Raw genomic sequence first — 138519 nt, 5'->3', positions numbered from 1 at the left:
TAATGCTGAAAAAATTCTAGAAATTCTACCGTTGCCTCCCATAATAATAATTCGCCGTTTCCTTTTCTTTTCGCTAAGAGTGCACGCCCCAGTCAGTTCCAAATTTCTGAAGCTTCGGGAGAAATTCGATATTCCCGGTTGCGAAATCCACGATCTCGAAATTCGCGGGATATAAGAAAAAAAAAATGGTCCCTCGTTGGGTGACGGAAAAAATGGTCCCGCAAGCACCTGCGCTGCCAATACAGGGGCGTAGTTGCAGATAGCCGATGGAGCACATCACAGCCGACCAAGTGTTACCATTCGCGCTCCTGATTTGAAAGTCCATTCAATGGGCAACATAAAATCGATATAATTCGCTGCACTAGTTCGCTAGTGATATCGTCCTCTGGATGCTAGTATTTCTCTACAGTTGGCCAGACACGGGTTTTACAGTTGCCCCCTGCATTTTTTCTGTGTCGATGTTTACGTACAATGAAAGCTGTACACCCATTTATTCATTGTTTCATGGGCCGTACAACTCCGCTTCTGCTGAAGATACGGTTCATCGACATCGAAAGTATGAGAGAACAACTGAGAGAACAGTCTGTGTCTGACCTACAATAAGAAAATACGATACAGGAAATACGATATGCGATATAGGAGCACCACCCAGTGTCATATCCAAAGATGTAATTTATTTATTTGACTGATTTATTTGTCAAAAATGTTCATTATTTGACATCAATTATTACTTGAAAAAGGGTTGGGGATTAGGAATGAAAGACATGTATGGCATGCTTAGTCACTATGTGTCAGAGCGGGAAAACCTATCAAGTTACCGAACGGGCTAGGGTGAACAAAGCGGCCCCTGTACCGCTTTCTGGATGCGAAAAAGTGGGTTAGCATGAAGCATAGGTCTGCGAATTCATTCATGATGGCCTTCACCGACTTCAATCACCATCACCTCATAGAGAATGATGTGATGTTGAATGAAGGGCATGATGTGATGTGAAGTTGAATGAACGGCATGATGTGAAGTGAAGTTGAAGTTGAATGAAGGGCTATGGATGTGATGTGAAGTTCAATGGAGGGCTATGATGGGATTTGAAGTTGAAGTCCGCGTGATGGGTTTTGAAGTTGAAGTCAGCGTGATGGGTTTTGAAGTTGAAGTTCGCGTGATGGGTTTTGAAGTTGAAGTCAGCGTGATGGGGTTTGAAGTTGAAGTCAGCGTGTGTGGGTTTGGAAGTCGAAGTCCGTGTTTTGGGTTTTGAAGTCAGCGCGGTGGTTTTGAAGGGGAAGTCAGCGTGATGGGTTTTGAAGTCTGTGCGATGGATTTTGAAGATGACAGATAGGTTTCGGAGACTTGATAATAGGTTTTGAATCCGGCAATGTTTAGTCGACGTCTGACGTTCACGTGTCGTGACTGTTACTTGTGCGAACGCTTGCGGAGTGAATGGCAAATGTGTATTGGAGTACACCGAGCTAACATAAACGCTTCGCGTTTCGTGTCTGGTGTGGGCGTGTGGGCCTGACACTGCAGATGCCTGGCGGACCCCCCCCCCCCCCCCCATCGTTGTGTATCGGCGGACACAGAGAGGGAAAGTGTTTGGAGCGTGTTGGTCCTCACTGATGCGTTTTGACGCACAGGCATCCGTTCTGTTTGCCTGCATCCGTCAGTTACCACGACGACGGGCTAACGGAGAGCTCCCACGCACGGACGTAGAAGAGTTCGCAACGGCTCAACTTTTCCGCACAGCAGTGCGTTCGACGCAGCAAGGAGACCAATCAGAGCGGCGAACCTGACGCATGCGCATTTTTGTATTTGGTAGGTAAACCTGAATGGCGGCCAGCGGAACAACGTTGTGTGGCTTTGTATATGTGGTGCTGCCATGCTGGCATTGCAATGCAACAAATGCAGCGAAGTGGAGGTAACAAGACGAGGCTAGATTATAAAAAGGCAGTGCAGCGTGAGAACGTGTGCTCTTGTTTCATTCCATTTCTGCTGAAAGAGTAGCGCCGCCGAGGAATACTGGGCCACAAGAAATCCAGCGAAAGCATCGCTGAGCGTCACTGTTTCCGTATCTTCCATATCGAGGCACCACAGCACTCAAACAAAACGCTTTTAAAATAGGATGTTCAATCGTAGCGCCTTCGCCTGTGCTGTATGGGCACGCACTGAACCCACGTTGGTGCGCTTCATCGACCACATGCACCACTACCAACCACCGTCGACCGACGGTCCGTGGCAGTGAGAACATGTCTACGCATTGCGCTGCGTTGAGCACTGAGGATGCGTGCCAACGGAACGGATGCCTGTGAGTCAAAACGCACCAGTGATTACTCTCTCGCGTAGCGGGGCGCGGATGGCAATGTCATGTAGACGGAGGCAATTGCATGTTGCAAATGTAAGCGAAAAAAATTAGATCGAGAGGCGATTTGGCGTTCTGCGGTCGCGCGGTCTGCACGTTGCTGTTGTTCTCTTTTACTCATTTGCTCGCCTACAGCTATAATGTGCGTATATATGTATATTGGATGGGTTTGGATTTGAGCCTTCGCCTTCAGTCGCGTATGAGCGTTTTACTATAGGCGACAGTAGATTGCTGTCGTGCTGACGACGTGTGTTTTACTAGACTTATTTTGTGTCTTCTTAGATTGCTTTTTTTTTCCTTTGTGTGATTGGGATCCAAATAGGACAAGATCGGGCTGGCATTGTTTTTGTGGACGTCTTTTATTTTAAATGTAATACACGGAGGTCACTATAGGTCTCTTATTTATCTGAGGTGCATAGATCATGTTATAGGGAATTATCTGTTCCGCATGCGTGTAGCATCCATCGGACACAAGTGTTCCATCAGAGCACGCAGCTGCTATTTCTTAGGTATTCATCACCAATAAAGTACATTTCAGCAGAGATGGGGAAGTTAATTACCACCCAAAAGTTGCTAGTTACGAGTTACATCATTGAGCTAAATATGTAACGAAGTTACAACCTTCAAGTTCAGAAAATGAAATTAAGTGAGGTATGAAAGTTCTTGCTGCCATGCCGAAATTAAGTTGGGAGCGGAAGTCCGAATATACCTTGTCAATTGGGCACAAAGTGAGTATTGGAATAGACGAGTTCGGAAAGTCCCAGAGTGCTTAGCGCCGCATTGAACTGTGGGGGTTTACTAATACGAAAGAAATGGGCGTACATGCATTGTTTCTTTCCCACTATTGACACCTGTTCGTGCGATACGCTAGCGTGCTTGAATAAGGTATCGTGGTACGTATCATGGAGGAGGTGTTTGCGCACAATGTTCTTTTTGACCCCTTTAGCTCTTGCAATCTGTTTTCCTCCGGATAATTTGATGGAATACATTTTGGCTTTCAAGCATATTACTTCCTCAATGGGTGCGCTACCCGTTTCACTTTTGAACGCGCCAAGTCTACCGCGATTCCTCTCGCTGTACAGTGGATGATCCCGATCGAAGGAAGACAAGTCTAAATGGTCATCGGCGATCGCACGTAACTGATCTTCGTAGTCCTTACAGAATAGGCCGAGGATCAGAGAGTCCATGTCAAAGTAGCAGGTAATCACCGGACAAGTGAGCTTACTCAACAGGGTTTCATAGTAGAACGAGTACATGGTTAACTTACTCAGTTCTAAAATCGTGAAGCCAATCTGCAGGGGGAAATCGCATCGCACTTTTCTTTTGCGCATTTCGTACATGACACAATCGGGGGACAAAATTTCCATTCGCGTGCATTCCGCCCGACTCCCGAGGCGACTCGCCGTCTCGTCATCGAAGGCTACTCGAATGTCCCGCATATTAAATTTATTTAGCAACGTACGCCCGAAGACTGCATTATTTGAGATTTTATAGAAATTTTTCTCGAACGTCGTGCTCGAGGCGACACGTCTGGCAACATTGGCATGTAGAGACGCAGGAATGGTGCCTGATGAAATTTTAGAATTCTGGGAATTTTTGTCACCCTCATGCCCAGTCTACAATAGAGCGCGAGCAGCGCGTAATGAACAACGAACTCGACCTTGTCCTTGCACGTGAGCAGCAGCTTTTTGCTGTTCGCGGGCTGATACATTAACTCTTCGAGGAGCCCTCGCTGGAATGGTGAGAGCCATTCCTCCGGGACGACTGCCTTCTCGGGAGCCAGGGGGAAGTACCGCGTCAGCGCATGGATAGATTTTGGATACTCCAAATCGCACACGTACACGTATCCCACGTCCGAATCGGTGGGATGACGCATAAAATCTACGGAGCTAAACTCCTCGACCCATTCGAAATCGCCGACTGGGAGGTGCTTTATCATGCTGAATCCGTAACGATTGTTGCAATCTATGTACGATATGGGGTACACCTCCTCTTTATCGGGATCGTAGCCACTGCACAGCGAGTTGTTAGCCCGTAAATGACGCCTGCTCGTCTGACAGAGTCTGCCTCTAACACCCGATTCGATGGTCCGCTACATGTCCTCGTCGATGATCAGCTCCAATTTTGCCCGCATGTAATTTAGAGCGCATTGCCACGAATAGGATGCCAGAGAAACGCAATGAAGCAATTCCAAACCGCGCGCGTCGTAGCACAGGCGTCGGAAGTGCTGCATTACGTCAGCATGTAACAGGGCATCCGCTTTCAGGTACAATGCATTATAATCCCTCAGATTCGAGCATCCAAAACGTTCAAATACGTGCAGCGCGTACTGATAGTCTTCGTCGCTTATATCCTCCCCCGTCAGATCGTTTCGGAAAGCGGATTTTGCCGGCAGAGCCAATTCGTCGTAGACCGCGAACGAGCTAATGTGGCTGTACTGGAATACACCTTTACGATGCAAAATTTCGTAGTCGTCTCCAAATACCTGCTTCAGCCATTGGAACGCCTCTGTGCCCCCATTGATTTGACGATTTCTACGAGCTCCCCCAGCGACGAATTTAGGTACTGCATGGTATTTCTGAATAGGAAGGTGCCAATTTCGAACGATCAGATTTTTTCCATGGAACTGGCCGCGATAAAGGGAGCTCGCTTCCACCCGAGACGGTGAAATTCCCGCAGCAGTCCGGCCAAATCGTAGGCCAGATTGTGCACCATGATGGGTAGTTTTTCCCGCGTCGTGCACGCCACGTTACAGGGGTTGCATAGCGTCGCGATGTAATTTGTCTCGCCGGCAGTACAACACTTGGAATGGTCGTGGTGCCGGACACGGGGTAGATCTTGCGCGAACTCCCCCCCGCAGTACGCGCAGTGGGTGGCAGCTCTGTGCCGTGCTCGTTGCTCATCATTCAGCACCATTTCCGCGGGGCAGGCGTTCAGGGCGATCGTCTCGTCCCGCATTTCCATCAAAGCTCTGACGCACTGCCTCGCGGAATCTTCCCCGTGGTGCGTCCTGATGTGCATCACCTTCGAGTCGTGGGTGCGCACGAGCACGGCACAGAAGCTAGAGGTGAAGTGACGCTGCATGCCAACACCACTGGGCGCGAGTACGCTCTCCGTGTCCAACGCGACGACGTAGTTATACTGCTGCTTGTACTGTATTTTAGTAAATTCTACAAAGTTTTTGCCCTGTTCGCAAAATTCCAATATCATTTCGTTTACGTCCGCGCACAGGCGACTCGAATCTAATGATTTTTTTCATGAACACCAACATGGATTTCGCAAGGGTTACCCCTGTGAAACACAGCTATCTTCTTTTGTCTTTGATGTTGATTCTCATATGGATCGTGGTATTCAAACGGATGCAATCTTTCTTGATTTTAAGAAAGCATTTGATTCCGTTTCTCATATTACGTTAATACTCAAACTCTCATCGCTTAATATTCACCTTACTGTACTACGCTGGATTCAGAATTATCTCAGTGATCGTTCACAGGCAACCCTTGTGAATGATTGTCTTTCTCCTTTCCTTCCTGTTTCCTCCGGTGTCCCACAGAGTTCCGTCCTTGGCCCACTATTATTCTCCATCTTTATTAATGACCTGCCAGGTACACTCTCATTATGTGTCAGGCTTTTTGCCGACGACTGCGTTGTCTATCATTTCGTAACATCCTCTTCTGACCAATTATGCCTTCAGCAAGACCTAAACTCAATTTTCTCCATGGTGTTCCACATGGCTTCTTTCTCTCAATTCTTCTAAATGTTCCTATGTTCAGTTTTCTCGCTCCAGGTCACCGCTTCTTTACCAGTACCACGTTGGCCATTCTCCTATACCACAGTCGTCTTCGTATAAATACTTAGGAGTCCATCTCTCCTCAAATCTCTCCTGGTCGGATCACATCCGTAGTGTTGTGTGTGATGCCAATCAGAAACTCGGCTACATTCGCCGTAACCCTTGTTGCGCACCCTCGAATGTCAGGCGCTTGGCCTACTTAACACTAGTTAGGCCCAGGCTTGAATACGCGTCAAGCATCTGGGATCCGCACCATGCTAACCTCATCAGCCTTCTTGAGTCAGTTCAAAACCGCGCGTCTCGTTTCATCCTTTCAGACTATTCCTGTCCTTCTAGCATCTCATCTCTTAAGTCTTCTCTGGACCTTCCGCCTCTCGTAACTCGCAGAAGTTTCTTCCGTCTTTCCCTTTTTCACAAATTTTATTCCAGCCCATCTATAAGGCCATCCTTCATCACAGCCGCACCTTACATCTCAGGCCGATTAGACCACCCGTGTAAGGTAGAATCAATCATTTGTCCACTTCCCACCTTTTGTATTCTTTTTGTCCACTTACGATTGCCGATTGGAATGACCTTCCTCAGTCCTTAGTCACCTCGCCTAACCATCAAACTTTCCGTAGAAACTTGGCATCATATCTACACATTTAGTGGGGAAGCATTATCTCATGTCTTGTATGTGTGTGGATTTTGTCATTACCTTAACTGTTTGGTGCAGTGTTTGTACTGTTTCATGTACTAATGTTGTATCCCCCTCATGTATCGCACCAATGGGCTCTTTGAGGTATTTACATCAATCAATAAATAAATGGGTTGATTGCGGCGCGCCACCGCAGTCATGTACGGAATGAAAAACTAAAATATGATAGCAGCAGCTACGTTATTTTTTACGTCAGCTGAAAAGCGAAAAATCCTGCATGGAAACATTTGTCCTCCAGCGCCTTCCAAAAACCACGTGCATAACGAAACCCTCTTACTTCAGACCTAGAGGAAAAACACGTGAGCCGAAACGTGTCGAATAATGTTTGATTGTGGCCCCACCGCAGTCATGTACGGAATGAAAAACTAAAATATGATAGCAGCTGTGACGTTATTTTTTACGTCAGCTGAAAAGCGACAGTCCTGCATGGAAACATTTGTCCTACAGCGCCTTCCAAAAATCACGTGCATAACGAAACCCTCTTACCTCAGGCCTAGAGAAAAAACACGTGAGCCGAAACGTGTCGAATAATGGTTGATTGTGGCGCCACCGCAGTCATGTACGGAATGAAAAACTAAAATATGATAGCAGCTGTTACGTTATTTTTTACGTCAGCTGAAAAGCGACAGTCCTGCATGGAAACATTTGTCCTACAGCGCCTTCCAAAAATCACGTGCATAACGAAACCCTCTTACCTCAGGCCTAGAGAAAAAACACGTGAGCCGAAACGTGTCGAATAATGGTTGATTGTGGCGCGACCGCAGTCATGTACGGAATGAAAAACTAAAATATGATAGCAGCTGTTACGTTATTTTTTACGTCAGCTGAAAAGCGACAGTCCTGCATGGAAACATTTGTCCTACAGCGCCTTCCAAAAATCACGTGCATAACGAAACCCTCTTACTTCAGGCCTAGAGGAAAAACACGTGAGCCGAAACGTGTCGAATAATGGTTGATTGTGGCGCCACCGCAGTCATGTACGGAATGAAAAACTAAAATATGATAGCAGCTGTTACGTTATTTTTTACGTCAGCTGAAAAGCGACAGTCCTGCATGGAAACATTTGTCCTACAGCGCCTTCCAAAAACCACGTGCATAACGGAACCCTCATACTTCAGGCCTAGAAGAGATACACGTGAGCCAAAACGTGTCGAATAATGGTTGATTGTGGCGCCACCGCAGTCATGTACGGAATGAAAAATTAAAATATGATAGCAGCAGTTAAGTTATTTTTTACGTCAGCTGAAAAGCGACAATCCTGCATGGAAACATTTGTCCTACAGCGCCTTCCAAAAACCACGTGCATAACGCAACCCTCTTACTTCAGGCCTAGAGGAAAAACACGTGAGCCGAAACGTGTCGAATAATGGTTGATTGTGGCGCCACCGCAGTCATGTACGGAATGAAAAACTAAAATATGATAGCAGCTGTGACGTTATTTTTTACGTCAGCTGAAAAGCGACAGTCCTGCATGGAAACATTTGTCCTACAGCGCCTTCCAGAAATCACGTGCATAACGAAACCCTCTTACCTCAGGCCTAGAGGAAAAACACGTGAGCCGAAACGTGTCTAATAATGGTTGATTGTGGCGCCACCGCAGTCATGTACGTAATGAAAAACTAAAATATGATAGCAGCTGTGACGTTATTTTTTACGTCAGCTGAAAAGCGACAGTCCTGCATGGAAACATTTGTCCTACAGCGCCTTCCAAAAACCACGTGCATAACGAAACCCTGTTACTTGAGGCCTAGAGGAAAAACACGTGAGCCGAAACGCGTTGATAATGGGTTGATTGTGGCATCACCGCAGTCATGTACGGAATGAAAAACCATAATGTGATAGCAACAGTTACGTTATTTTTACGGCAGCTGAAAAGCGACAATCCTGCATGGAAACATTTGTCCTACAGCGCCTTCCAAAAACCACGTGCATAACGCAACCCTCTTACTTCAGGCCTAGAGGAAAAACACGTGAGCCGAAACGTGTCGAATAATGGTTGATTGTGGCGCCACCGCAGTCATGTACGGAATGAAAAACTAAAATATGATAGCAGCTGTGACGTTATTTTTTACGTCAGCTGAAAAGCGACAGTCCTGCATGGAAACATTTGTCCTACAGCGCCTTCCAGAAATCACGTGCATAACGAAACCCTCTTACCTCAGGCCTAGAGGAAAAACACGTGAGCCGAAACGTGTCTAATAATGGTTGATTGTGGCGCCACCGCAGTCATGTACGTAATGAAAAACTAAAATATGATAGCAGCTGTGACGTTATTTTTTACGTCAGCTGAAAAGCGACAGTCCTGCATGGAAACATTTGTCCTACAGCGCCTTCCAAAAACCACGTGCATAACGAAACCCTGTTACTTGAGGCCTAGAGGAAAAACACGTGAGCCGAAACGCGTTGATAATGGGTTGATTGTGGCATCACCGCAGTCATGTACGGAATGAAAAACCATAATGTGATAGCAACAGTTACGTTATTTTTACGGCAGCTGAAAAGCGACAATCCTGCATGGAAACATTTGTCCTACAGCGCCTTCCAAAAATCACGTGCATAACGAAACCCTCTTACTTCAGGCCTAGAGGAAAAACACGTGAGCCGAAACGTGTCGAATAATGGTTGATTGTGGCGCCACCGCAGTCATGTACGGAATGAAAAACTAAAATATGATAGCAGCTGTTACGTTATTTTTTACGTCAGCTGAAAAGCGACAATCCTGCATGGAAACATTTGTCCTACAGTGCCTTCCAAAAACCACGTGCATAACGAAACCCCCTTACCTCAGGCCTAGAGGAAAAACACGTGAGCCGAAACGTGTCGAATAATGGTTGATTGTGGCCCAACCGCAGTCATGTACGGAATGAAAAACTAAAATATGATAGCAGCTGTTACGTTATTTTTTACGTCAGCAGAAAAGCGACAGTCCTGCATGGAAACATTTGTCCTACAGCGCCTTCCAAAAATCACGTGCATAACGAAACCCTCTTACCTCAGGCCTAGAGGAAAAACACGTGAGCCGAAACGTGTCGAATAATGGTTGATTGTGGCGCCACCGCAGTCATGTACGGAATGAAAAACTAAAATATGATAGCAGCTGTTACGTTATTTTTTACGTCAGCTGAAAAGCGACAGTCCTGCACGGAAACATTTGTCCTACAGCGCCTTCCAAAAATCACGTGCATAACGAAACCCTCTTACTTCAGGCCTAGAGGAAAAACACGTGAGCCGAAACGTGTCGAATAATGGTTGATTGTGGCGCCACCGCAGTCATGTACGGAATGAAAAACTAAAATATGATAGCAGCTGTTACGTTATTTTTTACGTCAGCAGAAAAGCGACAGTCCTGCATGGAAACATTTGTCCTACAGCGCCTTCCAAAAATCACGTGCATAACGAAACCCTCTTACCTCAGGCCTAGAGGAAAAACACGTGAGCCGAAACGTGTCGAATAATGGTTGATTGTGGCGCCACCGCAGTCATGTACGGAATGAAAAACTAAAATATGATAGCAGCTGTTACGTTATTTTTTACGTCAGCTGAAAAGCGACAGTCCTGCATGGAAACATTTGTCCTACAGCGCCTTCCAAAAACCACGTGCATAACGGAACCTTCATACTTCAGGCCTAGAGGAGATACACGTGAGCCAAAACGTGTCGAATAATGGTTGATTGTGGCGCCACCGCAGTCATGTACGGAATGAAAAACTAAAATATGATAGCAGCTGTTACGTTATTTTTTACGTCAGCTGAAAAGCGACAGTCCTGCATGGAAACATTTGTCCTACAGCGCCTTCCAAAAACCACGTGCATAACGGAACCCTCATACTTCAGGCCTAGAGGAGATACACGTGAGCCAAAACGTGTCGAATAATGGTTGATTGTGGCGCCACCGCAGTTATGTACGGAATGAAAAATTAAAATATGATAGCAGCAGTTAAGTTATTTTTTACGTCAGCTGAAAAGCGACAATCCTGCATGGAAACATTTGTCCTACAGCGCCTTCCAAAAACCACGTGCATAACGCAACCCTCTTACTTCAGGCCTAGAGGGGAAAACAAGTGAGCCGAAACGTGTCCAATAACGGTTGATTGTGGCGCCACCGCAGTCATGTACGGAATGAAAAACTAAAATATGATAGCAGCAGTTACGTTATTTTTTACGGCAGCTAAAAAACGACAATCCTGCATAGAAACATTTGTCCTATAGGGACTTCCAAAAACCACGTGCATAACGAAACCCTGTTCCTTGAGGCCTAGAGGAAAAACACGTGAGCCGAAACGTGTCGAATAATGGTTGATTGTGGCGCCACCGCAGTCATGTACGGAATGAAAAACTAAAATATGATAGCAGCAGCAGTTACGTTACTTTTTACGTCAGCTGAAAAGCGACAGTCCGGCATGGAAACATTTGTCCTACAGCGCCTTCCAAAAATCACGTGCATAACGAAACCCTCTTACCTCAGGCCTAGAGGAAAAACACGTGAGCCGAAACGTGTCGAATAATGGTTGATTGTGGCGCCACCGCAGTCATGTACGGAATAAAAAACTAAAATATGATAGCAGCAGTTACGTTATTTTTTACGTCAGCTGAAAAGCGACAATCCTGCATGGAAACATTAGTCTTACAGCGCCTTCCAAAAACGACGTGCATAACGAAACCCTCTTACTTCAGGCCTAGAGGAAAAACTAGTGAGCCGAAACGTGTCGAATAATGGTTGATTGTCGCGCCGCCGCAGTCATGTACAGCATGAAAAACTAAAATATGATAGCAGCTGTTACGTTATTTTTTACGTCAGCTGAAAAGCGACAGTCCTGCATGGAAACATTTGTCCTACAGCGCCTTCCAAAAATCACGTGCATAACGAAACCCTCTTACCTCAGGCCTAGAGGAAAAACACGTGAGCCGAAACGTGTCGAATAATGGTTGATTGTGGCGCCACCGCAGTCATGTACGGAATGAAAAACTAAAATATGATAGCAGCTGTTACGTTATTTTTACGTCAGCTGAAAAGCGACAGTCCTGCATGGAAACATTTGTCCTACAGCGCCTTCCAAAAACCACGTGCATAACGGAACCCTCTTACCTCAGGCCTAGAGGAAAAACACGTGAGCCGAAACGTGTCGAATAATGGTTGATTGTGGCGCCACCGCAGTCATGTACGGAATGAAAAACTAAAATATGATAGCAGCTGTTACGTTATTTTTTACGTCATCTGAAAAGCGACAGTCCTGCATGGAAACATTTGTCCTACAGCGCCTTCCAAAAATCACGTGCATAACGAAACCCTCTTACTTCAGGCCTAGAGGAAAAACACGTGAGCCGAAACGTGTCGAATAATGGTTGATTGTGGCGCCACCGCAGTCATGTACGGAATGAAAAACTAAAATATGATAGCAGCTGTTACGTTATTTTTTACGTCAGCAGAAAAGCGACAGTCCTGCATGGAAACATTTGTCCTACAGCGCCTTCCAAAAATCACGTGCATAACGAAACCCTCTTACCTCAGGCCTAGAGGAAAAACACGTGAGCCGAAACGTGTCGAATAATGGTTGATTGTGGCGCCACCGCAGTCATGTACGGAATGAAAAACTAAAATATGATAGCAGCTGTTACGTTATTTTTTACGTCAGCTGAAAAGCGACAGTCCTGCATGGAAACATTTGTCCTACAGCGCCTTCCAAAAACCACGTGCATAACGGAACCCTCATACTTCAGGCCTAGAGGAGATACACGTGAGCCAAAACGTGTCGAATAATGGTTGATTGTGGCGCCACCGCAGTCATGTACGGAATGAAAAACTAAAATATGATAGCAGCTGTTACGTTATTTTTTACGTCAGCTGAAAAGCGACAGTCCTGCATGGAAACATTTGTCCTACAGCGCCTTCCAAAAACCACGTGCATAACGGAACCCTCATACTTCAGGCCTAGAGGAGATACACGTGAGCCAAAACGTGTCGAATAATGGTTGATTGTGGCGCCACCGCAGTCATGTACGGAATGAAAAATTAAAATATGATAGCAGCAGTTAAGTTATTTTTTACGTCAGCTGAAAAGCGACAATCCTGCATGGAAACATTTGTCCTACAGCGCCTTCCAAAAACCACGTGCATAACGCAACCCTCTTACTTCAGGCCTAGAGGGGAAAACAAGTGAGCCGAAACGTGTCCAATAACGGTTGATTGTGGCGCCACCGCAGTCATGTACGGAATGAAAAACTAAAATATGATAGCAGCAGTTACGTTATTTTTTACGGCAGCTAAAAAACGACAATCCTGCATAGAAACATTTGTCCTATAGGGACTTCCAAAAACCACGTGCATAACGAAACCCTGTTCCTTGAGGCCTAGAGGAAAAACACGTGAGCCGAAACGTGTCGAATAATGGTTGATTGTGGCGCCACCGCAGTCATGTACGGAATGAAAAACTAAAATATGATAGCAGCAGCAGTTACGTTACTTTTTACGTCAGCTGAAAAGCGACAGTCCGGCATGGAAACATTTGTCCTACAGCGCCTTCCAAAAATCACGTGCATAACGAAACCCTCTTACCTCAGGCCTAGAGGAAAAACACGTGAGCCGAAACGTGTCGAATAATGGTTGATTGTGGCGCCACCGCAGTCATGTACGGAATAAAAAACTAAAATATGATAGCAGCAGTTACGTTATTTTTTACGTCAGCTGAAAAGCGACAATCCTGCATGGAAACATTAGTCCTACAGCGCCTTCCAAAAACGACGTGCATAACGAAACCCTCTTACTTCAGGCCTAGAGGAAAAACTAGTGAGCCGAAACGTGTCGAATAATGGTTGATTGTCGCGCCGCCGCAGTCATGTACAGCATGAAAAACTAAAATATGATAGCAGCTGTTACGTTATTTTTTACGTCAGCTGAAAAGCGACAGTCCTGCATGGAAACATTTGTCCTACAGCGCCTTCCAAAAATCACGTGCATAACGAAACCCTCTTACCTCAGGCCTAGAGGAAAAACACGTGAGCCGAAACGTGTCGAATAATGGTTGATTGTGGCGCCACCGCAGTCATGTACGGAATGAAAAACTAAAATATGATAGCAGCTGTTACGTTATTTTTACGTCAGCTGAAAAGCGACAGTCCTGCATGGAAACATTTGTCCTACAGCGCCTTCCAAAAACCACGTGCATAACGAAACCCTCTTACTTCAGGCCTAGAGGAAAAACTAGTGAGCCGAAACGTGTCGAATAATGGTTGATTGTCGCGCCGCCGCAGTCATGTACAGCATGAAAAACTAAAATATGATAGCAGCAGTTAAGTTATTTTTTACGTCAGCTGAAAAGCGACAATCCTGCACGGAAACATTTGTCCTACAGCGCCTTCCAAAAATCACGTGCATAACGAAACCCTCTTACTTCAGGCCTAGAGGGAAAACACGTGAGCCGAAACGTGTCGAATAATGGTTGATCGTGGCGCCACCGCAGTCATGTACGGAATGAAAAACTAAAATATGATAGCAGCTGTTACGTTATTTTTTTACATCAGCTGAAAAGCGACAGTCCAGCATGGAAACATTTGTCCTACAGTGCCTTCCAAAAACCACGTGCATAACGAAACCCTCTTAAATCGAGGAAAAACACGTGAGCCCAAGCGTGTCGAATAATGGTTGATTGTGGCGCCACCGCAGTCACGTACGGAATGAAAAACTAAAATATGATAGCAGCAGTTACGTTATTTTTTACGGCACCTCAAAAACGACAATCCTGCATGGAAACATTTGTCCTACAGTGCCTTCCAAAAACCACGTGCATAACGAAACCCTGTTACTTGAGGCCTAGAGGAAAAACACGTGAGCCGAAACGTGTCGAATAATGGTTGATTGTGGCGCCACCGCAGTCATGTACGGAATGAAAAACTAAAATATGATAGCAGCTGTTACGTTATTTTTTACGTCAGATGAAAAGCGACAGTCCTGCACGGAAGCATTTGTCCTACAGCGCCTTCCAAAAATCACGTGCATAACGAAACCCTCTTACCTCAGGCCTAGAGGAAAAACACGTGGGCCGAAACGTGTCGAATAATGGTTGATTGTGGCGCCACCGCAGTCATGTACGGAATGAAAAACTAAAATATGATCTGTTACGTTATTTTTTACATCATCTGAAAAGCGACAGTCCTGCATGGAAACATTTGTCCTACAGCGCCTTCCAAAAATCACGTGCATAACGAAACCCTCTTACTTCAGGCCTAGAGGAAAAACACGTGAGCCGAAACGTGTCCAATAATGGTTGATTGTGGCGCCACCGCAGTCATGTACGGAATGAAAAACTAAAATATAATACCAGCCGTTACGTTATTTTTTACGTCAGCTGAAAAGCGACAGTCCTGCATGGAAACATTTGTCCTACAGCGCCTTCCAAAAACCACGTGCATAACGGAACCCTCATACTTCAGGCCTAGAGGAGATACACGTGAGCCAAAACGTGTCGAATAATGGTTGATTGTGGCGCCACCGCAGTCATGTACGGAATGAAAAACTAAAATATGATAGCAGCAGTTAAGTTATTTTTTACGTCAGCTGAAAAGCGACAATCCTGCATGGAAACATTTGTCCTACAGCGCCTTCCAAAAACCACGTCCATAACGAAACCCTCTTACTTCAGGCCTAGAGGAAAAACACGTGAGCCGAAACGTGTCGAATAATGGTTGATTGTGGCGCCGCCACAGTCATGTACAGCATGAAAAACTAAAATATCATAGCAGCAGTTACGTTATTTTTTACGTCAGCTGAAAAGCGACAATCCTGCATGGAAACATTTGTCCCACAGCGCCTTCCAAAAACCACGTCCATAACGAAACCCTCTTACCTCAGGCCTAGAGGAAAAACACGTGAGCCGAAACGTGTCGAATAATGGTTGATTGTGGCTCCAGCGCAGTCATGTACAGCATGAAAAACTAAAATATCATAGCAGCAGTTACGTTATTTTTTTACGTCAGCTGAAAAGCGACAGTCCTGCATGGAAACATTTGTCCTACAGTGCCTTCCAAAAACCACGTGCATAACGAAACCCTCTTACTTCAGGCCTAGAGGGGAATACAAGTGAGCCGAAACGTGTCGAATAATGGTTGATTGTGGCGCCACCGCAGTCATGTACGGAATGAAAAACTAAAATATGATAGCAGCAGTTACGTTATTTTTTACGGCAGCTAAAAAACGACAATCCTGCATAGAAACATTTGTCCTATAGGGACTTCCAAAAACCACGTGCATAACGAAACCCTGTTCCTTGAGGCCTAGAGGAAAAACACGTGAGCCGAAACGTGTCGAATAATGGTTGATTGTGGCGCCACCGCAGTCATGTACGGAATGAAAAACTAAAATATGATAGCAGCTGTTACGTTATTTTTTACGTCAGCTGAAAAGCGACAATCCTGCATGGAAACATTTGTCCTACAGTGCCTTCCAAAAACCACGTGCATAACGAAACCCCCTTACCTCAGGCCTAGAGGAAAAACACGTGAGCCGAAACGTGTCGAATAATGGTTGATTGTGGCGCCACCGCAGTCATGTACGGAATGAAAAACTAAAATATGATAGCAGCTGTTACGTTATTTTTTTACGTCAGCTGAAAAGCGACCGTCCAGCATGGAAACATTTGTCCTACAGCGCCTTCCAAAAACCACGTGCATAACGGAACCCTCATACTTCAGGCCTAGAGGAGATACACGTGAGCCAAAACGTGTCGAATAATGGTTGATTGTGGCGCCACCGCAGTCATGTACGGAATGAAAAACTAAAATATGATAGCAGCAGTTAAGTTATTTTTTACGTCAGCTGAAAAGCGACAATCCTGCACGGAAACATTTGTCCTACAGCGCCTTCCAAAAATCACGTTCATAACGAAACCCTCTTACTTCAGGCCTAGAGGGAAAACACGTGAGCCGAAACGTGTCGAATAATGGTTGATCGTGGCGCCACCGCAGTCATGTACGGAATGAAAAACTAAAATATGATAGCAGCTGTTACGTTATTTTTTTACGTCAGCTGAAAAGCGACAGTCCAGCATGGAAACATTTGTCCTACAGTGCCTTCCAAAAACCACGTGCATAACGAAACCCTCTTACTTCAGGCCTAGAGGGGAGAGGGGAATACAAGTGAGCCGAAACGTGTCGAATAATGGTTGATTGTGGCGCCACCGCAGTCATGTACGGAATGAAAAACTAAAATATGATAGCAGCAGTTACGTTATTTTTTACGTCAGCTGAAAAGCGACAATCCTGCATGGAAACATTTGTCCTACAGTGCCTTCCAAAAACCACGTGCATAACGAAACCCTCTTAAATCGAGGAAAAACACGTGAGCCCAAGCGTGTCGAATAATGGTTGATTGTGGCGCCACCGCAGTCACGTACGGAATGAAAAACTAAAATATGATAGCAGCAGTTACGTTATTTTTTACGGCACCTCAAAAACGACAATCCTGCATGGAAACATTTGTCCTACAGTGCCTTCCAAAAACCACGTGCATAACGAAACCCTGTTACTTGAGGCCTAGAGGAAAAACAAGTGAGCCGAAACGTGTCGAATAATGGTTGATTGTGGCGGCACCGCAGTCATGTACGGAATGAAAAACTAAAATATGATAGCAGCTGTTACGTTATTTTTTACGCCAGATGAAAACCGACAGTCCTGCACGGAAACATTTGTCCTACAGCGGAGGAGGAGGAGGAGGAGTGTCGTTGGGAGGAACCCGAGAGGTCTGCCTGCCTGATTAGGCGGCATGTTTCTCGGGAAGGGAAAGGTGGTGGAGAGGAGGAGAGGAAAGAGTGAGGTGGAAGACTGAGCGGAATCCGCTCGGGGGGAGGATAGCTGCGTCCATGGGCCGACTTCAGGGGAACTGTGCCGGCATACGCCTATTACACATCTGAGGGAAACCCAGGAAAAACCCCAGACGGCACAGCCGGCCCGCGGATTCGAACCGCGGACCTCCCAGTCTCCAAGCGCACGCGTTACCGCTGCGCCACCGGAGCTGGTGTGTCCTACAGCGCCTTCCAAAAACCACGTGCATAACGAAACCCTCTTACTTCAGGCCTAGAGGGGAATACAAGTGAGCCGAAACGTGTCGAATAATGGTTGATTGTGGCGCCACCGCAGTCATGTACGGAATGAAAAACTAAAATATGATAGCAGCAGTTACGTTATTTTTTACGGCAGCTAAAAAACGACAATCCTGCATAGAAACATTTGTCCTATAGGGACTTCCAAAAACCACGTGCATAACGAAACCCTGTTCCTTGAGGCCTAGAGGAAAAACACGTGAGCCGAAACGTGTCGAATAATGGTTGATTGTGGCGCCACCGCAGTCATGTACGGAATGAAAAACTAAAATATGATAGCAGCTGTTACGTTATTTTTTACGTCAGCTGAAAAGCGACAATCCTGCATGGAAACATTTGTCCTACAGTGCCTTCCAAAAACCACGTGCATAACGAAACCCCCTTACCTCAGGCCTAGAGGAAAAACACGTGAGCCGAAACGTGTCGAATAATGGTTGATTGTGGCGCCACCGCAGTCATGTACGGAATGAAAAACTAAAATATGATAGCAGCTGTTACGTTATTTTTTTACGTCAGCTGAAAAGCGACCGTCCAGCATGGAAACATTTGTCCTACAGCGCCTTCCAAAAACCACGTGCATAACGGAACCCTCATACTTCAGGCCTAGAGGAGATACACGTGAGCCAAAACGTGTCGAATAATGGTTGATTGTGGCGCCACCGCAGTCATGTACGGAATGAAAAACTAAAATATGATAGCAGCAGTTAAGTTATTTTTTACGTCAGCTGAAAAGCGACAATCCTGCACGGAAACATTTGTCCTACAGCGCCTTCCAAAAATCACGTTCATAACGAAACCCTCTTACTTCAGGCCTAGAGGGAAAACACGTGAGCCGAAACGTGTCGAATAATGGTTGATCGTGGCGCCACCGCAGTCATGTACGGAATGAAAAACTAAAATATGATAGCAGCTGTTACGTTATTTTTTTACGTCAGCTGAAAAGCGACAGTCCAGCATGGAAACATTTGTCCTACAGTGCCTTCCAAAAACCACGTGCATAACGAAACCCTCTTACTTCAGGCCTAGAGGGGAGAGGGGAATACAAGTGAGCCGAAACGTGTCGAATAATGGTTGATTGTGGCGCCACCGCAGTCATGTACGGAATGAAAAACTAAAATATGATAGCAGCAGTTACGTTATTTTTTACGTCAGCTGAAAAGCGACAATCCTGCATGGAAACATTTGTCCTACAGTGCCTTCCAAAAACCACGTGCATAACGAAACCCTCTTAAATCGAGGAAAAACACGTGAGCCCAAGCGTGTCGAATAATGGTTGATTGTGGCGCCACCGCAGTCACGTACGGAATGAAAAACTAAAATATGATAGCAGCAGTTACGTTATTTTTTACGGCACCTCAAAAACGACAATCCTGCATGGAAACATTTGTCCTACAGTGCCTTCCAAAAACCACGTGCATAACGAAACCCTGTTACTTGAGGCCTAGAGGAAAAACAAGTGAGCCGAAACGTGTCGAATAATGGTTGATTGTGGCGCCACCGCAGTCATGTACGGAATGAAAAACTAAAATATGATAGCAGCTGTTACGTTATTTTTTACGTCAGATGAAAACCGACAGTCCTGCACGGAAACATTTGTCCTACAGCGGAGGAGGAGGAGGAGGAGTGTCGTTGGGAGGAACCCGAGAGGTCTGCCTGCCTGATTAGGCGGCATGTTTCTCGGGAAGGGAAAGGTGGTGGAGAGGAGGAGAGGAAAGAGTGAGGTGGAAGACTGAGCGGAATCCGCTCGGGGGGAGGATAGCTGCGTCCATGGGCCGACTTCAGGGGAACTGTGCCGGCATACGCCTATTACACATCTGAGGGAAACCCAGGAAAAACCCCAGACGGCACAGCCGGCCCGCGGATTCGAACCGCGGACCTCCCAGTCTCCAAGCGCACGCGTTACCGCTGCGCCACCGGAGCTGGTGTGTCCTACAGCGCCTTCCAAAAATCACGTGCATAACGGAACCCTCATACTTCAGGCCTAGAGGAGATACACGTGAGCCAAAACGTGTCGAATAATGGTTGATTGTGGCGCCACCGCAGTCATGTACGGAATGAAAAACTAAAATATGATAGCAGCAGTTAAGTTATTTTTTACGTCAGCTGAAAAGCGACAATCCTGCATGGAAACATTTGTCCTACAGCGCCTTCCAAAAACCACGTCCATAACGAAACCCTCTTACTTCAGGCCTAGAGGAAAAACACGTGAGCCGAAACGTGTCGAATAATGGTTGATTGTGGCGCCGCCACAGTCATGTACAGCATGAAAAACTAAAATATCATAGCAGCAGTTACGTTATTTTTTACGTCAGCTGAAAAGCGACAATCCTGCATGGAAACATTTGTCCCACAGCGCCTTCCAAAAACCACGTCCATAACGAAACCCTCTTACTTCAGGCCTAGAGGGGAATACAAGTGAGCCGAAACGTGTCGAATAATGGTTGATTGTGGCTCCAGCGCAGTCATGTACAGCATGAAAAACTAAAATATCATAGCAGCAGTTACGTTATTTTTTTACGTCAGCTGAAAAGCGACAGTCCTGCATGGAAACATTTGTCCTACAGTGCCTTCCAAAAACCACGTGCATAACGAAACCCTCTTACTTCAGGCCTAGAGGGGAATACAAGTGAGCCGAAACGTGTCGAATAATGGTTGATTGTGGCGCCACCGCAGTCATGTACGGAATGAAAAACTAAAATATGATAGCAGCAGTTACGTTATTTTTTACGTCAGCTGAAAAGCGACAATCCTGCATGGAAACATTTGTCCTACAGCGCCTTCCAAAAACCACGTCCATAACGAAACCCTCTTACTTCAGGCCTAGAGGAAAAACACGTGAGCCGAAACGTGTCGAATAATGGTTGATTGTGGCTCCAGCGCAGTCATGAACAGCATGAAAAACTAAAATATCATAGCAGCAGTTACGTTATTTTTTTACGTCAGCTGAAAAGCGACAGTCCTGCATGGAAACATTTGTCCTACAGTGCCTTCCAAAAACCACGTGCATAACGAAACCCTCTTACTTCAGGCCTAGAGGGGAATACAAGTGAGCCGAAACGTGTCGAATAATGGTTGATTGTGGCGCCACCGCAGTCATGTACGGAATGAAAAACTAAAATATGATAGCAGCAGTTACGTTATTTTTTACGTCAGCTGAAAAGCGACAATCCTGCATGGAAACATTTGTCCTACAGTGCCTTCCAAAAACCACGTGCATAACGAAACCCTCTTACTTCGAGGAAAAACACGTGAGCCCAAGCGTGTCGAATAATGGTTGATTGTGGCGCCACCGCAGTCACGTACGGAATGAAAAACTAAAATATGATAGCAGCAGTTACGTTATTTTTTACGGCACCTCAAAAACGACAATCCTGCATGGAAACATTTGTCCTACAGTGCCTTCCAAAAACCACGTGCATAACGAAACCCTGTTACTTGAGGCCTAGAGGAAAAACACGTGAGCCGAAACGTGTCGAATAATGGTAGATTGTGGCGCCACCGCAGTCATGTACGGAATGAAAAACTAAAATATGATAGCAGCTGTTACGTTATTTTTTACGTCAGCTGAAAAGCGACAGTCCTGCACGGAAACATTTGTCCTACAGCGCCTTCCAAAAATCACGTGCATAACGAAACCCTCTTACCTCAGGCCTAGAGGAAAAAAAACGTGGGCCGAAACGTGTCGAATAATGGTTGATTGTGGCGCCACCGCAGTCATGTACGGAATGAAAAACTAAAATATGATCTGTTACGTTATTTTTTACGTCAGCTGAAAAGCGACAGTCCTGCACGGAAACATTTGTCCTACAGCGCCTTCCAAAAACCACGTGCATAACGAAACCCTCTTACTTCAGGCCTAGAGGGGAATACAAGTGAGCCGAAACGTGTCGAACAATGGTTGATTGTGGCGCCACCGCAGTCATGTACGGAATGAAAAACTAAAATATGATAGCAGCAGTTACGTTATTTTTTACGTCAGCTGAAAAGCGACAGTCCTGCATGGAAACATTTGTCCTACAGTGCCTTCCAAAAACCACGTGCATAACGAAACCCTCTTACTTCAGGCCTAGAGGGGAATACAAGTGAGCCGAAACGTGTCGAATAATGGTTGATTGTGGCGCCACCGCAGTCATGTACGGAATGAAAAACTAAAATATGATAGCAGCAGTTACGTTATTTTTTACGTCAGCTGAAAAGCGACAATCCTGCATGGAAACATTTGTCCTACAGTGCCTTCCAAAAACCACGTGCATAACGAAACCCCACTGATCTCTATGTATAAAGGCTGGATGGCGCATGGGAGAGGGGCTCGCGGGGGAGAGGCGTGCATTCGGGCCGCCATGTTGGGAGGCCCTAAAGCGCAGTGTGCGCCCATAGAAAACAATGGGAGGCAACGGAGATTGTCAGTATTTATAGCGCTGCAGGCGTTGATCGTTGCTTGTCATCACACAATTTTGTAAGGTGCCAGTATACTGATGTATCCTAACAGTGTTTCACAGGTGTCCTGCCGTTCGATTCTTAATTACGTTATGTTTTGCATTCCGAAACTAGACCGTCACAGCAGTGCAGCGCTGGGGATTGTACTACAGTACGTTTCCCAGCCAATATTTCAACAAGAAACGATGTGAGATTAACAACCACCATGTATGTAATATCCCGTGCTGCGTTCTGGACAAAAATTGTTCCATAAAGAACGGTCCGGGAAAGGATATACTCGCATGGCAGAAAGAGATCGTTCTGTAGGATCACAGCCGTTGTTTTAGCCGTGTATCGGTTTCGTATGATTTATATCAAGCACCGCCGCAGAAAGTGTCTTTTAGTGAACGACTGCGGTGCTTTGCCTCGCAAATATGGACACACCGAAGCAGCCCAAATACGTTGTGAGCGTGATTTAATTGCTTTACGCAATTAGAACGTAAGTAAGCTTAATAAATTAAGTTACTTAAAAGTGGTAACACCTCCTTGAGACACAAGATTTACCTCTTTTTGAAGTACAGCCCTTCTATGTTTGTTTGTTTCTTCCTTCATTTGTTCTGATTATTTGCAGGCGCGGTTGTGCCAAACTGAATGTCCTTCTCGAGTACTCACATGCTTTTGCTGAATACAACTGCAGCGTGAGCAAAGCTGCTTAGGAACGGGGCCTGCTACCCAGTGCTGACTTTGTCATGCTTGTTATGTAGAGCACGTTCGAAAAAATGCAGCTGCACATCTGAAACTCCAATGAGTATCATCGTCATCTAAAAGAGAGCGCCGTAGCACCGTTGTGAGACCAGACACACTTTCTGAATATCTTCTATGGCACCTTCCGCAGTTTGCACAATTTTGTTCAGCATCGAAGTCTCTCATAGGAACCACTTTGCATTAACTGTGACTCCCATCTTACATTTTGATGTGCAAGGGCCTTCTTGCACTACACACGTATGGTCTGCAATAGGATAATTGCAGCAGGACGATTTGGAGCTTGAAACAGTTGTGATTTTGTCATTTTGGCCCTCGTGTACACCGTCTGTGAAACGTAAACAAAAAAAATCTAACACGATATGTTTTTGTAAAGAAGGTCACTGATGGTGAGTAAAGAGAATATACAAGTTCAAGTTTATTCAACATTTTATATCATACATTATATTATTCAACATTTTATATCAAGTTTATACAACATCAAGTTTATTCAAGTTATTTCTTGCACTTATGCGTTTCAGGATACAATGAATGTGCAGGGAGGTCACAAAAGACTACATTTATTGTTTTATGACCTTGCTACAATGACAATATATATTTTAGGAATGACAATGGACAGGTACTGTCTCTAAATTTGTAGCACTCAATTTTAGGTTAGAATGAGCAATGAATAGCAACTTCCCTCCTGGTATTTTCTTATATATGATGAATTTTGAATTTAATGTGATCAAATATGTGTTAATATAATAATATATATAAGAATATAATATGTGATAAATGAATGTGATCAACAGTAGATGTAAACAACACCAGTAGCCAGAGAAGTGCATTCTCAAGAAATAATTTTCTTCTTATAGCATATATGTGCATGCCTATTATCTGAAACAATTATCACGGTTCTCACGGTTTTAATTTCTGAGAGTGTGCCGTAGAGACGGCTTAGATCTACAACAGTTAATACAAGGTATTATATACTGTGAATCCCATGTTAAAAATTCCATGTGACACATACTTTTTGGAGGTGCTGTGGTAATCAAAGTTTGTGGGCATTACGCAGGTTCTGCACCCATTTCTTGAGTATGTCGAGGCAGCTGTGAAGTAACCTGCATTGATGATGATTATTCCAATTTTTATGGTGCATCGACAACAAAGGAAATAATACATCAGAACATTGGTTTGGGTGCAACCAGTTAAAAATGAATATGTTATTTAATAAATACATTGGACAAATGTTAAAACATCAGTTTAAAACATGGTTTACAATCCCTGTATCTTCTAAAAATTAAAAAGATGAAAAACTATTCTAAAAAGAATATGGGGAACTCTTCTAAAAAGAATTATAATTATTATATTGCTGGGTGAAGGAGCCTAAAGTGTAAGGTGTGTTTCTGATGTGAACATGTAAGAAAGTATGCAAAACTGAGAGAGGCTAACCACAGTGCGTGCACTGAGGTTGTTCCTTCCTGTAAAGCAGAAACCAGTGGATGAGGAACGTGATACTTAACTGTACACCCAGCCGTATCACACTACACAGATTATTCACTGGGTAGCCCTCATGACGAAACCTGTATTGAGAGACCACCCTTAAAAACTGCTTCAAATAGCACGACACGCTACAAATTATTACTATCGTAACAAGCTGACGATACAGCTCAGACAAAGGCGTTATTCAAGTCGCGCCACACCACCGTTACGTAGGATTCTTTGTCACAAATCAAACCAAGGCACAAAACAATACCAATACATGAAAAAAGGTGACAATCGTGGTCTCATTATGACGTAATACCGAACTTGTGCACGAAGGTAATTCAAAGAAATGAATGTGGCACTTGCTTCCGCAGAGAACACCGTGTACCATGCTAGCAATGCATGCAAAAAGCGCTCGAGTGCTCGCACATATATTGATGACAACACTACCTGTGTAGTGTAACGTGTTCTTTCAAGCATATTATGCACTCAAACTGTATTTGCCGCCGGGTAAAATGCAAGTGTGCTCGATTGAACGTCGGAAGAGCGATCAAGCAACCTGCATCCAGTGCTCGTTTTGGGCAAAAAAACACTTCATAATGGTCAACTAAATATACAGAATGAACGCCTATTTATTCCTCGATAAAGAGTGACTCACCTGTATAAATTTAGGCCCTGTAACCTTGCCAGTACGGTTGGTACGACCGTAATTGCAAGAAGTTGCCATGATCGCTGCGGCGACTGTTGTGAGCACCGTAAGATGGCGGCCGGTTTCTTCACGCTCGCGCTCCCTATCCGCGATCCAGCCTTTTACAATCGAGATCAGTGCGAAACCCTCTTACTTCGAGGAAAAACACGTGAGCCCAAGCGTGTCGAATAATGGTTGATTGTGGCGCCACCGCAGTCACGTACGGAATGAAAAACTAAAATATGATAGCAGCAGTTACGTTATTTTTTACGGCACCTCAAAAACGACAATCCTGCATGGAAACATTTGTCCTACAGTGCCTTCCAAAAACCACGTGCATAACGAAACCCTGTTACTTGAGGCCTAGAGGAAAAACACGTGAGCCGAAACGTGTCGAATAATGGTAGATTGTGGCGCCACCGCAGTCATGTACGGAATGAAAAACTAAAATATGATAGCAGCTGTTACGTTATTTTTTACGTCAGCTGAAAAGCGACAGTCCTGCACGGAAACATTTGTCCTACAGCGCCTTCCAAAAATCACGTGCATAACGAAACCCTCTTACCTCAGGCCTAGAGGAAAAAAAACGTGGGCCGAAACGTGTCGAATAATGGTTGATTGTGGCGCCACCGCAGTCATGTACGGAATGAAAAACTAAAATATGATCTGTTACGTTATTTTTTACGTCAGCTGAAAAGCGACAGTCCTGCACGGAAACATTTGTCCTACAGCGCCTTCCAAAAATCACGTGCATAACGAAACCCTCTTACTTCAGGCCTAGAGGGGAATACAAGTGAGCCGAAACGTGTCGAATAATGGTTGATTGTGGCGCCACCGCAGTCATGTACGGAATGAAAAACTAAAATATGATAGCAGCAGTTACGTTATTTTTTACGTCAGCTGAAAAGCGACAATCCTGCATGGAAACATTTGTCCTACAGCGCCTTCCAAAAACCACGTGCATAACGAAACCCTCTTACTTCAGGCCTAGAGGGGAATACAAGTGAGCCGAAACGTGTCGAACAATGGTTGATTGTGGCGCCACCGCAGTCATGTACGGAATGAAAAACTAAAATATGATAGCAGCAGTTACGTTATTTTTTACGTCAGCTGAAAAGCGACAGTCCTGCATGGAAACATTTGTCCTACAGTGCCTTCCAAAAACCACGTGCATAACGAAACCCTCTTACTTCAGGCCTAGAGGGGAATACAAGTGAGCCGAAACGTGTCGAATAATGGTTGATTGTGGCGCCACCGCAGTCATGTACGGAATGAAAAACTAAAATATGATAGCAGCAGTTACGTTATTTTTTACGTCAGCTGAAAAGCGACAATCCTGCATGGAAACATTTGTCCTACAGTGCCTTCCAAAAACCACGTGCATAACGAAACCCTCTTACTTCGAGGAAAAACACGTGAGCCCAAGCGTGTCGAATAATGGTTGATTGTGGCGCCACCGCAGTCACGTACGGAATGAAAAACTAAAATATGATAGCAGCTGTTACGTTATTTTTTACGTCAGCTCAAAAACGACAATCCTGCATGGAAACATTTGTCCTACAGTGCCTTCCAAACACCACGTGCATAACGAAACCCTGTTACTTGAGGCCTAGAGGAAAAACACGTGAGCCGAAACGTGTCGAATAATGGTTGATTGTGGCGCCACCGTAGTCATGTACGGAATGAAAAACTAAAATATGATAGCAGCAGTTACGTTATTTTTTACGTCAGCTCAAAAACGACAATCCTGCATGGAAACATTTGTCCTACAGTGCCTTCCAAAAACCACGTGCATAACGAAACCCTGTTACTTGAGGCCTAGAGGAAAAACACGTGAGCCGAAACGTGTCGAATAATGGTTGATTGTGGCGCCACCGCAGTCATGTACGGAATGAAAAACTAAAATATGATAGCAGCAGTTACGTTATTTTTTACGTCAGCTGAAAAGCGACAATCCTGCATGGAAATATTTGTCCTACAGCGCCTTCCAAAAATCACGTGCATAACGAAACCCTCTTGCTTCAGGCCTAGAGGGAAAACACGTGAGCCGAAACATGTCGAATAATGGTTGATCGTGGCGCCACCGCAGTCATGTACGGAATGAAAAACTAAAATATGATAGCAGCAGTTACGTTATTTTTTACGTCAGCTCAAAAACGACAATCCTGCATGGAAACATTTGTCCTACAGTGCCTTCCAAAAACCACGTGCATAACGAAACCCTGTTACTTGAGGCCTAGAGGAAAAACACGTGAGCTGAAACGTGTCGAATAATGGTTGATTGTGGCGCCACCGCAGTCATGTACGGAATGAAAAACTAAAATATGATAGCAGCAGTTACGTTATTTTTTTACGTCAGCTGAAAAGCGACAATCCTGCATGGAAACATTTGTCCTACAGCGCCTTCCAAAAACCACGTGCATAACGGAACCCTCTTACTTCAGGCCTAGAGGAAAACCACGTGAGCCGAAACGTGTCGAATAATGGTTGATTGTGGCGCCACCGCAGTCATGTACGGAATGAAAAACTATAATGTGATAGCAACAGTTACGTTATTTTTACGGCAGCTGAAAAGCGACAATCCTGCATGGAAACATTTGTCCTACAGCGCCTTCCAAAAATCACGTGCATAACGAAACCCTCTTACTTCAGGCCTAGAGGGAAAACACGTGAGCCGAAACGTGTCGAATAATGGTTGATTGTGGCGCCACCGCAGTCATGTACGGAATGAAAAACTAAAATATGATAGCAGTGTTACGTTATTTTTTACGTCAGCTGAAAAGCGACAATCCTGCATGGAAACATTTGTCCTACAGCGCCTTCCAAAAACCACGTGCATAACGAGACCCTCTTACTTCAGATCTAGAGGGGAATACAAGTGAGCCGAAACGTGTCGAACAATGGTTGATTGTGGCGCCACCGCAGTCACGTACGGAATGAAAAACTAAAATATGATAGCAGCAGTTACGTTATTTTTTACGTCAGCTCAAAAACGACAATCCTGCATGGAAACATTCGTCCTACAGCGCCTTCCAAAAATCACGTGCAGAACGAAACCCTCTTACTTCATGCCTAGAGGAAAAATACGTGAGCCGAAACGTGTCCAATAATGGTTGATTGTGGCGCCACCGCAGTCATGTGCGGAATGAAAAACTATAATGTGATAGTAGCAGTTAGGGCCGGGTCGCATAGCTTTAGGGCCAGTTCTCACTTGGACACGCCCGACGCGGCGTCGTGAGCGGGCGGCGGAAAGAGACGCCCATTTCCGGAGTCGGGAGAGGAGAGACGTCGAGCCAAAAAAACTGCCATGCCGAACTTCTTTCACGACGTCGGCGAGAGCTGCCGAGAACGACAGCTGACGACCAACTCGGTGACACAGAAAGGTCACGCCCCCTGATTTTTCGTCTGCTTTGGACGACGGAAGGCCACTGTGGTGGGAACATAAAAATTGTGCGCGCTGACGGGGCGGCGGAAATGCGCCTCTACTTCCGTCGCGCGCGCACGACGCCGCGTCGGGCGTCGCCAAGTGAGAATTGGCCATTATGCGAGCAGCAGCAGCAAAGCAGCAGCGGTGCGGCAGCAGCAACATGGCAGCAGGGCAGCTTTCTGCGGCCGCTGCTCTGCTGCTGGAGGCGTCCCATAGCTGCGTTTTGAATTAGCGGCAGCAGCGGCTTAGGAAACACAAAGCGTGTTGGCAACTGTGGCATTGTTTACATTTCGCACATTTCGAAGGCGTACGCAGCGGCTAAGCCTTTTAGTGCACACACCTAGGAACGCAATCCTAGGTGAAAGGCGTTTCTGTGAGAGATATATTGTGGATTTGGAGCTCATAAGTGGACTTTGAGATGAGTGTGGTGGTGGTCTGAGCCTCGTATTACCTGATTGACTCTTCGTTGATGTGTAGTCAGTTTCATGACATTCAACGTAGGTTCGTCCTACTGCTGTTCAGAACAGTCCTTGCTGTGTTGTGTGGAGATTCTTCTACGGGATTTTGTCGTATAAATATTGCCTCGTTACTATAGTATTCGATATTTTGACTTACGGTGACTGTCAAATGCGTACGTTGCTATTAGTAAAATAAAATTGTCTAACGAAAACAAAGGCCCCTTCTGCTAGTACTCACTGCTTTCTGCCTGTTTTCACAAGGAATGGGTTCATTATCTATCTCTGTCGAACCTTTTTTTGTTGTCTGAACGTTGTCTATCTCCATCTAACCCTTTTCAAGGGTCAGTTTCATTTACAACCACCTAGCAAGGTCTTGGAATACCGACCACAAGAAATTTGTTCGGTTTGGTTTTCACACGGCATGGACGTGAAAGTAATTTGCTTGTACGTTAGCAGGTCACGGGTTTTGAAGTACTTTCCAGAAAACAAGCGAACATATAGCTACAACTGGTACACAACATATGTATCACATAGGTTCGGTCGAACACTTTATTGAACTTATGAACTGAATTATGTCCTGAATGCGCACTTCACGCCGTCCCGATGATTGAACACTCGCTCCAAACTACTGGCAATCACAAGCGTATCCAGATCTTCAGAATCAAGTCACGGAACAAAAGGAAACAAACCTTCTGCCGTCACTCACCGCCCTGCTAACCCTAAACACCGTCGAACGAAAACAATACCAACCAGCCTCCTGATTGGCTTTCGAGACCGGCTGCTCAGGCTGCAGAGCAACAGGGCAGCACAGCAACCAAAAATTCGGATACGAGAGCAGCAGGGAATTTCTGCAGCTCGGCAGCTCTGCTGCTCTCGCCCAGTGCTATGGGACCGCTCGTGTCGCTGCAGCTCTGCTGCTCCGCTGCTGTTGCTCTGCTGCTGCTGCTCAAATCGAGGCTATGGGACCCCACCTTTACGTTATTTTTACGGCAGCTGAAAAGCGACAATCCTGCATGGAAACATTTGTCCTACAGCGCCTTCCAAAAACCACGTGCATAACGAAACCCTCTTACTTCAGACCTAGAGGGGAATACAAGTGAGCCGAAACGTGTCAAATAATGGTTGATTGTGGCGCCACCGCAGTCATGTACGGAATGAAAAACTAAAATATGATAGCAGCAGTTGCGTTATTTTTTACGTCAGCTCAAAAACGACAATCCTGCATGGAAACATTTGTCCTACAGTGCCTTCCAAAAACCACGTGCATAACGAAACCCTCTTACTTCATGCCTAGAGGAAAAACACGTGAGCCGAAACGTGTCGAACAATGGTTGATTGTGGCGCCACCGCAGTCATGTACGGAATGAAAAACTAAAATATGATAGCAGCAGTTGCGTTATTTTTTACGTCAGCTCAAAAACGACAATCCTGCATGGAAACATTTGTCCTACAGTGCCTTCCAAAAACCACGTGCATAACGAAACCCTCTTACTTCATGCCTAGAGGAAAAACACGTGAGCCGAAACGTGTCGAATAATGGTTGATTGTGGCGCCACCGCAGTCATGTACGGAATGAAAAACTAAAATATGTTAGCAACAGTTACGTTATTTTTTACGTCAGCTGAAAAGCGACAATCCTGCATGGAAACATTTGTCCTACAGCGCCTTCCAAAAACCACGTGCATAACGAAACGCTCTTACTTCAGGCCTAGAGGAAAAACTAGTGAGCCGAAACGTGTCGAATAATGGTTGATTGTGGCGCCACCGCAGTCATGTACGGAATGAAAAACTAAAATATCATAGCGGCAGTTACGTTATTTTTTACGTCAGCTGAAAAGCGACAATCCTGCATGGAAACATTTGTCCTACAGCGCCTTCCAAAAACCACGTGCATAACGAAACCCTCTTACTTCAGGCCTAGAGGAAAAACTAGTGAGCCGAAACGTGTCGAATAATGGTTGATTGTGGCGCCGCCGCAGTCATGTACAGCATGAAAAACTAAAATATCATAACAGCAGTTACGTTATTTTTTACGTCAGCTGAAAAGCGACAATCCTGCATGGAAACATTTGTCCTACAGCGCCTTCCAAAAATCACGTGCATAACGAAACCCTCTTACTTCAGGCCTAGAGGAAAAACACGTGAGCCGAAACGTGTCGAATAATGGTTGATTGTGGCGCCACCGCAGTCCTGTACGGAATGAAAAACTAAAATATGATAGCAGCAGTTACGTTATTTTTTACGTCAGCTGAAAAGCGACAATCCTGCATGAAAACATTGGTTCTACAGCGCCTTCCAAAAACCACGTGCATAACGGAACCCTCTTACTTCAGGCCTAGACCTAGAGGAAAAACACGTGAGCCGGCTTCGGGAGACACTGATCTCTATAGAATATGGCTGGATCGCGCATAGGGTGCTCCACAGCGCGGAACCGGCCGCCATATTGGTGGGCCCAACACGTATTGTCGTCTGCATTTAGTTAAGCGCGGCTGCCCGCAATTTTTTTGTTTCCTTTAAATTAGAGGGCATGCCATGCCAGCTTGTTCCAGTTTTCAGTGCACTTGACGCACGGACAGACGAAAGGGGTTAACTTTTCACAGGTAAGCTATTTATTTTGAGGAAAAACAGTGTTTATTCGTATCGCATGTATGTGACACTCGCGCTTGCTCGCAGTGCTACTTCGCTGGTGCCGTTAGGTACTAAGAAATTATGTTTGGCTGCTCTATTTATGTATTTTCTACACAATGTGCTTGTGCTATACAGGTTCCCTCACAGTCGCCCAGCCGTGCTGAAGAAGTGGGTGCAGAAGATGCATCGCAAAAATTGGGCCCCATCTTAATCTTCGGTGCTCTGCAGCAGAGACTTTGAGGAGGCCTGTTTCGATCGTACAGGGCAAACTGCGCGACTCAAGAGTGATGCTGTGCCTACAAAGTTTGGCTTTCCACAGCACCTCCTGAAAGTAAACACAATAGTAACACATTAGAATTTGCTTGGGAACCTGTGTAATGTGCAGCAATTCTGAATGTGGTAGTTGATCCAACAAGCTCAGTACAAGCCTTCAGAAGTGAAACATCAGTCAACATACATGACACAACAAAACTTATGAAACAGAATTTATGGTACAAAATAATTTACATTCCCTGCTAGGCTTTCTGTCATAATCTTTAAGGCTCATGACAATGCAAGAAATAGCTTGCAAACAAAATTCTCTTATATTGAGGTTCCACAACTTCTCAGTTTTAGCTGGTGGTGATCACACAGCTCTGAATTTGTGCACTGTGCTCTGGGTGCAAAGTCATGGAGACTTGTAAGGCACTTTTTTTTTTTTTTTGCGAACTCACATTGCACTTGCTGGACTGAATTGACACTACTACTTTTTGCTTTTATGGTTCTTCGCAATGTAATTTTACATTCACTACCTAGAAATGCAGAGTCATGTCCCTGATCTGATTATTGAAGACAGTCCTAGTATAAGGTCAGGGTCCTGTGGCATAGTATTCGAGCTTGTAAGAACCAGTACATATACTAACTCGTTAGGTATTTCTCATGCAATGCAAAAATAAATAAATAAATAATAATGAAGGAAAAATAATAACTTCCAGGTTTTCACTGCAGTGCCCACTGACCTCCATCATGACCTCAGTTCCTGGCATGTGCAAGAAATGTGGAAATAAATGCTGAATTTATGTTGTCATTTATCCCACATGAACAACAGCTTCTAAAAATAATTATTTAATCTTTCCCTCACAGAGGGTACAGCCAAGAAAACCACCTCCAACAAGGCATAACATTGAGGTAGAGCAGGACGTCAACCATGAGATTTCACAGCCAGGACCATCGTGGGCTGCAGGTCCAGGGGTCTTGTCACCTCAGCCGGTCCGATCCTCACATAACCTTGCTGCTGACCACACATACACAGTGCAAGAGAGTCCACGGACCTTAAAAAGGAAGATAGACATCACAGTTGAAGCACTGGACAACGTGAAGAAGAAGCTGAAACGCTCTGAAGAAAATGCCCGAAGGCTGAAGAAAAAGGTACTCACTGCGGAGAGTGTTATAGAAGATCTCGAGAAGAAATCTCTCGTATCAAGTCAATGCACTGACATGCTTCGTGGCACCTTGTCTGATGTGCAGCTGGATTTAGTACTGCGCACCCTACAGAACAAAGCTGGAAAAGTAAGCAGAGAGCAGTATCCCCAGTCACTGCGTAGCTTTGCGCTCTCTCTCCAGTTTTATTCAGCAAAGGCATACGAGTACGTCAGGAAGACATTTAACCTTTCGCTTCCACACCAGGCGACACTTAGGTCGTGGTACAGCTCTATACACGGCGAACCAGGTTTCACACAGGAAGCCTTTGATGCACTCAAGGTTCTAGGTCCACATCTCTGAGACACAACGTTTTCCCTACCGTCTACGAGCACATGTTCGAGTGCTCTCCAGAAGAAAACCACGTCATTCGCCTCATAAAGCTTATAGCTAACTGCTATGGCAAGATTCGACTTCACCATCTTGCAAATGAGCACACAGAAAACGTGAATGACAGACCAGGACTACGAAAGAAGCTCTCAAGAATCATAGTATTCAACAATCAATGACAATGACTAATGGCCGTAGAAGTCGAGTGTTGTAATATTAATTTATAAATTCTACATGTCATGTTCGCAGTGATGTTACTGTGCAATTTTATCCAATTTTACTAGGTATCACTTTAAACAAGCCGTTTGTGAGGTAGGGTGGAAGTAAACTGCGACGTTAACCTCGCAAGTGCAATCACTCTTGCAGCACTTGTTACGTCATGCGCTCTTCGTGCACAGCGCTTCGAATTTCTGTAACGAACTGCGCCGACAGCTGAACAACTGCAACACACTCGTAGAACACAATACGAATGCCAATGGATTATAGAAAAGGCCAAACGAGAACCATATACAGCGCCTAACGAACCACACAATAACAAACGGAAACCACACACAAACGAAACTACCTTACAATAACAAACAGTGCAAACCCTTTCTAAGCAAAAGGAATTAAATTTATAAGTTGTCATTCACCAAATTCCTCTATTTTTATGCTCCCCGTGCACGTAACTAACGACACCATATTCGGAGTACAGGAAGCGGAGAAGAAAAAGAACGTAATTACCATGAAAACTACAGACACACCGCCGAAGCACGGTAGGAATACACCAGCACACTGATTCCTAAGAAAGATGCGTGCTAATCAACAATGAGGAGCATTTAAAGAGTAACAAATGCTCCAAATCGAATCGCTTCCCATTGTTTCCTATGGGAGCAGCCGGCGCCATTGGGCACTCCAACATGGCGGCCGGTTGCCGCACCTCTCTCACACGCAGTGGTGTATGGTGTATCTAGGGTGTGGCAGGTGTGGACAGGTGCCATGGGCGCCAGGTGAACAGGGGCGCCATTATGTGGTCGGGTGTGAATGTGCCAGGTCGGGCACTCAACCCAGTGCGGACCACACGAAAACGCATCCCCAAGGACATCGTGTTAACCATGTTGCCATGCTTGCCATGGGCGCAGGTAGCTCTAGATACGCCACTGCTCACACGAGCCCCTCTCCTATGGGCCTGTAGCTCTCGGCCAGGCGGCATTGCGATCAGCGGACGACAGCGCCGCATGTGGAAGCAAATCGAAACAATGGTCCGCACAAGAGTGTTTCGGTTTCGCGGGTTTCGCTCTGGCGCAAGCAAGCAATGTATCGCATCCTGCGTGGGTTTGAAAAGCTGGAGGTCATTGACGATTGGGCAAGTTACTAGTCAATGTTTTCGGCGTCGACGAAGCATCGGACGGCAACGAAATCGTCGTTAATGCATTTCGGAAGAAGTGAAGGACAGCGTGGTTTATAGCGTCCGGTTCGAGGTGAGTCGGCGTGATCGTACGTAATATTTGTTAACTGTACATCAAAATGATATACCTGATCACAAAAACATTGAATGCACATTTTACCCGCACTGAAAGCTTATTTAACTCAATTTCGGTACCTCTCCATCACAGGTGTCCAAGTGCTCGTGACAGTTTATGTTGCGTCTTGTACCTGTGGAACGGTGTACCTGGAATTGCGGGAAAATGTAAGCACGCGGCAGCAGTCTGCTGCTACCTGAACAAGGAAGAAGACGCCACATGTACGGGCAACAACAAAAGAGGGGCAAGCCAAGCTCAAAGCCGCAGGCGTGACATGACAAAGGGTATCGCCGACTTATTTCCGAGTACGTATGTATAATGTGGACAATGTGCTTTCCTTTAGGCAGGAGCTCGGGTGCAGACCTTTCATATTGTATTTTTAGAGCTGATGAGGCTACAGTCATCTCTGCTGCATCGTTGATCATTTGCCAATGATCTTTCTCTACTGAATGCTGCTGCTGTACCCTGCTGCATCGTTTGATCGTTGGCTATTCTGTTATTCTTCAGCATTTTATATGTTTCATCAACCAGTATTGTACCGTGTACCTAGTACGTTGCTTCAAAACAATGCTTTATTGCTCTTGGTAATAAACAGCTTGCATCTGATATATTTCTCCTTGTTTGTGTAATGTAGGTATATCAACCAAATGTCTCCCGCTGCAAAAAGAAAACCGCCTGGTGATATCATTCACGGGTACCCAGATATAGTTTGTCCACTCGCTGAGGTCCTTGAGTCTGAACAGAGGGGAGCCTTACAGTGGGACTGTAAAGAGGTCCTGAACGGCATTTTCGACAACGTAGTAACGGGAGAGCAAACGGAGAATCTATTTGATCTCCTAAAGGTCATGAGAGGGACACGCACGGTGTTCCATTATAGCATTCCAACAAAAATGCCAGGGGGTAGCTTCATAGCGGGTTTCTTGAAGAACGTAAGTAAGTAAGGTCATTGCTTTTATTTAAGTAAACATCACACTGCACGAAGACCCTCGAACATAGCAGTAAGAAGAAGAACCGGCGGGAGTCGATGCCCACACTAAGCCTTTCATATTTCCCTCTAATCTGCATATAAAGTACTAACTGTTTCGCAAAATTTGTGATATAATAAAAATAATAATAATACAATAATATAATAATAATAATATATCCAAGTAAATTTCTACCGCAAGTTGTTTGGGTATAACTCTACATTATCTCCAGGTGGAATGCAGAGCGGAAACTTCGCGGCGTTTTTACGGTAGACGCAATTAACGCTTTCCGCCTTTCTGTCTCCTAAGGGTTTCCGAGGAAGCGATAAAACCTTATTTTTTGACGTTTTGGAATCTGTTATGGTAGCCAACGACACAACAATACTGTGTGCCCGACTTGTGTTGTGGCTTGCCGTGCGTTGGCAATCTGAAAGGCGGCATATTTAACCACGATACATGCTTGGCTGCCTGGCTGTGCGGACCAGTCAGTTTCAGTTTCAGTTTCAGGTTCGCCTAATCCCTTTTACAACAGGGCAGACATCCATAAAAAGAGTCACAGGCGAGTCTCCAAGCTCTCATAAGAGGAGCGAGGAATTTGAGTCAATGTAGACAACGAGATTTGGCCGAGGCAGACCAACAATTAGGGACGACACAGACAAGTAAGCCTCAAACGCCCAGAAATTAACGAAATGCAATGGTGGGTTCGTCTTGCGGAGGCGCCACTTGATGGCTCTGGCTTCGGGTGGCCGTCCGCTGTGTTTGGCCGGTTTCGGTTTCGAGACGGGGTCTGCCGGCTGTCTCGTGGAGCGCCCTTGATTTTATTTTGGAGGCCTTTTCCCACTTGAGGAGGACTTTCTTCGTGTCGTTGATCTGGGGTTGGTGGCTGGGTGATGCCTCGAAGCCCAACATGATGGCGATAGGGACTGGTGTCTTGGGTGTCTTAGGCTTGTCAGTGCTCCCGCTCCCGCTTGGGTCCCGATTGGCGCTCGCGTCGCCGGGCAAACTTGAGCGCAACAGGCCTATGCGCGATCCAGCCTTTATACATAGAGATCAGTGGCGGCATCCGTCCGGAAAGCGATATTCAATATGGACGTCGAAGCAAGAAATGCGGAGACTTCGAGCCACTGATCAGTGCTTCGAGCCCGGAACCGCCCGGAACTTTTTTCTGACTTTTCTGCGATCGAGAATAATGCAATGTGTCTTTCTAGGCTAGGTGGCGCAAGCTACCGCCCGCTACAAAGGGAAAAGCGACAGTATCCATCCATCCATCCAGTGCACAATCCAGTGGAGAGAAGAGCCGCTCCTTTTGGACCCCCACCATGTATTCGGGACCAATGAGTTATAACTGAGTTACCTTTCAGTGTTTTTCTCGATCTGCAATGGACAATAATACCGAGGAGGAATGTCTCGGTCCATCCACTCTTGGAACTAAGGAATAGTAGGTGTTCCTTGGTTTGCATTTCAGTGTGATAATTAAGACGGACAGAGAAGCGCAGAATCCGTAAAGAAACATAAGCAATATGAAAGAAGCGAGGTTAACAGCTTGTGATCAACACTGCGCTAATGGAAATTTGGGCGAATTGATGCATATGCACCGACGACTAGTGCAATGTATGTACGCACTCTTCGGGCGTTCAGCACAGTCAGAGCTGTACGTAACGCGTTACTATTTCTGGTAACTAAGTAACGACGAAATTACTTTTAAAAAAATGTAACTAGTAACGTACTTAGTTACAAAAATTGGTAACGCGTTACTGCGAGTTACCCGTTCCTTTTTTTCTTTTCTCTCTCTCTCTTTTTTTCTTTTTGTCTCACTGCCATCAACCACGGCTGCTAGCGGTCGGTTTCCCTGCACGCATGACGGCATTCCACGCCGTTGATGCACGTGCCACCCCCTCTCACCCACCCGACCCGTGGAAAAACCTCCAGGGGAGACAAAATACCAGAACACACCTTTATCATTCCCTTAGGTCCACAGTGTTTCAGAATACTCAATATGTAATTTTTGTTGTTCTTTGGAAGAGATCACTGCGCTTAGAGCGCTTTAGCAGGTTGCCTTTGTGTCCTTTTCATGGGCTTTCTCACTGGGACGCGTGTCGTTGACAATGTGAAGGCAGTCTTGTGAACGATTGCCGGTTTCGTCCTCAAAATCCCGTTTACTGGTCACCCTTTCTTGTTATTCCTTGGAATCCTTCATTCTTCAACTGTACCAGTAGGCAGCGAAGGGGTGGGGTAAATGGATGTTAGTTGTATTGTTTGCATGCTATTCGTTTGTTTTTCTCCCTCGGTCGCAAGCCGATTTAAAAAAAACGCTGGGCCTGGCTGCAGCGCCCACTGATGCTTGTTAGTAGGATGGCAGAGTCAACAACGTCACCTTGGCCTGCGTTAAGCGACACATTCGAAGTCAAGGAGACTAAAGCCAACGGGAATTTGTGTTTTTTCGTGTCTGCTATGCCTTCCGAAGGTAAAATGCATCAGCATTTGGAGTACGTCCTACTCAAATTTGAAGAAGCTTGTGAAGGTAAGCATCATCAAACTTTTTCTCTTCATTATTATTTTGTTTTAATGAACAATTACCGTGACTGCCTTTGTTCGTTTGCTGTGCAAGGACACATAACCTTTTTGACTTCATACGTGCTGTGCTTTGCAGGCAATCCATCCAACAAGATCAGCAATCTTTGATGGGGTTGTGAACAAAAAACGGAAGGCTGAACCCTCTACAGGCACAGAGCCCGCGTTCAAGCAAATGCAGATCAATGACCAGGGCCTATGCCATTCTGCAATGTGCTGCACCAAAGAAGAAAGTGCTTACACGTAGAATGCTGCCCACAAGAATTGAGGACAGGTTCACGGAGCTGAAGCAGCGGATGCAAGACACTTTTCGGACTGAGCAGTACGTGACAGTAACTGCTGACTGCTGGTCTCCACATCACAGGTAAATACTAGCTCATAATTTGTATCTTCATATATCCAATACTTTCCTCGGTATTGAAGGCACTTCCTTGGTGTCATGACGCTCGGGCTTGAAACGGAAAATTTGCAACGAAAGATCGCAACTTTAGCTTGCTGTCGCATGGTTGGGAGCGTGGCTTACGACAAGCTCGCTGAGACCATGAACAGCATCCTCGAAGCATATGGGCTTCACAGAAAAGTGACCAAGGTTGTCACCGATAACGGCTCGAACTTCGTCAAAGCATTTCGGTTAGTGGAATTTTACGTTACAACTATGTACCATTCATGTTTAGCTCATTATTTCATTTCCTGCATCACCTCCAGCAATGGGGTAGAGTATCGCCCGCGTCGATGAAACTCCCCACCCATCATCCCGAAATAAAGTTGTTGTTGTTTTCATGTTTAGCGTGTTGACATTCTTTCTGTCTCCTGTCGCAGGTGTTTTGGACTTGACACAGACGATGCATTTGCGCACTGTGAGGTACCGAACAGAGAGGAAAGAGAACTTCATACTTTGCTGGACGAAGGCGACACAGGACTCAGTCTACCACACCACCAACGGTGCGCGGCGCACACTTTTAACCTGATCGCAACGGCGGATGCCTCGAGAGCCGAAATGGATCCGTACTACAGGAAAGTGTCCGAAGGTGTTTTCAAGAAATGTTCGGCACTGTGGAGCAAACAAGACCAATCTGCGCGCGCCGCGGACGTTGTAAAAGGTTTTTGCGTCCGGTACTTGCGAAGACCCGTATCAAGGCGGTGGAACTCACTCTATGATTCACTGGACTGTATCATTCGTGTCATTGACGAGGGCAAAGATATCAACGGACTCTGCCAAAGGCTCAACGTTCCCGTGCTGCAGCGGAGCACAGACACTAAATTTATTGAAGAGTATTGTAAGGTAAGGTGTAGTGCATTCTTTGTACCCTTCCTCTTATACCTGGCATTAGCACCCTGTCAAGTATCTGGTTTCTACCCTCGTACAGGTAATGCAGCCTCTGTGCACAGCGCTCGACATCCTTCAGGGCGACAAAGACATGTTCGTCGGCTACCTACTTCCAACCGTATCCGTCGTAACTCAGCGACTACAGTACGAAGCAATGAAAGGGCTGCGGTTCTATGGGCCACTCATCACTGCCCTTCTCGATGGCATTCAGAGGAGGTAAACGGCTGCCTGCTGGATTATGAGTAGAGCCTGAATGTTTCAGGTTTTACCCGACTCTTCACCGAATTTGCCTTCACTGGGACATCTGTAGGAAGGCGCTAACTTAATTGTTTGGCAGCAAATGCAGTTACATCACCGTTTGTACCAAACCACTACAGTTAGTTTGAGTAGCTGAGCCCGATTTCTCCCCGAATTTAGCATACTGGAAGTTTTTCCACCCAAATTCGCGTGAATCTAGTGCACACGTTTATTTACCCGATTTTTACCCCCCGAATTTCGAAAAAAATATTTCCCGAAAACTTGAGGTTCTAATTATAAGCTGTTTTAGTGAATTTTCGTCGTCAGATTTAATGGTCAGACTCGGGTGTCAGTGTTATATATTTCTGTGAAGGTTCTTTATATGCATTATACATGGGACGCATGTTTTTGGAGTGTTTTTTATACCGCTCACTTTTCGCAGGTTTGGACACCTCATGGAAGACAAGGAGCTCCTCCTTGCAAGGTTTCCTGGCTGACCGACACTACCCGCCGAGAGATTGTAACTGAGATGCTGAAAAAAGAGCTGTGCGACATCAGCACGAGCCACAACGACCACAACGAGCTCCAGCACAGACGATGTCTTCGCATTCACACGTCAGAGTCGTATGATGAAAACTGCTGAAGACTCCGAGCTCACGAGGTTCTTGCGCATCGAGGAGGACTACCCCCTGTCGAGGATGAAAGAAAACTTCCCTTGCGTCCACGAACTCTTCCTCAGGGTGAATACAGCGGTCCCTTCAAGCACGTCAGTGGAGCGGCTCTTCAGCTCGGCGCTGACATATTTACGAGGAAGCGAACTAGCTTATCAGATGCCAGTTTCGAGTATCAATTGCTATTGAAATACAATTCATGGATGACGTGAGGAAAATAAAGCCGGTCATGCTTTAGTATTTCTGTGGTTTTTCTGTATTTCTGCTGCAAATGTGACGTATAAAAGTAACTTGTTACTTCCGAGTAACGAGAACGCGTTCCTTTTATTTCTTAGTAACGAGTAACGTACTTGGTTACTTTTTTTTTTCGAAGGAACAAGTAACGTATTCAGTTACTTTTTTTGGGTAACATGTACAGCTCTGAGCACAGTGCTATTCATCCCTCTCGGACAGTTCTGTATTGCATGTTGTACACGTTCACCTTTGATCATTTTAAATGTCTCCACCATACAGCATCGAAGCGACTATTGTATTGTTTTGGCGTTTCAGCTGGGAGGCCACTTACATTCAAGAACTGCAAAACTATTCCGAACATGGCGATGTGGGGGAAGTGTGGTGAGTACAACCAACTGGAAACCCTTATGTGAATAAGCATTTTCCCCAGTAGTTTTGTTGAATGACAACCAGTGACAAACATGGTGTTATTTATCCCGCTCAGGATGGTTCAAGATTCTGTGCTAACGCTTGTACACGCTCACTTTTGATCACCCGAAACGTTTGTCTCTGCTGTGTGCTTTTATTTCTTATGCGTTTTTTTTTGTGTGTGTGTGTGTGTGTGTGTTTTGCTTTTTCTTGAAGCATGTCACAGTAGAGACCCTGCCCAGATCATAATGGTCCAGTGTTTTTATATGTTGTGTAAACGTGGGTGTACACAAGAAACTGCCTTTGCCTTCTCAGAATGCTTTCTGTTCTATCCTTTACACATACTCACACTGACTGTTTATGGACATCAAGTTAGTAGGGTGCTAGCCTTGTCCTCTTAGCTGTCTGTGATTATTGGTCCTCTTCTTATGATGAGTCTGCGTTCTCTTGAGTTCCTCCATCTTTAGGTTGTTTGTCCTTTCGCATCTTCAGTTGTGGTTCACGTGCCAAATGTAATGTATGCTGCATTTATCTGTGTTGTATGCAGCAGTATGTATGTTCATGCCTTGGATTGAGTAAAACTCCCATGAAAAAGACCTTTGGAGCCCTGATGGCAGTTCAAAGTGTTCTTTCCTCAGCAGTGTTCATTGTTGAAGGTTTGGGGAGGACAGTGAACGAAGACTGCTGTCATGGCTGGAAAGTAATAGTGACAAACATGCCTCCATCTTGGAACTCGGATGCGGTAATGGACACCTGCTGCACCTGTTGGTGAGTGTCATTGTAAAGTCCAGTTTGATGCTTCATGTATGGAAGATACTTTCTTTTCCTTTATTTCTTTTTTTTTCTTCTTGGAAGTGGGGAGAGGGGGGAACTGACTTGCTAAGTAGACTGCTGCATCCTGCTTCAGCATTGTTAACCTGCAGTCATAGATTTTCTATTGGTTTTTAGACATTGAAAAATATGAATTGCACGTGATGTTGCTATTTGGAGGGATGAATATCGAAAAAGATGATGCACAAAATCACAAAGTGTTCATCAAAATCATCTTTTTAAAGGAGCGTGGATTGCACTTGAAACCTCTCTAGTATAAACACCCATGGGACCATGGTTCTTGTCCACTGAAAGGAGGGTGTCCGTACACAAGAGGAAACCCAGCTCTCCGCAGTAGGGGAACGTCTAGGAGAGGTGTCCATAGTGTGAGGCTTCGCTGCATTTTTTTGTAACCTTATATGAACAAGCAACTTTTCTGACCTGCAAGATCGAAAGTCCCCTTGTGTGCCAAGATTGCACGCTGCACACTTACTTTTTCTGCGAAGATGTATCCCAAGGCTCTTAATCCAAATCTCTACACCTCCTGGCAAATGTTTTTCCAGGTCTTTTCCATGCTCCTTTAAAGTGTGAAGTATTAATGTAACATCATTTCATATCACACGCAGGTGCAAGGCATCTGTCTTGATAATTGGTCAACGTCATGAAGCAAATAATTACTTACACAAATTAATCAACATTGAATGGGCAATATATCAGCCTCCAGCAGCCCACAAATGCCAGCTCAAAATACAGCCCTCTATGGCCCTTTGCTAGGCCTAGGGTAGCTGCAGTTCACCCAACCTTAAAGTTGGTGACGTGTATACAGTGGTGGAGTACATTAGTACATTCAGGGGCTGTGTTGTAAGTAGGATAATCTATGATAGGAGTTCATCTAACATATTTTGCTCATCATTGGCATGCATATTAGCAATATTTTTGTTGAGTTCCTCCAATACTGATACATTGATGATGCACCACCATCATGCCATGGGAGGTGTGGCTAAGACAAAGGGACTGCTTTGGCGAAAGCTGTTCTGCTGCCCATGGTAATAACCACAGGACCTCTGTGGCAAACAAAGCTTTCCACGTAGGAGGCCTTTGCTACTCCTGTTTCTGTTATCTGTGGAAGGGCTTTTCTCTTGTGCAAAGCATGATAGACAGTGATAGTGCATGTGATAGTTATCTGACATTGGACAAAGGATGACTGAGGAAAAGTGCAGGATGACTATGATCTTTTACCTGGTTAATTGTTTTTGTAATACGTAATTTTAATCTTAATCTACCACTGCAAACAAGCGTTTTGTCCACCTTTAAAGGCCACAAAGGGTTATGCAAACCTGACAGGAGTAGATTACGTGCCGCAGGCTGTGGCCTTGGCAAAGGAGGCAGCACCGAAAGGAAGCTCTGTGGTATTTGAGGTGAGACACCGCAAAAGGGAGACAGGTAATTTCATTGTACGCAACTGTTTTGCTCCTTGTAGGTTGGTGATATACTTGGACCCAGTGAGCGCTGTCTCGCACATCAGTATGATATTGTCTTGGATAAAGGCAAGTGGCAGTGTTGAGTGTCCTACCCAAAACTGCACTTGCAGGGTGCAGTTGCAAAGAACTGTATTATAAAGCTGGACTTGGCGGTAATGTGTGAAATACAAATATACAGCACTAAGAAACACAAACACTGAGCACCGATTGGATGAGTACTGACAACTGATACCTATACTATAAATACAAAGCACTTTCCATAGCTTGTACACGCACACTGAAACCCCAACGGCCCGGCACAAAAAGAAAACAGGCAAAAGCGCTTCTAGAACTTCAGGGCTGAACATCACATCCTCCCAAACTATCGAAAATATTCTATACTGACTGAAATTCTCAGGAAAGAGGACCGGAAACCTTCCCAAAGCCAACAAAAACTTCATAAAAATGAAGACGTAAGCCCTTGCACCTTGCCATCTCGAAATATGGCAAAATATGCACTATATGTGCTTTTTCATGCAGAGTATACCAAAACGTGCAAAATATGCATTTATATGCACCATAGCCCAAACCCAAACCGTGACCAAAAGTGTTTTTGCATAATCCAGATATGAAACCATGTTGAGACAAAATATGCATCTGCGGGCAACAACAACAAATAAGTTAATGATAATGAATCTGGCATCTGAAGGCAAATCTGCACCCTACTTATGAGAAACTTGTACTGGTGTGGAAGTATACTTGAAGCAGAGCTCTTTCATACCTGCAGTATTTCCCCTGTCAGGTGGAAGACAAGTGTTTCAGGAGCTGATGCCACATGCTTGTTCAGTTTCTCATGCATTTAGATGTCATATTTGTAATTTGAACTCCTTCAAGGATTGTTATAACCTGCTTCATCCACTGTTCTGCAGGGACCTACGATGCCATAAGCCTCTCCCCAAAAGACCCAACTACCAAGCGTGCAAAGTACAAGAACACGCTGCTGCGCCTACTCAAGCCAAAGGGACATTTTCTCATTACATCTTGTAACTGGACCCAACAGGAGCTGGAACTGTTTTTTGCACGTACGTCTTTTTGAACTTGCGGGTTTGGAACATATACGTGGGAACACACACACCAAGTGCAGTTGCCCCTTGACTCTAGCAACCACAACAGAATAAAAACACGATATTATGTACTGTGTTGCTCTGTTGGTTGCAAAAGAGTCATAAACTTTGCATACCATAAAAATGCTGCAGTATTAAAATCTGGTTAACATTTGCCTGATTTTTTTTTTTTTTACATCTAGCATTTCACAGAATGCATGCCATACAACCACCGCTAGAGTTTCCAATGTGGTAGCAAATGTGTAACCTTTACTTGGGTGACATAATGTACCTTGCACACGTTATAGTGCTCATAGTAACTCCCAATGATACATTATGCAGTCAAGCTCACTTTTTGTTCTCAATGCAGGGTTCCCTGTTCCCAAAAATGATAGAGTATTTTGAAAGTTACAGAGGAAAAAGCACCTCTTACATTGATAACTTTGGTGAAGGTTATAAAGAGAGCAAAAATTGACTAATAGCAAAAGAACAATAATGCCTGTTCGAAGTGTGACATTAATGGTGCCACAAAACAATATAAAGTTTTGCATTTCACAGTTATGCATGGACTTGAGTTCAGTTCAACTCACTCACACATTCTCAACTTTGCAATGTAAATATTGGTATATAATTCATATTTCCATGCATATTTAATGTGCCATGACTCCAGCAGCATTACCAGCTCCTTTTGCACAACACAACCCATGGAAGCAACCACCAGAGCCTCAGTGGCAGGCATGTTTTTGAGGAGGAGAAGGGTCAGCCAACCAATGAGGGGAAACAATTAAATATGAAGAAACAGGAAACATATGAGCTGCGTGGAGATGTCACGCACAAAATTGCATTTAAAAAGGGCATCATAGTCAGAGATAAACGAGGAAAACAAACAGCATGGCCACATCCAGTTTTACAGTGACATAAACATTAACGACCTCACCTTGGAGGATAAGGCTGTGTGGTTGCAACAGGTTTGAGATCTGATGAAGCGTATTTTATTCCAGTGTGTACCATGATTATTTCCACAACAGAAAAGCCTGGATGACCACTGCTATTTTTAAAATGGTCATAAAACTGGACAGGGACCTTAGATTTCAGGGGCGCCATGCCATGTTGGTGCTGGACAATGCTTCGTGCCACAACACACCTGGATTGGGGGTTACAAACTGAGAATTATGCTTTCTTCCCAAGAACACAACCAGCCGCCTTCAGCCTTTGGACGCAGGCATAATTCGATCCTTCGAGTCGGCATATTGCAGATTTGGTGTCTCTTTTTCTCGAGCAAACTGCAGAGCTCACTGTTAACATGCTTGAAGGGATTCATGTGGTGCATCGTGCATGGCAAAGTGTCTCCCAGACCACGGTCATGAACTGCTGGAACTACACTGGCAGTCTAGAAGGACTAAGCCACGCTGATCCACTGGACGATGAGGACTGTTTTTTTTTTTTTTTTTTGCAGAGCTGCGTTCTCAGATCCAGAAACAGGTCGGAAGCTGTGGACAACGACACAGTTCACGAGTACCTCAATGTCGACGGACATGATATTATGGGTTGCAATGACGAAAGCTGTGAATCAGATGACGCTGAAGAACAGTGTCCGGTGACACTCCAAGAGGCAGGAAATGCACTCAGAACTGCTTTGGCGTGTTTTGAACAAAAAAAAAAAAATGTTCCCCAAGTTAGTGCCACAACTAAGAGCTTAGGAGAACTTATAGTATGCTCATAGTAATTCTGAACAAACGAGTTTTCGTATGCATTATGAAATAATATACGAGCCTCATGGATAGCTCAAAATATTGTTTCACCTATCCGGATGCCCCACTGTCCAGACATTTTCGCTGGCAATGGTAAAGTCCGGATAAACAGGGGTCTGTTGCACCACAAGAGTGGGTCAGGCAATGTTTTAAGCTTTGGCTGGTCTGCCATTCTGTTAATTCATACTTTTGCTTGTAGGCTTTAACAAATTGAGGTTGAAGCTTCCCTATTTTAACAGTCTTGTTGCAAACTCTTTTTCGCCATTAGAGTGGAACTCGAGGCAGTCTCTCTGCATGTCCATAGGGATAAGCATGCAACCACTTTTTTTTTTTTTTTTGTCATTTTGACAAGGCTTTCATTCTGCTAACAAGTCAATTCTGCCATTTGTTTTTCCAGCACTGCAAATTGTGGCCTTGCTTCCTGCTCGTACCATGGTATTTCAAGGAAAGAGCGGCAGCACAACTACCAGCCTTGTGTTTGCCAGGTGATGCAATACAAAATACCACTATTCACGACCTCATTGCAGGACTCTATATGAAGAATGCTCTGAATGAACTCTGTATGTAAAAAAACGAATGACAAATTACACAATTAAACCAGTTTTATTACAAGCTATTTGCTGTCCAAAGGTGCCTGTGCCTTAAGCTTGGCTGCAGCTTCCCTGCGCTGCTTCTTGAGCCCTTTGGCATTGTGCTTGCGTGCAAATCGTAGGTTCTTCACAAACTTTGGATCCATCTGTCAAAGTCAACAAACACTGCATTCTCCACTTCTAGTTTATGGCTGGGTACCAAGCTAATTATGAAACAGCAATATGGAAAGCAAGTGCTTCAACTACTTTCGATATACAAAATCTCTGGTTCCAAAATTTCTTGTGTAAGCAAAAACGTTTATGCCCGTATGAACGTCTCCTTGCTGCACTAATGGTCAGCCGTGTGGAAAGGATAATGGAAATGTGTCCACTCCTCACTACATCAAAGCAGTGTTGCACTATATATTCCTTCGACATTGTAGAAGATGACAGTTATTCCACTCTTCCCATCTGTTTACAATGCACTCCTACGCAAGGCAGGTTTCATAAATACATGTACGCAGTCAACAACACCATTGTCAATGTACTAGACAGTGGTAACACCTCTGCCTGCGCAAGTGTTACTGTTGCACCTGTTGCAGTTCGACACATTCAAACAGGAATGGTCGAGGACACTTGGTGCATTTGAAGGACAGGTACTAAGCCTATGCGTGAATATCAAAGGACAGAGCAGTTAAGATGTCGAAATGGCAGCAGCATTGTAGAAGATTAAAGGTGTGAGCTAAGAAGTAAATACAGTGAACCCTCGTTATTATGACCATGGTCGTTCCCGAAAATTTTGGTCATAATGCGGAATTGTCATATTAACGGGCGGGGGGGGGGGGGGGGGGGGTGATTTGCAGAGGTTTTACTGCATTATTCCCTAGGAGTATGGTCGTAAAGCGCGTATGTCAGGTTATCGGGGGTCATATTAACGAGGGTTCACTGTAATAGATAGAGCTGAACGTAACATGCTTCCCCAAATCCTCAAATTGTAGAAACCATGCTCCACCTGCCTCTCCCACCCAGAACTCACACTTAGCCTCCGCACTTAACAAATGTTGTCCACTGTAGAGATGCTGCACATGACAAGTCACCACTTCAAAACCTGGTTCCTGTCATATCATGCAACCTAACCCAGACAATCGTGCTTGCCATGTCCCCATTTTTAATATGTATTGTTACTTTCTTTTACGGTCCTTTCCTGCAAATCATTGAGCATGGCAGTTCTACTTAAAGTAGCCTGTACTACCATTTCTATAGAGGCACTGTTGTTAGGGCCAAGTACAACAGTGTAATCCAGCTTGGCATCCCTCCTTGCTAATCACACGAAACATGCCTGTTTTGCAACAATTTCATGTGAATCTCTCGATAGATTAGTTTCAAAAGAAGCAAGAAAGACTCCTATAATGTCTCCACGAGTATCCGGAGAAGACATCTTGTACTCGGCAAGCGCATAGAGTGAAATATTTGTACCGTACACGAGACTAGCAAGTCTTTCAGGTTGCTTCCTAACTATCTTCAGCATCTTGCTTCTTCCTGCCCTTGCAATGAAACGCATCCAAACTGACTGACATCACAGTCACCACGGTAACACCTGAGAGCAGCTTGAGTATAGCTAGGGACAACAATGACAGTAAGGCAGAGGTGTGGATAAACCCCAACGTGGTACGGATGGAAGGAAGCGAACCCCACAGTATCTGACTGTGTGTCATTTTGTGATATTGACAAGGTTGAAATCACCGTCGTATGTTGCTCTGTTAGGGCAAAGCGACAGTAGATGGATGTTTTGAAAAAAAAATTCAGTTTGTATAATAATCTTATCAGTGCATTGTGCCAGAACTGGATGATCTGTTTTGAAGTGTTTGTTTCTCGTAGACCACTAAACTTGTGCATTTTGTAGAAGTGTGTGGGGATGCACGGTATGTTGTTGTCGGTAAAAACTCGCTGTTAGATTTACAAATTCGTGATCGAAATAGGTAGTATGAATCAAGTCGCAACAGTTAGCCGCCCGAGGAGGATACAGTCTGAAATGCCTATTATACGCAAAGCGCTGCACAAATTTGTAGAAAAATTGTCTCACTTAAGGCATAATGTCAGCCAACTTACCCCTCTCATGGATAGCTTGAGGTTCCTTCTGGGCCTCTTTATGCCATTTCTGTGGTCCTTGCGGTCTGAAAAGTGGCAAGCAAGTTCATCGCCAACAGTCAATAAAAATGACGAAAAATATCACTTACTTTGATTGTGATTCGTGTGATTCTTGGTTTTTGCCATGGCACTCTTGCGTTACGGTAGCTGAAAAGGAACAGTATCATTAGTTACCGACATGGAGCACGCACTCTTGCGAGAATATTGTAGTCTGTCGTTGAGAGGTTTTGTGACAAATTACATAGAAAGCCACCATTGGTTAAATATCTCGATGCAACTAGATTTCTGACAGAACTCTACGTAAATGCACCTACCAACAGTAACCGCAGATGAAAAGGAGAAACCGGAAAAGGAAATGCCATAACAATCCATCTAAATCCAATCCATTCAAATCCGGTATTTTATTATTAGACTACGACCACTATAACTTCGAAAATGACCAAGGTAAAGAAAATAAAAAGGGTATTATAAACATTGCTACGTGTTTTTTTTTTAGACAGAACCGTTTTGATGTAGAAAAAAAAAAAAAAAAAGGACACTACACAGCCAAGTCGGCTCTAAGCCGTGCTTTGGCAGGCACGATAAGCATCCAATCCAGTGTGCAATCCAAAAGTTAGTCGTTATTTGGCGCGAAATCGTTCGCATCGGAAGGTGGGAAGGTTTTGCTATGCAATTTTCAGGTAGTCGAAGAAAAAGGCACGTTGATGCAGGCCCTACGTTGGATAAAGTTCATGGGGGAACAGTTTTGCAATTTTACTGCTCTCCGCCAGTGGAACAAATGTCACTCGAAGAGGTGGAGGAACTTGCTATGGAGAGATTGAAAGGTGACGTCGAAATACAGTTCAGTTGTGTTCAACGCTGCAGTAGAAAAACCACTTGTACTTCAAGAGGTAACTCAGGCGCTTCCTCTTGCAGTACTGAAGGTGTTTGAAGACGCTGGAGTAAAATTTAGTCGTTCATCCCAAGACTATGCAAGTGCTATCAAGGAAGAACTCCGAAAACAAAAGCTGAAATCCTACATTGAAACAGTACGTGCTTTTGTGAAGTCAGTGCGAGGGTGGTTCCTGGCTTTCCTATTCAACAGAGGTTGTGCACATAGCCTGTCAATAGTTCCCTGATAGTTTGCGTTTATGCAGGCCCCATCACTGCGTAGCAGAGACAATACATCTCATTTTATACTACAGCTGATCTTCTGTCGGTCGTGAGTTTTATGTTCATCTTCTTTTACGTGAATCAGAAAACATTCGTGGTATGCCCCGTCTTACCAAAACCGTTTTCTGATATTTTCTAGTTTTTCTGTTGTTTCTTACGATTATTTTCAACCTTTTGTCTCAAGCTTCCGCGCCCTAACCCTCGGTAAAACAGGCAGTACATGAGTAGTTTAAGATATCTTTTCTTTGCAAATTTCAGACACGAGTTACGGCAGTGGTTTATCAACCAAGAGGTAGAGCTGTTCCGATTTCGCTTCCAGAATGAGACTGCATCCAATACAAAGGCATTTCTGCAAGCAATATGCCCTGAGTATCAGCCGGTGAGTACCTATTGGGCATTGTGATGCAGAGTGAGTAAGGCTGCAGGTACACCAATAAAAGTAATAAAAAAAGTTGAGCTTGTTGAGAAATTGAGCTTGTTGTAGTTTCCCTGTATGTGTAACCTCAGGTAGCACTCAGTGGTTTTCTGTAATAAGATACCTGGAATCATTTCCAGCGTTCCGTGTTTTCAGCATTTGCCGAAAAACACCCGCCGAATATTTTCCTGGAAATTCGACACATTCCGAAAAACTCCAAATTGCTCTCTTGCATATGGTGCTACATGCCAAAAATGCTGGTGCACGATTGAATTTTTTTTTTTTTTTTCCTTCTGAGCGTTACATTTTCGTTTTTCCTTCACCTCATTTGCAGGTGGAATGCGGGGAATACTGCTCTGCGAATCAGCTGGCCTTCAGTTCAGGGAAAAACATTCACTTGCGACACTTTTATTCCTGGGTCTAAGGGGTTCAAGTACACGTGGAACTCTACAACAAAGGAAAATAAATTATTTACAGAATGGCGTAAATGCCGGCTAGCTGGTGGACAAATTCCATGATAGGCAAGCCTGGGCGATGGGCAAGACACGTAAACAAACACAAACATTGTTTGTGTTTGTTTACGTGTCTTGCCCATCGCTCAGGCTTGCCTATCATGGAAAAGAAATTATTAGTGTTCTCAATGTCCTCTTACTAAGCTGTCCTGGTTCCATGACTCATTATAGCTGCCGATTCTTTTGGCATCTATTTGGCGCAAAAGTTTTAAAATGCCAAAAATATCTGAATTTGGCAATGCGTATACATGCCAAAAAACACCCGCCGAATCTCCCCAGGAACAAGTGCTGAAAATGCGGAACAAATGCTGAAAATGCGGAACACTAATCATTTCCTTGTATCTGAAGAATTTTATTTTCATGCCAAGCAGCACTCTTCTGGCATAAAAACATACTGAATTATTAACTAACACTAGAATAATGGACTAATAATAACATTAATTAACACTATAATAATGGACTGGCAGATGTGAAACAGTGATGAAACGAGTGCTCAAAGTCTGATTGAAGATTAAATTAAAAATTGAAATGACGCAAAGTATCGCAGAGTGCAAACAAATACAACACAAAGAGGGCAACTACAACAGGCTCCTCTTTTTTATTTTACCGGCAACAGGTTTTTAAAAATTGATGAGAGCAGTATGGAACCTGTTTTTACAGTAGAGGTCAGGCAGACATCCTTTGGAAGAGAGTATGTAACGACAAGATAACTGTAATTACCTAAAGCACATTAATTAACTCATTCATTTTGGGCTTTGGGGCAAAAGAGAGAGAGCAGAATAGGAGACAACCCTCATTGAAAGGCATTCTATTTTTTGAAATCTTGAAACAAGCACGTACGTTGAAATATTCATTGCTGAATTTTGCTATGCAAATGAACCAAAACTGCACGCCTCTGAGCTCATGACCTTTGCTGTCGGAGGTTTATCTGAGCCACAGAGCAGTCGATCTTTCCAGCTGATCAGCACCTACGCCAATCATCTCCATCGCTCCAAAGCACATGGCCCTCTGACGTGAAATGAGCACTGTCCTCCCTGCACTCCTGACCTGTACGGTTTCGATTTTCAGCTCTTTTCCATTGCAAAATTTGGCAATGAATATTTAAATGTACATGCTCATTTCAGGGTTTAAAATTTAAAAAATGATTGCTTTTGTAGCAGCCCCAGCGCATGTCTGGTTGTCTCTTGCCTGAGTCCAACGCTTTCAACGAGGAATGTCTCCCATCCTGCCATCTCACTTTTGCCCAAAAGCCCCTAATTAAAGAATTAATAATTAACGAATTATAGGTAATTAGTCACCTTGTAGTTACATACTCTCTTCAAGAGAATGTCCGCCTGGCTGTATAAGTCAACTGCAGGAACGGTACTGCTGCTCTCGTAGCTTTTTTTAAAAATCAGGTGCAGCTAAAAAAAAAAACTGCCTGTGTATGAGCATGCATGAGGCTGTCCAGTTCAGTGCAATCCAGTTGAACGCTTTGTTTGCATACAGTACCATAGTGTCCACAGTGCACAGGCTGTTTGCATGTCACTGTGGCGAACAGACAGAATAATAATACCTCACTTTTTTGCCTGAATTACAACAACCATAAAAAGGTCTTATCCTAGAAGAGAGGGTGAGAGAACATTTTCAATAACCTGATTATGATGATAGGATGTTACATGGCGAGCTTTGTCAGTTTAATTTCCTCCAGAATTGTCAATGTGTCATAGTGTTTTTGCAGTGAGGTACACAGAGTAGTGGATATTCCCTGGAGAAACTAAGCTGTAGCAGCCAAGACAGACTATGCCACTAATGTGTCGTACTTTGTCAATTTCAGATTTCTGCTGAACAGAAAGCTTCATTGATGCAGCATTTGTTAGACACTTTATCAGATGGCTCTGATATGGACACAATTTACAAGGCAATGCACCTTTCCATTTGTGCTATAAGGTCGTACAGCTTTTCATCGCTCCTAAAAATCAACATAGGACTTACCGTATTTGACCGCGTATACTGCAAAGTGACATTTTCACTGTCCCACAGGAGGAAAGCTACTACAAACCAACGAATATGATCCCAGATATCTTTGCGCCAGAAAATTGCAAATCAAACTCAAACAAACCCACGAATAGTGTGTGCTGATGCTTGGCGGAAGTGGATCGGATGCGAACACCTTCCAGATGATGCATTGAGCAAAAATATCATGCGTGTCCACTCGGCGCTGCGCTGCTTACATGTTTCCAACGTCGCTTGCCTGACGACGGAACCAAATATATTAGAATAGTTCCCAAGTTGCATGCGCAAGGCTGAAAACAGTACAAGAGAGTGCGTAAAACAAACTGAGCGCTACTTCATATTCTGATCTGAATCTCTGACGTATACATGATGTACACCCATACTGAAGGACTCCGAGATGAGGGACACGGAAAAGGGTGACAAACACAATGAAGTTTGAAACACAGCTGAAAGTTTATTACAAGACTCGGATATTTAAAGCATCAAGTGGGAGAGAAGGAAACGCACAACTTCCCTAAAGCCGGGCTTTTTCCAGAGGACATAATAGAAAGAGTCTCCTTCAACAATCTCTTCACTTTCCCTTTCTAAGACCGCAGTCGCTGGCCACAAGGGAACACAGTTTGAACAGTCATGTAAATGTTTCGTCTCAGGGGTTCTTCAGTGTGGATCTTTATCACCAGCTTGCTTGCTTCCTAACTATTCTATCATGATGTACACATGTTTATATCCATGCATGTGCTGCGTGTGTAACCAGTGCAGTTGTGCGGCTTTGTATTTGATTAGCTTGTATAACTATTCGCTTCCTATTCACTTTGGTTTTAACATCATTATTCGCACATGCCTAGAAAGGTCCGAAAAATTATTTTGTATCCATTTAAGGAAAAGCTGTTGCTTCGTCGGAGATGTTCTCAAAACCATACTGATTGGTTGACCTGTCTTGCTGTCTGCAGGTGCCATTCACAGAGGCTCTAGAGCTGGTTTCAGAGAGAGCAGTTTACTTACATGCGGGCTATGCCTACCTGCCACGAGGAGGACTCCTCAGTGTGACAGCTGCGCGTTTCAGGGACCATCTTTCACGAATGCTTGCAGTAAGTTTCTTTCATGTTTGGTAGTGCTGTGCAAGGGCATCTTCCAGAGTCTAATCTTTTCCCTGGAGGCAGGCCCCCGACACACTATCTGACGAGGACACTGCTGTTTTCTAGCTTTCAGGTAGAAGTGTATTGTAGAGAGGTTTAACACGACATCTATGTGTTCTTGACGCACCTTATCGTAAAGACTGTACGTCTCAAGGGCTAGATTTCTGTGCCATCCCTCATATTCCTAAGAGTCTCGCTAAGTGTACAAGTAGTTGCCTAAATTTCATTGACAGTTTAGTTTGAATTAACATCATAAAATACTGCATAGCACTACTTCAAGTGTTATTAGTCAGTTACCCTCACTGACTACTGCACATTGCAAAGGTTGCTCAGTATGAATAGTTCTAAAACGTGGTGTCTGTTTATGTTGTCAGAACCGAAATATGTACTGGGTATAGAAAGCTGGGTTTCCATAGTACTGTAGTAGTACCTTGGCAACATAGAATAACAAATTCAACGCCCAGGTGTCATGTCAGACCAGTCCTTTGATCCGGTTTCCTTTCTTACACATAAAACTACACCTTTTTGTAGCAGACACAGTTTGTTCCCAGGAGAGATAAGAATGCAGTGACATTTTCCAGAACACTGTGAGGAGATTACCAGGGCTTCAGGAAGATGAGCGGTTGCGACAGCTTTCATCTGCTATAGAGCGAGCACGAGGAGGTGGTGGCTTTCGTCTGGGTTCTGCTGCAGGTGTCACTGCAGACATGATAGACCAAGTGAGTGAATGTCAGACATTTAGAGTCGATGCATGAGCAACTCATCAGAAGGTGTTGAAAAACGTTTCATGCTTGATTGCTAGCACTGCACTTCTAGCTTGTTACACATATCATAGTACAATGATTTGACAGAGATCGCAATGCTTCCTCCTCCTTTGCCGAATCAGAGGTACCTATTTTGTACGATGAAACAGGTATGACAAGACAGTTCGCTAGACACCCAAGGTGCATAGGAATAGGGAAATGCAACCGAAAGCTGGAGGAATGTAGCTCTGCCTTAGTCTTTCTCTGAGCACTTGTCAGCGTGAGGTACAAGTTGCATGCAGAAACAAATGTAATGAATATTGTTGATAAACAATATCTCTGGCCGCATTGATAAAAGTGGCTACGTGACCACAAAGATGTAACACTATTTTCTGGTATTTCTTTTTAAGGTTAGAGAATTCATTTTACTATTTAAAGGTAAAAATGCATTCTTATTTGTATCAGCGGCTATGCATTACGGTTCTAAAATTGATGAAACCCTCAGTGCCTGTAACAAAAAGGACAACAGACACACATTGAAACAGCAACACAACACAGCTCTGTGTACATTGTGTGTGATTTTAGTACACAGTACAAACCAGCCAAACTTTTAAGCCTTTTCTAGAGTAGAATCCATATTGAACAGACATGTTGCAGCAGGCCCTTCTCTATGGGTAAAAAATAAAACTTTAAATTTGTCTAACACAGGAGTTGTAAGCAAGTTACCTATACCAGAGTTCATAATTGTGACAACCTGGAATGGCTAGTAGAGCATAAAGTCCTCTTGCAGTCCTGGATATGGGTGTGCCTGATGCCTTCTGTGTTTCTGTACCATGCTTAACAGTCCTCACCTTTTCTCCACAGCTCTGCAAGGAATCGTTCCCATTGTGCATGAAGGCAATGCACGAAGTGTTACGCAAAAATCACCATTTGCGGCACGGGGGCCGTCTTCAGTACGGCCTCTTCCTTAAGGGAATAGGTCTTTCTCTAGAGGAAGCCCTACGTTTCTGGAGAGAAGAATTTGCGCAACACGTCGGGGCTGACAATGTGTGTAGCAATACTTTCTTTCTCTCTTCTCATTTATAATTAATGATAATATAGGAGTACAGTCAAACTCCTTTACAACGAACGCCTTTATAATGAAAAGACAGTTATAACGAACGTTTTTCGTGGTCTGGTCAGGCACCCATAGGATTCAACGAATTATATTATGTATTATATTATATTATATTATAATGAATGTACCGAAATAACGAAGTGATTTTGAAGTCGGTAGGCCGAAATTCGCTACCTTTACAACGAAGTTTCGCAAGCAAACGTTGAATTGCGAACTCTTTGATAGCGTTTCTCATTCCGACGCAGCGCGCTCGGCACCATATAGATGACGGTTCCGCGGGGGTCATAAAAGGCGGGGAGAGAGAGAACAGGTGTTCATCCTCCTAGTATTTGTCCAACTAGATGACTTCTTCACGTTGGTGAGGCGCGGTTGGAATTCGTGGGCCTCGACTGTGCGACCTGCTTCTTGTGGGCAGGCAGTACGGAGCGTACGAGGTCCGACACTCGAAACGATGGTAACGCTGCGCCAACTCTTAGGCGAGAACAGAGGCTTGGGAAGTGCCTGCCCTCCGCGTCCTCCTATTGGCCAGCATCCAGGAGGCGAAGCCTCCCTCGCTCTTGGTCAGCAAACGCAAGGACAGTCGTGGAAAAAATTTGTATCAAAAGAATTAAACCAAAATAAAAATTGAGGCAAGAAAATAGACAGTGACTGTTCATTTTCTATTACTGTCAGTAAAAGAGGCCGATCGTAACGCTTTGGTGTCTTCGTTTCTGGCCTATGCGTTAGGTGAAGCCGACTTGCGGAATGGTGACGCATACTAATTATTATTATTTATATTTGTATGTTTTACCATAACCCACAGACAGGTTGCTTTAATGCTAAAAAGCCTTAAAGGATAAAACAGAAACACGCTGTATAGTACCAGCCTATAGATTTTTCAGAGATAAAATGTAAATAAAAATGCTTTCTGGAACCTTGTAATTTATAGAAAAGATCAAGTGCGCAAGTATTTTTTGTGCTTACAGTTTGACAAGAAGTACAGCTATAATGTACGACACAGCTATGGTCGTGAGGGTCGTCGCGCAAACTACACACCTTTCGGCTGTACATCCATCATTACGGCAGCTATACCGGGTCCAACGGACTGCCATGGTGAGTTGAGCTCTCGAAAAAAACTCCGCTCACGGCTTATTCTCTGCAGGTTGCCCGTTTGTGCATTGGAGCCGACCTCAGCTTAAAGCTAAGCTACAGTCTGAAGGTGTCACTGGCCACAACCTTCAAGAAGTAAGCCTCTTACGACTCCAGTGCTTGACGCGATTGATACAGCTTGCACTTACACGATGGCTGAATGTGCGGTGTCAAAAGAACAGGAACACCCAGAGAGAAATTGTCAAAGTCTTGTCTGATTTTCTTTGCGCGTTGAAAAGTTTTGAAAAGCTGGAAAAGTATGCAGGACGAGCCGGTGTACGATATTGGGAAAATGCTGCAACATTTTTTTGCTTGTTTTCTGTTGCCCGCGGATTTGTGAGTCACACTTCGCGGAAATGTTATAATTTTCCGCCGTTGACAGCTAGGGGCTTTAAAGTGGAACAAGGGAAAGGGTGCAGGCTAGCTAGGGAACGCTACGCACACCGAAGGTTGTTTTGGGAATCCTTGGAGATCGCCACTAGGGGAAACGTAGTTAGTAATGCGTCTTTTATCCCTCTCGCACCCCTTCGAAGATTTTTTAGCTTTTAAGTTGAGATGGACCAATAAATTATTGCTGAGTCTGAGAACTTACGTGTGTCGTCTTCTGTGTCCGTGTCTCTCTGTCTTCTTCATGGCTTTAAAGTGGGACCTCTGTTCTGCATATCTTTAAAAAGTCCTCCACTCTTTCAAAGAGCGTGTAAAAGAGTGAGTGAGGAAAGGAGGAGGGGGTACCTCATGACATGAGCAACCACGCTGGCGTGGCCGATCATGTGACTCGTGATGTAGACTATCACACTGGGTGTAAACGCGTGAGCTGAGAAGGAAGAAACACGGGTATGGGGAATTTCCGACATCGCGCAAGAATATTGAGGAAGCTTTCTCCGAGTGTTTTTATAAATTTCTTTGTGCAGTGAAAATACACCTCACAGCAAAAGTATTTTGCATGGTAGCTTCTGATGGACAGCCCGACAAATGAAAGAGGGCTTCGAGCCACGTTTAGTGTCACGTCCCTGCTCATTTAAGTCAGAGTTTACTAACATGTCACATATCACGCAACTGATAACTGACTCAAACTGATATCCAATGCATTTCAAGTTTTCAGTATTTGTGTAGTTGGTGCATCATATAGCTAATTAACTTTGTTTTTGAGCATTAGTTGTTTACTGAGTTAATTTTATAATTAGTGACATTAATGTGCAGTACGTAAGTGCTACAAAATAGTAATAGCCTCACATTTCCATATGCACGCAATATTCATAGAGCCTGAAGCGTTAGGGTTTAACCCGATTCTTGCCCGAATTTGCACCCCGTATTGAAGGTTGCCTCTTTGGGGTGAAACCCGATTTTTACCCAGCAAGAGGACAGGATTTTTACCCGGCAAATTGTCCTGACTGAAACGTCTGTAGAAATGCGCACTAGCTTGTTTGGCCAGCAAACACAATTACATCACCGTTTGTACCAAACCAGTACAGTTCGTTTGAGTAACAGAGTCCGATTTCTCCATTAATTTAGCGTACTGGAAGTTTTTCTACCTGAATTTGCATGAATTTAGAGCACATTTTTATTTACACGATTTTGACTCCCTGTATTTAGAAAAAAATATTTCCAGAATACTTCAGGCACTAAATATATGTATTCATATTCTGTTAAAACATTAAACAAAGTATTAAGAGTGGTACTTTTTATTTTTGACATATTTCTCACAATTTTGCATTTGCAATTTTTCATGAAAATTAAAGTGAAGAGAAATACTGGTGCTGGTAATAAAAAGTATGAGCACTGGACTCCACTGCAAATCCACTTTGCAGGGTCGATGTGGCTCATTGCTCACAATTTATCTTAGCGCCTTTAAGAGACACTCAGACTTCCGGCACTCTGAACAAGAAAAGCTCCATCGTACAACCACAGTGACACGTATTGCAAAATTGAAGCCCTGCAAACTATTCTCCAAACACCCGTCCCATGGGTATGCGCAAGGTGTATGTTGCAATTCTGTGGGGGTGGAAAGACCAGGGGAAAAACCCTGGACTCTCTGTCCAAATTTGCAAATGATTAAAACCACTTAGTATAAGTCCCAAGTTATTAAATCTATGTTCACCTCTCAAGGGATGCCCTATATGCACTGCTTAACTTTTAAAGGCTGTATGACATTGAAGCTAAACATGCATACCAGTTCCCAGATGGGAATCGATCCATGGCACTGCCCTTTCACAGCCTAGATGCTTTGTGTATAACCTTGCCTCTTCTTGACTTATCACCGGGGAGTCATAATTGGAATTAACAGTAAAATGAATTGAAGAGTAATTTATCTCTATTTTCACTGAAAATGATCTATTCGAATAAAATTGCCCACTTGAGAAAACAGTCCCTGTTTGAAATACCGACGGCTCCTGACCTGCGAGGCTTCAGAATGTGGGGCTAGTATAATTGAGACACAAATGAAAAGTATTTATAAGGAAGGAAAGTGTGGTGTGCCTGAACAACCTCAACTTTTCAGCTTGAACACCTCCCCACTTTGCATGACATCCAATGCTGCACAAAATTCATTGCAGTGGTACGCAGAAATTACATTGAGAACAAATTCTCTGTTGCATTCCACCCATTGACAAACTATGCTGTGCAGCGTTAGACAAGTAGACGACGGATTCTGCCTAAAATTTTGTGAATGTGAACAACATACTTATTGAACCTTATTACTCAATTGTACAAGACATCGCATTTTGTAGGCTCTAGTGTTTGTTGTACTACAATTTCCATTCATAGCAACATTAATATTGTCTCTTTTCAGGTTATGCAGCAGGTGGAAAGTGGCCACTACCAGCTTGCTTGTACTACAGTGTTCAGTGTGACTCATGGTGGTCAAAACCCCGAAGCCATGGTTATTAGTCACCCCAATGAATACTTCGAACGCAGTAGACAAGCACGAGATAATAAGTGCTCTGAATCCAACAGGAAAAAGGAAGATATGGACTTTGCAGATGACCTTGATGATGCATGCCTTCAAGCCCTCCAAGACGCAGAGGTCCCAGAGAGCTGAAATAAAGTCATTAACAGAAAGAATCTGTATATACCACATGCCCACGTTTTCAACAGTGATGAACAGGGGGCAAATAAGCTGCGTTGCAGAATTGGTCCTTGCCGATCTTACTATGTGTACGCCATAAGTCAGAAAAGGAGTGTAGCGTCATATTGAGACACTATTCTCCAATTCTCTACACTACAATTTTTGTCATTTCCTGAGTGGGTGTGGTGTTAGGGCTTAACAGCATTGGATCAATGTCATATGTCTACTATACCTTTGAATGCCTATGTCTATATCTTATGTCTATGAACTATATCTAGGGCCTTGCGTTTTAGTGTCAAACCCACTTTACCTCCCGATTTGTATGATCATCACTTAAGGGAAAACCCAAAAAAGCTTGAAAACTAACTTGGCAAAGTGCCAATTCAGCCAACGATATTAGCACTGGAGACTATGCACTGCCATGAGTGCCGCCAGTATTTTTTTTATTCGGGGGGGGGGGGGGGGGGGGATGTTTGGTGGTGTTTTCACGGTACGGGATCTGGATCTAATTCTGCGCGTCAACTGCGCCCGCAACTACATTGTCTTGGCTCGGAAACTCTACCCATATCATAATATGGGTGGAATCATAGTTTGGGATTGTATTGCATCGGCAGTGTTTAATTGCTGAAGCGAGAAGTGCTCTTTTTTTATTTTCCACCCAAAAATGTGCCCTTTCTACCCGATATTGCACGATTTCACCCTGTTTTACGGCTCCTAAAATAAAAACTCATTTTTAAAAAACATAAAACCTCAAAAACACAAGACCCTAACTATATCTCATGTCTTCATAATCTTAATGCATTTATGCCGTAGCAATCCACGGGGCTGTCACTGTATTCTCCCAAAATATTGTTTCTCAATATGAAACGGAAGTATATCATAAAATTTATTTATAGTTTTGAGAAGTATAATGTCAGGGTGTGCAACCTGCAATTCATCTGGCAACCCGAAGGTCAATTTTCATCCAATTTCCACACTGTAGCAAGGAGGGCGTCAGTGGCATCACCTACTATTGGAAAATCAAATTTTTTTTGTTTTGCTTCTTTAAAAAATTTGTGGAAGCCTGTAATGTTCTCTGACGGCATTCATGTCTTGCATACTGAGTCCTTGAGCAATATTGATAATACGAAATAAAATATATCTTTTTTAAAGCCTCTAGTGGCACTGTAAGCTCACGCTTTTGTTCATGAATCTCCGGCCAGCAAACCATTTTTCACCAGGCACATTGTACTCCGCTGATATTTTTTTAACGCATTTGCGACCACACGTGCATCAAAGCCTTCTGTCACGTCTGCCACCTTACAAACTATATATACGCTACCTGAGGTACAGGTAAGGAACAGAAAAGGGAGCACAAAAATATAAGGGGGTGGGGGGAGGCATCGAGGAGCGAATCTGGGTCCCACACCTTCCAGGAAGAGAAGTTTGTCTTTGGAGAGGTGGATCAAAGGGTGGCTAATGCATCTCTTGCCTGCTTGATTAATCCTGAATTTTTCCCAGATTTTCCCTGCTCGCAGCTCTTTGAAGCAGCTCACAACGGAAGTGTCACCGAATAGTACATGACAACCACATCCCTCAACGTGGCACTGTACCGAACTGTTCAGTGACCTGTCGTTCTTGCGGAAACAGTCATTCACACACCGGCCAGTCTGACCCACATAAACAGCCTTGCTTTACATGGGAATATCGTACACCACATTCTGGAAGCACTCTCTATGTTGCTGGCGGTGCTTAATCTCGCAGGGAGCAGTCTTTGTACTGTTTACCTTTTTCGACAACCCGGACAATTTGTTTGTGCTGCAAAACACCACCTCAGTGCCAAAGCTGGCAGCTATCCTCTTTAGCCTGTGCCTAAAACCATGCACATAGAGACTGACAACTGGGCGATGGGTCCCTTTTGTGCGGCCAGCACCTTCACGTATCGGAACCGGACGGAATCGCGTATCGGACATGACCCTGTGCATGGGGAACTTGGCTCCATAGAGACGGTGACGAGCAAAGCTGCAGCCCATGAGATGATTGCAGGATCAGAGGATCGAGGATTTTAAAGCAGACGCAGCGATGCCCTCTTTTATCAGTTTGAACATAAACAACTCAAAGATCATTGGGGCTTTCTTTGAACGTTGGCTGAACTCCCAGCACAGGCCTTTTGCGTCTAAAAATTGTGTGCCATTATTCACGAGCAGCTCTGTAATTAATTTCAGGTAATTAGGCGGTACTCTCTTCCAGAAGATGTCTGCCTGGCCGTAGAACTCAACTGCAAAAACAACATCTATGCTACTCTCGTAGCTTTTTTATAAAAATTCTAGTCAGTCTTACGTGAGGCACCCTGTATAAGTGCCTTCTAAACCTACCGACACACTACTGCCAACATCCTGATTCAGTGATGATAGAACAAAGCGGTATGTATATTTTGTGAGTTTTAGCCGTGATGAAGATGGTAAGGCAATCCTTTTTTGTCTTCCCCATAGCAATGACCAGGCCACTCGTGCCATTAGACCTACAGAGCGCCAAGGTTTCTTGTTTTGCTAGGGACTTCTCAGTGGGGACGAAGCTCTTGCTCAGAGCCACCATGCGTCACCTGTCGAACTCATCATGGTCGAAGACGACAAACCTCGCCTCTCTGTCAACTTCAACCGAAATACAACCTTTATGTTTGAGTTCTTTTTTCACTTTCCAAGTTGAGTCTTTGGAAACACTCCCAATAGGCTGCAGGTTTTTATACTGGCTCACAGAACAAAGACAAGCTTTTATAACTTGTTCACGGCCGTCTAGCAGGCACGCCGCCACCACCTTTATGGATGGTAGGCAGATGTTCTACTTTTGACGGGTGAACAGGAAACGAGTAATTTGGACCCTTGCCCAAAACTGCAACGGACTTGTCAGACATCTCTTTCCTCCTGAGTCTTCGCATCTCCTCCACTTTGCGTTGCAGATTAATATCATCAACTCAGTCGGTGGTAAGTTACTCAAAAGAAGTAACGAAGTTAAGTTAGCCTGCAAAAATACTAACTGCAGCATGGTGGGTGTTAAGAAAGAGGACGAGGGGCGGGGCACCACGCTCGTGTATATGACTCAATAAACGTGCAGTTGTTCTGCAGCCACGGTGACGATAGGCCACGTCTGATTACTTTTAAGTAATGGTGGGAGTTGGTCTAAGGTGATCCTGGCTGCATGTGAGATGACAAAATTCGTGGAATTTCTGGTTGGGAAAAACAGCAGCGTATTTGAAGCCCTGGCAAAACTGGGGAACTGATGCGCGGAAAGTATTACAATGGCTCATTATTCGTTGCATTATAGTAAGCAACCGCAGTCCATGCATGCTAATGGATCAACATCTACTCTCGTGCTCACGTTAATCTTTTCTACCGGGTTACATTGGCAAGTTTTCAATGGAGCAGTTTTACAAAGGTCTTGGCAACTGCGGATGAACCAAATTCCGTTAAGTGTTCAGTGTTGATAATCTGTGTCTTTATGTCGCCAGACAACTAAACTATGATCATGAACAACCTGTTAACTGTACATTAGATAGACTATAGTAATGTAGCCTGAAAGCATTCTACAGAAACTTTACATGTAGTAGATCGAGGACTTTACCCTGGTTTCTCCCGTCTCAAACAAACTATCCAAAGTACGAGGAGCCTTCAATAATTTCTCTATCTCAGTATGAAAGGAAGTAATGAGCGGGGTGAAATAAGTCTGCCCATGTTGGAACATGTCTTGAGATATTACATGGGCAGCCTCAGTTCAGTGCGACTGTAACTAGCGGAGTGACAGCATTTCAAGTGAATGCGTGAATGCAGTTTACATGGAGTTTGCTCCTTCATACTACAAAGTGAAATTTTGGAGTGATCAGTTTAAGTGGGGAAGAGAGTCGACTGAAGATGACCCTCACACTGGGCGTCCTGGGGAAGTGACTTCTGAAGAAATGTGCAGGAAGGTGGAACGCTTGATTTTGGCAGATAGGCGAATGAAGGCGTCCCGAATCGCAGAGAAGACAGGCATCTCAGTAGGATGCAGTTTGGAGCATTATTCAAGAAAAATTGGACATGTCTAAGGTTAGAGCAAGAAGATGGGTCCCGAGAATGTTGCGCTCTTTTCAAAAGGGCACCCGGCAAAGGTGCTGTTAGGAAAATTGGGAGCTGTTCAATGATGATCCGGAACATTTTTTCCAATGTTTGGTGACAGAAGACTAAACTTGGGTCTATCACAGACACCCTGAGTCCAAAATGGAGCCCATGCAGTGGAAACACAAGACTTTGCCCACACCTTAAAAAGTTTAAAGTTGAAAAATCTGCTGGAAAGGACACGGCAACTGTTTTCTGGGATGACAAAGGATGTTTGCTGTTAGAATTCATGCCACAGCAGAATACCATAACAGGAGAGACATATGCTCACACAATTACTTCTTTGTGAGAGGTCATCAAAGAGAAAATGTGCTGCTCCTGCATGACAACACACCAGTGCACACATCTGGCAAAGTTCAGGCTGTCATTCACCAATGTGGGTTCCAGCAACTAAACCACCCACCATACAAGAACTTGCTCCCAAGGATTATTTTCTATTTTGACATTTAAAAAACTCCTAAGGGGGATGTGCTCCTCGAATGATGAGTGAAGGCAGCGTTAACAGCCGTTATACAATGTCTGTACAAATGTTACACAACAAACAATGTTATACAACGGTTATACCATGGGGATTAAGTCTATAAAAGAAAAGTGAGAGAAGTGCAACGAGTTGTTGGGAGATTATATTGAAAAGTAAAAATATTTATTATAATAAGTTTTCTTCCTACTTAGGTAGATAAATTATTCTACACTGCTTATATGATTGGGGTGCTGAACCCGTGAAACCCCCTTCACTACGCCAATGGATGGAATGGCCACATACTAGCCTGAAAACTTCACACTGCATTTCCGTGACCTACACTAGGATGGGTATCTATCACGAGGCAACCATACCATCTCCTGTAGGGTTTTAGTCATGTAAAAAAATTACCAGCACTGTACTGTTATTCTTGTCCTAGCATCATGTTTTAGAGTTAAATCAGGCAGGTGGTGGCTATATTAAGACTGTTGCAGGGGGGGGGGGGGGGGGGGGTAGTGTGTCCTGGGCAGACTTCACAGGGAAGAGTGCCGACATTTGTCATAAAAGACAGTTGTCCCACATTGTGTTCATTCAGAATGCAAGAAGTGCTCATTTATTTTCCACCTTGCATTACCCAATTTTTACCCCTTCTCCCATAATTCCTCATTAAGCGTTGGCATGGCCAATGCTTGGTATGCATGCAATGCATGGCAATGTCAAAGTACTCCACGTGATATATGCAATATTCAGTACTATGACCTCCTGCTTGCCCTAAGTACAGCTTGACGGCACGGTTAATCCGGCCCCTTATCTCTAAATTTGCAAGAACAAGGGCTTCCACAGGACAACGTAGGTTTGCCTCCCAATAACCTACACATCCCGTGAATGGATACTACGAAACAGGCCATTGAAATGAGACAAAATGCATTTATTTTTAAAAATTTAATACAAAAATAACATCTGGAACCATCTGTACAGCCTCTGTACATGCAAAAGAGTGATAAATAATATGGGTAATAAATTAAACATTAAAAACTGAATGATGGGTGAGCTATATACATGTCTTTATAGGTATGCACACTATGTACACATGGCTAAATTAAATAGGGCAGCAGCCACTCTTTGGGCGACACTATCACAGGCGGCGAATTTTGAGCCACTACGGTGCACAGTCATCAAATACTGTCCTGACTGCCTGAAGAGTCTTCCTCATCTTGTCGTCGAACCACAGGAATACTCTCAGACACTGTGCTGTCCAGCTCCTCTGCCACCATCCACTCGTGTTGAAGGATGTCTTCCAACGTAGGACGTGATGCGGGACACAGTGAGAGGCACCTCCGGATCAAGTCTTCACACACTGCACAGAAGTTGAGGAGGAAATTTAATGAAGTGCCTTCGAATCAAGGGTAGGAAGACATATTGCTGCAACATGTGTAGGATGTATCGGTGCAGTCTTACAAATCATGCAACATGGTTTTTGTCAGCTTTGCAGTTTCTGGCCACTATGCAATGAACTGTGGACGAGCATGCTCAAGAAAATTCATTTCTATGATAACCAGCAAATTTTACTCTGGTTAATAGCTTCAAGAATCAAGATCAACTGGATTTCCAAGCAACAGCAAGAAACCTGAATATATGGTAACTACTACTGCCAACATTTGCAGTACCTAAGTATTTTGTTTGCAAAGTTTCACAAGAATTGGGGGAAAGCAAGGCCAACGCCGCAACTTTTCCACGCAAACTATATAAAAAAAAAAGAAGAAAGGAAACTTACTGGGAGACAACTTCCTGCGAAAGTGCACTTCTGCGCGGAGGATCTGCTCGTCTCGCTCGAAGGGAATATCGCCGCAAACCATGTCGTACAGAAGGATGCCCAAAGACCACACTGTAGCCGCGCGTCCATTGTAACGGTTGCGCTGAATCCATTCCGGAGGACTGTACACCCGGGTGCCTAAAGGGGTAAGGCTTGTTATGATGCGGTTCACGAGCAACACCTAAACACTCCTTACCATCGAATTCGGTGTAAACCCCATCACGGAGTATAGCTCCTGAGCCGAAGTCAATGAGGTTTACGGTCAGCGTCTTGAGATTCACAAGAATATTTTCGTCCTTGATGTCACGGTGAATGACTCCAGCTTTATGGCAAGCAACCACACACTCGACGATCTGCTTGAAGAACAGACGCGACAATGTCTCTTCCAACACGCCCTTTTCGGTGATGTAGTCGAAAAGGTCCTTCACTGTTTCTGGTCGCTCCATGATCAATATGAAGGAATCCGGACGTTCGTACCAATCCAGAAGACGAATTACTCCAGAGACGTGAGCCACTTTGCGAAGAAGCACAATTTCCAGAGGGACACGTTGTCCGTTCAACTGAAAAGTTTAAAAAAGGATGCGCCACATCACGACATTGCATAATGTCCCGCCAACACATCTTCGTGTTGATGTTTTCGTCTGCAAGTTCCGCGACCCGTAAAGGCAAATATGAGTCAGCGCGGGAAAGATAACCCACCCGCCTCCACATCAGCACGGCCAACGCGGCCTCCACGACTACAGTAAAAATGGCGCACGCACTCTAAGAAAGGGCGCTCTCCCCTCCATCATATCCTTTCCCGGAGCGTTAACGAGGTCGGTAGCATTCCACAGAACAAGTACTCGGAGACGTCAAGGAACTCGTAACAAGAAGATGCGAGGAAAAATTCCAAACAAACTCACCGTTCCCCATTCAGACACCTTTGCTCTTGATACATGCTTGATAGCCACCTAAAGAACACAACACAAATGAATATGCAGTCTGGCTCGAACGAATTGTTCAGTGGCATCACGAGCTGCTTTACTTACGGGAAGATTGTCCCTATTGCGTGTACCCGCGTACACTGTGCCAAAGCCGCCCTTTCCAAGCAGATGGCCGATTCGGTAGTTCTTTTCAAAACAACTGGTGTTCTTCTCTTGTTGGGCTGCAAAAACGACACACGGAGTTGAGACTAGACTGCCAACACGACCAAAGATGGGGCTTCCGTTACCTTGGCGCTCCCACAACATGGTCAGCCGTCGTCCTACCATTTGTAATCCGATGAATGTCCACCAAACAGAAACAACTCCGGGTTTGTTTTGAGACTACGGATGCTGAAATATTCGACGCAACGAATACCAACGAACGCAACCTACTATGAAATGCCTTGGCGCGGAACTCCAGAGATCAACGGAGAGGGCGGCAAACGATTTGTACCACTCCGCGGCGCCACCGCGCGCTTGGGAATTCCAGATCGTGATTCCAGACGTCTGCCCTTTGGCGAAGAACAAACCCCTTTAAAACAACCTCTAGTCACATAACTTACTGTTTTGAAATTAGTAGAAGCTTATTTTGAGTCTACATTGCAAAGTTAAGCAAGAACGGATCGATGAAAGCGTAAGCGACAGTGCACTACTTTCCGTCTGCCGTAGCCACGCGCCGCGGAAGGGAGACAGTTTGTGTGCATCTTTCAGCGTCATTCCTTGACGTCATGGGAAATATCCGCCAATGGTGTAAAACTATTTCCCCGCCAATGGAAACGCGGTCGGCCAGACTGGTGACGTAGCAGGAAAAGGAATGTACGTTATGTTGTTCGCCATGTACGCCAGCATTTTTCTTTGGAACGTGTCTCCCTTTCTCATGGGGAAATGCACGCTCTGTCGTAGAAGGTCACTCGGTGGCCTCGGAAATGCCACAGTGGAGGGGGTGTAAAGCTCGTTTTCCCTCCCATTTTCTTAAAATTGCAGAAATTCCAACTGCTGGGTGTGTCTTGCTTCAATGTACATTGTAAAGGAGGGAGCCCGCTCCCAGCTATGCACGATTGTACTGTAGGTATCATTCATTGATGCGTTGTGGCTTTCTCCTCTCTGTTATAAGTCATAAACAAAGCGGGAATGCATTCCAGAACTACTGTTGTTGACAACAACAACATCCTGGTGTGAGCTAAATTGCTGTATTTTGGGAAACGGAGTAATAAAAGCGTAGGCGAAGTGGAGAAAGTGTGCGGTGGAATGTCGTATGTGCTTTGCTTGCTACTGTTGTTTGTAATTCTACCGGACATCCGCCACTTACGTATACTTCCAGGCAGAGGAACTAACAAAATCAACAGCGACATTTGTACAGAGTACTTTGTTACGTCCCAGATAGTACATAGTCACATCACGCGCTAATGACGTGTGGAGCGCAGACAACGAAGGTTTTACACACCTCTGTGACATTCAACAGATAATCTTCCGAGTCTGATTACAGACAATCGCGGATAACAACAACTCTGTTGTTGTGATGATGAGTGGGAGAGTTTCGTCGCCAATCCCGGAGGTAGACAGATACGCATGTAGCGAAAGCTGTGCGGATGAACAGGGAAGTGAAAATAGATATCTGGAGCAGACGAGGATGTGAGAAAGGGGCCGCAACATTGGCCTCCCGTTTCATCCGTTCAGTTTTATGTACACAGAGGTAAAAATTATATACGCGTTCAAGACGTTCCTCAAACTTGCGCGTTTGATGTTCTCCGGGTCAAAATGATCACAAACTGACGCATCCAGTACGGAATATCTGGGTGTCGGAGGAACATGAAAGGGGGCGCACGTGTCCTCGAAGTCGGAGTGCGGGCATCGCGTACCAGAAAAGCGCGCCAACAGAAGGTCAAGGACCCAAGGGGGGGAGATTTTGGCGGGAGAGCGTCCCAGCATGCACCGCGTAGACGGGGCGGGGGCCATTGTGCTTTCGGCGGCGACGGCAGCTGCCACACATTCATACTGACACACCTGTTGCTGCTGTGGGATCGGTGAAGCCAACGGAAAGAGGCCTACAATGAACACGTGGAACCTCCATTGCGAGCGTACATGGTGACGACACTGAATCGGTTAATAAGGCACCATTGGCGACACAAACAAACGTAGCATCACGTCGGCGATGTTATCAACAACAATGCGGACGTTGGCACGTGACATATGTTGGCACGCAATTTGTGTTGTGTCTGACTAGTTGTTCGGCGACGTAAAGCCGCGGGTTGTTATGTTCCGTGCCTAGAAACGAGGGGAAACATGTGTATCATCAATGCATTCGAACAGAACACATGGTATTAACTCGGACTCATGTATATGAATTCTATGAAATAAAACAAAACACTCACGGAACAAAACATTTTGCTATTGAGGCGTCGGTAAATGGTGAGAGCACACCATTTTTGCGTTCTTTGGCACGTGCCTCAAAGGAGAGCAGTGGCGTAGCTACGGGGGCGGGCTAGGGGGGCCCGAGCCCCCCCCCCCCCCTACCTGCCACTGACCGACCCACGCAAATCGTGCAAATCCGAGGAGAAAATAATATATGGGGGGGGGGGGGGGGGGGACCTGTGTGACGATCGCGAAACTTCTTACAGTTCATGGCGTCTATCTAAGCGGCACACTTGAATGGTTTCCAAAGTATGAGCTTTTCAAAATCCTCCCAATCTCGTGACACCACCTCATTGGACATCACAGTATAATCGTATTGTGAATGTCCAAATCAATTATTTTCGTGTGTGTGTTTTTTTTTTTTTTTTCAACCGCATGCTGCGGTGTGCACAAGTATTGTGTGTTGTCGCACCCAGGATCAGGGGGGGGGGGGAGAGTGGGGCGGGTTTTCGTATAGAGCCCCCCCTACCTTGGAGGTCTGGCTACGCCACTGAAGGAGAGAGAAAAAAAAAAAAAAACAAGGTGCGTTTTTACCGGGTCTCCTCTACAGGGGTTTCACGGAATTTGGATATATAAGAAAGCTTGGAATGTATTATCTGTGTCGAACCACGTGGTCGAACGCAGAAAATGGGTTTCCCGTTAAAATCGTATCTTTAAAGCTACTGTACACCTACTTTGGATCGAGGCGTGATTGGCGCACTTCAACGTGCATTCTTTTTGAGCGAAGTCGTCAGTTTGTGTGTTCTTGCCGCCAGTCGACCTTTATTTGGTGGTCTTCAATTTTTCCGCAGAAATTTGGTTTGGAACTGGACGTTTTTCACACTTCCAGTATTTTGTTCTTTTTCGCTTTCGTTTTTCTTCTTCTTTATTTTTTGAATGCACATGAAAACAGGGATGTTTGTACGATCATGTTTTGTGACTGTAGATGAAACCTCAATGACTGAACATGCAAGCACGGTGGATTCGAAGAAGGCCTTGAGATTGAGGGAGAAGAGAGTCATAACACGTGCGAAGTACACAGGACCGGTGTCTTGCCCCGTGTACTTCGTGTTGCGTCTTGTGTTTCCCCTCAATCTTGAAAGAGTGTTACCTTCCTCGCACACTGTTCCGCTCCACGTTTGGTCACCGCTTTGTTTGTTTGTCAATGAGCACTCACTATAAATCTCCACCGAACGGATTCGACCAAATACGGAACGTTACGGATATTTCTCTATTACGGCTCATTGAATGTGCACGGTTCATGAGAGTGTTATTGAAAGCAGCTAGTACCCGCAGCTCTGTGGTTCATCCAGAATTGGAAACGGGGGGGGATCGCAGTTACGTTGTAACCGCTTTACCTTTATGTGACATTGGCGATGTGGGGAAATGTGGGGCTAGCCTGCCTATTTCTGTTGTGTTCATTTGGATGGTGTTGGGGGATCTGGATAAAGCACTGAGTTACACCGTACTGCTGTTCGCAGTGGAACACAACAGCATTGTTCTCGCAATATGATCCGAAAGAGCATGCCGAAGATCGCAATAATGAAAAAACGGCTAGGAAGCAAGCGAGCTGGTGAAGATGATGCATAATGTTTGCACTGGATAGAGAGTAAGATCGCGGTGGAATCCCGCCACGTGTGCCGCGCTTGTATTATGTTATCTTGCGACTTCTCAGCGCGATTCCAACTTCCAAAGGGGCAGAGGCACAACTTGATCAAATACGATGTACGAGTACGTATAGTAATAAATTAAAAAGTTCTTAAAACGTTGGGCACACTATACCAGGTGGTCAGCTGTCCTCAATTATTTAGTAGCATTAAAAGTACCTTTGTCACATACCTGTGTGACAGACAGTACCTTTGCAACATGAAGCCACGAATTGTCGTTAGCAGAAGTACCAGAGGTACGATGCTAAACGACATAATTCAAATCGAGCTACGCTTGTAAAAGAAATATAAATAGTGTACCCCGGTACTGATATACTCGAATAATTGTACCCTCCTTCCCCGTGGAGTCACTGAATAGAGTTCCTTATATTCTTAGCGTACATCTGCGTAGCAATTTAATTGTACATGGGTACGTATGCACACGCATCCACGTTGCCAGGATGCTTTTGCCATTTGCGCATCTATGTGGGTGATGTCATGCTTGGACGTAAGAAGCCGGCAAAAGGTGGGATGTTTCATACGGCCAACGTTCGCAAACGAACCCACTGACTGACGACAATGTAGGCGCAGAGCCAGACATTGGAGAAACGAGCGTCGAGCGCAGTTTGACCGTTCGGTCAGAATATTATCTCTCATTACACGATTCATATGCACGAGACAGATTCAACCGGAAAAGTACCAAAGGAGACAGATAAAAGCAAAGAATCGAGCGTTGCGATCGATTGAAGTCCCCGCTCAAGAAAAAGCGCCACAGAAAAAAACTTGGTCGGACACTCGCAAAATAATGAAAACACAAAGAAATGACAATGTGCCGACGCGACCTCTCGCTTGTGAACATAGATGTCGGCAGCAAAATGGGTCCGTGCTCGCAGACGACACGAATCCAACGCTTGCTCCAGCTAGCTCCAGCCAGCCACTCCTCCACTCCTCATCGGAAAGTGTTCCCCTACGTTTCGCTGGTCGCCTCTTTTTTTTTTTTTCAAGAGCGAAAAGGAGGTGAAGGAAGGACGCCGCAGCGCCGTGTTGGGGAGAGCAACGACGGCGCCGCTGCGGCGATTGGCGTTGTCGCAAAATGGCGTTTCCACTGGCGGAGTTCGTCGAAGCTGTGCGTCCTCACCGATTTCTTTATGACAGGCGTGAGCCGCAGTTCAAAGACATCCACAAGAAGGAAGCACTCTGGGCCGTCATCGGACGACAGTTCGGCATTGGCGGTAGTATATATATATATATTACCATGGCAACACCGTAACTGCACTAAAAACGCATCTGTTTGGGGTGGTATGTCGGCAACGCGTGTGGTTCATGGAGACGAGTGCTGTATGCCCACCCTTTCTCCGCCAAATTCGAGAATCTGTAGATAACAAAATTTACTGTACCAGCTACCTAGATCCATTGCTTATGTGAATCCTGTCCGTATGTTTTTTGGTGGTATAAAATATCTCTCTTAAAGGCTTGGACAATCACTGTGGGCCATCCAGGACTGCTACCAGACCTGTACAGTAATTAATTACAAGCAAAACAATTACTGTAATTAATTACCTTCTCAAAATTAATTCCAGCATTACCTTCCATGTGATGTTATTGCAACTGTAACTAAATTTGTTGCAAGTAATCTGTAACACAAGACTTACTTTTGAGATCGATCTGCGTCCGCTTTGTGATACAGATTTATTTCAAATCTTGAATGAAATAATGTATAATGTAAAAACCCAGAGACTAGGGAACACGAACGGACAAACACAACACGAAGTCTCAAACACAGCTGTGTTTGAGATTTCGTGTTGTGTCTGTCCCTTCGTGTTCCCTAGTCTCGGGGGATTTTACACTATGCATCATCTTCACCAGCTCGCTTGCTTCCTAGCCACGTTTTCATTGAATGAAATGTTCACGATTTTTACTCATTTGCGAAAGACAAGAATATTATGACTTTTCAGATAGACAAGAACTTCGAGAATGCTCTGCTTTCAAAAGCCCCATTACAAAATGTAGGCATTAACACCATTCCTCTGTGCTTGGCATAAGTTAACAAAAGCTGTCTTTCACTTTTTCCAATTATTTCCCTCTCCACAGTGAAGAAGAATAACAGTAAGAAGCTTTCCATTGTCCTATGCTACTAATCCAATCTAAAGGTTATACATCAAAATTGTATATTGAAGTGGATGTAATGCTGTAATTGTACTTTAGTGACAATTATGATTCTGTAATTGTACCTACAATTTAATCATAAACTTGTGTGAGCATGTATAGTTGTAACTAACTCAGTTAGTTTGGAAAAGTAATTTTTGCAGGTCTGGTAGCTATGTCGCTGCCTCAGGTCAAAGCAAAATAGAAAAAAGAGAGAGAGAGAAGAAGAGAGCCTGTTCCACTACTGTGTAATGTCATAACACATCTTGCATGTCGCGCACATTGTGCATCCAGAAATGGCAGACCTGTTGCCACTTTTAGTTAATCATTGTAACGTTTCATACATTCTGGTTACACAATTGCCACAAGCAAAATTGCCTTCACTACGAAACATTTTGCACACAGCTTGCTGGTCCCACGCGCACAATACGCACTACTATAATTTTCCGAATGGCAGGTGGCATCGCACCTCTACAAGAGCAGGTAAATTAAAGAGCTTTACGCAATTCCACGTGTCGGAACAAGGTCATCATCCAGGGTTGCCGTCCTACTCGGACTGCAGAATTATCGTAACAACAAGAATTTGTAGTAAGAACTGTGGGAAGTCACCACACAATCTATGCATTTGCCAGTCAGTTTGTCATACACTAAGTTCTTGCTTGAAATTTGTGTTGCAATATTGTGCAATTGACCCGGTCCATGCAGGAAATTTCCAGGCCTAATTGTCTATACACTGTGGACATTTTCAGAATGATGTTGGTCATGTCACCCTGCTCCCTTGACAGCTTTTCCAATGTCTTTCCGTGCAGCATTTGGCACTATGCTGCTTGTGATGTCCCGTCATTGTCAAGCTTAGACATCTCTTGTGAGATTGACTCAAATACATTGCCAATTGTCTGCCTGTCATGTGGGGCACATGTGGTGCCCAATAACTCTGCACGGGAGAATGAGAAACGCCCGCATTAATATATTTCATGACAGCAGAGAACATATTTATGCAATTAAAAAATTAGCCGTATTACTACAAAGAAAATTACCTAATCTGCTTTTGTACTTACTGAAATCATTCTGCAGAGTATCCGAGTTCCTTGCCGTCAGCATTGTGGTTCGAAGAAATTGATGTCCTTGTAAATTGTTATTGCTTCTGCCATTTCGCTTCCACTGCATTGTGACATTTCATTGATATCTTTGGATATATGTTTTGTAGGTCGACTCATCTTGTGTGCAAAACTACTCTTAATTATTTATTTATTTATTTATAATATGTTTGCATGTGTTGCATGTGTTGCGTTACAGCACAGGGCATGTAAGAAGCACAAGCCCCAATCATGTTTCAACACTGTCCATGAGATAGAAAAGAAAATACGCAAAAGGCAACGCAGGAACAGCTTCAATAAAGACTTGCAAGAAACCTTCAATAAAGACTTCTTAGGTGATCTTTTAATTTGCACTTGGACTGTACGTAGAAAATGTTTTCCTCGAGAAGCCGTTGAAAATAAAGTGAGCATAATACGGCCAACAATAGGTGCCATATTGGGTTAACATAAATGGAATAGTATATTAAGGAGGCAGTTTCCCAAGGGGGTTGCCTGGTGGGCCCCAGGATTTTTTCCTTTGAGCACCAGAAGGGGGGTGGGGGGCCTGTGCACACTATTTTTGTATGTCTGCGACCAAAAGTTCTTCAGAACAACAACAATATACCCAGCAAGATTCTGAAAACGGGGGAGTTCTACAAAAGCAAAGCGGTTGGGCACTGGCAGCAGTAAGTGCACTTAGGAATTTTAAGCAACAGAAGGCAAATTTTTACACCAGAGAACCTTGTGATTGTTTTCTACTTTGTGCTTCACAAGGGATAACACTATTATTGTCCAACTTGTTTCTTGCATAGCATAACCTCAGGTGCGTAAGTAGTTCGTTTGTGCCATTCGAGCGCCCACAAACCCTTGTCGGACAAAGCATTTTTGTCAAATTTATATTTTGACAGGAAATAACAGGTTTGTAACAAGAGCTCTTACACCTGTCGTGTCTCCAGTGCAGATGTGCAAACTTTTGCTCATGTTCTGTGGCTTTTCGTGGTTTCATTTTGGTCACCTTTACGCGTTGTAGGGCATGTTTTCCTGATATTTGAGGCACTCACAGTTGCTTTTTGTAGTGCCTGTAACTCCCTTCCGTGCGTAAGCCCCTCAAACTATGTCAATCAAAAATATGACTTTCTTTTTTGTATGTGCAAAACAGGGTCGAAGGCAAGCCGGAAATGGAGAAATGTCAGAGACAAGTATTACAAGTTAAACAAAGAGGTGCAGCAAGCTCATATGCGTGGGGAGGTGCGTGTGCCTGCCTGGCCACACTATGCAACGCTGCAGGGCATTTTGGAACCCAGGCGCTGGGTCACGAGGGGCACTACATTGGTACCAGTCTCCGAAAGTGCTACAGGGTGTGTGTTTCTCAGTCACTCCTTTGTCCACATGAAAAGTTAGCGATGCAAACACTTTGTGAGGTTTGGAAGTTTTGTCGAAATTCTTGCAGAAAATTCCGGAAAGGCTGTAGAAGGTTCAAAAGTTCATGGCATCTTATCTTCCGTTGTCAAAGTGAGAGGTCACAGTACAGTTATAAGTATCGAAGCACTCGTATCATAAGCATAAAACAACGTGTGCCCGGCTAAGCAAACAGGCCGTGTAAGCTCACGGCCTTTCCTTTGCTATATTTCCGCATGCTAGACAATATGCCAAACCCAGTACCAGTGTCTGTGGGGAAAGGGGGCAATTGCCTCTTCTGAGCCCACCTGAAGGGCCTCCAAGAAGACGCCTTTCGGTCGGGTTGGATGAAGTCACTTAAGAACGACTGTAGAGAGAGAGAAAATCGAGAATATGGGAGGAGAGGGGGGGGGGGGGACACAAATTCCCCCTCTCCCCTGGAGGTGAAAAGGAAACACTGTCCCTGGCTAAACCTTTGCGTCTCAACTGAGACTGATTTGTGCTGGCATGTGGATCAGAAATCTGAAGACCGTCCAAGGGTTGAGAGTAGACTTTTTTTATTCAGTTTATATAAATCCACACCGGCCACACAGCAGTAAAACCACAACAACGTACAACCATGAGGTTTTTGTAAATCAAATCAGAAATTTTACAAACTCTAACCAATATGTTAAAAAGTTTATTAAGAAAGTTCTTCACATTCACTATTACGTTCAGTGATCAGGTTTTTAGTCTAGACTACGTCCATTCGCTGACAACTGTATAACTTACGGATACCCAATAAGTTGCAGTGTGACCTTCACAGTTTTTTTAATTGCTTTTTTTGCCTGATTCCAATTAGTACTAGTAAGAGACAGCCTAAAAATTTCCCTATCGTCATGTTTGTTCTCGATGTTGTTCTTTCTGTTTGCTCAGTGGTTGTTTATGTTTCATACTTGTTGTGTTGCATTTGGGGGCTCTGTGATACATATTTGTTGCTTTTGAATTTAACACTCTGCTTCATTATGTAATGCCCCCATCCTGCCCCTCCCCCTCCCCTGGGATGTATTTAACATACAATAAATAAATAAATTTGTTCAGCAGTCACACACACACACACACAAAAGTTGTACATAAGTGAGCATCTATTAGAAATAAAAATGAGTAACTTAGGAATGAATGAAATATCATCATGCCTTAGTGATTAGTGCAGCCTCTACTGCAGTTTCAGTATGATGGAAAATTCCCAAGTACTTTTGAACAAACTGTAAACTGTCCGTGAAGTTCCTGCAGCCAAATCCTCACTGTTCATGTAAGGCTGTTCATGTTGCAATGTTACAAAAGTCTACTCAATACCTAAGTCCACAAAGCACATTGTTGTTTTATCATGGCTAGATATGAGTATGGCTTATATCATATATGGCTGTTTATCGTGACACACTCTGAGAAAAAGCCAACTTTTCCTTTCTAGGGATGCAATACTGGAAGGTGTTATCGTGAAACAGGAGAAACCCGAAGAACCAGCAGCAGAACCACTTGAGCTGCTCCTCTCTGAAGATGAAAGGTACTCAAGCTAGGATAAGGCATACATTCCAAACATGTGAATATGTGAGGTGCATTGGAGAGCCGCCTCACTGCAAACACTAGAAAACACCTGCCAACCATACACGTCAGGATCTCCTGTCCTTCATACAAAACTGAGTGTCAGCATCATTTCTCTGTGTTTTATAATCATTTTCTGCTTCTTCACTACATTCACTGGGTGTCTATCATGACTTGTTTGCGACACATTCTTCTATCACTGTTTCCTTTCTAACATCATTACAAGACTGAATAATGAACTAGTTTTTTTTATACTACATAAACAACGAGAAGTTAGCCAAGGCGGGCTAGAAACATAGACGACACACACACGTAAGCATCCAACTCCCAGAATCAATTAAATCAAACAACTAGGGAGGAAGGTGCTCCTGAGGAGGAAGGTGGATGGGCCTTCTGAAATCAGAAGGCCCATGTTTGATACCTGGCATCAGCACCTTTTTCCTGAGTTGTGTGATTTTTTATACTGCTTGCTGAAAGATATTATACATATAGACCTTTATGCTATAGTATGTGTAGATAAATTTGAATAGACCGTGATAGATGCTAGATTGGGTTCATTGTGGGGCTGACACAAAAAATGTGTGGCAGCGCATCTTAGTTTCACTATTGGTCCTTTTTACAGTGCCATATCTGGTGCATCTGACGACGAAGCCCTTAACTCTCTCGAACGCTGTGTTGCTGCAGCCACCAAAGCCATCAAGAGGTACGTATGTGAGGCACCTGATGGCACATTGCCATTACTATTGTTACATAAAGTACTAAATTGCTGTGTGAGGCATGTTGACAGTTTGTGCTGGAGTTACAAAACTATTATACGTAGTCGTTGACAGCAGTAAAGGACTATGGACTTTACATGATTTCAGCTATCGGTAGCACCTCCACATTCAATTCAGACAATTAAATAGCATTCCTTTTATGCATTTCATAGTTCATCCATAAAATAGCGAGCCATATTTTCTCGAATCTAAGACTACCCCTAGGTTCAGGGTAAATGAATTTGGGAAAAAAGTAAACAGAGATTGGGAGGCAGTATAACAGTTGGAGACCACAGTACCATTTATTCGTCACTGCAGTAAGCATACAGCAGTCATTAGAGAGCTTATGCTTGAAGAGCGAACTAGTATACCTTTAATGTGATATGTTTGACCTAGGCCTCCATGCAATCGCGGCGTTAAAGAACGTGCTGTGCCGAGCCACCATGTAGGCATGATACCTGGTGTAATGCATGGAGGCAGTGATGTGATTGGACCAAGCCATTTTTGAGCACCTTCTGGATCAGGAAAGAATTCGTTTTGGAGCAACAAAACAATACTTTGGAGCAGATTTGCTACATCATCATGTGCAGCCATATACACTTTATTTTTAAAATACTCAAAAGAGTGACGTGGATGTGGTCACCGAAGTCGCAGGCCAACTTCTTGTAACGATTGTCATGCGCTGCAATCAGCTGAAGTAGCTTACATGATGTGACAAAATTTAGACCAGGATTTTCAACAATATTCGCAAACAGCGGCAGAGCAGTGTGAAATTCGAATATTTCAAGTGGAGTATAATTGAATATAGGTTACTGCGAGTCAGCTTTTGCATAGATACTGTACAGTTACAGTGTCAAATGTAAACGAAACAGTTAAAGAAAATGCCATACCTTACTAGTGGGAAGGTATTATGTGTGCCCTTAACACAATGGCATCTTTTTAGTTATTTCCACGCTCAATTTGTCCACTGTGCTTTCACATAGTTCTAGATTCACATCGGCTGAACGGGTCCAATATTTATTTCAGGTTTCTCGTCCACAACACCAACTAATTAATGGTGTATTATGAGCGTTCTCACAGTCTTTCGCGTTATTGTGTTACTGACATCATGTGGCACCTGCGACAGGTTACGGCAACACAGCACGGAAACACGGCAATGGTTTAAAAATTGAAAGAAACAGTGATAGTCAGATTGGACCTGCATCTTCCATCCTGTCACATTCCTATGGCCCATTTCACACTACCGTTTTTCTTGTCCGTATGCTTCAAAAACAGAACCGAGAGGCAATCGAGCTCCGTAGATTCCAATGGGTCTGATCTGCCTCTGTGAAAAACATGGACGAGAAAAACGGTGAAACCAGCCTAATCCTTCCGGTGGGGGAGATCTTATCTCTATCGCTTTATATTGCATGGCAGCACCAGGCAGATGACAAACTCATAAGCAGCTTCACCCTTTAAACAACACAGGTCAGGAAAGGGATCCCTAACAGCAGGATACCGACTTAGCGTATGCAAAACAAAAGCGAAACTATATGAATAGGAGCTATGACTTGCGCTGCCCGCTGACTAGACACGCGCTAAACGACCAGAGGGGCTCAGCTGGAGGATTGCCTTCGCTTTTAACTGTGCAAGCGGATGTTTGGCACAGATTCCTGATATTTTGAGAAAATGTAGCAGGGTTGGCTCTATGGCACAGTTTGGCACCATTGGCGCAGCACTCGCATCACTGCATGGAGGCCTAGGTTTGACACAAGATCTGTTATTCTTGTTCAAAAAGTATACCCTATGAAGCCCAAACTAGGGTGAGAGAGATAGGGAGAACAGTTTGGTTATAATCTTTTTGTTAAAAAGCCACTAGTTATAAAGGAGTTTCACTGTATTACATCTCAGCACTGCATCATCAGTGCGGTTCTTGCTGTTCCAGTGTGGTACCTCCTGGCGCAGAACCCTAAAAAGCTGCATTCTGCATTCAGAGGGGATTTTTTTTTTACCTGTAACTAAATGTTTAATTCTTGTCTTCTCAGGCACCAGCAGGATAATCCTGCTGAACAAGATGATGGCCTCAACCATTTTGGTTTGTTTGTGGCCCAGAGGTTGAGATTGCTGGACGCACATTTACAATCGGAAGCCATGACTCGGATATTGAACATCTTATGCAATCCTGGATAACAGAACGTTCCTGCACACCACCTTGCACGGCAACATATTTCTCCGAGCATCACCTCATGGCTGTCTACTTTGCTGCCACTCAAGAACGGCCTTCCAAGCAGAAAACCAGGCTGCCAAACATGTGAGAGCACACAGATCACGACAGTTGACATTATGTTTAATGTCAGTTTAATGCCAGAAAAGTGTAAATATGCAAATAAAATGTGTACCAACTAGGAGCTATATCTGCACAGTATGGTATGAAATAAACTAACATTGAGCTGAAAGGTTGTGGCACGTTGGTATGTGGCTCCTTACATGATGCAGGTATTGTACTGAGGAAAAAATATTCCTTTATGTGTCACAGGTGGCGAGATACAGGCCTTTGAACATACGGCCACGTCAAGCCAACACCACCGAGGTAGATAAAGTGGGCCTCCTCTCATTCCTTTGCTCGTGGACATACAAAGTCTTGATGTCAGCAATTTCCGCAGACAGTAGGTGGTTTGCAACTTCTTGTCAAAACGACGTACGGGAAGTTGCAATGTCACGTGGGTTTATGCTTCCGATTCAAAGTTCTGCAGGAGTTCCATGGTATCAGCGTGTTTTCAATGTTCTTAATAAAAAATGTGGATCTTCAGCGCTGCACCAATTCTGTGGAAAAATGACACAAAATGTACTGCATACCCTGGGATCCTGCGCTTTTGGAAAAACGTGATCAGCATAAAACAAAACTGAACAAAGGGGTGCAGGCACTTGTCACCAAATGCTGTGCTGTGTGCTTACCATGTTGAATTGTGTGTGGCTGTCATAATGCGAAAAGACTTTCATTAAAGTCACAACTTGGTCTCCAACTAAAAGAACACGATTGCATGCGCATGATCCTGAGTGCAGAAGATTGGTGCTTAAAATACTGCCTGTACATTTTGCTGTACCGTAACTGAAATGTTGCCCTTTATCATTGTTATCTGAAACATCAAATCGACCGCGTTGTAACAGAACATTTCGGCTGATCACGATTTCAAAGCGCGCGCCAAGGGACCGAAACACGCACAAAGTGTCACGAAATCTGAACTTTGCCAAAAGAAGAGTGCGCGCAGGGTATTTGCTAAAGTAACTTACTTGTTTTGGGAGGCAGGCGTTGCCAAGGTGAACTCATCTTGGTTGTCGTTTAAGCCAGAGTTTATAAACTCTTGCTCTGCTCCAATTGAGCAAAACTAAGATTTTGGAGCAGAAGTGTTGGAAGTCCCAGCATGCTTAACGCCACCTCTTCACTTGAAAGCCACCAAGAGCCACCCATTTCAAACGCAACCTTTCTGTGGCTCCCAGTGGCTGCTCGTCACCATAGCGACGCTTTCGGCTACGGTCGCCGAAAGCACAGTTGTGATTGGCAGGCTCTTAACTGTTAGGTCACGTTGTGCGATCAGGCTCTGTTTTAGGCCGTGTTGGTCAAGCGCTGAACTTGGAGGAGCCATTCCCATTGGTTCTTGTAAGCGTGTGACCTCTCCCGTGCTGCCTCACTGGCTGAGACGCCTGCAGTGATGTCACAGCTAGACAGGTTTTGCATGCGTCTGTTACCCCCTTCGCTGTAAAATTTGGAATGCAGGTTCAGATCTACCTAAATGACCACCTTCTATAGGGTGCCCAGCAAACGTGTCATTGAATTCTAATAAAAAACTACACCGCCTAGAATCATGCGGTCAATGGCATTTGTTCTTAGTAGGTTTTCGTCACCTCCTGATGTGAATACTATCATTTAACGTAAGTTTAATTATGTAAATTTTTGCAAACTGAACTCGGAAATTTGCCAAGTAAAGGACACTTTTTTACCCCACGATTGTGAAGAGCGTGTCGAATTCACTCAAATTCATGATAATTGACAGTGATATTCACGAGCTACCCAATCGGAAAAAATAGCCGAACATCACGCTTTTCGGAGTACCGGACCTTAAGGCGCGATTGACTTTTTGAGCGCAATCGCTGTCAGTCCGACGAAAGGAGGTTTCAGACCCAGCCCACAGAGCGATAGTAGAAAAAGTGGCAGTTCCTGAAATTGGGAGAGGGAAAAGCACAGGGAAAGCCGGACGTGATAAGCCATGCCTGTGTTATCTCTTTCTGGGATGCCAGTGTGAGATGGGTTTCCAACCTCCGTTCGTTGGACTGACAACGATAGCACTGAAAATTTTGTTGCGCGCTATGCTGTGGGAGCTCCGTAGAGCATGATGTTAAGCTATTTTTTCAAATGGGATAGCTCCTGAATGTTCCTGTTTAACATCATTATTTTGAGTAAATTAGACACGCTCCTCACATTGGTGGGGTAAAAAATTGACCTTTACTTGGCAAGTTTCCAACTTCAATTTGCAAAAATTTACATAATAAACCTTATGTTACATGACATTGACATCAGGAGGTGGCAAAAACCTAGTAAGAACAAATGCTGTTAACCGCATGATTCTAGGTGGTGTTTTTTTTTATTATAATTCAATGACACGTTTTCTGGGACACCCTGTATATTTATCTGGCATAATTTTGGGGTGATGTGTCTCAGCCCCTTTAAAGGGACAGTCTTGTGGACCATAACCTGCTCAGAATGCATACCATTCTTTTCCCTGTCGGTCACAATGTACCAGTGTAAATCTTCTTGCCTAAAAGGCCACAGAAAAAAAAAAAAAAAAAAAAAATTATATTAACGGAAGCTGCATAGCATCCCATGAGCTGTGTTAGTTGGCGGCACCTAAATCTCTGTAGCTGCCTGGCTAATGGCTGTCATTGGATAAAGGTTTTATTTCAGAGGCTGTGAAATGTGGTAAAATCAGGTGATGTCAGGTAGAAGAGCAGAATTTCTGGAAAGAAAACACTTCTCGCATTTCGGATAAACACAACATGCCGAGCAACTGCGCTGAATGTGCAGTGCTTAGCATTCTACAGTGCCTGTATTTATTTTTCACTTATTTCACAATACCCCAAAAGGTCCGACAACAATGGGGCAGTGGGAGAGAAACATGCAAACCACACCATAAACCAGCGATAGCGAGTTTAATTGCAAAAATCGTAAACAGAAACACATAAATGATGGTGGGTATAATACAACAAGAAACAATAGACAATACAAAACAAACTAGAGTAGCATCGAAAATGATACATGTAAATGAACTTAGTGATGGATAAGGCAAGCACTTAATCGGGTGCAAAATGACTGGTAATCCAGTATTTCTGTGATTTTCAGGGGGCGAGCATTCCAGTCTACTGTGGCCCAGCAAAAGGAGGATCTGGAAAAGGTGTCTGCGCAGCAGTCAAAACGTACGATTTTAGATTGATGGTCTAGGGAAAAATAATGAACGAATGAACCAGGCACAAACTGTATTTGTGGCTGAATTTGCACTTTTGCAAGTTCACTATTGGAGCTTTTCAGGTGTTACCCTAAGTGACGATGATGCAACTGGGGTGGGGGGTAAAAACAGGTATCACCGGGTGTAACCCTTAAGCACAAGGCATTGAGTGTTACTTTGCTTTGACCGGGACAATTATATGTAGAAGACCAACTATCTCCTGGTTGCGAGTGTTGTGCCTCCCAACATTACAGCCGAGCTCACCGACAAATTGAGTTCTCCACCTCCAGCATTCCAGGCCGATACATACTCACTTGTGCACACTCAAAATTCAGAAGGACAGGAGCAAGAGCTGCTGAACGAGTGAGAAGCAACATACACACTGTACTCCTCAGTTTGGGGTCTCAAGTCAAAGAGACAAACAAATAAATGTACAATGCAGAACAAGGCTGATATAATACAGTTACTATAATATTAATATAATTAATATAATTCTTTTATAATCAGAGAGGAACAACATCTTACTATGTCTTAAAGTAACACCACCAAGTAACAAGTAAAGTGACACCAACACAAAAGGAACAGGATTTATCCATTGTGCCATTCATGATTTATCAGAACCTGCAACTTGCCCTTCCCTCTCCTTCTCAAGAATGTCGGCAACGCGCAGTTGTTTCCCATTGGTCTCCATAAACGATTTGTCCAATCATCGCGGGAGATCGTTTGAAGATACCAATCCGAGGCCTCACCTCATTCTCGTGCTTCTTGAGAAGGAGAGGGAGAGAGAAAGCCTTTCACTCATAAATCATGAACACAGATGAGTCCTGTACCTTTTGTGTTGGTGTCAAGGTAATCTTTCATTCCACAAGGAGACATTTTTGCAGTTTAGTGTTCCTTTAACAAGGAAAGATGTACATGTAGCACTAGCTCATGAATGCTCATCAAGTTTGCACGTTGTCCTTACTTCTGTTGGCAGTGCAGGTCGTAAACTGTAAGCACAAATTTTAACCTTGCCCATGTGGTGCGTTAAACGCGGCGCTTTTGTTTCCGGGTTTTATCAGGCTGACTCCGTTTGAAATAAGTCATCATCCATTCAAGATCACCGCGGTCTTTGCACATACCGAGGGTGAGAGAATGTTGTTTCAGCATCGCAACTGCTGTGCGGCAGACATATCAAATTTAGCCCAACGGGTGCTAAAGTAGCGGCAGCATAATTTTAAAGAATCACTATTTTGATGCCATTGTTGTGCAGTGATGGGTGTATGTCAAACTGTCTCAGTTGTACTTTGATCATTACACGCATGAGGGAAAGGCATACTCATTAAACTATGGGCTCAGCTTCATGTAGGGATCAAGAACGGCGCCTAGTATCCGCATGTGAAACCAATTTTCTGATCCAGAGTAGTTTCCCATTTGGTAAGTACGATGTCAGAGTTCTTCACAATTTGCTCCACTGAGAGCACATGCCAAGGGATAGCGTCCCGCTTCCATGAAAACCAGTGTTTACGGTGAACATAGCAGGATTGTAAAAAGGGGATAAGCAGGTCTTTTGCTGCACCCATTTTGGCTGCTGCCATGGCTCACTCTTCTGGAGTGTTACTACAGCTTCCAAAGGTTTAAGAGCTCAGTGATTACGGGTAAAAAGTTTGGGGTGGAAATACCACGAAAATTTGTGTTTTGCCTAATAAAGAACAGTATAAATATATATATATGGCCTTGTGTTTTAGGGTTAAACCCGATAAAACCTGCTTTCTGAAGTGGGGTAAATGGTATATCATGATATAAAAATACAACACAGCAATGGACAAAGACAGAAGGATCACAACAATACAACTGCATACACAACGCAGTTGTGTTGTGATACTTCTGTCTTTGTCCGTTGCTGCGTGTGTTTTCAAACCAGCTTTTACCCCCAATTTGCATCCTTGTCACTTATGGTAAAACCTGAAAAGTTACTTGGTAATGTGCCAATCCAGCCACCAATACAGGCATTGAAGACCGCTTAGCACTGTGCATTCAGTACGGCTGTTCCACATCTTGTGTTCATCTCAAATGCTAGATGCACTTTGTTTATTTTCCACCCGATATATCCCGATTTTACCGTTTTATGGCTGCTGAAATAAAACCTGATTTTCACGAGACATAAAACCCGAAAACACAAGGCCCTCAGACAGTCGAGCCCGTTTATTACGATATTCGATATCACGATAACTCTGACATTACGATCGAATTGCTGTTTCCTGTCAGCTCACACATTGAAGTACTACATGCAAGCAAGACATCGATATAATGAATGTTGTGAAAGCATTCACTCGCATATAGCGATCAAGATTCTCCCGCAGATCGGTAAAACGTGAGAAAATGGAGAAGCAAGATTCCATTTTTCATTGAAAACAAATTAAGGAGGCATGTTCAGGAGCTCTAGCCTCCAGGAGCATAAAAGTGAGAACTCTGCGCGTTTGCCTGTGCATAACTGACGGCGATTAGACGTGTTTCATTGCAGAGCATGCGACTTTAAAGTCACTCGCGAGGAGTAAAGGAGGTTACTCCCTCTTGACATCGTTCTCTCACCCACAAGATTTTTTTCCTGATTTGCTGCGTGCTACGATGGCATCTGTGTGTCCGGCACGTGTTTTGATGATGAAAGGTACGTGGCTAGACTCAAACTGAAGTTGCACGTGCTCGACAGATCTTGTACCGGTGCAAAACCTCATCACGAAGTACCGTGCCTTCCAAAATGTGAGTTGGTAGACAGTTGCGTGTCGCCATTCAAACACGTGCCGACAAATTATCCGTCGATGAGGCACGTCCGGTAGTGAGAATGATAACTACGGCACTGTATGACGATCAATGGAGGAAGCTGTCGATCCCAAGAGGTGCGGAGGCTCACGTGGTGTCGGCGGTAATGTTGTCCTTGGAAAAGCTTTCGACAAAAAGCTGTGTCAATCTAGAGCTAGATAAAATGCTTTTGTGCCCTCAACAAACGTACATGTTCAGCGGTGAGTATGGCATAGATGTGTGCCATATTCATTTTCTCACCAATTATGTGGTCTTCATGTAGATGTGTGGGTCTGAGAAGAAAGGAACCTTAGGCACCGAGAGGCAGGAATCAACTGAACGTTTTAATATGCACGCAGCATCATAAAAAGCATGCACTCTAAACACGTTATCATCGTCCTTCCCAGGAGCACTACAGATGCAGGCCAGCTGGTGGACAAATTCCGTGTCGGTCTGTGGGGTAAATCATTAAATTTTGTTCCCCGTGCGAAAAATGTCATTTATTTGTATTCCTAGTTACGTGGGTTTGTTTATATTGGTCAAACGTCTCACTGCTTAAATCAAAGGCTGCGTCAGCACAGAAAAGACCGTGACACAAATTTATCTGGTCCTTTAGAGGTTTGTAAGAATGGTGAACCACTTTGGAGTGAAACCACAATGATTGCCTGGGAGCCTGACACATGAAGACGACTTCTAATAGAAGCTATTTGCAATACAGAGTGCAGGCAATTGTGTGTTGCCTCTGTGTCTGTTCATCCAGCCTACAGACGCCTTCTGTGACATTTGAAACTTTCGCTTGACCTGGTTCTTTTCTGTCTGAGGATGGTTGGCCTTTGCCTTCCCTTTTCCTCCTCGTTTTCTCATGAGTCATGTTTATATATTTGTAACTTGCCTTGTCATGTGTTTGTCCTGTCCCTCTATTTGTGCAAAAAATCATGCTCAATCACATTATGAATATTTAGCGGTGTTGTACTTGTACCATTGTACTTCGCTGATATTATCTCGACCGGCGATTTAGCGAAAGTTGATGTATAACGATCGGGTTTCACGTTCCCATCAACACGTATCGTCATAAACAGGCTCGACTGTATATGCACTTGAAAAATCAGCCTTTCATAGCAATGAAGCACTTGAAAGTGGTACACTGCAACTTAGCACAAGAATGATGACATACTGTACAAGAAAAAATGCTGTTTATTTTTCTGTAAGCCTCACACTAACCAATCTGCACACCCTCTGATTTTTGTGAGTCTCGAAGGAGGATGCTGCCCATTTCCACGATCTCCGTTGAGGAAGTCTCTGTGTGTGTTGCATCACACCTGCTGTGTCCGACGCGTGGCTGTACAAGCTCCGGGACACTACAAAGCGGCTGGCAATATATCTAGAATCGAGCGATTCCGTTACAGAGTAAATAAATTATTTCACTGCGAGCACTACTGCACGCAAACGACAGCCAGACCTGGGAATGCTTTCAAGAGATTCCTTTCAAACGAAAGTGGCGAGTGCAGAGGGAGACGTGGGCTCCTGCGGCCGTTTCTTCTTGGCCCCGTACTGGCCGATAAAAGAGCCATCTTCCCCAAACTGAGCTGCTTCACCCTCTCCATACTCTGCCATGCTGTCTGTGTCACTCTCTTTGCCGCTTGACTGCAGGGAGCTGCGGCTCGCTGGCAGACGTGGTGCTCTGAAAGTTTCGTACTTTTAAACTCTCGTTGAACTAGAAAGAGTACCTTGTTGATGTAAGAGACACAGGGAAATGGTCTGCAATTGTTATAAATGTTTGGTATTCCTCTGTTGCAATATCACAGCCTTCCAATCTCCTTAGTATTACTCGCCATGCTGCAAGGCACGATATTCGAGCATAAAAATGTTTAAGGGTAGCATAACAAAGGCAGCATGCATGAAAAGGAACAGAACCAGGGGTGCAATGAATAATGTATTCAGTTGAACCTCTATATAATGAAACTGAAAATGACTGCACTTTAACTGGTTAAACCGAACGCACCGACCCACGTGCCCTATTCTACGTTACACTGTCATAAGACTGGCGTAAAAACATGGAATGAGTGCTTATTATTGAATGTTGCACAATTTTCAATGAGTACAAACGTCATCAACGTACTTGACATTCAGGAGCATACGAAAAAAGTAAGTTCTGAGTGAACTATACTTTCCGACGTGGGGAGCACAGGGTGTTCGTAAGTCGCGGATAGGTACATCATTTTTTTTCGGTCATGGACACTACATTGATTATCGCAAGTTCCTCATCAACTGACAAAACCTTTGCTTTTTGGACCGCACTAATCACAAAGCACCACTGGAAAACAAATTCGAAAAACGAATGTAACAGGGGACCGATTGCGCAGTTCCCACTGCAGAACCATGTGGCAAAAGTGATGAATGCCCGATTTGCTAATTAGGTCATTTTACGTGACAACACCAATAACCAATATGAACGCATTGTCACGTTGACGTTCCTCCTTCCCTCTCCTGTGGGCGGGACTCGTCCTTTCTCCCGCACATGAGGAGAGGCAGGTACGACGGCGCAGAGAGGTTGTTTCAGGAGTTTGCTGCCTATGGGCTTCGTTAAATAGAATGTGTCTGGTGGAAACACTTTGTTAAATCAAGTGCAAAAATGCATTGATGTCTATGGGGAAATGTACATGCAACAGAAATAATACGTTAAATAGACGTTAAACTGTAATGAATTGTTAGGGACTTCAATTTTTTAAACTACAAAGACTGACTTGAATTAAGTGTCAGCCAACAGGTGATACCCTGACAATCTTGTTGCACTTAGAACTTAAAGGAGCAGTCAGGTGTCTCCTCATAATTTTTTTGGTTCTGGGTTGCATTGTTCTGGGAACAAATTGAATGAGCTAAGCATGAGGAAAAGCATGAAGCACTGGCATTGGGCCTTGGAATGTTTTCATTGAAATTTGATCGCACGGTGACAGTATACCGCACAGCATGGTGGCTCCTGATGAACAGCTTGAAGAATGAAACAGGGTTTTGAGCCACGTTAAATGTCATGTGCTTGTGCATTTAAGCATCAATGATCCCGTATCAATGAAGATAATGATACAAAAGTGGATGTAACTGTGTCCCATTCCTCTACTTTCTTTATGTCTCCTTTCATTTACTCTCAACATGGACTACAAGTCCACAGTCATGTGTTTATGCTACAAAAGAAGGTGATCAAAGTGAAATGATGAACTCAATGGCTTAATAACTGTTTTGGTATAAGTACCTGGAGTGATCTGAGATTTTCAGTGCTGAATTTCAAAACTTGCTGTATAATTTTTGGTACTGGCTATTCAACTCCCGGCTTCTAATGTATATGGCTGCCATATTACGGTGTCATATGTGGAGCTGCTAATAAAGTATAATCTGAAGATGCGTATTACACATTATTATCTGGGGGTGCAGAAAGAGAGAGAAAAAAAAAGGCCCCAAAAGCTCAAATGAGTATAGTGACCAGTCAGATGGAAAGTGCTATGCTAACAAAGAGTACAGAAAGTAGACACTTACGCCTTGGTGTATTCCGTAAACCCACCATCCTCCTCCGGCATGTCGAGGTCCCTGCCTTGGGCTACTTCTTTGTCATGCACAGAATACTTTCCTCCTCGGTTGCGTTTCACGAGGCACACCAGTAGCAGAAGCAGGAGGAGGAGAGCAAGGGCGCACATCATGCCGACAAACCAGGCCGCCCCAGCCACGTTGTCTGGACTGCCGGGGGCACGGATTGCTGCAAACAACAAAGTACCTGAGTACCTGAGTTTCCTGAGTACCTCCCTCATGGGTCACTGCTTCGGCTGTACGTGCACATTCACAACACATGCTGGAAAACACAACTCTTCACCTGATAGCACCATGCCATAGCACCTGTCAACATAATTGGGTAATATGCGCACAAAACTGGCTTCCAAAACTTCCAATATGTTTAAAAAAAGGTTGTGCTGTGATTGAAACGAAATGCAGAAAAATTACATGAAAGTGGAGAGCCATACCATTTGTGCCCCGTACCATGTTGTACCCTGTCAAACTTTAAATATAGCAACATCGTTGACATCCTTCAAGTGTCTACCCCCTGACATGAACTATACATTGGCCCGTGCTTGAGAGTGAGTTCTGTAAGTGCGTGTAATAGTGATGCGTTATGAATAGACCATGGACATTTAGGTAAATGCCTATTTTTTTTCCACGAACCCATATAGTGCCTTTTTGATACAAGAGCAGAAATTGAGTGATAAGGATCTCATATAAAAAATCCTATTGGGCCTATAAATGCCTATTTCTGCGTTTGGGCCTAAAACGTCATTTTCCCCCCCGTAAAATGCCTAAATTAATCTTTTTCGTTCCAAGAGAACAAGACGAGACGCGTTCGACCGACAATGTTGTGCTACTATATATTCCGTCGCAAATAGCATTATTTTCACCGCTGGATTCATAAACCTCTCCCATGATGCGTCACCCAGCAAAACATGCAGAGCTAGTGGGAGAAGTGGCATCGTAGCTAGAGTATTGTGCGGTCGGGATACCAAACATTCTAGCTACCATAGTGGCACGGAGCAAAACGAAACTATAGCGAGAATGACATGTTCCATTGATGTCGGTCGTCCTGGTGCGTGGACGCACAACACACTGCAACGTGGGCTCTGCAGACGGTCGCAGGCAGTGCACAATGCCAAAAATAAAGACGAGCAGGTGAAGTCTGGTTAATTCGTGGACACCACTGACGGAGTTGTGGTGCTCTGTCAGCCATGCGGAAAGCAAGTACAGAGTTTGCTTCCGCACACTCACATTCGGCAGGCCAGTTCCATAAGATGTTCCACTGTCTAGCGTAAGAATCGATCTGCGATTTGCAGGTTCTGTGCGAGAAAAATCACACCTAGAGCAACATCCTACCACGGCCACACACAAGTTCAACTGCACAAAGGACTTTCCATCGACATCCCGCCAAAGTGCTCTTAAGGATTGTGCTCAGGATGGAAGGAAGAGTGAACTGCACATCGATTTGTGCGCGGCACTTGTTGCAGCAAATATACCGTGGGCGAAGCTCGAGAACCTCGTCTTCAAGACCTTCTTGGAGAAGTACTACAAGGTGAAAATTCCGTCCGATCGACGCTGCGAAAAAAATATTTGGGCTCCACGTACGAAGGAGTACTGAGTACCATTCGTTCTGAAATAGGAGAGTCCTGCATCTGGATTGAGGTGAATGAGACGACGGATGCAAATGGGCGATATAGAGCCTGAAGTTTTCGGGAAATATTTTTTTCGTAATTCGGGGGGTAAAAATAGGGTAAATAAACGTGTGCACTAAATTCATGCGCATTCGGGTGGAAAAACTTCCAGTATGCTAAATTCGGGAAATCGGGCTCAGCTACTCAAACTAACTGTAGTGGTTTGGTACAAACGGTGATGTAACTGCATTTGCTGCCAAACAATTAAGTTAGTGCCTTCCTACAGATGTCCCAGTGAGGGCAGTTTGCCGGGTAAAAATCGGGTTTCACCCTAAATAGGCAACCTTCAACTCGGGGAAGAATTGGGTAAAACCCTAAAACTTCAGGCTCTAGGCTGATATATAGCCAACATGGTGGTCAGAAAATTAAATCCAGATCAAAGCAGCCGCCTGTATTTGATATCCTGCAAGCCACTGGAAAAGACAAACGGCGACACGGTGGCTTACTTTGTCAACGATTCTATGAAAGTTTTGTATCCATCTGGAGTTAAGTATGACAAACTGTTGCTCCTCTACACTGATGCTGCAGCATACATGCATTGTGCCGCAACATTGCTAAAAGTGTTCTATTTCAGAATGATTCACGTCACCTAAGCGAATCGACACCCTGCCAGTGGGTACTGTGAAGGATAGAGTTGCACAAAAACTAAAATATGTACTCGACAGAAACCTGGGATTTAAAACTTTGCTGTCATTGACTGGCGTACTAGCTGGAACTGCGCCAGCCATACCAGACAACGTTAATCCTACGGACATTCCAGCATTGAAGTTTGCACCGCTAACGTCGGTGGATGTGGAGTGCATCTTTTCGGCCTATAAGCAAGTACTTGGTGACAAGCACAGGAGCTTTACACCGACAAATCTGGAAATGGTGCTTGTGTCGTACTGCTTCTACAACTACACCTGATGAATGTTTTTAACTGTTTTTAACTTTTCATTTAACTGTTCTGTGAACATTCCTTACTTGACCCAGTCAGCCTCAATTTTTACCTTTAGTTAAATAAAGTTCATACTCAATAAAGTTGGATACAGTTGAAAAGTCTTTAACAGAAGCGCAATTAGCGGGACCTTCGCGTGACCATTGATCCGAAGGGTGACAGACTGAATTTTATTGAGCTTAAAATGGGACTTTTATTGCCTAAATCGGTACTTTTCCTGCCTATTATGGGCGCCTAAAAAGGCCTTTTTTAGTGCATAAACATCCGAGGTCTAGTTATGAATACGAAAAAACAACATTTGATGTAGAGCTGCGCAATTACATTTTATGCCGAACTTAAAGGGACTGTAAAGTGAAATGCTACCACTACTTTCTTATGTACTACCAGGTAGAACTTGACTTTGTGATGACAAACACAAGCCATCACGTTTCAATCCGTCATATTTTTCATACTAACGAATTTCATAGACTGATAATTTTGCGATCGTTGCATCCACGGATGTCTGCCAGAGGAAACATTGGAGGTTTCTCCAAATTGGTGGACAGGTATCACGTGATATTGAAGTAACGTAACGCATTTGAGACAGGTTTCTATATTAGACCTGTTTTGGAGAACAGCAGCAACTCTTGAGCAGTTTGTTTTAAACTGTTGCAACCTGTAAGAATATCTGCACGACGTGTGCTATCTGTTGGCCTTCCTCTGCCTCTGTGAACGAAACCTCACATCCAGGCAGTTTCTACATTTGTCTCGTTTGTAGTGTTCCAGGATGCACCAACCGTTCGTTCATCTTTGATGATGAAACCAACATTCCAGTCGGCCATGATATGCCAGCTGGCTTGGCTAGTTGTTTGTGCTCTCAACAGATGGCGTGCGAGTGGCCTGCTCAAGGTCAGAGCCGTATATAGAGAGATGATGAAGGAACGAATAACCGAGAGACACGGGACACGAAGACAAGCACAAGAGTTCTCAGACACAGTAATGATTTAATAACACACAAACCTCCTAAATACCCAACAACTCCCGGAGGGGAGAGAGAGGGATAAAGGGATAAAGGAAAATGGGCTCACAGTTGCTGCATTGCCGAAGATGCATCTGAAGATGCATCTTCGGCAATGCAGCAACTGTGGGCCCATTTTCAGCGAAACCGTGGTTGTGTCTACGGAAAGGGATAAGTGGAAAAGACTTTTGAAAGAGACGGTGGCGATAACGCAACGTGGGAACAGTGTAAATAGGCCATCCTTTATCCCTCTCTCTCCCCTCCGGGAGTTGTTGGGTATTTAGGAGGTTTGTGTGTTATTAAATCATTACTGTGTCTGAGAACTCTTGTGCTTGTCTTCGTGTCCCGTGTCTCTCGGTTATTCGTTCCTTCATCATCATGCACCAGTTAGTCTGCGCCCTATCTCTTTTATCGATATAGAGAGAGTTTGGCCATCTTTTCATCTTTTACCGCTTCACGGGAGGAGCATGTTTGGACGTCAGAGTCACTGCTGCACCGCCCAAAAAGCCTGAATCCAAGCGAAATCCGCTTATCAGCCAGCAGGTAGGCGCCATTTTGGTGCAGTCTTTTGTCGTGCTCAATGTAATCTAACAGAATCGCCAGCTTACGACTCACAGGAGTCCGTGATATGGGGGCTTTGTTACCAAACTGAAAGGATTCAAGGACGAAGGGTTCTCGAAGGATGCAATACACATGTCTCTTCTCCCTTGCATCGTGAACAACACTTTGCATCAACATGGCGTCGGCGACCAGTTGACGACTGGACAACAATAGAGCGCAGTGAGGGATGTCGTTCAGTGGTGACGTCGCATGACACAGTTCAAGTTGGGCTCCTCCTAATGGCCAAACTCTCTCTATAAATGGCTCTGCTCAGGGTTGCCACATCTTGGAGCCTGCAAATCTTGCTTGGCACAGCAATCTTAAAAAAAAAAACTCCATTGCTAAAAAATGCTCAATGTACATTGGAGCATTACATATCTAAAATGTCCAAGTTACAAGCTCTCAGAAAAGCACACAGTTTCTATAGGTTTACCATTCACTTTGCAGTCCCTTTAATGTCAACCTAACAGAAACTTTGAAAACTGCTAAAACAGGGTTATAGATAGCGCTTCTTCGATAGAGAGCTTCTGTCCAAGTTTTTAGATGGCATACAGTGGACTCCTCTTAAATGGAACTCCAAGGGAATGGAAATATTGTTCCATTTATCAGAAGTTTCATTTAAGCAAAGCACACAGATTTCATGAAATGCAACTTCATTCCAAGGCAATCAATTTCCACTACTGTGGGTAGCAGGGGAAAAAAGAATTTATGGCTGTTCTCTTTGCATTTTCTGATTTTTTTTTTTTTTTTACAAAATATGCATGCATGCATGCATGCCTGAGGCTTGGAAAAAAATTTCATGCACACCTCAATCGTCTACAATGAGGTTTATCTTTCTGTTCTGTCGGGCAAACTGCGCATCCTCTTCCCGCATCCAGGTTTCCGATATTACCTGTCAGTATCATGTGGCATTGTCCACATCCTCATTAAATGCACAGCCTGCTATGACAACAGTATTGGCTTTGGATAATTTCACGGTTTCTATTTTTTATTTGCTCTCGCATTCATGTCCCCGAATTATTCGTAACATTAACACAAGCGAAATCGCTTTACGTAGCTGTTTCTTGACAGACTTAATGAGGACACATGTTGACGCGAGCTAAGCCTAACATTGTACGAGTGACTGACTGATTGGATTTCACTGGCTATGACTTCCGCCCAGGTCGTGAGACGTGAATGGGAGTCTTCGAGGTTCGGCGGCATCTCGGTACCTCCACTTTGTTCCGTTTACTCAAAGCACACAAAACGAGTTGTTTCAATTTTTTTATCATTGCATATATAGGAAACCAACCAAAGGTGATCCTACTGTTGCATTTATCCGTAATTTCCGTTTAACAGAGTTTCGTTTAGTGGAAGTCCACTGTAAATAGAGCCTGAAGTTTTGGGGTTTAACCTCATTTCTTCTCCGAATTTGCACCCCGAATTGAAGGTTGCCTCTTTAGGGTGAAACCCGATTTTTACCCGGCAAACTGTCCTCACTGAAACGTATGTAGAAATGCACACTAGCTTGTTTGGCAGCAAACACAATTACATCACCGTTTTTACCAAACCAGCACAGTTTGTTTGAGTAACAGAGACCGATTTCTCCATGAATTTAGCGTACTGGAAGTTCTTCCATCCGAATTTGCATGAATTTAGAGCACGTGTTGATTCCCCCACTTTTTATCTCCCGAATCGGGGGCAAAAATATGTCCCGAAAACTCTAGGCATAAATCTTCTGTTCATTTTCAGATGGCCATGAGTGTGTGGCAGACAAGTCTTATTCCGTAAGATGTTGTGTGGCAAGAACTGGTGAAAATGCGAGCCATTGAGGGTGAAAAATAAAGTTGTTTTTTGCCGTGCCCAAACAATGCAAAGAATGAAGAAATCAACAAGTTTATGCTAGTTTGTTTGTCGGCGTTATTTGTCGTTTTATTGATACTCCAGATATTTGTGGAATTTGTGCTGAAGGACAGGTGGTTAATTAACAGTACTTGTATGATCACACACTCATTCCTGTGTATGGAGAAAATGAGTAAAGTAATAAAGCAGGCTATCATAATGGTACACCATGCGAAGACAAATGTAGCCTAGATCACACCCCAATCTACAACATGGCGATGTTCCACAGGGCAACTAATTGAGGATACGCTTTCATAAAAAATGTAGCAGAGTCTCATCTAGGGGTCATGATTTTCAAAAATTTTTGCAAGATGGACCAAGCATGACAAACATTGCCAAGCGGCATTCACATGGCCGTGCAAAAAGTTCTCGTCATGTAAGGTGGACAAATGTTCACACTGACTTAAACTGGGAGATTTTTCTCCTCACGGGAGACACAACCTTCCTTCGCAGTTACAATCGCCGCCCGATTTTTTGGACTCGGCGGATATCGCGCAAAAGACCGAGTAATCGAGCAATCCGAAAAAACGAATTTCGCTTCAAAATAAACTTTACTAAGTACTAGTAGGCTGGAAAAATTTGTTGATGCTTTTCTAACGTGCTTCCAGCTCTGCCTGATAACATCAGCTTCTATTTCCCAAAGCGACATTTCGTCATTCTACACTGACAGAGGCACCGCCGTCATCAAGTCGGCTTCACCTAACGCATGCATGCTTTAGGTGAAGCTCGCTTTACAGCGCTGTCACGCGACTCGCGGGTGGACAGCGCGTGCTGGGCCTTTAGAATCAAGCCGGTGGCCAAAAACGAAGACGCGAAAGCAGACCTCTTCTACTCAGAGGGATGGGAAATGAACAATCATTGCCTATTTTTTTTTCCTCAATATTTTCCTTCACCCCAAGAGAGAAATTCGCTGATTAGGCAAACAGAGTCCGAAATATCGAGCGACGGGGCTGCACGGCGTCCGAAATTTTGGACGTTCTTATACATCAACTCTATGGGACCCGCGGCCGTTCTGCGAACGAGCATGTCCGAAAAATCAGGGTCCGAAAAATCGGTCGGCGACTGTACATGCCTTTATGTCACACTATACCTTCTTCCTTTGGTGTGCAAGGAAAGCTACGCAATTTTCATACTTTTTAAATATGATTTTTGCAAGTTTGGAGTTCTATTTTTTCGGGCTATGATTGGGTTTCCAGTTTTTGGTATTTGCCGAAAAAAGCACAGATAAATGTACGGCAGTAATTTTTGGTAAGTGAACATAATTATACACCAGCAATCACCGGAATGAGCACTTCAAATTTTCTGCTGTATATAAAGGTGCCTCTTGATAAACATAACTCCTACAAGCGGGTTTTCTGTAGCTTTTGAACAGCTCATGCGAAACAACGAGCAGTTTCGCATGACAGCTGCAACTCTCAACTTGCTTAAACGAGTACAGAGGGCCATCCAAAAAATTTTCAGATTAAGACGTCTGATGAAAGTGTGTGTGTGTCATTTTACCGAATCATGCGAAAGGTTTTGATGTGTGCAATTTGTTTCCCAGAAAAAGACTCACATAAACATGGCTCCACGCGTTCACCTTTAACTTGCCACTCCGGGTATAACGAGGAGGAGAAGGTGTGATGCCACGTCACCAATGACGTTACAGGGGCAACTCGTTCTGGTTCGCTGGTCAGTGGGGGTCAGCGCCCTGTCCCTTTGCCGCCGCAAACCAGTTTTGCCAGTTCTCCCGGAGAATTGGGGATAGAAGGAGCGACTGAATCATGACAGAGCCAGGAGCAATGCCTTTTCAGAACCCCGAACAGCGGAGTAGCAGACAACATTTCTCTGGACCAATCCGCGAGCGTGGCCCCTGTAACGTCAGCGCGAGGTCCCAGGCAGATCACAGGCTGGTACTGCTCTCCACCGCCGTTGCGCACGGTCGCTTTTTGCGGCGTACTTTAAATTCAATTTCTGCGATAATTATGACTCTGTGGTGTGAATTACTTCTCATGGAGCGTCTTACTGGCCGTTTTATAGGAAGAAAACAGGGTGTTAAAAATGACTTCTGTGCTACTTTAAGCTATCTGTCTCAAGCGCTAATGTAGAGCGACATCGCCTGACCTGGTAATTTATTACAGCAAATTCAGGCTTTAGCAAGTGATGCGTTTACTGTATGCTAGAAGATGCCAGTGTCAATATTATCAACTGTACTATTGTCTCGGTTGTGCATAATCAACGGTCCTGCGCTGAAACCCAAGGATTCTGCACCTCCCCACAAGGGCCCATAGGAGCTATACATTTGCTATGATGAAAAGGGTGAGAAAAATAGAACTTACCAAGACCACCGGTTTCCACTTCTTCAATGCGTGATGGTTTTTGGTGCTTGCCATCCACTGCGACCACTTGCATCTCGTAGATTGCTCCAGTCTCCAGACCCTTTACTAAAATGGTATCTTCATTTTTTTCAACCATAGTGCTTTCCCAGATCTCGTCACCTGCATTGAAAAGATGTTTCAGCTTGGCGCAAAAGGTAACCTGTTTTAACGTCGAGTGGATTTCCGGGGAAGGTAATCTTGAGGAAATGCAACAGCATCATGAAAAAGTGCTCCAAGAAAGCGACACATTGACCGAGCAGTACCGAAGCGGCACTGTGCTGTTTTGATTCCCCCGAGATTACAACCTGAGCTTCTACAGTGGAAGTACAAGCAGAACTTGGAACTTGGTAATGTTGCCTTCATTGAATGGAAGTACACTGAAAATCTTTTTGATCTTGTACAGCACCTGTTTGTTTCATATATAAAAATTGCGCACCTTTTCTGCGGTACCGAACAAAGAAGTGCGACCCAGGATGCCCTGTGACGGCCGGAAGCCATGTCACCTGCACTGCTGCATGTCCATCTCTGTCCGGCAAGTATGTCCACAGAAAGTCAGGCACGTCGGGCACTGCAATAACAACAATGGCATTTCACTACTCTCTTCTGCGGGTGACGCAGACATTGGTCTAGTGTGTTAGTGTGTATGTATATACACAAGAATCTACAGTCATGTTCTGGGGAAAGCAAATACTCCACCTAAGCCATTTCTCTACCCAGTAACAACTCCATATTTATTTCTGTTTACAGTGATGGAAGTGCCTTGAAGCATTCTGGAGCAGCTCCTGCCTGATCCACTGTCAGAGGGCCCCGTGCATGATTGGTTACTAATTTATGATGTGGAATGAGCACTTTCCATGTTGATTTCAGTATCATTGTGTCTTGGGCAATTTTCCACTCAATTTAGATGCGCGAGAGTGGGATCATAATCTTATGTCATGCCGTATTTATGTTTATACATAAATACATAGCAATGCCAAGCTATGTGCTTTCAAACTGCATTGGAGAGCTAGGACTTTCATTATCAAGCATTTCAAGATCTCAGTGGCATTCATGAAACATCTGTGCACTCAGTGAGGGTCCGACTTTGTTGTGCAATATATTTTCAGACTGAATGGAGAGTCAAATTTTCTTCTATGGAACCAAGACGACTGCAGAATTATCGAAGCATTTTTATTGATGGAGTTCATTGAGCAAGTGAATGGTACTGACCTGCATGAAGGGTGCTCTCAACAGGACAGTGTGCCAATTGACATGCATAAAATAAGTCCACGAGTAAAGTTTTTGTGCAGCCGGATGATTTCCAAGAATTTGCGTTTATTGGAATCACAAGGCTTTACTTTGCCAGATTTTTTTTCTGTACCGTAATCTGAAGGTCCAACACAATGGTCCAACAAACAGTCACGAACATGACACAACATACTTCTCTGTGCCTTCATGAGGAAGGAGGACAATGTCAGACTTTAATGTAAAGGGAAGTAATTTTCGAGAGATACTCTACATTTGCCGTGCTGCACTAAATTACTGGCACCATTTTTGTTAACAGAAATAATAAAGAAATATATAAATCACCCCGGGACAGCCTACATCGCATGGGTACCTGTGTGGCATGAGTAAAATCTGAGAGACCAACCTCTTTCAGATTCATCCGCTGTGGAAACCTCAATGTAGTACTCCTCGCCCTGTCCCTGGCGAGTAGCTGCCTGGATGGTGATGCGATACTTGGTGTTAGGCTTCAGACCTGCTAGCTTGGCTCGAGACTCCAGTGGATCTCGCAATGGGGGATGTCTCTCCCGCTTAGGGCCCAAGTCCATGTTCTTCACTTCTTCATAGTAAATGTGGTACCCTGTCAGCACACCATTTGTCTCCAAGGGCTTCTTCCAAAGCAAGTACACCCCAGTGGAACCCATGGGAATGCCCTCAAACGATGCAACAGGGCCCGGCACACCCTCTGGCGTACTGAACTCAATGCTGTCCGAGTGAGGACCATCATAGGCGTCATTAAATACCAGCACATGCACCAAGTTTCGGGAGTAGGGTTTGAAGAGCGTCACCAGAGCTGTTGTTACATTGGATGGCACCACAACTTCACGTAGTTTCTCGTCTCCCTCGTCGGGCGTCCACGTCTGAATCTTGTAGCCGCGGAAGTGACCTCGAACCGACTCGGGGCTGACGGCACTCCAGCTGAAGTTGGCAGACCGAGAGTCAATGACAGATTCGAGCTTAAAGTCACGTGGGGCATAGAGGGGCACGTCTTCTCCAGAGTGGCCAAGCACCTGGGACGCAGCAGTATGTGCCTGGCCTTTGCTATTATGAGCTTCCACTTTGATACGGTAAGGTTTAAAAGTTGGCTGACCGTACTCGACGTGCGAGTGCTGACGCCAGTCTTCAATGATACGGGAGTTCCAGGCAGCATCGGGCAAATCATCCCGTTTCCACAATACCTTATAGAAGAAACCAGGTGCATTGTGTTCGATGGGCAACATCGGTGCCCAGTTTATAACAAGGTTGTCCGACCGATCTCCCCGTCCGTTCACTCGGTCAGGGTTCTTGTGGGGCACTTCCTCAGGTGTCTTGCAGTAGCCAAAGGGTGGGGACGGTGGTGAGGGTCCAATCTTGTTGCGTGCCACAACGCGGAATGTATAGTTGGCCCATGGACTCATAGACACCTTGAACTTTGTGTCTGGAGCAGGAATGTTGGCAAAGGCATCCTCCCAAATGTCGGGTGTAAAGGAAGTGTTGTACTGTATGGAATAAGAGAGGATGGGGGCACGACGATCTCCAGTTGGCTTCCATTCCACAAGGGCAGTGAATGTTTCGCACTGGACATCCACAACCTGCGTAGCAGTTAACTGATAAGAGCCAGTTACACAATGGTTCCAAAAGGTGCTAATTAGCAAATGAACAATCACTTAAGTGTTAAAAGTTAAAACCGAGAGTGTAGAGATAGCAACATAAACAATGCATCAGACGCCATGACACAGTTGATAGAGTTTGTCATTCGACTACAATTAAGAAAATGTATAATTTTCAAGGAGAAAGAACTAAATAAGCTATAGAAGACAGGCCAATACTGAAATAAAGTTAAAATTCGGGCAGGTTGGCGGTCCATTCTACAATTGATAAAAATCCCCAAAAGCGCAGTAGCAGGTTCAAAATGTACGTATCAGCAACCCTTCTGTGTGTTTTTCCGATAATGTGATGAACTTTCTGGTGACCTAAGCACCACCGTAGTTCCAGAACGTTCGACAGGAGAAGGAGAGGAGGGATATTTTGTGTTTGTAAGCGTAGACGTATCAAAAATAAAAGTCTTTGATTGGTAGTCGGTGCATGTGGCATCTCGTTTTTGGCCTTTTTGTTGTCGCCTTGCACTGTTTTTTTAAAATATCGATTTTAGAACAGGCCAATGCAATTTCATTTACGTGCATAATTAATTGCTCTAGCAATTGGTACATTTTTTAGCAACTTAGAAGGTCTGTCCACCACCAACAAAATAAGTATAGGGACTGTGCAACAAACTGGTGGCGCCTCGATGCGGCCTCCGGAGAAAGTACCTTGCGTGACAGCCATCAGGCAGTCAACTCTGTTTACTTGTCAAGTGCGAGAGTCTTTTTTTTTTGCCACACCGGAACTGTTGCACCACTAACTGTGCAAACACCTAAAAGAACTCTTCACTAGGGACCAAATGTTTCATTTCTCGTGATTTCTACGCTTCCAATACCACCGAGGGCTCTAGACTCGCAGCGAATAGCGTTCGTGACACACGTTCGGCCATTGCATGAGGTGTACACAACATGAACGAATATATTATATTTCTTTTGTTCTAGACTCGATGAAACGGAACGAGGACCTGCAAAACGATGAATGATTTACAGCTGCCCCTTTCGTGACTGTGAAATGCCGCAGGATAGAGTATTACCATCGATGCACAGGCCGAACGGGAACTTTATTTGCAGAGATAATGATTGGGGTGTTTCATAGCCAGAGCCCAGAGGCTATATTGCTCGCGGTAATTTGGATGACGAGCCTCGTAGTGAGGAGGGAAGTTCTGCGTTGTCCAAAAACTTGAATACTATTTACGCACTGACCATTTCACAACTGCCGTGCCGCAATGCCACGGTAGCAGCAGAAGTAAAAACTCGTATATATAATTTCTTCTTTGAGGATCTCTTTAGCGTTATTGTTTCTGAAGCTACTGGAAAAAGGAATACGAGATTCACTCAAAAACATGATGTCACACGTGGCTGGAGTCAGCGGTCACCACGCAAACGTACGGTTCCAGTTGAGAATGCATATAACGGGTGCCTCGTAATATGGTGGATACTCCGAAGACCGCTGCTGGCAGCTCTGGTGCGACGGAGCAGCGCGCCCTCTTTAGGTCTCGCACGGTCCCTATTGCATACGATATACAATACTTGCTACGGTACATCAACCAATCAATACCCCTCTTGCATATGTGTGCATACACATAGAGAGAGAGAGAGAGAAAATGGTGAAAGGAATTGTACTTTGAGGTTGTTCTAAGTTTTGACATTTCTAAAAGGCTAATTAGAACAAAGACTACAAATAAACAAATTGAAACGAGGCAGTGCTTTGGGTGGCACCAGCAATGGTTTGGTCAGGTTAGGTTATACCACAGCTATCATATCATCATACCACAGCTATGATAAGTTTTCTTTAAAGAGCTGAAGCCGATGTAGAGCTGAAGCAGGGTTGTAGCAGATGACACACTGCTACTGTGTGTTCCACATGTAGTAGTTTAGGTTGTCATAACTCCTGTGCTGTGCTGAAGAACATAGACCTTGGGCTCATCCATGGCCTCCCAGGCAAACTATACATCAGCTGAGTCCATTGTTCTTGTGTGTTTGCAAACATGAAGATTTTATGCATTTGTGTATTAGGAAAATAGTGCTTCACATTTTGCACTGCCAGCACACAGGTTTTGATGATTAAACTGACACAGTACAAGGTTGTATGGGCTAAGGTAGGAAAGATAGGAAAACACAGATTGGATGAGTAAGTTAGTCTACTTGACCTAGAGAGTCACCTACTATGCATCATACAAAAATATATCAAGGTCGATATAGAAGGGACCATACCACCAAAGTAAATCAGTCAATCACTGCTTCCAGTACCTTGCTATAGACTACACCAGTGTTTCCCAAACTGTGGGTGCTAGTGGACGACAAGGTCTACAAAGCAAGCTCGCTTTAGTAAATAGGAACAGTCACTATCCTTGCGTTTGCTGACCAAGAGCGAGGGAGGCTCGGCCTCCTGAATGCGGGCTAATAGGAGGATGTGGAGGGCAGGCACTTCCCAAGCCTCTGCTCTCGGCTAAGAGATGGCGCAGCGTTACCGTTATTTCGCCTGCCTCAAGGCTTCTGCCATGGCGCACCAATCTAAATAACGGCTTCGCCGTCCGTCAACGTGGGAACGAGGCAAATCGGGAGTTGCGCGTACACCGGTTAACGAACGGCGAAGCAGTTGGTTACATTGGTGCGCCATGGCAGAAACCTTGCAACACACAAAACAACGGTAATGCTGCGCCATCTCTTAGGTGAGAGCAGAGGCTTGGGAAGTGCCTAACCTCCGCGTCCTCCTATTGGCCCGCATCCAGGAGGCGGAGCCTCCCTCGCTCTTGGTCAGCAAACATAAGGATAGTCGAACAGTCATCCCTGCTGCCACGTGTTTACCGTATTTTCTCGAATATACGACAACTTTTTCCCAAAAAAAATCCAGTGTTCCAAAGTCGGGGGTCGTCTTAGATTCAAATGTGCACGTCACAACCAGGTCATGGGGGGGGGGGGTGAGAGCGGGTGACAGGATCGACCAATAGCGCGGTGCGAACGATATCACGTGTTGCGGTCTCAGCGCGATGCAAATACAGTCATGTCTCGCTTATCCGGAGTTCAGATATCCGGAAACCTCGTTATCCGGGCTACATTACTGGGAACGAACCTGCTACCATTGGATTTTGTCTCGGTTATCCGGAATTCATTATCCGTATCCAGACAGCAAGTACGGGGAACAATCTTCCAGGACTCATGGTATTCTGATTCGTTTATCCAGAAAAGTGTCAACGTCCTCTGTCCCTGGTACGTGCTGTGTTCGAATTATTCCGGAAAAGGGCCACATCTCACGGGGCCATTCTGTAGTGTTTGACCTCCTTTTCTTCTGAGGTCACTCCTTTTTGGTGTGTGCGGGCACACAGAGATAGTAGACGATAAGTGAAAGAGGTGCACTGCACCCACGGAGCGCAAGAAATCCACACGTCAATGTGAACGTCAAAGTCCAGGCCGTCTGAAAGCATCGCCTGTCTTTTTGCCTCTGCCAAGGGCATTTGCAAGAAGGCAAAAACATATGCGCAGGACCAACTTTCTCAGACATCGCCCTTTATTGAACAGCGAGGTGACGCAGCTGGTGCCGTGGCTGTCACGAAAATACTGTCACACGCGTGCCTGCTAATTTCAAGACGCTCACTATGCACAAATTTTTGAAGTGGTGATCTTTTCCTTGTTCTCTTTTCTGGAGCTATAAAGAGCTGTCCCAAATTTTTCGGGTTTCCCCGGAAGTATGCTTGGTTATCCGGAAATTCGTTATCCGGACGAAAAGGGACGACTCCTGAGGTGTCCGGATAATTGAGACATGACTGTACAGCAATACGGGCACAATGGGGACTGCATTCATTCACTGTCGTGGCGTCGGTCTCCAGCATTTGGACACTTTCGCGAATACAGCAACAAGTTAGCGGTGGCATGGCGGTTTCAAGTACCGGAAGCAAATGTTACAAGGTGGCTAAAACAATAGGGAGAGATCAAGAATTGTGCCAGCGCAGTGGATTTTGACGCTTGGTGCAATGTGCCTCAAGATGTGCACACTGCTGAAAAAGCAGATAGCAACAATGAACACAGTAGCCAAGAAAGTGATGATGAATAAATGGTATTGTGCGTTGATTCCAACTGCTACACTGCCTCCAAATCCTTGTTTACTTTTTTTCCAAATTCGTGTACCCCGAAGTCAGGGGGTCGCCGTAGATTTGAGAAAATACGGTATTTTTCTGTCTGTGATGGTTTCTAGCCCGTCTTAGTACAGGTATCGTGACGATATCAACTGTCAAATAAAAAAATTGTCAGTTTTGTGTACTATTACTATTCACGCGCTAAAATCGAAAAGCTTGTGGCTTCGCGAAATCAGGGGAGAGAGGGAGGGGGGGGGGGGTGATATCTTGTAGTTCTGGTGGGTCGCAGGGTAGCAAAGTTTGGGAACCACTGCACTACACAGTAGGACGGTATTATAGTCCACAATGTAACTGTACAGTGCTGGACAATTTTTTTACAGAACACATCCTTACAACGGCATGACACTATATTCGTGTCCAAGCTAAGAACGGCATTGCTGGTACGGCTTTTCCCCATGTATTTAACCACCAGAAGCCAACATAGTGTTGAAACCTTGTATGTAGAATTCCTTTGGGTCATATTTACTTGTGACAAAGGTTATTTTCATATACTCTTCATGAATACCAGCCCTTGCATATCCCATAATCCTGTGTACTTGACTTTCATTTGTAAGTCCGTCCAACACACTGATATAGGCAAAAAGATTTAGTGAAGTTAATTAAAAAGGAGGCAGGACAGAATCACCTCAGGTGCATTTGGGACATCTTGCACAGTCAGCTTAGCACTGGCTCGGTCGTCATCCAGCTCTGTTTGCGCCAGACAAGTGTATGTCCCAGAATCCAGCTCCATTGTGCGTGTAATTGTTAGAGAGTTATCGCTGACCTTCTGCATTCGTGCATCTAACTCCGGGTCAATAGGTTCCCCATTAAAGAGCCAATTTATCTTGAGTTCCAGGCTAGGATCAGCCTCTGCTCCACAGCGGAATGTCGAACTTTTGCCAGCTGCCACCTCATAGTTTTCGGGAGGTAGGGTGATGCGTGTCTTTCCTGTAAAAAGATGTCACATATCATTTCACGTTAGATATGTCTTAATGCACAAGTGCAACATCCTTGTGTTGAAATGCTGTTTGCAATATTTCATATTTTCATATTCATTTCCATAATAGCTATGCACACATCACAACCAAGTGCAAGACTGCTGGGATGTCGCGGATGAAGCGGTCTCAATAGCAACATATACACTAGAAAAAAATATTGTGTACCGTAGGGCACCACACAAACATAAGTGATACAAGTACAGGTAAGATAACTGAAGTAACTTTAGACTACCTTAGCAAAAAATATTTCTACACATTCTTTTAAATACATATAATGAACGTATATCTTTAATTTCATATGGAGTGTATTCCAAGCCTTTGCAAAATAATAGCTTATGCCAAATAATCCATAGTTAGTTTCAACCTTTGGCAGGCGTAATTGTAATGAATCAGATCTTGTAAAATGCGGTGTCACCAATCTGATTATGTTGCTAGAATCAATATGGATGTATCCGTAGACCAATTGATGCACAAACAACACAACTCTATAGTTAATTAATTGAAAAATTGACTGTACATGCAAATACCCAAATGCAAATGTAACGGACAACAAATGCAACAATTTTACTGCAATGCTCATGTTCATGCTGAATACAGTAGCAGACAGATTTTTGGGACGCCAATTATTGGGACTTCCACGGCGAACCGTGGCATTCGCCTTAGGATTAATACCTTTTTAGTACAATTTTCCCGGTCAGGTCGAAGTCTGAAGAGCCGATTTTCCGAACTACAATGCTTGCGGGATAAGCACCAAGAGGACTATTTTTGGCACTACATCAAAAAACTTTGAAAACGTCATTTTCGAGTGTGTGCTTGGATTGGATTGGTAATTAGTATCCTAGGCCAAACTGCTCAAAAACTTCCGAACCATACCTCTATGTGGTGCCATGGCACCGGCGAGCCGACGCGGGCATGCACGCGCCGACTCTTTTGGGAGTCAGGACGGTCGAGAGGCTGGTCAAGTTTCTGCTTGGGAATGATTTCGCTGTTCACCAGCTCTCGACGCTATGGCCGCGTCTGTTCAGTAAATTGTACGGCAAGTACTGGTGCAGCCGTCACTTTGAACACAATTGTACTGACTGCCTACAACTCTCGACCTCTGACATCATGAACACGTTGTTGCTATTGTCAAATGTGTACGATGAACACGTGATGCTCATGCAAATGCAGGCGGATATCACCACACGCGGCAGGGCACAATTAGATTTCCTTAGTGCAGTTGAAGAAATTTAGTGCTCCTCTGATTTTTTGGACTGCTCTATTATTTGGACTTTTTTCCGGTGACCGGTCACGTCCAGAAAATCGGTCGGCTACTGTATGTGGGAGCTAGATGCACAGTACTACTTCGAACTAATCAATCTCCCGATTAAATGACAAAGGTTGGCAGGTACAGTCATGTCTCACTGATCTGGACACTTTGGTACCCACCCAGTATCATACAGATAGCAGATTCACAGACAGGTAAATCAAGTGCAGGATGTGTGCAATTTCATTAAGATGGTAGTTTAAGTATTACACCAGCAAGAGAAAACATTATCTTGTAGCCAGGGTGTCCAACCGCAAAAAATACGGGTTTGGTTCGAGTTTGGGTTCGCGTTGCTTGGATTTCGTTCCAGTTCGGTTCTGGTTCGGCTACACCAAATATAGAACAGGTTCAACGCTTTCATTTTATTCGATCTGAAACCGTACTGAAGCATGTCAAAAATAAGTCTGCCAGCCTTGCTCTGTCCAAGCTCACAGCAGCGTACCAGTTAATCCATAACACAAAAACAATGTGTCACGACACAATTCCACTACCAGTAAGCAGGACCACATTTACTTTTCAAACCACCGCCAATCATATACGCACCGTTCTGCGTACGCTCCTTCTCCACTTCGCATGTTTCCGAGTCGTTTAATTTTTACTGCTCACGTGTAAAGGGAAATATTGGGCACTTGCTTAATCACATATTCGTCCTATAGAGCTACACAAGTGGCCAACACCATTCCTGATCCATTCGTCTGCGTGGCGCCTCCAAAGAGCAGACGCCGCAGAGCGTACGTGGGGCGCTAGCCACGGCGCTCACAAGGACAACTGCGATTCAACATGTTAAAAAAGATGCTGAAAGCATACTTACTGTACGTCCTCGTTTGACTGCTTGGTGAGAATTTGCGATATTCATGATATGGAGACCAATGTGTCCTCGTTCGAGGACTGAGATGCACTTGGACTCTTACGCTGACTTCTTTTATGTCTGAACCGTTTTGTTGTGAACCGGTCAGGGTGTCGGAGCGAACCGAAAACCGGAACCGAAAATAGAAAAAAAAAAAACACGCTATTTTGGTGCGAACCGGAACGGAATCGAAACCGTATACGTTTTTTTCGCTCAAGAGGGAAACCGAAAAATATATTTAACGGTTTTCGGTCCAAGAAAAAACTTCGTCGGTTTGGACTACGGATAGGCGAATGAAACAGACGTCGTGTGCTCTGAAGTCATGTCATGTGGAATGTATGTCGGTATAGTATGACCCTTAGGCTCCCTTTGTAATGGTTTATGGTTTGCGCACGCACACAGACTTCGAGGTACATGTGACTTAGAGCAATGTGCCGTAGTGTTCGTTTTAATTTGATCCCCCCAAACTCTCCTCAACTAAACAGCGGCCCAAGGGGCCTGCATAATGGCTTCTTTATCGGTAATGTCGCACAGCGCGTCGCTTGTTTGAGAGCAGCTAAGTTGAATACATTTACGTATACGCGAGGGCAAGGCCGTGCAAAGTGGCAACTCTTTTGTGGGCAGGACACGAAGAAAATAAAACGGAGCCGTCGAGCTCGTTTGTGAGTGAAGGTGTTCCTCGATTTGCGTCATACTCGTGCGGTGGTGCTTGCTGGCTAGACAGTAGCAACAGACATTCGGATGGGACTCAATCGCTCCAACCCAGAAAGAAAGTGCTTTACGTATGACTTCACGACAAACAAGTCCGTTTGTAGCATGCGCTTCAAGAAAGGAGAAAGCCCATTTGAACAGACAGTAACCTGCAGGAACCAGGAGCTACAAATTTCACAGCTGTCTATTAATATTAGATACCATGTATGCGGAATAAACGGGTTTACATTTTGTAAGGTTGATTTCTTTTTTTTTTGTGTGTGTGTGTGGATGATTATTCCCAGCAGAAGCGGAACCGGTTAAAAACCGGTATGAACCGTTATTTTTTTGCTCCGGAGCAGAACAGGTACTGGATCGTTTCTGATGTAACCGGAACGAAAACCGAAATGAAAAACGTTTCGGTTCGACACCCTGGAACCGGTTATCACTATTATTTTTTCCGGTTCTGCTCCGGTTCAGGTTCAACAGTGTCATGAAAATTTTGGTTCCGGTACAGTGTTCGGTTCGGGTACGGTTTGACTCCCTGCTTGTGGCACACGTCATTTTATAATTTTTTAGAGAATTTTTAAATTCTTAGAGGTTTCGCTTAGAATGTCGTAAGTTGCAAAGCTTCTAATATCAATGCCCAGTGCTCAGGTGCAACACCCGTCTCTTCTTTATCTCTTGCTTGGAAACTAGAAATACTTTCACATGGTTTGGATAGCTGATGCTCACATTATCAACTTTTTGTGCCCAGCACAAATCGGATGCCCCTTGTGTTTCCTGGGAGCCATCATTACTGTCTGTCCACACCAGTCTCTAGTGACCGACCGATGACCAAAAAGGGGTCAAAGTGGAGAACAGAAGGCTTATGCGTTCCTCGAAGACCATGCCCACACCAGCATATGCCAAAGACTGAAACCCTTGACACATTTCCGTATAAGCGAATCAGAATGACACTGGTTCCGAAACATTGTTTCCAGTAAATGATATCTGGATACGGATATGATATTCCTGAAAACCGGATAAAAATCCAATGGTACCAAGTTTCTTCCTGATCATGTAGTCTGGATAACAAGCTTTCCAGTTAACTGAGTTACAGATCAGCTAGACATGACTGCATCATTTCCCAACCACAGAAATGTAAAATGTGCGTACCTTTCACTTCAAGAGCACCTGACGCTGACGCATCCCCAAATTTGTTGCTGGCATAGCAGGTGTATTCTCCCTGATCTGTTACTAGGAGGTTGTCGATCTGCAGGTCCCCACTGTCAAGCACTTTAGAGCGGCCTCCTGACAGTTCAGAGTTCTCCTTCATCCACTTGACTTCAGGTTTCGGGGCACCAAACACCCTGCAGCGCAATGTGGCTCTCGATGTCACCACAGCCAAGGTCATCTGCTCAGGGGCCTCCGTGATGGTAGGAGGCAAAGCCAGAACATTGAGATAGAAGTCGCGGAATGCATAACCATGTGGGTTGGATGCGTTGCACTGGTACACAGCTGTGTCCTTCTTGGTGATCTTGTCTATAGTGAGCACTGTCCCTTCCACTTTACGCCGTGGGTTTTGTTCGGCTTCTGAACAGAAATTGAAAGAAAAATTGAAGAAAGAAAAACTCTTTCTAGTACTTATGTGAGCACCTGTCCTCCACAATGAAGAGCAGTGAACGCCATGCTTATACTCTCTGCATATACAATCTATGCACTCTATCTCTAGTAATACTAGTAGTGCTTAATGAACAAAAAGATTCAAAAAGATGCTTCTGCCCACTTTGCCGTTTAATGCAGGGACAGCAACAATCTCAGTAGTCAGTAATTGTATCAGTAATGAACCTCTTAGCTGAGAGTACACAAACTGATCATGCAATCAGGCTACGATAAAGGTTTTCACCCACTCAGATTATTTATAGGCACGTCCACCTATGTGAGTGTCCCAGAATTTTTTCCAGGGAGAGCAGACAGCTTCCAAGGGGGGTGAGGGCAAAGCGTGCAGTCAATAGACAATGGACAATAGAATGACGACAATCGAAACCTTTGATATGCAGAGCATCTGGGGTTCAGATCAACACCATTATGACAACATCTGAGTATAAATCTTGACCACCTGTGATCTTGGAGCTTCGGGTAAGGAGGCATGCCCCCCCCCCCTCCTCCTTCTTGGAACGCCAATGTCTGCATGCGCCCCTGGGGTCCAGTTCTTAATTATCACCTGTTTGAAGCTTTATCTAGTATAATTTTGCTATGCTAGAACACTGAGTCAAATAATATAAGGTTGTCCAATGTTACCTATTTCATATGGGGAAAGACAGTACACAAGTCCTGGTTCAAAGACTAACTACCATATGTCAAGATCATACATCTGCCATTGGTCGAGAAGTGCAATGTGTTACTTACAGTGATACAAAAGCTGAAATGACAAAATGTACAGTTTACATGCCAACACAATGGCCACAAAGTGGTTCCTGTTTTAGATTGGTTACGCCATCTCATGGGGCATTTTGAACCATGCGCCAAACGCGTGCACAAAATGAAACTTTAGCTGCCACATTTTCACACAGAAATGTTGGAACTGTCAAATGCCCTGAAGAGCCAATGTATTTCCGTGGCCAAGAAATCGAACCGTACTCGTCTCGCTTGAAACCTGCGTGGTTTTTGGGGCTTACGTCTCGCGAGTGGCCGACGTGTTTGACATTCCGTACTGCGTTGCAACGAAGGCCATTCGTATGCGCAGAAGGCGGAGCTTATTTGCGGGCGACCGAAACCATACTGAATGCTCCACTTCAGACTCACTAATCTTTCAACACGCGTGTCATCGACTACGACTATCCTTGAGTATCGGAAATATCGAAATGCCACCCTCAACTTCAGGTGGGATGTCAATGATACGTAAGAAACCATAATTCTGTCATGCAGCATATACAGGTTGTTTGCTGTCTATATACAGGCTGTTTGCTACGTGTCCCTGAATTCAGTGATGGTCAGTAGTTAACTACATGTAGTTAAACTACTAGTTAAACTACGTGATTGTAGTTAAAAAGTAGTTATCAACTACTTGCAGAAATGTAGTGGCAACTACTAGTTAAACTACTATTTTAAGTAGTTAACTACAGTAGTTAGGTTACTGAAGGCGACAACTACTTCCGATTTTGCCGCAAGCTTTACGGCACGATTGTGCTTCCGACTTTTACCTTGAGCTACTTGTTTGATGAGAACGGAGGTGCAGAGCAATTGTGTCGTGCATGTGTAAAGCCTCATTTGATTTGCTGTGAAATAATTCTGCAACTTAGTTTATCGCGTAGGCACAGAAAGAATCCCGCCGCAAGCTTTGTATTTGACGATCGTAGCAATGGCTTGAGCCAAAGTTTATTATTGCTTGTGATTCATATTTAGGTGTCCAAGAACACTACAAGGGATTGGTGTTGGTGGACAACGTTAAGTAGTTATAGATGTAGTTAAACTACATTGCAGTAGTTAAAAAAGTAGTTTTAACTACTCCCCTGAAAAGTAGTTTAACTACTAGTTAAACTACTCAATCACAAAGTAGTTAGTAGTTATAGTTAAACTGCTGTAGAAGTAGTTAGTGGCCATCACTGCCTGAATTATATAAAAAAATCTAGACATTGTACAAGGACGCCGCTTGCTGCATTGGTCTTTGCTTTTGCCACCAGGGAACACTGATTTTGTCAAATTTCAACTGCAATAAATTGAATTTTTAAAATTGATCTCGCTAATTTGCCAAGTCAACCTCACGTTTTTCCAGCGGAAATGGAAAGCGGATGTTCGATTTACCCCAAAAACATTACTGAAGGTGTCCAGCACCACAGCGGGAACACATGAACAAAATATGCAAAAAGCGCTGCACGTTTAACATGCACGTTCAAGGCAAGAAGAGATATGCGTGGAATGACAGGAAGTGTCAGGTGAAAGTGAAGGGGTGACCTTATCAGAGGCAGCAAATTTTGTGCGGCGATGGAATGTCAAGGGGGCGGAGCAACGACGGCCCGCATAGCGCTGAAATACTCGCGCTCGGCAACTTGAGAGTCCCAAAACGGCGCTTTTTGCAGATTTTTTGCAGATTTTTTTCATGTGTTCCCGCTGTGGTGCTGGACGGCTTCAGTGATATTTCGGGGTAAATCGAACATGCGCTTTCCATTTCCGTTGGAAAAACGCGAGGTTAACTTGGCAAATTAGCAAGACAAATTTTAAAAATTCAATTTATTGCAGTTGAAATTTGTCAAAATCAGTCTTCCCTGGTGGCAAAAGTGCCACAAAGACCAATGAAGCAAGCGGCATCCTTGTACAATGTCTAGTTTTTTTTATATACAGTCGCTGACCGATTTTTCGGACTTCTAAAAGCCACAAAACCGGTCCGAATTATCCAGCAGTCCGAATTTTCAGTCAATGACACAAATCTCTCCCAAAATGATTTTTATTAAAGAAATCCAAAAAGGCACAAAAAAGACTTATCAATGCGTGTCTGGTTTGCTGCGCATATGCGAGAAATGGCGTCGCGACGTATTTCGGCTAATGTCATGCTGTCACGGTAGACATTTTCGAGCGTATCGACGACCGCAAGTATTGCTGCTGTTGAAGGAGTAGCAATAGCACTCGCATCATTGTCGGAGGTCGGAGCCTTCCGCTGGCAGGTCGAGGACTTGTGAAATGATTTGGCCAACAGTCATTTCGGCACAAAATTCTGCACATTAATCCACTTTGGCGTACGTTTCAAATGTTGCACTTGCAGGTATTGTCATACCTGAGCTTCGGAGGTCCTCTACCGATGCCCCGCCGTCCGTCGTCGTCGATGGCGATACCAACTGTGCTTGTACTCCATACTTGCGTACTGTCCTTGCAAAATCAGGCTTGACGAAAACTGTTCGCTATAGTGCTCCCTTTCACTGCTTCCCACGACTCCCACGAGTCGGTAAGAATATGAAGCGCGGTGACAAGTGTAACGTTATAGTTAGTTTCGTTTTCGTAGCACAGCACAACACCCAAGAGCAGGCGGGACCAGTAGACAACCTTGAGGTTTTTTATGATTCCTTGGTCCATGGGCTGCAGGACACTTGTTGAATTCGGAGGCAAGAACTCTAGAAGTATCGCCTAGAGGTTCTGTACTGCATCATGTGCTGCACATTTATCGATACACATGGTAACACTCCTCATGCCGACGTGCTCGCATCTTCACCGCACTCGTCAGTATTCACGACGTCGATCGAGACACCCTCAAAATCACTTGAAGGCGCGAATATCATTTCGTGGTCACTTCTTGTCTCCAACAATAGCATGGTTATGGGTGCTTGTGGCGCGTGTGCATAACCTCATCAGTGGTGTGCGCGCGTAAACTCTGCCTCCGCGCGCGCCTCCTGTGCGCCGTCAGCAAAGGCGAAGGGAAAGAAAAAAAGAAAAAAGAAGGAAAAGCGAGGCAAATATGCACGAAAAATCGAACCGTACCAGCGAAAAATTGTCCCAATTTTCGGACGTCAAAATACATTGGCTCAATGGGGCATCTGATAAAGCCACAGCTTTTGTCCTAAATATTGGACAGTCTGAATTTTCGGAGTCCGAAAAATCGTTCGGCGACTGTAATTCAGGGACACGTTACAGCAAACACCCTGTATGTAGGCAAAATATTGCTAATTCAAACTTTCAATAATTCAAACAAAAATCTGCGGGCCCTCAGGCCCGGCTCAGCGCCTCAGGCCTCAGGCTCAGGCCTCAGGCGGGCCCTCAGGGTTTGAATTAACGAGCGTCTACTATATACTTGGCATTTGTAGCAAAATTCAATTTGGGCTGTTTCACGCCAAGAGCTCATGCCAATTCTCTTAGTCCTAAACAGGGTGTCTACCAAATTGCAGCCTTCAAATTCACTGACTTTTCCAGGTTTTCACTGACTATTTCAAGCACATTCCCTGACCAGAACAAAAGGAAACCTGGTGTCTGCTGCTACATTTTGATACAGATCCCTCATGAAACAGATAATATATTGAGTATTAATGAGGCTGCCCTACTTTTCTGCCTCTGAGCTTGTCGTATTGGTGAAATGGTATAATCGCGGCAACGCTACTGCAGCGTGGATGCTCATCCACTGATCGGCACTTGTGGTTCACTGTGCATCGCCACAGCACTTCTGTGTGATTTACTCTGACTTCAGCTGCTTTTTGGCAAATTCCCTGACAATCCCCCGACTTTTCCAGTCGCATCAAAATTCCCTGACAAACCGTGGTTTTCCCAAGTTTTCCATGTGGGTAGACGCCCTGCTAAATTTATATCAGGTAATGAAAAATATATACTTATGATTGATATGGATATGCTTTATATGATCCGTGCTCTCACTGGCTTTTCATTATGTAGTGATATTATTATACTGAAAAATCAAAGTGGTACTTACTTTCTAGGGGTACTCCATTGACAAACCACTGCAGTTTTGGCTCTGGAATACCACCAGCCACACACTCGAAACTGACAGTCTCTTCTCCGGCAGCATTCAAATTTTCAGATACATTTCGCCAAAATGGAGCCGCTGCGATGGAAAAGATTGTCAATCAGTAATTTGGTCACTACGAGGGGCATTCAAGTTATCGGGTCTCCTTTTTCTCTGGAATATGAGTAGATAGCAGCATAGCAGGCGTCTTAAAAGATGTAATGATATTATACAATACATAAGGTCACATATTCGGAGAGAGTTTTTCGGAGCTTATTACCGTATTTACTTACATATTGGATGAACTGACGTACTGAACGCGCCCCAACTTGAGCGCCGAAATGCTGGCACTTTTTACCGCACCCATAGAGCGCCGATCACCAGTGATCGATGGTTTGCGAACCGCGCTATACGGCCTCCTAAGCACATATGGACAAGTGGTGACATTACATGGACATACAGATTAGCGATTTATGAAACTGGCTCTGCGCCAACGAGGCTGTGCGGATATTTTATCTTGGCCATGTCGTCGTCGACGCACCTCTTTAGCAAGTGTGCAGTGCTCGCATTTGAAGCATATTTGGGGTCGATTAGTTTATTAGAACACATATAACGACTCTGAACGTATTGGATAACCAAACTTTTGTCCTGGATATAAGGATATGTAAAACTTGCACAGCTGGTGTTCTTCCTGCATCAAAACGAACCAGGAGGTACGAAAAAGTGGTGAAATAGCAAAATGTGGTATGAGGACAAGAGAGTTGTGCATTTCTGCAGAAACTATGATGCTAATTTCTGTTTTAGTCCTTGTGGAAACCCGCGTTTCCACAACCTCGGGGCGTCAGTCCGTCCGCGCCGTCGCCGAGGAAGCCACAGCAAGCGAAAAGTGTGAACAACAAACAAGGATTTATTCCATACCTTTGACAACGGATACGGTCGATACTCCCAGAGTAACCCTTGCCTCAACTACGCTTGCTGTGGCTTCCCCGGCGACGGAGCGGACGGACCGACGCCCCGAAGTTGTGGAAACCCGCGTTTCCACAACCTCGGTTTTCCACAACGCGGGTTTCCACAACTTCGGGGCGTCGGTCCGTCTGCTCCGTCGCCAGGGAAGCCACAGCAAGCGTAGTTGAGGCAGGGGTTACTCTGGGAGTATCGACCGTATCCGTTGTCAAAGGTATGGAATAAATCCTTGCTTGTTGTTTGAACCTTTTCGTTTGCTGTGTCTTCCTTGGCGACGGAACGGACGGACAGACGCCCCGAGGATTGACGCCCCGATTCCTTCAAGGAACTTAGTCACTCAATGGCATGTACGGCATGAGTGTCCACCTTATTTTCCACAACTCACAAACTTCTTGACCTAGAGTGTTGATAGTCACATATATTACTACAGACAAAATTTGCCACATTTTGTACATTTTGAAATTTCTAGTTTGATATTTTTCTTCGAGATACAGACATGAGTTTTCTGTTGTCTGCACCAATTTTTTTGTGTTCAGAAATTAATTTTGGAAATACATGGATAACTATATCAAAAGAAAACCTATATCATTTGATAGGGCATTCAATTAGGTACAGTTTCCTCTATATCCTAATGTGATAATGACAGCCACAAAAACTATATTTGTCGGACCACCCAAAAATGGTCATTTTTGCCGCGGCAAGGAAAGAGTTAAACGCAGCCCCACTTTAGTATCATAGCCGGATCATCTTGCAGAGCGCCAGCAAGCGTATCGCGCGGTCAACAAGATGGAGGGCCTGGTGCCAAAGTGATGAACGACGAATGCAATGGGCATCGAGGAGTATTTTGTCCCTGCTTAATAGAACGAAAGACCATTTGATGTGGGACAATCAGAACGGTTCATTCCGGGGAGATCTACAATGGATATCTCGGAATAAAACGGGACATAAGTGTGCCTTATGTGTTGGGTTCCAATTTTCCCCCACGTATTGGACGCACCCCCTCAATGGCGCGATGTTTTTGGGCAAAAAATGTGCGTCATGCATGCGAGGGGTATTTTCCGAGATTTAGAGTTCCTGTCTGAATTGCAAAAACTAGCTGTCCTTTCAAGAAGGCAATCTGTAAGTCACCTGCACTTCCCGCTTTGAGAAGAGGAGGGGGACACCATGATTCACAGAAAAATGGAATGGAAAACCCTAGGAGTTGGACATTTTCCAAGAAAATTTGGAAAATGGTTGAAATGGCCTCAAATGTCCTTATGCAGCCTAGAGCCACTAGCTACGGTGTCCCTTTGCCACACCCTATGTAGTGACTCCAATGTCGAGATGACTCTAGGCAAAGATTAAGATCACCTGAATAACACGGATGCTGTAGTGGGTTTTGGTCAAGAGATCTGTTTTTCCTTGTCACGGGGGAAATCCCAACAGAAAGAAAACGAACCCCGTTAACCATGTCATCAGGGCACAGAACCCTCAAAAGCGGAGCTTTTCGCCTAAATCCCAATTTCTCGAAATTTTACCAACGTATGTTTAGAATATTTTTAGTTAAATCCGAAAAAGTCCGGAATCCTACCTATAAGGCTATAACGTGTGACTAGGACAAGATGCCGATTTCGCTGCATCCGAACGCCTGAGAGTTGTTACAAAAATAGAGGGTGTAGGACATGCCTGTGTTGCAAATTATTGTCACCAGCTAGAGACCAAAAAGTTGTGAGGACAGCGATAGGTTTGCTCAAATGAAGACTGCGAAGCTGCTAAAGACATTTTGGCGCAGTTTTGGCACTGAGGCGTAAGTTGGCACAAGAATTAGAGCATGGTGCGAGACAGTGCAATTGGCATAGCAGCATAGCACTTCCAGCCCTGCTTTGAGTGCGGTAGGTTTTATAATTAAAAGACAGCAAGGTAGAGGCCTTAACATCAGATTTTTCAAACCCGCTTCATCATTGAACAGGACACCTTCTGGACAATTGGCCATCCACTGTAGGGAATGTGTATCCTGTAGGGGTGTGCAAATCCCAATGTTTCAAGTCGAATACAATGAAGGGAGAAAAATGCAGCGAATCAAATATCGAATATTTGTGGAAATTTTACAATATGCTCCTTTTGCGATTGCAATTGCAGAAGTTTGCAATTTGTAGGTCATGGTTTACTGTAATTTTTCTGGCATTAACTGTCACAAGAGAGGCACGCATCCTTCTATGGGAAGCCCCTACACTTAATTTTACTTGTGGTTCCTGCTTTTCAGGTGAGTCTGCATGTACTGGGGTAATTATCTTGATTTCCAAATTTGATGTCAGCCAGTGGCATGCTACACAGAAGAGGCTGTAATTGATCCTCTGTATGCAATAAGGGGATAAGTCGAGTTATCCCCTTTTTACTATTTTTGCTGCAATGACATATACGTACCAGTATGTACCTGCCAAACAAAATTTAGGACCGTATTGCTATTTATTGACCCGCTACAGGACGTTAAAAAACGGGAAACGCATGCGTGTCAATGGGACTGGCCTTTAGATCAGGCCCCTTTTCTCGGTTTGGGATTTTTTTACTTATCCCTTATTGCATACAGAGGTTCAATTGTTTCTGAACATCCACAGGTCACTTGTGAAACAAACAAAAATGGAGTCCTGCCTGAGCTTTGCCATGAAAATCCTTAAAATTATTTGCTGGAGTGTGTACGTCTCGCCTGGAGAAGTTGCGTTACTGAAATTTTGAACGTAAGGGACGTCTTTAAGACGCCCTTTTTGTTCCTGAGCAGGAGGCAGTATGCAGGAGTTTTAACCTTTTAAAGGCTACCTCCCAGACATCAACACCGCTAAAGTGCACGTGGCAAGGATGCAGCTCGAACTTCAGGCGAAGCATACACAACGGTCCGCCTGCGTTGGTCCCGCAGCACTGGCAATTTTGTAAAGCAGGCTCCACCTCATACAGGGAAGCATCAGGTGAAGCCCACTTCAGGGGTAGCATCGTTCATATTTGGGGAAGAGTCGAATATTTGGAAAATAATGGATATTGCTATATTGAATATTGCCCGAATATTGGATATTCGGCTTGTGAATCGAATACCTAGAGTGACTGATATTCGATTCGAATTCGAGAAGTCAAATATTCGCACACCCCTAGTATCCTGTGCTCCTACTTTCAAGGAAACTATTGTTGTGGCTCAGAGGCGGATCCAGACTCACTCGTTCTATTTTTTATATTTTTTTCGTGTGTGGGAGGTTCGTTATCGAAGTACGTAACTGGGGAGGGGAGAGGAAAAAAAAAAAGCATAACCTAACTGTTTTTTTTTTTTTTTTTTGGGGGGGGGGGGGGGGGGGGGGGAAGGATTGCCTTTCTCTTGGATCTGCCATTCTTGTGGTTTGACATCAGTGCAGGAGATTATGGAAGCTTACACCATGGGTTCTCTTGGAGATGCGTATGTATTAGTTCCCCTTTGATAGCTCTTTCACAGTGAGAAAAGGATTATCCTAGTTCACGCCCACAATGATTGATACCTACCCTGTTACTTGTTAGCAATGCTTATCACATGCTTGTTTTGTATAAATATGTTCCTTCTGATTAAATTTTCACCAGTTGAGGGTCTGCAGGCGTGCTGCCTTTCTGTTCTAACCTTTTTTGTCTTCATCCCCGTGATGCAGTCAATCACCCTGAATAGAGAGCTGAGTTTTAGGCACTAACAGGTAGCGCTCTTATCTTCTGATTGGAAGGAAAGTTGATACATAAAAAGGTGTGCGCCCTCTTTCTCAGCTTATCGGGAGACAGAGCGCTATCATCCGCGACAGTTAGTACCTAAAAATCCGCTCTCTAACCATGAAGATGTACCAACTCCCCTCTACAGCACTCTTGTTATATAAGTTCCTGCAAATCACATTTCGAGGCAATTCTGCACAAAAAAAGATTTAAGATTTAAACTTTGAAAAATCTTCTACAGTATCTGAGTATTTGTAGTGTCTTCACCCTGCACATCTTTCATAAATGTTTCTGAGTAAAACCCGTGCTGAAATTTTGTGCTAACTGATTCTGCCTGTGTTCAAGTTATCCGAGCGTGTTAATTAAGGCAATGCCGATTCATGCACCTCGAAATTAGGATGCAGGCCACTGCCCACTTCATAATTGTGCTGTCTAATGTTCTTGTTAATGAAGCCAACTGTAAAGTCGTAGCCCTCACCAAACGCTTTCTTTCAACCTTGAAACCAGGAGGCATTGACATTGAGGCTTGACATTGACATTGAGACATTGAGGCTTGACATTGACTGCTGGATGCAGTATTCACATTCGAAGTATTAACGCGTGTCTACACAATAGGCATTTAGAGATAGAGCTCCTACTTCAACTGGAATAATTTCAAATAGCACTTGTACAAAAATGGGTTCACTTACACTCCACTTTGACACTCATGGCATGGGACTTTGAGATACCGACGCCATTGTTGGCCACACACTCGTAGGTGCCCTCGTCCTCGAAGCCCACATTTCGAATCTCCAGGGTCTTGCCATAATCAATGTAGTTAAAGCGACTGCTGCTGCTGCTAGCGCCACGTTTGCTCCATGTGATATGAGGTAGAGGCCTGGTACACAAAAATGGTTAATTTCAGAACAGTAATGCCATCCATAGCTGCATTTTACACATTGCGTAACCTCACTATATGATGACAGCACTATGTAACGTGACCTCAATTTAAAGATATGTTGCAACCTTAGAACTCAGTAGCAAACAACCACTAAATGAACATAAGAGCAAAACAATCTCAGGCTAATTAGACAATTGAATGGCTCTTTGCAATAATGATGTAAATGAAAATTTGTACTTTGGAGAAATAGCAAAAAGAATATTCCAACGATCTGATACATAAATTGATAAGGATATAGTAAATCACCATTTTGTACGACAAGTGGACAACATTCACCTTGCGAAAAAATAGCACTGTCATTAGAAAAATATTTCGATGAATTGCACAAACAGCGTATTTCAACTGCTCGATTGCAAACCAATTGCATAACGAAGTAGTTCTTGAAGCCGAGACCTCTCTTAACAATATATATGATTTACTGCATTTAACAATAAGTGATACAGGTATTAGATACGTGTATGTACAATACATTCCACCATGTTTTAGTAGGCCAATATGTAGAAACAGGTATTCTTGTGAAGAGATTATTAGGGCTGTGCGAATAGTGATTTTTGGGTTCGAATCGAATACGAATCGAATAGTAAAATCGTAGTAATGTCGAATACCACACAAAAATGTGTGCTTATTGCTGAATAGTAAGCAAAAGCTTGCATTGAAACCTGGTGCTCAGTTGTAGTTTGTGAGACTGATTGCGAACTATATACACATATTTCATTGATGAATACGTTTGTGCTAGAATTGTCCTGAAAATTGTAATTCCAGACATAGAGTAGCTGGCTGTGTGATTAAATCCCTCTTTCTATGGCGTCATAGCTGGTCCAGCCAAAGTTCAAAATAATTAAACTAACTTAAATATCCCTGCCAATATTTACTAAAATATTTCTCAAAAGTGGCAATTTTTAGTGATCCCTCAAATCGCACGTTTAAACCATGCCTGCAACCCCGCGGCACTGGCAGGAGTGTAAACTAGGCTTCGCCTGATGCTCGGAGACATGATGCAAAGCCAACTTGCAGGATATAGTCAAATCCGCACGCGCAAAACTGTAAAGTAAGCTTCACCTAACACACAGAAGCATGAGGTGAAGCAACCTTGCAGAATATATTTGAGGCGCAGAATTGTAAAGTAGGCTTCGCCAAACGCTAAGAGACATGAGTTGAAGCCAGCTTGTGGAATTTCGAATATATTCGAGTATTCGATGAAATGTTATTCAGTTCGAATACGAGTAGCGCGGTACCGTTATTCGGTACGAATATCGAATATTTCGAATATTCGCACAGCACTCAGATTATTTAACTTACACTTCGTTCACCATTTCCGACTCATTTCAATCATTGATAGTGCCCAGGTTCATAGAAACGAATTCCCGGTTTCGTGATGCAATATATCCCAGAAACTTAAGCCCATCGTTAGCTTTTTTTCACTAGCACTCATAGACGCGGTTGTGGGTTGGTCGGCAACTGCTCCAGTCTAACCTTACAATTAATGGAGTACGTCTTAGCACCAATGATATTGCAACGTTTGTGAATGGTATTTCGGAGCCTCCTTTCTGACTGTCGGAATCCTTAGGAAGGGACTCCGATAAGAAGCTGCTCTGTGAGCTCTCTACACCAATAAAATACAGCGGTGTAGGGGCCCTCAAAGCACTTGCAGTCGTCTGCTAAGGTGTCATCTGCTATTGTTGCGTCGTCTGCTATTGTGTAGGCGCCGCCTGTAAGTACCACCAGGCACTACAGCTTTTCTCAAACTGGAGTTTCTGCACCAACATGTAAAGCGGGTCTGTATTTACCGATTAAAACATTTCTCTTGAAAGCGATGTATATTAGTTTACACCATTATTGCAGAGAGCCATTCAATTATTGCTTGATAAGGAAGGAGACTGAAAAGTAAAACAGAGCTCTTTGTTGCCGTAATCAGCTTTGCGTAGGACATAATCACTGCAAACTGGAAAGAAGAAGAAAAAACAGATACTTTTGGAGAAATGAGCATTCATGAAAGATGTGAAGTAGCCTTGTACAACTTAAGTAATGACAAACTGTGGAATACAAAATGGAGGGTTCATCTTGCAGCTGGATGTGACCATTTCCTTCCACTGGAGGACACAATTTCCTCCTGCACAGTGGCCCATGTGCTGACAAAGAGACGTTCATGTCCTCTCACTTTCCCAGCACACAAATACATGAACAAGAGACTGCATATGCTTAGGGCCCTGTGTGTTAGGGTAAAACCTGAAAAAAACCTGGAAATGGACTTTGCGAAGTGCCAAATTCAGCCACCAATACAGGCACTGGAGATTCACTAAGCATTCCACATTGAGCACAGCTGTTCCGCATCTTGTGTCAATCTAAAACATATAGAAGTGCTCTTTTTTATTTTCCACCCCATATCACCAAATTTTACCCTGTGATACGGCTCCTGAAATAAAATCCAATGTTTACCCCCGATTTTCAAAAAACATAAAACCCGAAAACACAGGGCCTTACATGCTTAGTACTACATGCGATAACCAGAGTGGTCTTCATTTCTTCTGCCGGCAGATACAAACTATGGATGAAGACACATTATTTAAACCTGTCACATAGTAGCATTTGCATGATCCTCAACTAGAGTTGAATCCTTTTGCCACTAAGAATACTGGCCGAGTGATTGAGACCAAAAGGAAGTGGAGGAGAAGCAGTTGATTGGGCAAGGGAAATACATAACGAAAAAGAGAATGGAAGAGGGTGAAAGTACCAAAAGAGAAAGGGCGCTCATACAGCAGCGTACAAAATAACTTGTTGGAAAGTCCATTACAATGCACTAGTACATAAACAACAAGACAAAGTACTAAGGACCACAAGCCATTTATTCTTTGAGATATGCCTGGCATACTTCTCGAAGGAATGCCTCCTGAGGTAAAAATGCTGTTGGTACTGCCTTTCAACCGGCACAAGCAACACTTAACAGGACGGGTGGCGACCCTATCCTCTACTATGTGCGTGTACCCACTTTAGTAACATTCGCACATTCTTACCAGTAGCCATGTAAAAAAAATTACAGCCTCCAGATTTTTGCTTCCTCAATTTTCAAACATCGAGAACACCAGGGAGTGTCTACTTACGTTCCACCAAAGATGCAGTAGAGGCGCAGTACCTGTCCACGGAGTGCCACAATGTTGGGAGGGGAGACATACTGTTGCACGGGGGCATGGTTGGCAGGGCCCCCACTTGATGCAGGTTCCACTCGCAACAGCTTCTTGTTGCCGATCTTGTACTCCCTCCTAAACACCGACGTAGCGCTGCATGTGTACACAGCATCTTCAAGAGCGTCGCTCATCTCCACACGTGAGAAATGAAGGTCTCCCTCTGGGTCTGCAGTGATGCGTGAGGAGTTGACATTGCGCAAGGCCCCGCTACTGTACTGAATTAGCCAGAAGATGTTGGGGCGTGGGTAGCCCGTCGGGGGGTTGCAGTCCAAGGACAGTGGATCTCCTTCCATCACGTAAACCTCCTTGGTGCTCTCCTCAGCAAATGAGTTGAGCTCTGAGGTGTACGGTAGAACACAAATTTAATGAGCCACACTCCTGCAGAGGCTTTTTCGCTCAGGACAACATTCATAAGAGACAACTTGGTGAAACAAATTACTAGAGACCCTCACATCTCATTTAGTATCATGACTCTCCACATGTTCATTGCGCATAATCCGCAATTATACAAATTTCCACAGTCGCAATAGCAAACTATCAGGTGTAGCAAAACTCTTGTTGTGATGTATAGAAGCGGCTCATCATACAAAGCAAGTGTCGTATAAACAGTTTAGTTTTGACAGCCAGAAACTACAATCACACTTTTTAAATTCCTGGTCCGACATGACAACTCTAATGCATCTTTAACCAAAAAAGGCTTTCATACCCGATAATTTCTGATAATCTGCTCTGTTGCATAAGTCTTATCCACTGACATCAAAAGCTGCTAGCTCTAGAGTTGGAGCTATAGTGCCTTCCACAAATGTGTATGTTCAGTAACATACTTCTCGTACCGTTGACGTGATACTGAATGACAATTTTGTGAAAGTTCATATATATAACGATGCTCTGATACAAAAACAGGATTAAGTGCTACCATGAATATCATTATAAACGTGCTCATTGTTTAACTCATTAGTGCCTATTGGGTCAATTGGCTGATAACAATTGCCTGAAAAGCTCATGACAGTACAGATTGCTGAATGGTAAAGGACAGCTCAAAGCTGGAGGTTTGGCGTGATAAAGGTGAACTAACTAACTGAGATTGCCTAGCAGTGCCTGTTGGTTCCTATTTGCTGATAACGATAGACTCAGTCACATGTATTAATGATGAGCCGTCAATGAAGGATCAATGCACAAAGTCTGTCTAAATATATGCACGATTGATTGGTATGAATACCTGTTCTTGGATTGAGTGGTAAGAGTACACTGACCTACAAGAACTGATTTGTGCAGTCTGATTGATTGTTAATGTCACTGAATAATTTAACTGTGTGAAACAGGACTGAAGCTGACAGAAACTTACTGGCGAAAACTCACTGCACGAGCTTATCAGGTCTTATTGATAGGGTTGTTGGTGTGGAGTTACTGATACAGAGTGTTAGTGGCTGTTTATACGGCCACTCCAACTGGACAAATGATGATTGATTAGAGCACTACAATTGTTCTGTCAGATAACTGGAAACCTATCGACTGATAAGCTGCTGCTGATAAGGTGTGAAAACTATGTACTCACAAAAGATATAAGGCCGCCCATTTTCTGCTGCGGCAGATCCTAAATTCCGCAGCAGGGAATAACGAATTCTGCATTTTTCCGCGGCACATGCTCAATGGCGTTGAGTTCAAACAGAAAGCTCTTTATTGGGCCCCCAAGATACAGGAAAAAGCTACAGCATTAAAAAGCTTTTGTGACTGAGCATGAGATAGTACTTCGTATTCTCATCTGACAAAGAATGACGTTTATCACTGACAATCATCTTATATCTGCTGAATGACATCAACAAAGTTTATGGGTACACACAGGTACTTCACTGCAATTGACGCCAGAGCTGGCGTCAGTGTTTTCATTCCATCCCAAAGGCCAATGATGTCAAAGGGCTGTGGCAGTGGGTCGACTTGCATCGAGACAGATGGGGCCAGGTCACGGTCAGAAGACTTGCAGTCTTTTGCAGTGTTGATATGCAGCAACCACTCAGCTGCAAGGTTTCCAGCATCTCTTCCTATGCCTGGGATGTTCTCATAGCCACAAAGTTCATGTGATGGCCCTCATACTCTTGAAAAATTCCGAAGTGTTACTTTTTTTCCCAAGAGCTCTTGTGCTTGCAGCCTGGCACATTCCGCTTCTCATTTATTCTCCTACATGAGCAGCTTCATCATCTTGCACACCCTCTTGCTTCATAAGGGCTACGAATCTTCCAAAGATGCTGCTTTAAGGCAGCCCCAGAGTACAAACAAGGCATTGAAAACCTTGTGTGCAGCCACTTCCTGACCTTCCGCAGCCTTCAACAGGCTTACCAGCTTTTTGCCAAAAATGGCAATACACTGAGTGATGTACTTCAGCTCTGTACATATTTCTTGCATCATGGTAATTAAACCGTCAACTCCAGCAGCATCCGCATAGCTTTCTTGTAGTTTTTCCAGAAGAGAGGGGTAGTGCTCAAAGTACTTAGAATGGAGCTCCACAGCCTCAACCTATGAACTCGATCTGGTCTACGCAGGGGCTGGTGGCGCCCTCTGGTCCCCAAGCAAGCAATGGCCGACGGTTGGCAAAAGGTCGAATGACAGTTGGCCAACGACTCTTTCAGCCATCCAACGTTGGCACAGCGTTGCATAGTGATAGGCAGAGCGAGGATTGGAAAGCCGTCGGCCAGGGTACAGATCCGTATCAAGAAATGAGCTCGTTGGCCAGGCACTTGCCAAAGCTTAGACCAATCTGCACCAATAGAATTTCTCAAAACTAAAGCAGTAAGAAACAGAAGTGTTGCCTTCATGGCGAGTTAATACGACAAACAATTCATCATTTCAGTGTTGTTTGTGTACGCATCAAATAAAACTTAAGACACCTCACCTATCATTTTGACCCACATGTGAACAGGAACCAATACAGTGGCACCGCTGAACATGCCTGTTAGTGCCGACTGATGTATAGCGGAGAGTTCTGGAAGCCTGTTCCGAAGATTTTTGGCCAAAGGGACTGATCCTCCATTTGTAACCCGCTTCTGCAAGAACGTGCGCACTTTCGGATGGTCAGTCTTTTCTATTGGAATGTTGGCCGACACAAGCATGTCCAAGAATTCGAGCACCAGGTCCTCCCTTGCCTCTTTTGCCGTTAAAACCGTTTCTAAAGTTTGCAGCCTGGACAGTTTTTGCAGCCCTGATCCAGACGCCGTTGGGTCCACTTTTGCTTTTCCGACATTCTTCCGGTGACTGCTGCTTCTGATGTGGTCGTCAATCGTAGACTTGCGTTGGCGGTCAAGAGTTTTTGCGCAAGGCAGGCAGAAAAGTAAACCGCCGTCTTCGTAAACGTCGTCCATGCCGTACTCACGTACCCGTTGTTTGGCATCTTTGTTTCCCAGATGGGACCGCTTAGACATTTCCCCACTTTGCACTCGAAAAGCACACAGCGAGATGACAGAAATCAAAGTAAAGTTTCGTCGAAGCGACGTGCGCGTCAGTTTTTTTGGAGCGCGTTTTGAATTCCGGGAACATTTGTGACGTTCATTTTCTGAAGTTAAGACAAAAAATGGCACAGGACGCGGGATGTCGATCCGCCTCAAATCGAATTTATGGCAAAAAAGTGGAATTCCGCCCGGAATCTTGTATTCTACTGCAAAGTCGCAATCCCGCGCATTTTTGCGGAATCACGGAAAACGGGTGGCCTTATGTATGATTGATGTTGGATATTTAGCGTGTAATGGCGATACATATTCAATGACATTCCTTGATAAAAGCTATGTTACTGGTAACAGTACTGACTGATAATGAATGACAAGGCATGGCTCATGTGGATCGGCATGGGCGCCGTCACGGGAGAGCAAGGGGGTACTGTTGCACCCCTGGGTTCCAGAAACGTAGGGTTTCTGAGCCAAGACTTGACACTCAGTGTCTACTGGTGTGTCATGTGTATCATGCCGAATAAACCGAATATTTCCACCTGATCCAATCCGATTCAACCAGAACTGGGTTGAACCAGGTTCAGTTCAACCTGATTACACCCGAACTATTGAAGCAAAATATAACCCGATATTTACCCCCCAATGTTGCTGAAAAATATAACAAAAAAAATTAGGCTCTACTTATAATTAGCAAATAATAACCAACAGCTATTGGTATGCAATCCCAATCAGTCAGTCCGCCCACACTATGCTGCACCTCCAGATGCTCGCCTTCAGATGTTGAGTAGCATGTGAATTTCCAAGGCAATATTGGTTTATTAGTGCGCTTTAAGTGGCTGCTCCAGAGCGCAAGTGTTTGGCACTCCTACCGTGAAGTGGTTACACTCGTACTCTGAGTTCCGTATGCGAGCGAGCTCTTCACGCCCCAGCTTTTGGAAAGTGCACGAAATAGGGGTTTTATGTTCTGTCACATGGCCTCTTCCCTCCTCTCCATGAAAGCGAAGAAAGAGAACGCAGGATGTGGGGCGGCAGCAGAGCAGAGAGAGAGAGCAGAAAAAAGAGAAAGGAAGAAACGACAGCACAGCGAGCGTGTTCAAGCGTCCAAGTGCCGTTTAATAGCTGCTCTAGGAGCACGAAACTTGGAGCGCCCGAGGAGGAGTAAGAGAGCAGCTACTTAATGCACATATTTGTTATAAACTCATAAGGTGAATGTGGAAAGGATTTGAGGACTTAGGATAAAATCCCACAGTACAAGGATTAAAAGTATTGGGGCGAGTACTGCGACTGTGACGGAAAAACCTGTAGTAGACATGACCAAACTCTTCGGCTGCATCACCAAAGATGAAAAAAGATAATGTTTTGTATCCAATGCCTTACCAGACTTTCGAAGGAAGACTGAATTAGAGACAGAGGTGCCGTGCACATTAGTAGCTCGACACTGGTAGAGACCCTCGTCGACGTCATCTGGTTTGGTAAACACCAGCGTGCCTCGGTGTGGCTGCTGAGAGATACGGTTGTCGTACGACACGTAGTCAAACTCCTTGTTGTTTTTAGTCCACTCATACGTAGGCTCAGGGTTGCCCTGGGCCTCACATTCCAGAACAAAAGGCTTGTCTGGTTCATCCTGGGACTGGGATACCTAAAAATGCCACACTTACATCAGTGATATGTATGTAACTCCAACAACTGAACAGTGCGTGCAATACAGAACAGTTCAGTAAAAGAATACAAAGTTACTAAAAGCCTAAAATGGTGCAATTTTGAGCTGGTGCTATAGGGTTTATTCACATGATACCATCCGCAGGAGAGCGCCACGGTTGCTAGCAGATTTGCCGCCATAATATAGATCCCTCAGACCTTGACTGTACAGCGTCACGCACATCACATTCATCGTACATTTGGTGTTTCAAAGTTATTGTACTGTGTGAATGTTATTTGTACCATATTCAAGTAATTTCCATGTTTTCAATGTTGACAAATCTCTAAACAGCATATGGAAGTGAAAGAAAACCGGAAGAAAACTTGAAGGGACCTATATCATGATGACGATTTCGCTTTTTCGAAGCTAGTGCCCTCTGGAGGGATGACGTCAGCGAATAAACTCTATACTCAGTAGGCATGAGGTGGTGAAACTCTATACAAACATCAAGTGGCTAATCACTCACTCAGTGCATGTCTTGTGTTTGTCATGATTTGACGCACTGCAGCCAGAAGATAAGGATGAGTGTTAGAACAGAGCTTTTTTTTAGTCTGTGTTAGTGCCACAAAGCAACTGTGGCTATCGGTGGCGTACAGACACGGACAGATGGAGAGAGGACTACAGGAATTAAGGAGTGGGAGGACAGGGGGAGGAGGTTAGAATGAAGTGAACAGGACTGCAATAGTCCTGTTCACGTCATTCTAACACTCGTCCTTGTCTTCTTGCTGCAGTGCGTCAAATCAGGAGTTGGTACCAACTACCCCAGATTGTTCCTATTCTGTTTGTCTGGTCCTTTTTACCCAGCATCAGGTTGCATCATTAACAAATAATGAATATTTTATAGAAATATTAAAATGCACAAATTCGTAATGACTAATGTGCCGTATAGTCCAAGTTTGATAGTCCAAGTCACATAAAGTGGCTTATCATGCACTATTTCAAGGACTCTCTCCCAATTTTCTCCCTTCTCATTACTGATATGTATATTGTGACTTTGGGAAACCACTTGTTGTTCCCTACTTTCTGTGCAACAATATCGCCGCTGAACACAAACAACAAAAACTGATTTTGCTTCAACTTCACCAAGTCAAAACACCGCATACAAATAGTCTTACATTTTACCCGCCAATCGGCAAAAGGAAAGTGTGCTTAGTTCGCTAAGCAACCCAGTAGTAAATTAATATATTTTATTAATTTGCTTTATATCGCATGCACTAGTATGGTAATGTAGCCACACTTGTTTGCACCACACTTTTAGGATGTTTTATGTACATTTCTGTAGGCATATGTCAACGATTTCGAAGTCGTTGCTGCACCACAAGTAGAGAGGCTTACTAATGTGACATTCACTTAGTTTTAGGGTAAGGCTTACTTGGTAAAGCTGTTCGTGTTTGGGCTGCTTGATCATGGTAGGCGGTGAGGGCACAACGGCTACCGCTGTAGCAGCAGCCACTGTGAGCACTAGCCATACCTCCTGAAGCATGCCTGCATAGAAAAACTTCTGTCAGTGAAGTACAGCTTATGTTTTGTATTGACCTTGTATTGTAAGGGAACCATTCTTCATGAAGGCAGGGAACCTTTAATAATGAGGTCTCTCTTTATCGATAGCGAATACAGACACCCTTTGATTTATGAATTCTCTCGCATTATGAACAGTGCCCCCTGGGATGAGACACTTCCCTTTATTTTTCACCCTTGGCTTCTGAATCCCCAATTTCCGAACAGTGAATGCATATTTTGGGGAGGAACCTTTAAGACCTCTCCCTTTTTTACCTCAATTTATGAACGGGGTACGTAGAGCTGTCCAGGTCAACAGAGGTCAACACAGCATAAACATAGAGCGTCCAGTGTCCCACTGCCACTGGGCAAAGTAAAGAAAGGTGATTCACTTATCGTTTATCAGTTATCTATCTTATCTATTAATAATAATATTAATAATAATAATCTTTATTTGGCTCAAGAGCTGAACCCGGAGCTCTGGGGAAAAAGCTGCATTTGCAGCTTGACGTGCCTCAGGCCCCGTCCTTCAGGAGCGGAACTTATTACATACTTATTACATAATGTTCATACAATGTCATCAGTTCAACATGCATCACAAGACTCACAGAAAATAAACTAATATTTCGGAGATTAATGAATTACAGTGTTCACAGTGTTTCAACATCGCAAACCGTACACAGAATAATATGTATACACATAAATATGAATCTAATATTCAGTATCGTAAACATATTTTTATTTGCGACATATTAATTTTTGCAAATTGCTTATTCAGTCGCTTGCAAAGTTATTTGTGCGTATTTAATTTCGCGATTCCAAGGTAGTTGCTTCTCACAGGATTAACGCCAAGCTGTGTTAGGCGGCCGGTCGGGGCATGTATCATTTCTGAAAAGTTCACTAAATGGTATGACACTGTCAAAGCTGTGCTGAACTATTCTCCTTCCGAGGTCAAGGTAGAGCTCCGTGCTGCAACTATCAAACCCATTCATGATGCGTGGCTGATTGAAGCTTTCTGTGTGTGACGCCGCTATTCGGTCTGGATTTGTGCAAGCAGGACTGACCCCAAGAATACATCAGTAGATCAGTACCCCTGGTCAATACATCAAGGCAGTGTGTCAATCTATCAAGGTAACATACCTCTTTATTCGCGAGTACAACTTTTCGCGATTGTTTTGCGGTTGCGAACAACAACAACAACAACTTTATTGTGTGATGATGAATGCGGTCGCAAAAATTAATACATTGTGAATAAAAATACATCTACGGTATGATCCATCCTCCTGAGACCCAGATGGGCAAGCATGTGTCACTTTTGACTTGACTTCAAAATGCACTTATACCGAGGGTGCACTACAGTACATCGAGGATGGGAACAATAAGTGAAGCATTAGATTAGCCTGAGCAGGATTGACACAGAAAGAAAAATTACGGTCAGGCACCCAAAGTACTTCACAAAAAAAAGGGAGAAGAACGTTTTCCCACATCAAAATGCATTTCCTGTCATTGCAGTGCTTTCACATTCTCCCACACCATGATTTATTAACGTAGATGGGTAGAAATCCAGCGAACCGGTAGAATGTAGGAAGGGAGTTGCCTCAGGACAGAAGCCGCCGATATTTCGAACAGAGACTGTTCTTCTTCTGGGCACCGTCCTCATCATTGGCATGGTATTTAAAGGGTTAGGTGTGACGTGTTTAAAGGTTCATGCGAATTGTGGGTCAACAGCCCGGAGGGAAGAAAGGTTCCGTACGGGCTTCTATGGCCGGAGTGAATGGCTGCTTTGTTAGAGTGTGGAGGGGATTATGTGAACGTTGTTGATTTATTAACGTTTTTCGAGAAACAGTAACCGTTCACAAGGTGAGGGTTGACTGTACCCACTTGAGTGCAAGTGATGCGGTGAGGTGACTATATGGTAATGATATCCTTCAGACAAAGAAACAAAAAACTCGGGTTGTTGCAAGGGGTATAGGCCAATTAAACTTCCGGTTTCAACCATGCCAGGTCTACTTGCTATCATTTGCTAGCGTTCTGGCCATGACCTTAGATGCATATCCATCTTAGATACCTGAAAGCAACATTTAATGTGTGTGTTTCTTTGACGAGCTTACAGTATCCAGGCCTGCACTTGACCATTTAGGGGAAGCATTATGGAGCCTGCATGCCAGGTACAGATTATCTTGCATGGTTATCCTCTACAATTTAATCACTTACAATGATCCTAATATGTGGGGACTCTCTGCTATCTGGCATCCCAACTGTACGGTGACAAATGCCAATGGGAACAGTCTTTTGATGCTTCTGCAATTCTCTACTTAGAAAAATTTGCACCTGCATTACTTACAGTAATGAAAGGCTATGCTGTAATCATAAAATGTTTCCATCACCTTTCTATACAAGTAACCTCATTGATAAAGTCATTATTTTTTATTGCAGGTAATAACTGATGCAACTTTGTTACAAAATAGAAGAAATACATCCACACTTCCAGCACTATTAAATAGGATTATGTCCTATTGCTCTACCCCCGACATTATGCATTCTTCAGATTCTTTTCGTCAGATCCTTGGTCAGATCTCATGCTGCTGTGTGTGCTGTCAGTTATTGTGCTGTTTTTCGGTGGTACTAAAATAAGCCCACTTTCATCTTTTTCACTCTGCCACATACTTTCGAAACCCTCGTACCCAAATATGTGTTTGCACCTGACAGACTGGAAGCCGCCAGCAGACATTGGGAAAATAGTGTACAACCAGGTGACATTTGCAAGCGCTGGATAACATTACTGGAAAATGAAAAAAAAAAAAAAAAGTAACGACTGCTGTTTTTTCTTCTTTTTGCAATTACACCAAGCTGCAGGCCTACACTGAGCACTGAGCTCAACATTAGCTCATTGATTTCTTGCTGCAGAAGTGGTGCATTTGGCATTCTCCAACAGTGTCTGTTTATCATTTTCAAACGCTGCATAAAGCAGAGCATCATAAGGCGTACTGAGAGGCGTCAGAAAGTAGGCGCCTGTTGTGTAGTAGTACCCAAATATGTGTTTGCACGTGACAGACTGGAAGCCGCCAGCAGACATCGGGAAAATAGTGTACAACCAGGTGACATTTGCAAGCACTGGATAACACCACTGGAAAATGAAAGTTTAGAGCAGCACAAAAAACGACTGCTGTTTTTTCTTCTTTTTGCAATTACACCGAGCTGCAGGCTTACATTGAGCTCAACATAAGCTCATTGATTTCTTGTTGCAGAAGTGGTGCATTTGGCTTCCTCCAACAGTGTCTGTTTATCATTTTCAAACACTGCATAAAGCAGAGCATCATAAGGCGTAGTGAGATGCCTCAGAAAGTAGGTGCCTGTCATGTAGTATTATTTACTCGGTACTAGTGACTATGCAGCAACACACTCAGCCGTAATGCAAAATAAAATTAAATAAACACCAGCACATATTAGTATCAGTTGCGTCGTGTTGTGACCACAGTTGTTTTGCACACCCATAAATTACTGGGAGCTGTCATTTCTGAAAGCATGATCAAACACATTTTTTTGATCACGCTGTCATCCCTCACTCATCGTGAGGATGTCACTGTGGGACAGAGATGACATCCTGGGAATATCCCCACAGGATCCTCAATTTGTTAGAAAAGTGTCAGAATGAGACTCCAAAGATGATCCTAGGGACAACATCTGGGGACAAAAATGGGATAGTCTCAGGAGCACTATAGCACTATCATGTTCTTCTGCATGTAGCTATAGTGAATCTTCTTTTATTTCTCTCTTTTAGAAGTGAGCAGACGTTTACAGTAGAAACCAACTCTCTTTTTTTCAGTTTTTCAACCTCGTCCACTAGCTTGTCATTTTCCGTTTCTCCTCTTCCATTTTTTTGGATGACAAAGGATGGGTGTCGCTGAATAAAAAGCAAAAATATAAAACATCCAGTGCCACTAAGCCTTAGGCAGACCACTTTGAAAGAAACATGCGGCAGTGGCATTTCCTTTCGCAGATGAAACATATACTATATATTACTTGTCTTGCGAACTCCTGCATGTGCGAGAGTCCTTCTAGCATCTCAGTAAAAATGAAGGGTGAGGTACCTAAGTTTAATTCAATTTCATGTGTAAGCAACACAGCAGTAATGAATTCATTGCAGTATTAGGTTACAACCAAGGTAACGTCCGTGTTTCCTACTTAGTCGATTTAAAAATTCAATCGAAAGTCAAGCACGCGCTGTAATGTGCCATCGCTTTTCTGTATCTTCCACAGAAATGCTCCGTGTAGCATCCTGTCAGGGACCTTGCTCAGATGTCCATGGCAACAATATCGCAATGAAGGATCTAGCATCTACTTTTTTGTCGCACGTTGAACTCAGTGCACGGAGTACCAATTGAAATCATTCGATTTGTATTTGTACTCCTGAATTTTTGTATTGTCCCTTTGTAGTATTTTTGTGGTTTATACATGATCACTGCTGGTTCGGTTGAATTTGGTTATGACGAACAAACCGGGACACTAATTAATGGGTGCAGGCACTGAAATGCATTAAACTAATTTACTTCTCCTACATTTGTCCTCCGGCTGACGTCCGCAAATGACTATCACTGGAAGATCCCATGATGACACTCTCTGGATCTCCTCTGGACATCTCATCACGGACGAGGACGCGATGACACTTCGAGGACGTCCTGAGGATCGCGAGTGTTCTTGGGGATATGCACATAGCTAATTCTTTCTATCACTCCTAGTCAACAATGAAAGATGTGATGTCGTCGGTGGTGCACACACAAACACACACTAGATGGCAGGATGGATTCGTTCACAAATTGAAGGAAATTATAATAATCAAGATGATGCGAGCTTGCTTGCCTGTTCGGTTGTGACCACTGCGCAGTGATTTCCCCAGAAAATCACTGTTGGGGGGGTGTCGAGCTTTCAAGGGGGGGGGGGGGGTATGCTTGGTGAAAGTACCACTTACGGAATGTTTCTTAGACATGGAAAGAATCGTGGCACAATGGTGACATATCTTCACAGCTTTCTCGTTTTATCTGTTCGTGTTATTACGTTAGAACACAGTACATTAGAATACATATTCATTATGAATGGCATTTCAGCATAATTAAGATGCCTAATCACACGACTGACAAACAAAAAAGAGTAGCACCTTGTCTTACGAAGCTCAATGAATACCTAACAACCAACGGTGAAAACTTTAGACGAAATAAGCTGAATACCTTGCTTGATTGAGTTGGGTGCAAATGGTTCTTGATGATTCACATTGAGTTTGCGTGCCCGCACGCATGCATTGAACAGTCACTTTCAAATTATTTTGGAGAAATGCATGGTACGATCATCTGCATGGATGTGGTCCTATGGCCCAAGTTGGACAGTACAGGATGTAATTCGCTACGCCGGACTCACTAGAACGTGTTGGTGGCCCAGCTGGTGGTTGGTGGTGGGGTCACCTGAGAAATCTCAGGGGGGGGGGGGTTGCAAAAATGCAGGGAGGGTGTACACCCCCCCTGAGGGGGGTGTAGGGAAATCCATGCCACTGCGTTAATTGAGACCCATAAACTATAACACTGGAGAGACGACCGGGCATACCTTCGGACAAGACAGCACAGCACAGTTCAAGACAGCAGGCAGCATGAAGCAAAAATGCACTTGTTCCGCTAAACCAATCGCAACAACGAAACGCAACTATAAGAGAACAAGGAACTATAGGAGACTGACCGCCATCGGATACCGCGGGCGAAGCAGACCACGCCTCGTCGTCCGCCGCTTTCGCTCGCACAGCGTTTAAATTCGCATGAATGTTGATTGTTCTAATTTGCTATGAAACTGAAAGCAGATAAATTACCTATTGTTCTTCTCCCGCTAATATGCAAGAAATAAGTTGAGAATACAATAAAAATAATTATATTTATCCAAACATGCAGTGACCAACCACTCGCTCTTTTAATTTCATAGTCATTTATCGACGGAACTGCAGATCTGAAAGGCGGGTAAGTTGTCTGCCAGTGATGCGCATCAAATGCTTATCCCGTTGTGCACGGAATTTGCGGGAGTTACGTGAAACATGCACCTTCCGATCATCAGGATTTGAAATAGTTAGGCTTAAGTCGTTCTAAAATTGTCGTTTTTTATGGTCACTGCCGTGGCATAACAGTGGTCTAGAGGTCTCCTACCCTGCTTGTTTGGTGCAAAGCCCCGCAGAAGATAGCAGGAGGATTTGGACTCGGAGCGCTGCTTTGCGAACAGGAAGCAGCGTCCCTGCCAAACAAGACACCGCCGTTGCCCAGTGACGGTCGATTAGTTGACAGCAGTAGGCCCCAGATGGCGCCACGCGAGGCAGGCAACGCCGGCGATGCTAGCTGCGGCTGCGCTACGCTTAGCGCAACGTAAGCTGTTAACGTAAAGCTGACGACCCTCGACGCGCGACAATGTGTGCTCGGCCACGGCGGCCACAGCCTCTCGACTGCCCCTTTCCGTTGGAGATTGAGGGGTTGTGGTTGGGCATGTTGGGGGGGTTTGGTGTCTACTCATCCGCGTACTCGTCCTAAGCTAAGACCGAGCGGGGGCCGATAGTGGGGGTCCGGATGTCCTGACCCCCTTCTCAATTTCTGCCTTCACACAGTGTCTAATTGACCATAGATCGCGTGTCTAGCAT

At 44.2% G+C, this 138519-nt stretch overlaps 7 protein-coding genes across 13 annotated transcripts; 4 read left to right on the top strand and 3 right to left on the bottom strand.

Annotated features, from left to right (window-relative positions):
- Positions 1-37295: 37295 nt before the first annotated feature.
- Positions 37296-47213, top strand: LOC135396479 (EEF1A lysine methyltransferase 2-like). The gene is made up of 7 exons (XM_064627469.1): positions 37296-37463; positions 41381-41446; positions 42130-42241; positions 43600-43701; positions 43764-43830; positions 44673-44825; positions 46995-47213. Exons 1-7 carry the CDS (start codon positions 37405-37407, stop codon positions 47084-47086), a joined length of 651 nt encoding a protein of 216 aa, XP_064483539.1. The 5' UTR covers positions 37296-37404; the 3' UTR covers positions 47087-47213.
- On the top strand, positions 37523-41071 carry LOC135396477 (uncharacterized). The gene is made up of 5 exons (XM_064627467.1): positions 37523-38960; positions 39020-39226; positions 39416-39878; positions 39964-40139; positions 40603-41071. The coding sequence occupies exons 1-5, from the start codon at positions 38782-38784 to the stop codon at positions 40655-40657; spliced, it is 1080 nt and encodes a 359-aa protein (XP_064483537.1). The 5' UTR covers positions 37523-38781; the 3' UTR covers positions 40658-41071.
- LOC135396481 (uncharacterized) lies at positions 47182-49666 on the bottom strand. The gene is made up of 4 exons (XM_064627470.1): positions 49629-49666; positions 49404-49461; positions 49276-49340; positions 47182-47333 (listed from the first exon to the last, which is right to left on the bottom strand). Exons 2-4 carry the CDS (start codon positions 49438-49440, stop codon positions 47211-47213), a joined length of 225 nt encoding a protein of 74 aa, XP_064483540.1. The 5' UTR covers positions 49441-49461; positions 49629-49666; the 3' UTR covers positions 47182-47210.
- A 191-nt stretch (positions 49667-49857) lies between these two features.
- LOC135396478 (DNA primase large subunit-like) lies at positions 49858-60587 on the top strand. The gene is made up of 11 exons (XM_064627468.1): positions 49858-50138; positions 50230-50342; positions 50451-50515; positions 50725-50845; positions 53210-53293; positions 54339-54476; positions 55106-55243; positions 56132-56314; positions 57350-57476; positions 57526-57608; positions 60301-60587. Exons 1-11 carry the CDS (start codon positions 49982-49984, stop codon positions 60547-60549), a joined length of 1458 nt encoding a protein of 485 aa, XP_064483538.1. The 5' UTR covers positions 49858-49981; the 3' UTR covers positions 60550-60587.
- Positions 60588-66070: 5483 nt separating this feature from the next.
- On the bottom strand, positions 66071-68574 carry LOC135396476 (serine/threonine-protein kinase pim-3-like). Its single transcript, XM_064627466.1, has 6 exons — positions 68187-68574; positions 68005-68120; positions 67879-67926; positions 67173-67536; positions 66938-67114; positions 66071-66520 (listed from the first exon to the last, which is right to left on the bottom strand). Exons 1-6 carry the CDS (start codon positions 68224-68226, stop codon positions 66339-66341), a joined length of 927 nt encoding a protein of 308 aa, XP_064483536.1. The 5' UTR covers positions 68227-68574; the 3' UTR covers positions 66071-66338.
- A 4203-nt stretch (positions 68575-72777) lies between these two features.
- On the top strand, positions 72778-90586 carry LOC135396475 (uncharacterized). Of its 3 annotated transcripts, none has more exons than XR_010423400.1 (7): positions 72778-73207; positions 76356-76554; positions 78045-78137; positions 78798-78878; positions 80955-81220; positions 81446-81499; positions 84305-90586. XR_010423400.1 is itself a non-coding variant. In XM_064627465.1 (5 exons), exons 1-5 carry the CDS (start codon positions 73069-73071, stop codon positions 81097-81099), a joined length of 657 nt encoding a protein of 218 aa, XP_064483535.1. In that variant the 5' UTR covers positions 72778-73068; the 3' UTR covers positions 81100-81317. The 3 variants fall into 3 exon arrangements, 1 of the variants encoding a protein (XP_064483535.1); XR_010423399.1 differs by having other exon boundaries at positions 81446-81575; XM_064627465.1 differs by lacking the exons at positions 81446-81499; positions 84305-90586 and having other exon boundaries at positions 80955-81317.
- Positions 88362-138179, bottom strand: LOC135396474 (neuroglian-like). 5 transcript variants are annotated; one of them, XM_064627462.1, is made up of 14 exons: positions 138038-138179; positions 132135-132222; positions 131734-131846; positions 130040-130301; positions 125145-125565; positions 121796-121983; positions 116421-116552; positions 111191-111607; positions 106838-107139; positions 100828-102031; positions 99634-99765; positions 99159-99317; positions 90714-90930; positions 88362-88866 (listed from the first exon to the last, which is right to left on the bottom strand). In XM_064627462.1, exons 3-14 carry the CDS (start codon positions 131842-131844, stop codon positions 88671-88673), a joined length of 3741 nt encoding a protein of 1246 aa, XP_064483532.1. In that variant the 5' UTR covers positions 131845-131846; positions 132135-132222; positions 138038-138179; the 3' UTR covers positions 88362-88670. The 5 variants fall into 5 exon arrangements, with proteins under 5 accessions (XP_064483532.1, XP_064483531.1, XP_064483530.1 ...); XM_064627461.1 differs by lacking the exon at positions 132135-132222 and having other exon boundaries at positions 88362-88566; positions 88645-88866; XM_064627460.1 differs by lacking the exon at positions 132135-132222.
- Positions 138180-138519: the final 340 nt, after the last annotated feature.

This window comes from Ornithodoros turicata, chromosome 6, assembly GCF_037126465.1.
Source record: "Ornithodoros turicata isolate Travis chromosome 6, ASM3712646v1, whole genome shotgun sequence".
Lineage (NCBI taxonomy): Eukaryota > Metazoa > Arthropoda > Arachnida > Ixodida > Argasidae > Ornithodoros > Ornithodoros turicata.
Note: the sequence above shows the minus strand (reverse complement) of the source record. Positions and strands in the feature narration are given on the sequence as shown.

Excerpts from the sequence above, each read along its gene's own strand:
- LOC135396479 (XM_064627469.1), top strand. The coding sequence starts at position 37,405 with ATGGACAATAATACCGAGGAGGAATGTCTCGGTCCATCCACTCTTGGA. Across the intron at positions 41,447-42,129 it reads GGCGATGTGGGGGAAGTGTG|GTTTGGGGAGGACAGTGAAC; the intron begins GTGAGTACAACC and ends TCATTGTTGAAG. Across the intron at positions 43,831-44,672 it reads TGATATTGTCTTGGATAAAG|GGACCTACGATGCCATAAGC; the intron begins GCAAGTGGCAGT and ends ACTGTTCTGCAG.
- LOC135396477 (XM_064627467.1), top strand. The coding sequence starts at position 38,782 with ATGACCAGGGCCTATGCCATTCTGCAATGTGCTGCACCAAAGAAGAAA. Across the intron at positions 38,961-39,019 it reads TGCTGGTCTCCACATCACAG|GCACTTCCTTGGTGTCATGA; the intron begins GTAAATACTAGC and ends TCGGTATTGAAG. Across the intron at positions 39,227-39,415 it reads AACTTCGTCAAAGCATTTCG|GTGTTTTGGACTTGACACAG; the intron begins GTTAGTGGAATT and ends CTCCTGTCGCAG.
- LOC135396481 (XM_064627470.1), bottom strand. The coding sequence starts at position 49,440 with ATGGCAAAAACCAAGAATCACACGAATCACAATCAAA. Across the intron at positions 49,341-49,403 it reads TCACACGAATCACAATCAAA|ACCGCAAGGACCACAGAAAT; the intron begins GTAAGTGATATT and ends GCCACTTTTCAG. Across the intron at positions 47,334-49,275 it reads TCAAGCTATCCATGAGAGGG|ATGGATCCAAAGTTTGTGAA; the intron begins GTAAGTTGGCTG and ends TGACTTTGACAG.
- LOC135396478 (XM_064627468.1), top strand. The coding sequence starts at position 49,982 with ATGCAATTTTCAGGTAGTCGAAGAAAAAGGCACGTTGATGCAGGCCCT. Across the intron at positions 50,139-50,229 it reads TGCTATGGAGAGATTGAAAG|TACTGAAGGTGTTTGAAGAC; the intron begins GTGACGTCGAAA and ends TTCCTCTTGCAG. Across the intron at positions 57,477-57,525 it reads GGGTCCAACGGACTGCCATG|GTTGCCCGTTTGTGCATTGG; the intron begins GTGAGTTGAGCT and ends TATTCTCTGCAG.
- LOC135396476 (XM_064627466.1), bottom strand. The coding sequence starts at position 68,226 with ATGGTAGGACGACGGCTGACCATGTTGTGGGAGCGCCAAG. Across the intron at positions 68,121-68,186 it reads CATGTTGTGGGAGCGCCAAG|CCCAACAAGAGAAGAACACC; the intron begins GTAACGGAAGCC and ends TCGTTTTTGCAG. Across the intron at positions 67,115-67,172 it reads GGTTTACACCGAATTCGATG|GCACCCGGGTGTACAGTCCT; the intron begins GTAAGGAGTGTT and ends TTACCCCTTTAG.
- LOC135396475 (XM_064627465.1), top strand. The coding sequence starts at position 73,069 with ATGGCGTTTCCACTGGCGGAGTTCGTCGAAGCTGTGCGTCCTCACCGA. Across the intron at positions 73,208-76,355 it reads ACGACAGTTCGGCATTGGCG|GGTCGAAGGCAAGCCGGAAA; the intron begins GTAGTATATATA and ends TGTGCAAAACAG. Across the intron at positions 78,138-78,797 it reads CTCCTCTCTGAAGATGAAAG|TGCCATATCTGGTGCATCTG; the intron begins GTACTCAAGCTA and ends TCCTTTTTACAG.
- LOC135396474 (XM_064627462.1), bottom strand. The coding sequence starts at position 131,844 with ATGCTTCAGGAGGTATGGCTAGTGCTCACAGTGGCTGCTGCTACAGCG. Across the intron at positions 111,608-116,420 it reads CAATGGAGTACCCCTAGAAA|AAGCCGAACAAAACCCACGG; the intron begins GTAAGTACCACT and ends ATTTCTGTTCAG. Across the intron at positions 99,318-99,633 it reads TGTTCGGTACCGCAGAAAAG|GTGACGAGATCTGGGAAAGC; the intron begins GTGCGCAATTTT and ends TTTTCAATGCAG.